The following is a 144,179-nucleotide window of genomic DNA, read 5'->3' on the forward strand; positions in this document are numbered from 1 at the left end:
AATGTTTGGGTTTCGCGAATTTTTCAATGCTGAAACATATGTACAAGCGGTGTTCGGAAGCAGTGATTTTTTTATTAATATTAATTCATTATCGGAAGTATCGGTAATTTCGGCACAGTTCTATTCTCTCTAATGATCCCACGTTACAGTATGAATAAAAAATACATACGTTCAAATTTTATGTATGTTATATGTAGGGTTGTCAACTGTTATGGTCAAATTTTTTTTTTAAATACAAACCTCCTTTTAGTTTTGTATATAATATTAAGATATATAATTACAAAATAAAGAAAACGGGAAAGTAGCTTTAATTTCGCGTCATGCGTTGCATGCCACAATAAAGGGGGCTACAGACGCTCCGGAATTCCGGAGGGGTCTACCGTGAGGCAACCCATGTTGACGCAGACCGCAATGTGTGTAGGAAGATTCGCCTTGAGGTCGACGCGCGTACAGTTCACCTCACGTCGAAGCAAATTCTGTTCGTTCGCCTCAAGGCGGATACCCTTCTCCCAGCCCAGCCGGTGCGTGTTTTGTTTTTTATCTTTTGTATTATATTTCCAAACTTGTCTAATACGATATTTTTTCACCATCGTAATAGAGGATGATACCTTTACTTATATTGATGACCAAAATGAGCAATATGGCAAAGTATGAAAACGATCGGATAAGAGATAAGGGATATAAAAATGACCACTTACGCGAAAACCATGTGAAACGTATAAGAGGTTAGTAAAAAAGAGAACATTAAACAAACAAATATTTATTTTTAACAATTTTAATTATAAATGTGCCGGTTATTTTTAAAGTGAAATAAGACATTTAAGATACCAAAATACCATTATTTTTCAAGGTAATCATAGATTTCCACCAGTACAGAAAAGATTATATCTATAAGACCTATGTAATCATAATGTGCACAGTGCCGTAACTAGGATTTTCAAACCACCCCTCTGGCGCCCCCCTCCTAAACTTAATATGATATACAAAAAAAGCGTCGCAGGCGAATTTTTTTTACATAAAACACTAAAATGAAAGTTCTTATGTAAAAATATATGTATTAGGGTTTCTGACCCGGGTCGACTTTTCGATTTTTTACATTTTTTTCGAACCGTTAAACATGTGCATTTTTCACAAAAAATTCAAGTATAATTCTTGTATCAATGTGATGAAAATAAAAAAAAAATAATTAAATTTTATAAACAGGAAGTGGGATTTTTTCCACTTAAAAAGGTCAAAAATGTTGTGCCCACTACTCAGTCCAGACCCCTGAACGTATCAGGTTGAAAATTTATATTTGTATTATTTATTTACTAATTTAGAGCTGATAAGGTTTTGTTTAGAATTCGAAAACCGGAATTAGTATTTTTTTTTTAAACAATATTTCATTATTATATTTTGACCTTTCAAATTATTTTTATTTTATTGATATTTAATGTGTATAATACTGATAGTGATTTTAAGTACTAAAAAAAATTTGAACAAAATCCAATCTCAATTTGTATCGCTGTCATTCGTAGTTATTAGTATTTCATAATCTGCTGTACGGTTTATTATCGAATTTTGTTTTGTAACCTTCTTATATTCATCAAATACATAGATAAAGTCATGGGTTGGTCGCACTCGAATTTTTTTTTATTGGAACTTAAGCATTTTAATGTCAACGACTTCTACGAATTTCAAAAAAAGAATACATTTCCATTTCTTTGCATATATAATGAACATATAAAAGTTAGTAGCTCAGTATAGATGTCAGTAGTGTTACGGATAGCAGTGAAGCTGATCACTTCAGGTTTAAGAATACTTTTGTACTTTTATTTTCCTTCATAAAAAATATGACTTCGACTCGGATTTTGTAATGTATGTTAAATATGTTACTCATATTTTCACAAATAAGCGAAATATTTTTATCGTACCCTCATTTCGCCGTACTCCCAATTTTGACAAAAATATTAAATAATTGGGGAAGTCATTTGGCACCAATCTATACTTTTACTTTCCCTTTAATTTTACTCAATGATTCAGATTTTTACTTAATCCATGTACAATGCATGTAGAAATAATATATTATGAAGTTTTGTGATCGTGCGAAAATTTGAGCTCGAGATTTTGACTGATTTGAACTCGGTATCAATTACTAATTACGGTTTTAGGATCTAGAAAAAAATTAAAAAAACCTTTTTCATTTAAAATTAACCCCTTTTCAATGTCAATTTGAAATAAAAAAGGTTTACATAATTTGAAATTAAAAATGGTCAATTTGGAATAAAAATCTGTATATACATACGTACATATTATGTTTCAATAGTGTATTTTTCACACATTCAGGGTCCTTTCCATCCACACATTTCACTCCGATCAATCGGGGTGAAATGTTTGAAGGACCCTGATATTCAGTCGATAGATCGAGGATTGTATCTGGGTTGCGTCTCCTTCTGACTGAATCAACTAACGTTAAATCACTTTAATAGCATTACATACATACTTACGCGGCCCAAGCCTCTTAGTAATATATTTAACTAGTGAATAGCCCGATGAAACATCATCGCATGGGTATAAAATTATTATATACTCGTATAAAACTAAAAAAAAAAAATCCGAAACCGGAACCGTTATTTTCGTAGACTCTCATAGATAGATTTCAATTCTTTATTTGTAATAATTTTCAATTCTTAAAAATACGCAGACTCCCATAGAGAGTTTTCAATTATTTATTTAAAGACTTCCTATTTTTTCTATTATTATTAGCTATCGCCCCGAGCGATACTGCAAATCGAAATCGATTCACTCGATCCATGACACCCGACCACTCCCGACCTCTCCCGACTACTTCCGACTTCTCCCGACAACTACCGAAGATATGACTCCGTTTTGATTGGTTGTCCATACGTTCTGTACGATTATTGAATATTAACGTTATTTAGAGCAGTCTTTATACCCGTATCATGGTGTAGTGGTCAGCGTATATTGATCTGGGCGCGAGGGGGGTAGGTTCGAGTCGGCGTCCTGGAATTGATTTTATTTTTCAAATATCGCTAAAATATAAATTAATTTCAATAATTTCAATTAAAAATATATAGTTAATTGTTTTATATGAAAAGAAAAAAAATGGTTCAAAACCTCGCTAAATGAAATTATTAAAATTACATATTACATATTTTCATATGGCGAGAAGGAATATTTCAATTAATGTTTAAAAAAAAAAGGCGAAATGAAAAATTGGATTTGGCGTGATGTCCGAGACCATTAGCTAATTAGAACCATATTCAGGCTATTTGGGGTGATCGGTTCGAGTCGCGACAAAGTCGTCTCGTCGAAAAATGAATTAATCGATTTTTATCGATTCGTTCATTATGTTCGGCGAGAGTTAGGACACACACACACACCCACACACACACAGATTACCGTCTTTATATATATGATTACATTAGTTTAAGCCGGGATCATAATTTTGATTGAAATCTGAATCATTGAAATCCTTTTGATTGAAATCCCAATCATAAAATTCCACACAATTTATATATTTATAGTTTATATTGTCGTACATTTGTTATTGTATATTTTAAATTATATATAATTTGCATCTCGTTTTATTGTATGTACTATATGTACATACATTATTTTATTTTGAATTCATCCTCATTGTGTAATTGATCTATGCCAATAGGGCTAGAAGAGTGTCGTCTTTTTTCATTTTTTGAACATCAGTGCCATTTTTCAACATATTTGCTGAGAATTCTCACTTATTCTTGTATATTTACTTTATCTATATACGTAGTAACAATAGATGAAGTTTGTGATCATCAGAAAATTCGAACTCGTTTTCAATGTGTCAATGAAAAAAAAATGAAAAAAAATCAAAACAATTAAAAAAAATTGTATGAGGTGTGAAAACCAATAAAATTTACAAATTTATAAATTTTCACTGTCAACATTAAAAGGTGGGAAGATTTTAAGGAAAATTCACCATCAGTTACTTTAAACCAGTGGTTACCAACCTACAGCCCGCAGGCCGGAACCGTAAAGAAGATCTTGAATGTTTTTTTTTGTCATGAAACTATATGCGCTTGCATTTCGAAAAATATACTACATAGCTTGTGCATCTTATTGCTTCAATGGTTGGCAAATATCGAGGATTTACCACATATCTGAAAAAATATTTGCCAAATATTTTTTAAATACGGTTAGGAAGACGTTTACATGGGTGTCTTAATATTATAATAAAAACAATAAATTTCACTAAATCAAATCCACTTCGCGATCGCCTATTTTGACAAACATGTGAGGAAAACAAACATGTGATTTTGAGCGCCTTCTTTACACACAGAAACTCGTTGATTATCAAAGAGTAATTGTCTTAAAAGTGTTGTTATACTTTGGTACAGTATTGTTTCCTTATGAGTGACAACCAATTTGGGAACGAGCAAGAGCAGGTGTAAAATGCGATAAATTTTATTTATCAGATACATTGGAGATATTTAATTTGTTAAACAAACAAGGAAAATTATAAATCACAAAAGATCTTTACAAGAACGGGCTCCACGAGAAATTTCTGCTCAAGCCGAGCCCATTGACACCGATTCAAGTGGGGCCGGTGAAACACCAAATATGTCAAATGGCCAGATGGTGATGACTTCTACACAGCCTGCAGCATCGCCGTCTCTTACTACATTAGACACTTCTCCAGTGCAACCGGACACAGAAAATCGATCATCAACTACTGATTCAGTTAGGATGAAGAATGGTGAAAGTAAGCATCGCAAACTAGTGAGAGGGGATGTTTCCAATAATGAAGAGGACGGTGTGGACATGGGTGCTTATTTACAAAGCTAGACATCAAAAAAAAAAAAGTTCAGCGAACCTTTAACAATGCATTTACAACAATTGAAAAATAAGCAGCACCCTCTGGGTCCGGGCTTTAGTGATTACTTTATCTGGGTATACCTCACGGCACCGAAATTGAAAAGGTCGAAAAAGCAAATATCGGAAGGCAAAGATTGAAAATCGAAAAATCTTAAGTCGAAAGATAAAAAAGGGTGCATGGTATACGGTTCTATGTATGTATATATAATGTATAAATCAGTGGGATGCGGTGAAATTATCTCTCTTTTTGTCATACATCCTTGTTTAATGTGCGCGCGCAGGATACGGGAGGAAAAGCATGTTCCACTTGTTCCTTTTGTATCATGCTCGCGCAAATATATAAATATATATATATATATATATATATATATATATATATATATATATATATATATATATATATATATATATATATATATATATATATATATATATATATATATATATATATATATATATATATATATATATATATATATATATATATATATATATATATATATATATATTGGGATTTACCTGTAAGGCCTTCCTGGTATATATGTAAAATAAAAATAATAAAAATAATAAAATAATATATATATATATATATATATATATATATATATATATATATATATATATATATATATATATATATATATTGTGATGGAATGGATGCTTTACATACCTATCAAAGATATTATTACAATACCCGAAAGATACACCTGCTTTATCGAACTTGTACAATGTCAGACTCGGAATTAAAAGCGATAAACAACGAATAGTTGATTAACACTTTTGGCCGCGTGGAAGTGTCAATTTCGATTTTTTTTAAATATATGAACATATGTACATATGTAGTCCATATAATATGTATGTGTTTGACGAGGTATTTACAAATCCTTATGATTTTGACATCTATAATCTTTCTAGCTCTCTTAGAACATTCTTAACTATGCCAAATTATTTAATTTGTAGAATGGCACCAAAACCGAAATACTTTGAACCAACACCCGAATCGATAGCCGCCGGCCATCGTCTTTCCCATCCTTTACCAGGAGATGAAATTTGCATCAGTGGAATTGCTGGACTGTTTCCTGACTCCGACAACGTCGTAGACCTCAGGGAAAACCTTTTCAACAAGGTACTTGCATTTTTATTATCTACAAACGTGAACTATTACGAGAATTTTCACCAAAGATAACATTGATTTTCTCTTCTTCTTTTCCACCGTCGTATCCAGGTGGATCTAGTCTCTGGCGATGATCGTCGTTGGAAATTATCTCACCCTGAAATACCCCAACGCACTGGAAAAATCAATCATCTTAATCGTTTCGATGCTTCTTTTTTCGGTATAAAATACCAAGAGGCCCACACCATGGACCCCATGAGCAGATTGTTATTGGAGAAATCTTACGAGGCTATCGTAGACGCCGGTAATGATAATCAATCACAAAACCACTACAAATATAAAATATAGTACATGTTAGCAAGAAAAAGTACATCCATATTATCATATTTATTGTATTTAACTTCAGGTGTCAATCCCAAGACATTGAAAGACAGTAAGACAGCCGTAATTATAGGAGCTTGCTTCTCCGAGTCTGAAATGACTTGGATGTATGAAAAGATGCAGATTAAGGGTTATGGCATCACCGGGTGAGTTTTTGGATATTGAATACATAGGAAACTACTTTATTTTTTTTATTGCATTATGTGTTTTTTTCTACAGGGTTTCGCGTTCTATGTTGGCTAATAAAATTTCTCGTTGGCTCGGATGCACTGGTCCATCTTACAGTGTTGATAGTGCCTGTTCCAGTTCTCTGTATGCTGTCGAACACGCTTACCGAGCTATCAGAGATGGACATTGCGATTCGGCTATCGTCGGCGGTAGCAATTTATGTCTGAATCCATTCGTATCTTTACAGTTTTCCAGGTTTGTAATTAAAAGCCTTTTGGTTTATCATGGGAATAAGGATATGGTATACCGACTATTTATTATATGAAAATTCATTTATGGATTGTTCACATTTGAGGAAATTTCGCTCTACACTACACTTTTATTACCAACTTTATGTTGATATGGGATACTACGAGATGTCGAATTATAGGAACCAGAGCCGTAGCGATGTTTTTGGCGCCCTTGGCAAATATCAAATTTTTCGTCCCCCTAATATTTTTACTTTATCTATGTACGTAGTAACAATAGATGAAGTTTTGTGATCATGCGAAAATTCGAACTCGAGATTTTGACTGATTCGAACTCAGAATCGATTACTGATCACGTTTTAATGATCTAGAAAAAATGTGTGTGTGTGTGTCTGTGTGTGGCTGTGTGTGTGTCTGTGTGTGTGTGTCTGTGTGTGTGTCTGTGTACTTTGGGGATTTTTTCAACACCGTTAGTCCTATCGAACCGAAACTTAGTATCGGTTAATGAAATTCTTATAGACACTACGTTAATTTTTTTCAAATTTTTAAGTTGACCGGAAATGGTACCTCCCCTTATAGGTGTCCTCTTTTTTTTAAGTTTTTGAATTCGGTTTTCTCCCAAACTACTAACTGAATCGGACTGATTTTTTTTTACATGTACTAGAAATAATAATTTTTATAATTTTATATTTTTTAAATATTTTTATCTGAACCGGAAGTAGTACTTTTACTCTAGAGAATCGAGGTTTTTTATGTTTTTCTCAAAAGGCTTTTGATTTATCGAACTGAAATTTTATATCGATCAGTTTAAGCTCAATACCAAGTTATGTATAAAATTTGGTAAGCGTCCGTCGACCGGAAGTGGCAGTTTACTCTTGTTCGATTTGTCTTCCACTATTTTTTTCGACCCCTTCAACATGTGTGGTCTTCACGAAAAAATTCAAGTATAATTCTTGTATCAATGTGATTAAAATAAAAAAAAATCACTAAATTTAATAAACCGGAAGTGGGATTTTTTCCCTTCCGGAAGCATCCGGAAGGAAGGTCAAAAATGTTGTCGCCTGGATCCTGACCACACCCCTGAACGTATTAAGCTGAAAATTTATATTTATATTCTTTATGAACTAACTTAGATTTGGTAACGTTTTGGTCAGAATTCGTAAACCGGAAGTAGTATTTTTTTTAAAAACAATATTTCATTATTTTATTTTGACCTTTTAAATTATTTTAAGCGTCTTGATATTTATTGTGTATAATAAAGATAGTGATTTTAAGTAAAAAAAATTCGGGTGTGACCAACCCATAACTTTATCTATGTATTTGAGGAATATAAGAAGGTTACAAAACAAAATTCAATATTGAACTAATAACTATGATAGCGATACAAATTGAGCGCGAATATATGCAAATACTTGCACAAGACAAAAGTTCTACTTCCGGTTGTCCGATTTTGTTCAAATTTTTTTTATTATTTAAAATCAGTATAATTATCATACACATTAAATATCAAGAGGATAAAAATAATATAAAAGGTCAAAATAAAATAATGAAATATTGTTTTAAAAAAAATTACTACTTCCGGTTTACAAATTCTGACCAAAACGTTATCAAATCTAAGTTAGTACATAAAGAATACAAATATAAATATTCAGCTTAATACGTTCAGGGGTGTGGACAGGATCCAGGCGACAACATTTTTGACCTTCCTTCCGGATGCTTCCGGAAGGGAAAAAATCCCACTTCCGGTTTATTAAATTTAGTGATTTTTTTTTTATTTTAATCACATTGATACAAGAGTTATACTTGAATTTTTTCGTGAAGACCACACATGTTTAAGGGGTCGAAAAAAATAGTGGAAGAAAAATCGAACAAGAGTAAACTGCCACTTCCGGTCGACGGACGCTTACCAAATTTTATACATAACTTGGTATTAAGCTTAAACTGATCGGTATGAAATTTCAGTTCGATAAATCAAAAGCCTTTTGAGAAAAACATAAAAAACCTCGATTCTCTAGAGTAAAAGTACTACTTCCGGTTCAGATAAAAATATTTAAAAAATATAAAATTATAAAAATTATTATTTCTTGTACATGTAAAAAAAATTCAGTCCGATTCAGTTAGTAGTTTGGGAGAAAATTGAATTCAAAAACTTAAAAAAAAGAGGACACCTATAAGGGGAGGTACCATTTCCGGTCAACTTAAAAAATTGAAAAAAATGTACGTAGTGTCGATAAGAATTTCAGTAACCGATACAAAGTTTCAGTTCGATAGGACTAACGGTGTTGAAAAAAATCCCCAAAGTACACAGACACACACACACACACACACATTTTTTCTAGATCATGAAAACGTCATCAGTGATCGATTCTGAGTTCGAATCAATCAAAATCTCGAGTTCGAATTTTCGCATGATCACAAAACTTCATCTATTGTTACTACGTACATACATAGATAAAGTAAAAATAACAAAATCAGACAATCGGAAGTAGAACTTTTGTCTTGTGCAATTTTTTTTTAAATTTATATAAATGTGTCGATAAAAAGATTATGCAAATTTGTTTAAATTGGAATCCAATAATATTTTTTTTCATCCGGCCCGCTATACATTTCAAAATTCTAAACCGACCCATTTCGCAAAAAGGTTTGGGACCTCTGCTTTAATGAATAATAGGAGAAGTCCTTGTTGGGAGAAATGAGTAGAGGTAGGATATTCACAGTGCTATCCATTGTTCCATTGTCGTAAATCCTTTGTAAAAAAGGTTCGGCAAACCTCAAACAATGCATTTACAACCTTTGAACAATACGCGGCACCTTCTGGGTCCGGTGACTAGAAATGAGGTTTAGTAGTTAGAGTCGACGTTACCTAGATGGCGCTAGGTGTGTTGAGTCGATGCTAGCGGTAGTGAAATTGGTTTGCATATAGGGAGGCAAAAATGAATTTTGAGCATACTTACCTGGCATAGGGGACACCGTGATCACAATGGCGGTTCCCCCAGGGCGAGGCTCTTCCATTGCACTTCGGTTGAGCTGACCCTTGCGATTGCCCCTAATGTGGGCAACTCGGACGCGTAATTTTTGATAGCCGGGACTGCGTACGCGCTGTCCCGACCCTTAAACTCTTAAACCTTTCCACACTCTTCAAACTCTGTGGAATAACTCATCTTTATTAGTAGAAAGAAGTAGGACCGGAAGCGTGCCGTTCAATTGTTGTAAATGCTTTGTCAAAAAGGTTCGGTAAACCTTTAGCGATGCATTTACAACATTTGAACAATAAACGGCCCCCTAAGGGTCCGGTGCTTTATTTATTAGTCTTCTCGTATGGGTTTATGAAGTAGTAATTAATGGTTATTACTAGACTGCGGATAGAGACAGTGCTTTTTATGATGAACCTGTTTTATTTTATGCTCTCTAGCTTTATAGTTTGCCCTGTTTCATTGAGCTTAAACTGATCGGTATGAAATTTCAGTTCGATAAATCAAAAGGCTTTTGAGAAAAACATAAAAAACCTCGATTCTCTAGAGTAAAAGTACTACTTCCGGTTCAGATAAAAATATTTAAAAAATATAAAATTATAAAAATTATTATTTCTAGTACATGTAAAAACATAGATAAAGTAAAAATCAGTCCGATTCAGTTAGTAGTTTGGGAGAAAATCGAATTCAAAAACTTAAAAAAAAGAGGACACCTATTAGGGGAGGTACCATTTCCGGTCAACTTAAAAATTTGAAAAAAATTTACGTAGTGTCTATAAGAATTTCATTAACCGATACTAAGTTTCGGTTCGATAGGACTAACGGTGTTGAAAAAATCCCCAAAGTACACAGACACACACACACACACACATTTTTTCTAGATCATTAAAACGTGATCAGTAATCGATTCTGAGTTCGAATCAGTCAAAATCTCGAGTTCGAATTTTCGCATGATCACAAAACTTCATCTATTGTTACTACGTACATAGATAAAGTAAAAATAATAGTAACAACACTCGAAGGTTTACTCGATTTGTATACTCGAAATTATATACATACATTTATTAAAAATCTGCACTCTGTAAGATGAATCCGCACTCTCTAAGACGGTCCAGGTTGTAAATGTGTAGCGGAAAATCAAGTAGATACGTAAGTCAAGTCGTGAAGTCTCAAACGACAGTTGAGCTAAGACTGAATGTAGTTTTCATATGATATCCCGTAAAAAAGGAACTTGTGGTTTTTTACTTATTTAGTTCCCTTAAAAGGTAGCGTAAATGTCCACAATTGCTAAAAGGTATTACATGATGTTTTCCAGGAATCGACGTCTGTCGTTTCTGTTGGAAAGGGACAAAGCGCGCCCGGTGGGTCGCGCGCGACTACGTAAATTTTGTGATCACGACGGGTTAAAAATGGTCAATTTCATAGTAAACAATTTATTTGAATAGTTTTGTTTTATTCAAATTTATTTGAATATTCCTTAGGTTTTTGTTTTATTAAATTTAACGACACGGATTCTACGAACCAACGATAGTTACATACAAAGTCTCTTTCGAAATTATTTATTAGATAATAAAAAAAAATACTTACATATAATGAAAACAGCTATGCATGTACATATGACGATGAAACTTAGTGTGCACACACTGAAGTTCTAAAACGTAATGCTAAGAATATTAACACGTTATATTGACGAAATTTTAAATAAAATGGTCTTGCAATCCATTCCAGGATACATAAAACATAAAACTTAGTAATCCGTTTTCAGTCTGTATGTATTTTTGGAAGCAGTTTCGTCATGCCATTGTTCATTTGCTTTCGATCGGTCAATTTCTCAGAATTCAAAAGTAAAACATCATAACGGTGCCTCGAAATAATTACACAAATGAAAGATAATGTATGTACATATATTCAAATGAATATTTCAAAAACACATAGAATTCATCTTAAATTTTACAAGTTTTACTAAAAAAAAAATTTTAAATTAGGCGAGGGACGCCTTCGGCGCCCCTCGCATCGAGTGCCCTTGGTATACGCCCGTTTGCCATAGCCTCGCTACGGCACTGATAGGAATTGTCGAAATTTTAAGGCAATTAAAGTAAATTGGCAAACTACAACAGGAGATCTCGCAAATGGCAAACTCCAACAACTGATCTCGATTTAATAGACATCCACATTTTTCCAAAAGCGATCATCGAGAAAGTCTAATCAATTTTTCGATTCCAGCTGGAACTTGAACCCATTAGCCAGCAGCATAGCTCGGACGTTAAGCTTCTGCTTACCGTCAAGAAGGTGCCGGGTTCAATCCCTGAATGAAAATGAATTTTTCAGAGTATGCTGTTGGTCAGACCTGGACTTGTGACTCCAGGTTGATCGTTTCCTATCAGAGTTTGCCAATTTTCTCTGATTTCATTGTTGAAACGGTTCCCGGAAAAAAAATTGGCTAAAAATCCTTCCTACCTACTATGTCACCATTATTTGAAATTTGATTGATGTACAATAAAAATTTATGTACAATTCATAGATGTCTCGTTAATTTGCGAGTTTTTTCAGTGTCTCGCAATTCAACGACTTATAATAAAAATGCTGCATTTGTATTTGTAATTGGCCAGGAAGGCGCATTGGGATTTACCTGTAAGGCCTTCCTGGTATATATGTAAAATAAAAATAATAATAATAATTACTTATCTGCTGGTAAGTAATTGCTAATGCACATAGGAGGTGGGGAGTTTTTTCAGAAACTATTATAAGACAAACCCAAACATTCATATACAAAATATTGTGAAGTAGTTACGGCAGATTCAGGGATTAGAGATTATAATGTTTTGTAGAAATTTGTGATTTTTTTGTTTGTAAAAAAGGTTAAAATCATAACTACCTACATATTTACACCTGCAACTTAATCAGAAATAAATAAGGAAATACTGCATAAAGCTATTTCACGTTGAAATCCCACGCCCATAACAACATATTTAACGCCCCACGATGTTTTTTTAAAAGCTTTTATTTAGTTTGCTTTATTCTCTGATTATGTATGTACTTGCTTCGAAAAATATAAACATCTGTCGTTTTCGTAGTTTTTAGTTATGAAGATAAGGTTTTCATCAAATAAAATGTATGAATTTGAAAAAATCGATATTTGGACTGATTTGTGTAGTACCGGTACTATCGGTATTGCAATTCCTATTGGTACTAAGCCAGTTTTCATGGATGCTATGATACCTGCGACATCTTTATGACACCTATGGTGTTACAAAACACCCGTCTAGCAGTTTATCAAAAAAAATCTAAATATGTTGTAGGTTGGGTGTTCTTTCGCCCGAAGGACGTTGCAAGTCCTTTGATAATGACGCCAGCGGATATGTCAGATCAGAATCAGTCAACGTCATTTTCCTGCAAAAAGCCAAGGATGCCAAACGAGTTTATGCTCAAATTCTTCACGCCAAAACCAACTGCGACGGCTACAAGGAGCAGGGCATCACCTATCCTGCAGGACATGTTCAAAAAATACTACTCTCTGAATTCTACAAGGAGTGCAACGTGAGTCCACTTGAATTGGAGTTCGTTGAAGCCCATGGAACAGGTATAAATTATTTATATTTGAGTCGAATTTTTAGTGTTGTCGAATCTGGGTACAAAGCCAATTAAACGAACGAACTAATTGCAAATACATTAATTTGATCAGACGACACGATTGCATTCATATATGTACATATGTATGTATTTACGCTTAGGTACTAAAGTGGGAGATCCCGAGGAGCTCAAAGCTATCGATGAGATATTTTGTACCGGTCGGACTACTCCGTTAAAAATTGGATCCATCAAGTCAAACCTCGGACATAGTGAGCCTGCTTCTGGTGTTTGCTCTGTAATCAAGGTATTTTATAAATAATTAATAAATACACAAATATTTTTTTCGTCTGTCTGTCTGTTTGATTGAACTACTCTTAGTCCTTAAAAAATATGTATACTCTTTCGTATGTTTCAGATGTGTTTAGCCTACGATTCTGGCTATATTCCGCCCAATTTGCACTTCGAAAATCCCAGGGAGGGTGTTCCAGCTTTCTCGGATGGCAGAATAACTGTGGTCTGCGAAAAGACACCATGGAATCGTGGAATGGCCGGAATTAACAGTTTCGGCTTCGGAGGAGCTAATGCTCACGTTTTGCTCAAGCGCTTCGCCAAGCCAAAGGTCAGTGATATTTTGAAGTGTTAATTTTTTTGCGGACGGTATGACTTTTGAGAGTATTCAACTAACATAATCCAAAATAAAATATAAAGGTAAACGGAGGCGCACCCAAAGACGATTTACCCAGACTGGTCTGCATATCTGGCAGGACAGAATCAGCTGTGAATCGTATTTTAGACGATCTTGAATCGAGACCAGTAGACGCTGAATACGTTCGTCTTCTTCAGGGAATCCACGAGGAAAACATATCAGGTCACACTTTCAGGGGATACACGTTACTTAGTGAGTAAAAATAAACCTGTTTATGTTCTTTTATATTTCTACACAAATTTACAAATTATCCTTATAATTAAAAAATTCAATTAAAAAATGAATACAATAAATTACTTGATAAATCAGATAAATTAATTAATAATTAAGAAATTAAATTAATTATTCCATAAATTAATTAATTCATAATTTAATAAATGAATTTATTATTTGATAAATTAATAATTAAAATTAATTGATTAATAAATTAAATAATTATGAATTTACTTACTAAGACTATTTTCGAGGACCCTATTTGTTATACCATTTAAGTAACCTTTTTGATTCACTCACTTCAAAGAAGTTAAGAGTAAAGACGAGTCTAAGAAAACGGTTTGTTTTATTTTCTCAGGAACCAAGAGTGACATTATGAGGGTGTCCCGAGAAGTCCAATACTTGTTAAAGGTAAAGCGTCCCATTTGGTTCGTGTTCAGCGGTATGGGTTCTCAGTGGGCTGGCATGGGGTCTATGCTATTAAGGATTCCAGTATTTGCTGCTGCCATCGAACGGTATGTGTTTTAGCATTCATTACAGAACTTTGTAGAACTTCATGTCGAATGAAATATATCTCTTTTTTTAGATGTCACCAGGTTTTGCACCCGAAAGGTATCGATATCACTCGTATCATAACAGACCCAAATCCGAAGATTTACAACAACATCCTGCACTCTTTTGTGGCTATCGCTGCCATTCAAATCGGACTGTGTGATGTTTTAAAAGAAATTGGTATCGAAGCTGACCATTTAATCGGTACACACCAAAACTTCTACGACTACTTAATAGACTCATCTCTCAAATAAATCATGCTGTATTTGAATATTCAGGTCACGGAATCGGTGAGCTTGGATGTGCTTATGTAGACGGTTGCCTCTCAGCTGAACAAATGATCCTTGTAGCATATTCTAAAGGTCTGGCCAGTATCGAAACACCTATAATTAAAGGATCGATGGCTACTGTTGGCTTGGGATACCGCGATGTATGTTGTGAAACTAATTAAAGAATTTTTTTTAAATACTAAACGTCGTTTTTTCCGTTTAGAAATGAGCGTTATATTTATCCATAATTTAAAAAATCGATTTTCCAGGTGAATAACCTATGTCCACCTGACATCGAAGTTGTGTGTCACAACGGTCCAGACTCCAGCACAATTTCAGGGCCTGCAGAATCCATGAAAGTATTTGCACACTATCTCCAGAGCCAAGGAGTTCTCGTCAAGGAAGTGCCTTATTCAAAAATCGCCTACCACTCGAGATATATTGCAGAAGCAGGTATAATAATCTATATTTGTAGAAATATTCTGTTCATAAATGTTTTAAAATTTTGGATTTTCGATTTCCATGTAAAATATTAAACTTTAATTCCTATTTGAATTTAAATATTAGTATCAAAGACTACTGGATTACACCATGTCAAAATGACTACTGGCTTAGTGTGAGTGTACTTAAGTGTGAGATTACCTCCAGTAATCTCACACTTTACAAATTTGGTAGTTTTATTAATTATCAAATGTTTTCCAAAATAAATAATTTTTTTTATTATTTTATCGTGGCAACTTCAAACAATTTTTATGCTGGCAACACTGCCATTGACGTTTGTTATCATTTGAGGTAATGTTCGTTGTTATTTGTTGTTGTTATTTATTGATACTGCATTGGGAATAGTATCAAAGAATAATTGATCGGTTTAAAATCATTAGCAACAACAACAAAAAGAATATATATTTGCAATGGAGTTGTAAAAGCACTCAATGAAAGAGAAATAGATATTTCCAAAATTGTATCAGTAACGAAAGATGTTGCTCGCAGTATGACTGGAGAGGAAAATGGATTTGTCAATTTATTTACTGAACATATTGGACATTGACATTCCATTCTGGGCTTGCATTACATTATACACCAGCAAGTTTTATGCGCAAAGCACGGACTTAAGTCACTGGAAGATGTTATGATTTTTGTAACAAAATTGGTTAATCTGATATCTGCACGCGGATTAAACAAACGAAAATTTTTAGGATTATTAAATGAGGTAAAATAGTAAAATATTAAACTCAGTGTATAATATTTTATTTTTACATCGTACAACAATGTACGATGGTTAAATCGTGGAAAAGTTCTTCAACGATTCGTTGAGTGATTATTTTATTTTATTTTTTTATTTTATTTAAATAGGCACACATACAGAATAAAATATAAAAAGAAAGTTGTATAATGAGACAAAAAATAATAATAAACATAAATAAAAATATAATATTCCATTTACAGTGAGCACCACATGGTGATATAAAAAAGTAAAATTACAAAAACATCAAAATTTAAAAAAAAAGAAAAGAAACAGATAAAGAAAAAGATACAGATAAAGTAAAAAAGAAAAAGAAAGACTATAAGGGTGAAGAAGCAAATCAACCACATATTATTTTCTTCACCTTTGTCCTAAAAATACTAAAAGAGTCTCTAAAGAGGTCAGGACAATCATCTAAGCTATCGTAAATACGGCATATACGAACGATTGCACTATTGAAAGAGGTGTTGCTTTGACAAATAGGTGGATAAAAAAGATTTGTGCATCTGGTGAATCGGGCATTAACGTTAAAATTAATCTCGCTTAAAACAGACGTGTCAAGAATACCATTAGCAATCTTATATAAAATTAACAAATCAGAAACCCTTCTACGCTGAGACAAACTTGCAATATGGAAAAAAGAAAGTCTGTCATTATAAGATGGTAACAGTTTTTTAAGACCAGTCTTATAGGATAAATGGCGCAAAAAACGCTTCTGGATTGTTTCTAAGTGCTCAATGTGAGTTTGGTAATAGGGAGACCATATGATTGAGGCATACTCCATATTACTACGAACTAAACTGTAATAGAGTAGAATCAGAGTATGGGGATTCTTAAAGGGCTTCGCAACTCGGCAAATAAATCCCAATAGTTTATAAGATTTAGTAACAATATGATTAATATGTTCATTAAATGATAGTTTGGAATCTATAAGTATACCTTATAATCTATAAGATTGGATGAAATTAAGTTTTTTTTAATTAATAAGAATGTCATTGAAAATCCAGTTGGTCGTGTGTATTACTAAAAGTGACGAAATATGAACCAGAATTAAGAATTTGTCATCAAATGTACAACAACAAAAATCTCATTGATAAATAGCTGATGTGTATTTTTATATTGATTATGACTTTATTTTTAAGAAACTATTATAACTTTAGCTTGTAAGTAAAATTCAGTAATTTTTCATTTTTTTTATTTTGTTAATTTTTTTTACTGACTGGGCATGCCACACAATTGAGAAATAGTATTTGAGGATTTTTGGTACGCAAACCCTAACAGGTTCGCCATCCCTGCCCTAGATTATTATCTAAATGCATCGTGTATCTTGTTTACTGACGACGTCAAACTATTCTTTTCGGTCAAAGGTAAGAGGCTATTCTGTCTTCTTCAAACTGATATTGAAGCTGTTCAGTTGTATTTCGGGCTTAGAACATAATATTAAAAAATGTGCAATTATGATATATGGACGTGCACGTTCGCTCTATTGTCACGGATATTCCATTGGTTCCGCTCTGTTGAAGCGTATGGAATCTGTGTTGATTAAGTTATCACTTTTGATCCTCAACGCACCTTTCATAACCACATCAAGATAGTCGCTGACTTTTCCTTTCGTCGACTCAGATTTGTCTTGAAATATGCATTGCTATTCTCCAACCCCTTGTCTTCACGCTTGCTTTTCAGCTGGCTTGTGAGAGCACATAATGATTTATCTATGTATTTCCAGGCCATATTCTGTTGAAGTATCTACGTGGCGTGATTCCGGAATGTCGGAAACGAAGTTCTAAATGGGTCTCCACGTCAGTACCAGAGCATTTGTGGATGGAAGAAATAGCTCAATATTCCTCTGCCGATTACTACACAAACAATATGCTGGTAATGAGACTTTTTTGCCACAAAGTAAAAAAAAATGGTAAATTTTTCATTTGCGAATACATTATAGAGTCCGGTGCTCTTCGAAGAAGCGTCGAAATTGATCCATAATAATGCAATCACCATTGAAATTGCTCCGCAAGGTCTGCTCCAAGCCATCTTGAAGACATCTCTTAAACAGGATTGCACGAACGTGGCTCTGATTAAATGTGGACATCATGACAATGTTGAATACTTTTTGCAAACTATTGGACAGTATGTGGTTTATTTTATGACTATATAATATTTACTTTAGGTATGTGTCCATGTTCCTTGATAACTAGTTGCGACTTTGATCATTCAGTATCAAACTATGTAAGGTTATGCTCGGTGGTCCAGAGTGTAATCCAGATTATTTGGTTCCAACCCTTTTTAGGAATCATGGAACGAAAAATAAATGATTTTACACAAACATTGCATTTAAGATTTTGAATCACAATAACGCTATTTTTTCAAACAAATATCAATTTCTAGATTGTATGAAGTGGGACTGAATCCCCGCATGTCGAACCTCTATCCTAAGGTAGAATTTCCAGTATCGATTGGCACTCCGATAATATCTCATCTGGTTGAATGGTATCACAAAGACGATTGGTGAGATTTTATTATTTATATTTTTATCATATGTCAAAAAAGGAGCGAATGAATGGAATTGAATTTCAGTCATCTGATTTCGTACAAAGGCCAGAAAAAACTGAAGTCGGGTGAAAGAAAGGTGAAGGTAACTCTATCTAACGAGTATACGGAGTATTTGGCGGGACACGTAATCGACGGTTAGTTCTAATTGGTTTTTTTCTTTATCTATGTTCTTAGTAACAATATATGAAGTTTTGTGATCATGCGAAAATTCTAACACGAGATTTTTACTGATTCGAACTCAAAATCGATCACTGATCACGTTTTCATGATCTAGAAAAAATTTGTGTGTGTGTCTGTGTATTTTGGAGATTTTTTGAATACCGTTAGTTTTATCGAACTGAAACTTAGTATCGGTTACTTAAATTTTTATCGACACGACGTAAGTTTTTTTCAAATTTTTAAGTTGACCGGAAATGGTACCTCCCCTTACAGTAGGTGTCCTCTTTTTTTTGAATTCAAATATCTCCCAAATCGCTAACTGAATTGGGCTGAATTTTTTTTACGTGAGATAACTTAATATTTTTTTAATATTTTTATCTAAACCGGAAGTAGTACTTTTACTCTAGAGAATCAAGGTTTTTTATGTTTTTCTCAGAAAACTTTTGGTTTATTGAACTCAAATTGCATATCTAGAAGTTTAAGCTTAATAATAAGTTATTTATAAAATTTTATAAGCATTCGTTAACCGGAAGTGGCTGTTTACTCTTGTTCGATTTTTTTTCCACTACTTTTTTCGACCCCTTAAACATGTGTGCTCGCCACAAAAAAATTCACGTATAATTCTTGTATCAATGTGATGAAACAAAAAAAAATCATTAAATTTTATAAACCAGTGGGATTTTTTCGTTTTAAAAAGGTCAAAATGTTGTGCCCACTACTCTTACCACACCCCTGAACGTATCAAACTGAAAATTTATATTTGTATTCTTTATGTACTAACTTAGAGTTGCTAATGTTTTGGTCAGAATTGGTAAACCGGAAGTAGAATTTTTTTTTTTAAAACAATATTTCATTATTTTTTCATAATTTTATTTTGACCGTTCAAATTATTTAAATCTTCTTGATATTCATCATGTATAATAAAGATAGTGATTTTAAGTAAAAATAAAAATTTGAACGAAACCTGACAACTGGAAGTAGAACTTTTGTCTTGTGCAAGTTTTCATACATTTGCGCTCAATTTGTATTGAAAACGCTGTCATAGTTATTAGTATTTCATAATCTGTCTATACGGTTCAATATCGAATTTTGTTACCTTCATATGTATATTCCTCAAATACAAAGATAAAGTCATCGGTTGGTCACACCCGAATTTTTTTTATAATTTTTTAATACATCAATTTTACTTATTGCGTATTTTTTTCAGGACGTAATTTGTATCCTGCCACCGGCTACTTGGTGCTAGTTTGGGAAACGCTTGGTATGATGATGGGTGAGTTATTTACGGAAGTGTCGGTGGTGTTTGAGGATGTTAGATTCCAACGTGCTACCAATATACCAAAAGAAGGAGACCTGGAGTTAATGATTACCATTCAGAAAAAAAGTGGCAACTTTGAGGTTTTTTCTTCTTTTTTTGTTTTTATTTTATTTTATAACACATGTATATCATCATCATCATCATTTACAGCCATTCGCCATCCACTGCTGGATGAAGGCCTCTCCAACACGCTTCCACTCGTCTCTGTTTTGCGCAACACTCATCCATCTCATTCCGCACATTTTTCTAATTTCGTTCACCCATCTTCCTTGCGGTCTTCCTTTTACTCTTTTGCCTTCTCTCGGGTACCATTCAAGCACTTCTTTTGACCACCTTTCGTCCATCTTCCTAGCTACGTGACCCGCCCATTGCTGTTTCAATCTCTTCACTCTATCCACTATGTCCACTACCCTTGTCATACTTCTCACCCACGTGTTCCGCTTTCTGTCTTTCCTTGTTATGCCAAGCATACAGCGTTCCATACTTCTTTGAGTGCATTGGATTTTATTTAGCATCTTGGCGTTCAGTGTCCAAGTTTCACATACATACGTCATCACTGGCAAAACGCATTGATCAAAGATCCTTTTCTTCAGGCAGAGTGGAATTTTTTATTTAAAAACAGCATTCATCCGTCCAAATGCACTCCATCCTAATTTCATACGTCTCTTTATCTCTTCATCTGTACTACCAGACATGTCAATTATTTGACCTAAATATAAATAACTATTTACTACTTCTACTGGTTTATCATCTAAGGGGATGCTATCAGGCATGCAATAACTATTGAACATTAGTTTAGTCTTATCTACGTTAATTTTTAATCCTACTTTTCTACTTTCCCTGTCCAGCTGTGTTAGTCTGATAAGTAGGTCAGCTGAATCACGAGCTACTAAAACTATATCGTCTGCGAACCGAAGGTGACTCAAAAAGCGACCATTGATGCTTACTCCGGCTGTATCCCAATCCAAGTTCCTGAAAACTCCCTCAAGCACCGCATTGAATAACTTGAGCGAGATTGTATCTCTTTGTCTTACTCCTTTTCCTATGCTAAATCTATCTGTACCTGAAAAAAATTTAACCGAAGCTGTGGCATTCTTATATATTGCAGCTAACAGTCCCACATAGGGTTCCGGCACTCCCTGTGTTTGTAGAGCGTTAAGTACTGCATTATGACTAACTGTATCGAAGGCTTTCTCATAATCGACGAAACCTAGGCACAATGGCCGTTGATATTCGTTGGCGCGCTCGATTAGTTCGCCAACTACTTGGAGGTGGTCCATTGTGCTGAAATTTGCCCTAAACCCTGCCTGCTCTATAGGTTGGTTCTCGTCGAGGATATTCTTCAGCCTTTCTGTAATAACCTTCGTGAAGAGCTTGTAGATCGCTGAAAGTAAACTAATGGGTCGGTAGTTCTTGATATCGCTTTTGTCGCCTTTTTTGTGTATTAAAATGATAGTTGCGTTATTCCATCCTTCCGGTATAGCTTGGTTCTGGATGCATTTGCTGAAAAGCCTAGCTAAGATATTAATTAGGGGGGGGGCCGCCACATTTTAGTAAGTCAATGGGAATATTATCTTCCCCTGGGGTTTTACCGTTCTTTGCAGTTTTTAGCGCGGCCTCTATTTCGCTAGGCAATACTGCAGGAACCCTTTGGCCGTGTGTCAATTCCGGAGCGGGAAATTGACCGTTGTTGTTCTCGTAAAGTTTTGCATAGAACGTATAAACTCTGTCTATGATCTCTTCTCTATTCCTAATTATTACTCTGCTCTCTGATCTGATTGCGATCATTTGGTTTTTGCCTAAGAAAAGATCTTGTTTGCACTTTTTCAGGCTACGGTTATTCTTAATGGTATTTTCTATTAGCTTGCTGTTAAAATTCCTGACATCCCTGACTATTCTCTTCTTAATTTCCTTAACATGTATATACATAAAGATAAATATCATATGTTCCTGACAGGAATAACCCAAAGGCGACAAATATGGTTAATTTATATTTGTACGTACATACATAAGTATTAAATTTTTACTTTATCTATATACGTAGTAACAATAGATGAAGTTTTGTGATCAAGCGAAAATTAGAACTTGAGATTTTGACTGATTCGAACTCAGAATCGATTACTGATCACGTTGTCATGATCTAGAAGAATGTGTGTGTGTGTGTCTATGTATTTTAGGGATTTTTTTGAACATCGTTAGTCCTATCGTACTGAAACTTAATAGAGGTTACTTAAATTCTTATCGACACAATGTAAATTTTTTTCAAATTTTTAAAATGACCGGAAATGGTACCTCCCCTTATAGGTGTCTTCTTTTTTTTAAGTTTTTAAATTCAATTATCTTCCAAACCGTTAACTGAATAAAACTAAAAAAATTTACATGTAATATAAATTATAAACTCTATAACTAAATTTTTTTTTTAAATTTTTAACTGAACCGGAAGTAGTACTTTTACTCTAGAGAATCGAGGTTTTTTATGTTGTTATTAGAAACCTTTGGTTTGTTGAGCTGAAATTTCATATCTAGAAGTTTAAACGTAATAAAAAGTTATTTATAAAATTTTATACGCATTTGTTAACCGGAAATGGCTGTTTACTCTTGTTCAATTTTTTTTCCACTATTTTTTTCGACCCCTTAAACATGTGTGTTCTTCACGAAAAAATTCAAGTATAATTCTTATATCAATGTAATGAAAATAAAAAAAACAGTTAATTTAATAAACCGGAAGTGGGATTTTTTCGTTTTAAAAAGGTCAAAAATGTTGTGCCCAATACTCTTACCACACCCCTAAATGTATCAAACTGAAAATTTATATTGGTATTCTTTATGTACTAACTTAGAGCTGCTAAGCTTTTGGTCATAATTTGTAAACCGGAAGTAGTCTTTTTTTTAAACAATATTTCATTATTTTATTTTGACCTTTTAAATTATTCTAATCTATTTGATATTTTTGTATGTAGTGAAAATAGTGAATTTAAGTAAAAATAAAAAAAAAATCACTTAATTTAATAAACCGGATATGGGTTTTTTCCTCTTCAAGAAAGGTCAAAAATGTTGTGCCCACTACTCTGTCCACACCCCTGAACGTATTAAGCTGAAATATTTGTATTCTTTATGTACTAACTTAGAGCTGATAAGGTTTTGGTCAGAATTCGTAAACCGGAAGTAGTATTTTTTTTTTAAAACAACATTTCATTATTTTATTTTGACCTTTTAAATTATTTTTATTTTCTTGATATTCAATTTGTATAATACTGATAGTGATTTCAAGTAATAAAAAAATTTGAACAAAATCCGACAGCCGGAAGTAGAACTTTTGTCTTGTGCAAGTTTCCATACATTTGCGCTCAATTTGTATCGAAAATGCTGTCATAGTTAATTAGTATTTCATAATCTGTCTGTACGGTTCAATATCAAATTATATTTTGTAACCTTCTTGTATTCCTCAAATACATAGATAAAGTCATGGGTCGGTCACACCCGAATTTTTTTAAACGTAACAGGACAGACATAGAGACATCTATAGAAATCACCAATATTTTTGATACATAGTGGATGATGGATGGATGGTAAATACATAATGTAGATGTGATATATTTATTCAACAAATTCGATGTGCGAATTACGCAAATTTGCGATTAACTACGGGGTTGGATAAATACTTTATTGCATACGTTATAATAAAACTAGAAAATTCGGATAAATTATTAAACTAGAAAAATCGATAAATAAAATATCTTGCCAGATGCGTATTTGACCAGGACTTAAAACTCACGACCTCTCTATTGGTGTGCAATAGCTCTACTAGTGTATTCGTACTTCGCTGTGCTATTTTATATAGCATACTTAGTTTTTACGTATAAAATATATATCCATCTAAAAATTATAAGATCTTTAATTTCCATAAAACGTTAGCGAGATTTTATATCATTCAGCTTTTGATGTGTATTTATATAAATTACATACATACATATGTATAATGATATTACTAATATATGTAATTATTTTTTCTTCCATTGATTCTACATACATACAAAAACGTTAAAACTACGTACCCTCTCTAAAACGGACTTCATTTACAGTATCATTTATTTCACAGATAATCGAAAGTAATGCGGTAGTCGTCACGGGAAAAATTTACGCTAAAAAAGACGTCTCTCAAGATTACAGAAAATTGGAAGAACCAGATGAATGTACTGGACCATTCGTCAGAAATTTATCCACAAAAGATTTCTACAAAGAAATGAGACTCAGAGGCTATCACTACTCGTATGCAACTTAACACGCTCGATGCCAAAACTTTAGCTTTTCGCAGATTTTTCTATTATGTCAAATGTAAAACTATTGTATTCCATTTCAGTGGTTATTTCCGAGGACTTCATTCTTGTAATGTGGATGGAACTCGAGGCCTTTTGCGCTGGGAGCAAAACTGGGTCACGTTCACGGACACTATGCTACAAATTAAAATCATCGGAACCGATTCTAGAGGACTTTGCGTGCCTACCAGAATTGAAAAATTGAGCATCGATTCTATTAAACACTATGCCATGCTATCCACCATTCCTGATAAAGACATCAAATGTTTGCCAGTTACTGTTTACAATGAAAACAATATCATTAGGTAACATCTTCTTCATAGTTGTAAAGATACATCGATTTATACTCATAAGATAATATTATTTATTTCGTGTTAGATCCGGTGGAATAGAAGTTCGAGGTCTTTTTGCCTCACCTATCACAAGGAGGAACCCATTAGGAATCCCAGTACTTGAAAAATATGAATTCATTCCGAATTTCCCTAAAAATAACATGACGGTAATTAAAAACACACCACAACATATAAATATCATATATGTTTACTGTAATTATACCTATGTATGTACATATATACGTTAATTTAGATAAGCGATATCGTTCGAGTTGACGTTCAATTAGCTTTGGAGAACGTGCAAGGCATCAAAGTGAAATCGATCGAGCTAATTGATTCTGCCACCGAGCCTAGCGCTGAACCTCTAATTACATTCATCAGAGATGCTTTTGAAGATACACCTTTGCTCCAAGCTGAATTGTTGGTGATTGCTGAGGAAAATCTTGATCTAGGTGTCAACGTAACTGTGGAAAACAAGAAGCTAACTGGCGAAACAAACGTTCTTCTCTTCATTGGCTCAAAATTACTGGAACGAGATGAGGTATTGGAGAATTTTGAAGGCTTGTTTACTATTAAGTGATAGTTTTGGATACAGTTACTGTTGTTTCAGATTCTGGAACAAGCATTCAAATGTTTGAAAAATAAAGCGTTCGTCATTTCTAGAGAAAACGCTTCGTTCGTTGTTAAAGATCGGTATGAAAACATTGACGTCATCACTGCTATGAAAACTGGTACTGAAACATTGGTGTTTTTGAGGAAAAAAATCAATCCTAAGCCTGTTAAGTTCATTCAGATCAAGGAATCTGATGAACGATTCATTTGGATAGATGAGGTATGTATGTCTTGTGCATTGTACAATACGAAGGACATATACCATGTGCATTGTTTTATGTTTCTGATATATCAGGTAAAGAAAAATATGAAGGAAAGTATAAAGGTCATGTTGTTTGCTGAAAATGAAAAGTTGAACGGAATTCTGGGTCTCGTTAATTGCCTTCGTCGAGAGCCTGGCGGCGAAGTTGTGAATTGCGTCGACATTATGGATCCTAAAGCACCCCGTTTTGATCCCGACAATCCACTATACGAGGTCCAAATCGACAAAGAGTTATCCATGAATGTCTTCAAAGATGTACGACGACATAAACCACCGGGTGATTATAAAAAATACTCGTTCGTTAACTTCTTCGTCATTTTATAGGGTCAATGGGGTACTTATCGCCATTTAGTGCTCGAGGAACTCCAAAATTTCCCAGTAGACCACGCATACGTTAACATAACTACCAGGGGTGACCTTTCCAGTCTCCGGTGGATAGAAGGAGATTTGAACATACACAAAGAAAATAATGTGTTTCATGTAAGAGGCTTTTAAATTAGGACTTAGCGTGTGCCTTGAGTCATGATTTGATATGGAAATTGTATTGTAGACACTATTGATATACGTAATTTTGATTTTACATCGAAGGTTTACTATTCAGCTATGAACTTCCGTGACATCATGACAGCCACTGGTAAGATACCTGTGGAAGCTGTGGTCAGGGGTAGACTTAATCAAGAATGTGTGCAAGGATTAGAGTTTGCGGGAAAAACCAAGGAGTTCGTATGCTTCATTACATAAATATTTGTATAATGTTGGATACCAATATTCATGACAATGCGTAATTATATGGAATATTTGTAGTGGATTGCGTATCATGGGTCTGATTGCGAGTAAAGGCTTAGCTAACGTGGTAAAAACTGACGACTTCATGTATTGGCCCATACCTGATGCTTGGACTATGGAAGATGCTGCAACTATCCCCATCTGCTACTCCACAGTCTTAAACGCACTGGTAAAAAAGCTTACTTTGTATTTGTCATTTGATTATTGCCAAATTTATTGCTAAGCTCGTCTAATTGTGATATTTAGATGATGGTTGCTCGCATGCAACCTGGAGAGAGTGTTTTGATCCACGCAGGTACTGGAGGAGTTGGTCAGGCCGCAATCAACGTGTGTCTTTATTATGGTTGCAAGGTTTTCACTACAGTCGGTACTCCAGAGAAGAGAGCTGCCATCAAAAGGCTCTATCCTCAACTGACAGGTATGTAGAGATCCCTGATAGATTTTAATAGTGGAATTTGTGTTTTGTTAAATCTGCACCTTTTTTTTAGATGACTGTATTGGGAATTCTCGTGACACTTCTTTTGAAGAAATGATCATGTTCCAAACGGAAGGTAAAGGAGTTGACATCATTCTAAACTCGTTAGCTGATGATAAGCTTCTGGTAAGAACAACTGCGATACTCAAAAGTCTGCCCTTAAGGTGGAAACTCGAAATGAAACACCTGAAAATGCAATAAATCCTCTTCATGTAAAATATTTGCAAATTTATAATAACTTATACAATATTCATACATGCTTACATTGCACTCGAAACACAATATTCATACATGCTTACATTGCAAGTTTTACAATTCGATGTAATGAGTAAATGTTATGGGAAGTGAATACCTTAATATTATACAAACAAATTTGATGTTCATAGGCGTCAGTTCGTTGTCTTGGAAAAAGAGGACGTTTTTTGGAAATTGGAAAAGTGGACATCGTCAACAATACTAATGTGGGCATGGAGTTTTTGTTGAAAGACGCATCCATGCATGGTATCATGTTGGACTTCCTTTTCGACAAATATTGTGATAGAAGAGTGGTATAAAAATGTTTCTACTTTTAATCGCCTTTTATAGCTTCAATCTGTTATTATCACTAATATTCTCGATATGTTTATAATTGTTTGGTGCATTTCAAACAGGAATTGGGCAATTTGATATTCGAAGGTCTTAAAAACGGTTCGGTTAAACCTTTATGCAGAGTTGTCTTCAACACAGATGAAATTGAAAAATGTTTTAGATACATGGCAGGTGGTAAGCACATGGGCAAAGTTTTAATCAAAATCAGAGATGAAGAACCTGACAAGGGCGCAAAACCCACATGCTTTAAAATCAATACAATCCCCAGGTACAATTAAGTGCAATATTTTATGGTATTGCGCAAATAAATAAAAAGTCATAATCAAAATATTTTTTGATAACAAATAATTCATAGTCAGTGATTCAATATAATTTAATTACAGATATAAATGCTTTTATGAAGACGTGTACATCGTAGTTGGCGGACTCGGAGGCTTCGGTTTGGAGCTAATTGATTGGCTTGTCATGCGAGGAGCTAGAAAAATTGTCCTCAACTCCAGAAGAGGTGTTTCCAATGGATACCAAGCCTTGAGACTACGGTTATTTAATTTTTAAATATTATTATATTTTTATATAATAGCGTATAATATGATGATGATAATCATGTGTTGGATTTCAGAGCTTGGACAAACTATGGAACCGATATCAAAATATCCACCGACGATATATCAACACGGGAGGGTTGTATCAATTTATTGAAGACGGCCAACACATTAGGGCAGGTTAAGGGTATCTTTAATTTGGCCGTTATTTTGAAAGATGCTTTATTTGAAAATCAAACGCCTGAGATGTTCAAGGAATCGTTTGCACCCAAAGCTCGGGCCACTAAATTCCTCGATGTGGAATCCAGGAAGTTGTGTCCTCATTTAACGTGAGCCATATTTTCCACACGATGATGTTTTATATAGACAATTTTAAATTGTAACATTGGAATCGTTTGTAGAGACTTTGTGATATTCTCAAGTGTCGTTTGCGGTAGAGGTAACGCTGGTCAGACCAACTATGGTATGGCCAATTCAGTGATGGAAAGAATCTGTGAGGAACGATTGAAAGCAGATCTTCCGGCACTTGCCGTGGAATGGGGTGCAGTAGGAGAGGTTATAAATATATTTAATTCTAAAATTAAGTCTAAATAAAAATATATTTTATTTGATATCAGATTTTATACTTATGTATTTAGGTTGGACTGGTAGCTGACATGCAGGAAGACCACCGTGAATTGGAAATCGGTGGCACACTTCAACAGAAAATTTCCAATTGCCTTCGAGTACTAGATCAGTTCCTCATACATCGCAAATATCCAGTACTGTGTTCAATGGTTGTCGCTGAAAAGAAAGCCGGTGGATCAGGCAGTGGTACCATGGTTGATACTGTATTAACTATTATGGGTAATAAAACGTGTTGTAGAATTAAAACAAATGTATTTAAAAATATTAACCTGATTGACTTGTTAAGGCATTAAGGATCTGAGGACGATTTCAATGCAAGCGACGTTGGCTGAATTGGGTATGGATTCAATGATGGCCGTTGAAATCAAGCAGAGTCTAGAAAGAGAGTTTGAAATCTTTCTGACGGCACAAGATATCAGGACGCTCTCGTTCTCCAGGTATGACGTAGTTGTGCTCAATTGAAAAAACATATGTATTTATCTTTCTTAATATAACTGGTTTTGTTTTCAGACTGCTGGAATTGACGGCAGAACGGGAAGCAGATGCTAGCAGTTTAGCTGACAATAAGTCTTCGGAGGGTTTGACAGGATTTAAGATATTGATGAGGAATTTGGGAGACGAGATCCAAGCATCTGAACCCTTCATCAATATGTTGACTATGTTCAACGATGGAAAACAAGTAAGCGTACATACAAAAAAGCTCACAATTTATAAAGGAACGCCATAAATATTAATATATCAATTTCAGAGCGATCTTGAGAACAAATTAGATATGACCTTGTTTATGATACCCGGCATTGAGGGAATGGCGACAACACTGGAACCAATCAGCAAAAGACTCAAATGTCAAGCCACTGTTTTACAATTAGGATATGAAAATCCTGATGAGACCATTAAAGAGACCGCTAACAGACTTACAGCGGTTGGTTTTACTTGTTACATTATTTTACACACTATTCTAGAAATTTCACAATTTATAAATACAACTTGAAGTCCTTCATCTTATATAACAAATTTCTAAATGTCCATCATCTGATTATCGATACAATGAAAGTCAACGGACTTCTCATGGAATAATGTTTTTATTCTTAATGATTTTAGATTATCAGATCTTGTTTGAGGCCTGGAGGTTATTTCACACTATTGGGATATTCTTTCGGCGTCTTCATAGCATTAGAAGTTGCCAATATTTTAGAAAAAGAGGGTACGCTTAACCTAGTGTCTTATGTTATATTTTTTCAAAATAATTTGACAAGTTTTTACATTCTTAGGTTACATTGGATGTCTATTTTGCGTTGACGGTTCACCGGACGTTTTGACAAAAATGAGCAAGGCCAATTTGGACACGTCAAAGATGAACATCATGCAAGACACTTACCTATGCCACATCATGGATCTCGTAGCACCAAAATTGGACAAGAAACCATTATACGCTGCCTTGTCGGTAATCGACACATGGGACAATAAAGTAGAATGCTTTTTAGAGTATGTGCCAGAAAACGTCAAGTACTCGAAACAATATCAGGAAGGTGTGGCAAAAGCAGTATTTGGTCGAGTTCTCTCTACATTGGCATACGATGATACCGTTAGTTACAAATTGAAGTCTCAAATCATCCTGCTGAGGACGAAGAACTTTCCCATTGGAGTAGTAACTGACGAGCAGTACTGTCTGCAGAAATACGCACAGCAGCCAATTAAAATGCATTTGCTGGAAGGTAACCACGGGACTATACTAGAAAATAAGGACTGTGCCAACATAATTAACAGATTTTTGGCAGATTTATAAAAAGACCGTTCTATAAGTATGCAGCAAAATCGACGAATGTAATTTGTACAAATGTTTATTGTTATTATCTTGAAATGTTATACTTAAGTTGTTATACTATGCTTTTAAATGATTTGTGGTTAAGGAATAATATATTTTGAATATTGTACATATGTGAATTAAGAAAAAAATGTTGCAAATTTCAATTTTATTATTATAAAATAAACAACAAAAACGGATTGATTTTATTTATTTATTTTTGGAAAATTTACGGTTAAATTTATAACAAATAATAATAAAATATCATTATTAAAAGATAAACCATCTAAAATTTTTCGTATACATATTTTTTTAAGAATTATTATTTCTTTATTATTCTTTAAAAATTTATTTTATAATTATTTCGTATACATAAATTTTATAAGAAAATAAAATTTAAATATTAATAAACAACAACAATGGCGAGTTGAGCATGTGTATTGTTCCCGATATGTATGTAGAATTTTGTGTTAAATTAGAGCTAAAGAGGTGATGCCTGGATGAGAATGTATATCTTCTGGCTACTCTAGGACTGCCATAAGTGTCTGAGCACCGACGGGGACAACCCCCTAAAAAAAAAAACAAAATAAAACAAAAAAAAAAAACATTTTTATCGATATTCATAGCTGTATTATAAAAAAAATATACAACATTTCAACACAAGTAATTGGAATTAAACAAAAATTGAATTGAAAGAAAAATTTTAACATTTTATTTCATGTACAGTAGCCTATTCTTCTATCGCCTTCACTCTTCTCTGATTTCCGTGACTTCATTATCATCGCTCTTCTTTGCCCAATCATATTTTTCCGATGTTTTCGTTTTTTGAAGTAACTCTTTTTCCCCTTTTATATAATTATAGAATTCAATGCATGACATTTTATAATTTAAAGTACATTGAATTATGCTTTTTACTGTGTCAATAGAAAGCGAATTGCGCTCATCTGTCCATTGAGTTTTTAATTAATGAGAACACACGTTCAACATGTGCATTGTGCGGTGGGATGGCGAACAAGTATTGGCACATTTTCAGTAGATTAGCTTTTCTTTCTGTCTCTTCAGTTTTTTTGAAATAGTATAACCATTTATCATGCACATCTTTCGTATTCCATTCTTCGGCTTTTTTTATTTTCGATAAATGACTTCATATACATTACTTCCTCATAGATTGAATCCGTGAACAATATTCCCATTTCACTTAAATAAGCAATAGTTTTTTCAACATGTTCCCATTCGGGTACTTCATGGAGAAGCATCCATGAAAAAACATCATATTTCGCCAGTGGAACTGACCACTTTGCCAAATAATTAATTCCAACGTTGTAAAAATTCTCTACATCTTTTTCAAATGCTTCTACTTGTGTCGTCGTAATGTCCATTTGTTTTTTCAGTTTATTGTATGCCTGGGTTGCTTGAATACCTAGATATTTACTATGTATTGAAAAACTTCATCAAAATATCAGTCCTCTTCGATCAGAAACAAACAGAACAAACTGATATTATCAGCAGACAGTAAACGAACTGCGCACGCTTCGTACTTGTCAGTGTCATTGTCGGTGTTGCCAGCTGGCAAAATTGGGCAGTGGGCATCCGCCGCTCTCGTTGTCGGTGTTGCCAATATGCGCGCGCGTATCCATATTAGATATTATGTGAATTTTTGACGTGTAAACGTCTTTCCTTTTTGGACCACAGTATAGAGAGTGCATCCTGAGATTTCTTGGTTCAAAAGGTCTTGTTCGATAGACATTAAAAAATAATTGAATAATTTTTTTAAATGTCTAAATTTTGAAATTGACGAGGACAAATGAATCTCGGACTGGGACACCGGGACACAGACCTCGAAACTGGGACATGTCCCTGTCAACGGGGACGTATGGCAGTGTTTTTGTGTATTTTGGGGATTTTTTGAACACATTTAGTCCTATTTGATTTCTAAATGCTTTTTATTATTACGAAATTATGTTTACATTACATCTTATTTATCTATTTTAATAGCTACTTATCTACTGATCATTTTCTATTTTACAATTTTAATTTAATTTTGTTAGTAATCATAGTATTATATTATTCTAATGTTAATGTTCAGCATAATAGGAATGATAGTGCTAAAAAAAGTTTTTTAAAAACATACCTCTTGTATAATTTGTATATAAAATTATTATTTTGTATAAAGACACCAATATTTTTTTATTACTACCGCCATCTATGTATAAAATTAATGACTACCAATTGTCAAATAGAATGTCGGCGAGCAAATTACAAACGCATCTTACACGATATATTTGCACCATCGTAATGGCGGAGGCTCTATTTACTTATATTGATGACCAAAATGAGCAATATGGCAAAGTATGAAAACGATCGGATAAGAAGCAAACTTTTTCCTGAATTGTAATCGTAAGTGAAACGTAAAGGAGGTATGTAATAAGAGGCAAACTTTTTCCTGAATTGTAATCAGGGCTGTGGAGTCGTTAAAAAAAATCACGACTCCGACTCCGATTCCGATATTTACCAACAACACGACTCTGACTCCGACTCCGACTCCGACTCCGACTCCGACTCAAAAATGTTAAATTTTATATTCGATATTTTGTACGCTACTGGTTTTAAAAGTTGGTCCAAAATCGTCGTTGGTTTGGTGCGTACGGACCATAAGACATTCCCTTCTTTGTTGTTTTTTATAATTTGTAATTATTATTATTATCCGCTATTGTATAGCTTATTATTTTTATGATTGTTTTAAATATGTTGTTTGTGGATAAATATATACATATACATATGTTTTGTATTTGTCATGTCTAATTTCTTTAGTTATTATTGTAACGTAGAGATTAGGTGAGTGGCGCTCGTGGACTGATGGTTCACGACCGCGGATCACCTGATCTCTCGTTCCCGCCAAAAAGGCCTCCACGAATGAATCAGCCCTATGCAACGGCCAAAGGCATCGTCTGACTCATCGACCAATGATTGTTGAGATATGTATGTATATGTACTGTGTCCAGCGAGTATAAATATGGGGCGTTCTCGGCATGGAATTCATTCCAGCCCGGACCGCCGCCAAGAGAACACGAATAAACCGCTACTACCCATCTTCCTGCGTCTTTCTCCGATTCTGGAAACCCCCCCCTTTACGTCCACGCAACATTATTTTGTTTCTTTTCTGTTATATTTTTGACCATTATGGCGCATTCCTGTAATGACACAATGGTCCAAATTTTAAATAAATAAATAAACAGAAACTAAGTTTAATATGTATTTAGTATGTTCTTAATATTAATATTTTAAATATTGTATATAAGTGGATCAGCAAAAACTATATCAAAAATTTTAAAACACACATATTATATATTGTTTCAATTACTTGAACGATATTCCAAAAAAAATATGCACTCTTTCTATAAAACACATATAAATATATTTTGGAACCTAAATATACATACATATATGTATAATTTTCACTTTGTATTTTTGTTTAGTTTAATTATCAATCATCATTTTTTAAATAATAGTTTATGAAGTAGAGATTTATATAAAAGTTTTGAGATTCAAATTATACCTACATATGTATGTCTCATAAGCACACAGTAAGGTACCCATGCAAAAGCGAGCAACCAAAACCATAAAATAATGAAAAAAAGGCTTTTCTCGTTTTAGAAAAGTAGCAGTTGGGATTCATTGATTATAATATTGAATCACTCAAAATTCAATATTTTACAAATCGAAATCTACATTTTTCAAATCAAACTCAACATTTTAGAAATTAAATTCAACATTTTAAAAATCGAAACCAACATTTATTCGAAGTAAAGCGATATCTGCTTTTTTAATATTTATTCAAAACTATATAATATATAAGTATAAGCAATACTCAATAGATGTCTCATAAAAATATAAATTCTTTTGTATAAATATTTATTATTTTGTGGTTTAAATATTTATTAAAATTGAATGAGGCAAAAGTGGAAATTAATTCATTGGGTTTCAAATTCGCTCATTCAATATTTACGTATTTGATTTTTGACATTTTTGTATCAGATGCTAGATGTCTATATTTATACAAAATCCAGTTTGATAATTTTGGTTCTTAATTAAATATGTACATACTTAAATGAAATTTGTGACTTTATTTTTTGTGACAGCTTGATTTCGATTATTTCGTATGACAATATTTGAGTTCTTATCCACACTCTTCCGATCGTTTTCAAACTTTTCCATTTTGCTCGATTTGGTCATCAATATATGTATGTATGTACATATGTGGAAATCATATCCGCCAGTACGATGGTGAAAAATAATCGTAATAGACATGTTTGACAAATACTACTTTAACGTTCTCGTTGACGTCTATTAGTAAGGTCGATCGTTTCCTTTCAGAGTCAGTCAATTTTTCTGATTTTAATTGAAACGATTTCTGTACATTGGCATTTCCTTTCAAATCTCTCGTGCAAATCTCAAATTTTTTTGCATCTTTAGTTTTGCCAATTTTTATAATAAAATGCTGCAAAATTTTCTCAATAGATGTCACCGCGGATGTGTGGATGTTTGTGTGAATTCGCATTGTATAAAAATGCATGTATTAATTGTATTATATCTGTATTAGTACACTGTTCGCTTTGGAGCAATCCAAAAAGGGCGAATGTATGAACATGTTCAATTGAAATAAAAATAATTAAAGACATATATGTACTTATTATATATATAAATACTATTTGAGAAGATACTACTGACTAGGAAGGAATAATTCCAGAACACCAATTTGGGTTCAGAGCAAACCACTCCACAATCGAGCAGGTCCATAGAGTGGTCAAAAAGCTCTGCAGTCTTCTTAGACATACAACAGGCATTTGACAGAGTCTGGCACAAGGGGTTGCTATGATATATAAGGTCAAAAAGGAGCTCCCACACACTCTATACACAATTATTACACCGTATATCGAGGACAGAATATTCCAAGTGAGACAAGGCGATTCGTTTTCAAAGCTTTACAAAATGAGAGCGGGAGTACCACAGGGATCCATTTTGGGACCAATATCTACACAGCAGACATCCTAACACCAAACAAAATGTCAAAGTAGCAACGTACGCCGATGACACAGCATTCCTAACAAGTAGTAGCGACCCCACGCTCGCATCGGAAGTGCTACAGGATCAATTAAATGGCTTTAAAGAGTGGATGAAAAAATGGCGAGTCTGTTCGAGGCACTGGTAAATCTGTTCATGTTACATTCACACTTCAACGAGGGAACTGCCCAGTAGTCAGACTGAAAAACGATGAACTGACTGAAAGTACCGCAGCAAGATACCTGGGTTTCACCCTTGACAGGAGACTGACATGGAAAGATCACATCAAAAATAAAAGACAGGAACTCACCCAGCGGCTACAAAAAATGACAATCTTAAGTCAATCTTAAGCCCAGTCTGGACATATGGTATCCAACTATGGGAAACGAGTAGTAATTCTAACGTAGAAATCTTATAACGATTTCAAAATAAAGCTGTTAGAATAATTGCCCCATGGTTTGCGAGAAACATTGAAATTCATCAACATGTATCTATACCATCAATTAAAACGGAAATTCAAAGAACTACAAGCGTAGACTCGAAACCCACTCAAATGAGCTGGCAAAAGCTCTTATAAAGTCTAGTGCAAAAGACACTAGACTAAAGCGCCGCAGAGTGCTCGAATAATGGATAAAAAGCTGGCAATTAATGAATTCTTCCTAATCTCCTAAAATAAAAATGTAATAAAATTTGCTTATGAATTTTATTTAAAAAAAATATATAAATACGCTATTATGTGTGTGTCCGTGTGTGTGTGTGTGTGTGTGTGTGTATGTCCTAGCGCTAGACGAACATAATAATTAATTGATAAAAAGTCTAAACTTTGTGTAAATTCATTCGGAATCGAACCCGTGTACCCTCGCGCGAACACAGATATCCTCTTATAGACATATCTTAGTTCAGAGAGTTAGCGACGAAGCCAACGTCGAATTTTCAATTGGCCTTTTTTAAAACATTAATTCAATTTTTTTCATTCTAACCATATAAAAATATATAATAATAATAATTTTATTTACCGAGGTTTTGAACCGTTTTTTTTGTTTTCATATTAAACAATTAAATATATATTCTTTAATTAAAATTAATTATATATTAGCGATATTTGAAAAATAAAATTAATTCAAAGTTGCGGACCGCGGATCGAACCTGGCCCAATATGTTGCTCGACTGCGCTTCTGAACAGTAGACCATTGCGGCTGATAAAGGAAAACACGTTCTAAATAGCACATAATTTAATTGCGATCTACATATATGTATATGTAATTCATAATATTTAAGGTTGCGAGGTCAATGACTGGGGTTTGTTTATACATAATTGCGGGTATTAGGTTTTGTAAACTAAACATACATAGCTCATAAATCTTTTTGCTTACGTCACGCGATGTAAAAATACATACTTTTCGTATTATCCGATTCCCGATTCCGAGTTCGACTTCGATGTTGACTTTTGTTGGTTTTATAATTTTATTATTAATTTTAATGGCATAATTTAATTGACATGACCGATTCCCGATTTCTGTTTCATTTCCCATTCCAATTAATTATTACTATTCATATTGTAACTTTATTTTAAATCATGTATCAACGTGTTTCCAAAATTACCCGTTGAAATTTCAACGGGCATAACACTAGTCAAATATAAAGCTAAGATCATAAGTCAAATTAAAATAACACACACAATTGTACGTTAATAAAAGGGCTGTTTTATTTTTAAACATATTTATTTTATATATTTAATAACAACACTGAAACTCGAAGTATCATTTTTCAATTAACAAACATACTATACTCAAAATACATATGTATATTAGTCTTCAACCATAATTTTAACATTTATATACATTATGTAAGACTTATCTAAGTTTCATATGTATTTCGTATCACGATGTTTAAATTTAATCTAAATACGATTTTTCACAAATGGCGTTTTTACCAAATCTGCTAACGACCTGTTGATGATATTGGCGCAGTCTCTATTTTCAAGTATCGTCACGTGGTTTCCTTCTAGCATGTGGGTCTGAATCGGTTGCTGTACATGTTTCTGCAGACCATATTGATCATCGGTGACTACGCCGATGGGATTGTCCTTCGTCCTCAGCAGCATGACTTGTGACTTCAATTCGAGACATACGGAATCATCATATGCTAATATGGATTGAACTCGGCCCAATACGACCTTCGATAAAGCTCTTTGGTACTGTTTCGAGTGCTTTACGCTTTCTGGAACATGTTGTAACAAACACTCCACTTTATTGTCCCACGTGTCGATTGCCAACAGGGCATTGTATAATGGTTGCTTGTCCATTTTCGGTGCCAAGAGATCCATGATGTGGCATAGGAAAGAGTCTTGCATGACGTCCAGCTTAGAAGTGTCTAAATTGGCTTTAGTCATTTTTTGCAAAACGTCTGGTGAACCATCGACGCAGAATATGCGTCCAATATGACCTGCCGACATTAAGAAGCATAATTAAAAATAAAATTTAATTAATTTTGCATGACATTGAGTTAAACGAACCTTCATTTTCTAGAATCCTTGCAACTTCTAATGCTATGATGACCCCGAAGGAATATCCCAATAGTGTGAATACGCCTCCAGGAGTCAAGCGGGATCTGATGGACTGAAAATAGGTACAAAAACACATTTATTATAAAGTAGTGTTATGCTGTCGATGATAAATGTTATGTGTGATATTAAAATTGTCAGAAATTTCAAAATGATTGAATGTTTCCCTTTGAGAAACATGATTATTGTAATATGTAATGATTAAGGATTGCAATACCGGTAAGCCGATCTACAGTTTTACTGGTAAATGATAAATATCTCTAAATATGTACCTATATACATATGTAAATATACATATCTGTAATTACTGTTTAACATATGTATAATTGCATAATATTACATTAAATTCGATGCAAATAGCGTGGAATTTGTATTAAATGTAGCGATTTCGAATTGATAAATTCACTAGCAACACAGACCAACCAAATCATGATAAATGCGATCAGATAATTGTTTCAATGATTATCGAAGCTTTGAAAGAGTCCAAACTTTAAATAAATAAATATGATTGTTTAATAAAGAACGTAAAATAAAAAAATTAAATTTATTTATTATTACGAATTTACTTTAATACATCTATATGACATTATTCATCTGAGATTTCTTTTTAAATAAATATTTGCGATTCAATCATGGTTGTTGTTTTTAGGAAAAGTAACCACATACAGTTATTAAAATAATTTACCGTTTACCAGTTTATGAAATTTGACGTTAAAATGTAGAATAATGTAATTATAGTGAGCAAAACTTACAATTAGAAGTCTGTCAGCAATATTTTTAATGGTTTCATCAGGATGATCGTATCCCAATTGTAAGACAGTGACTTGACATTTGAGTCTTTTGCTGATTGATTCTAGTGATGTCGCCATTCCCTCAATGCCGGGGATCATAAACAGGGTCATGTCCGATTTGCTTTCAAGATCACTCTGAAATTATTTATAACATTTAAGTTTTTCCATTAATGTCCATAGAATGCACGTTTGGAATGTATGCTCACTTCTTTTCCGTCACTGAACATAGTCGACATGGATACGAAGGGCTCGGATGCAGTGAGCTCGTCGCCCACATTCCTGATTAATATTTTGTATCCCGTTAAACCCTCTGAAGACTTGGCGTCAGCTGAAGTACTAGCTTCTGCTTCACGTTGAGCAGATAATTCCAGCAGTCTGAAAACAAAATCGTCTAATGTAGGAAGGATATTTAATATAGTATGTCCTTTCAAGTAAGAATAGACAGTTAATACCTGGAGAACGAGAGCGTCCTGATATCTTGTGCCGTCAGGAAGATTTCAAACTCTCTTTCTAGACTCTGCTTAATTTCTACGGACATCATTGAATCCATACCCAATTCAGCCAACGTCGCTTGCATTGAAATCGTCCTCAGATCCTTAATGCCTAAACAAGTCAATCGGGTTAATATATTCAAATCCTTTATACAATTTTTTTCTTTTAAATATATGTACCACATGTTTTATTACCCATAATAGTAGATACAGTATCGACCATTGTACCACAACCTGATCCACCGACATTCTTTTCGGCGACAACCATTGAACACAGTACTGGATGTTTGCGATGTTTGAGGAACTGATCTAGTACTCGAAGACAATTGGAAATTTTCTGTTGAAGTGTGCCACCGATTTCCAATTCGCAGTGCTCTTCCTGCATATCAGCCACCAGCCCAACCTAAATATGTATAAAATCTGACATCAAAACCTATTCTAATATGGATTTCATTATCGAAATTAATATTTTGACTACCTCTCCTACAGCACCCCATTCGACAGCAAGTGCTGGAAGACCTGCTTTCAATCGTTCCTCGCAGATTCTTTCCATCACTGAATTGGCCATACCATAGTTGGTCTGGCCAGCGTGACCTCTACCGCAAACGACACTTGAGAATACCACAAAGTCTCTACAAACAAATCCAATGTTAAAATTCAAGATTTCTACATAAAGCTTCAAAGGTGTGCAAAATTCCTTACGTTAAATGAGGACACAGCTTCCTGGATTCTACGTCGAGGAATTTAGTGGCCCGAGCTTTGGGTGCAAACGATTCCTTGAACATCTCAGGCGTTTGATTTTCGAACAATGCATCTTTCAAAATAACGGCCAAATTAAAGATACCCTTAACCTGCCCTAATGTGTTGGCCGTCTTCAATAAATTGACACAACCTTCCCGTGTTGATATATCGTCTGTGGATATTTTGATATCGGTTCCATAGTTCGTCCAAGCTCTGAAATCCAACACTTGATTATCATTATAATACCTATATTATACGCACACATGTGTATTATATAAAAAAATTACAAACCGTATTCTCATGGCTTGGTATCCATTGGAAAGACCTCTTCTGGAGTTGATGACAACTTTTCTAGCGCCTTGCATTACAAGCCAATCGATAAGCTCCAAACCGAAGCCTCCGAGTCCTCCAATAACGACGTATACATCTTCAAAATAGCATTTATACCTGCGATTAAGTCAAAGTATTGAATGGTTTCCTTTGATTTATATTTATTTAACATAATATTTCAGTAAAGTTATTTTATAACCTTGGGATTGCATTAATTTTTAAGACCTTTGGCTTAGCATTTTTGTCAGGTTCCTCATCTCTGATTTTGATTAAAACTTTGCCCATATGTTTGCCGCCTGCCATGTATCTAAAGCATTTTTCAATTTCATCTGTGTTGAAAACAACTCTGCAGAGTGGTTTCACCGAACCATTTTTGATACCTTCATATACCAAATTGTTCAATTCCTGTTTGAAATAATTAAACCAATTCTATACACCTATGTTCTTAAATTTGTAAATGTGATGACATTTAAACATTTTGTATACTTCTCTATTTTTTGAATCTTTATCGAATAAGAAGTCTAACATGATACCGTGCACGGACGCTTCTCTCAACAAAAATTGCATTCCGAGATTGGAATTGTTAACGATATCGAATTTTCCTATTTCTAAAAAGCGTCCTCCTTTGCCGATACAGCGAACAGATGCCTACAACCATGAAAGTATATGTATTTATTCATTCCAATTAGTATTACCACTGAAAAGGCGGCACAATATGATCTCACCTGAAGTTTTTCATCAGCCAATGAATTAAGGAGAAGGTCTACTCCATTTCCGTTCGTCTGCTTCATAACCATTTCTTCGAAAGATGTGTCACGAGAGTTTCCAATACATTCATCTGCAAAAACAAGGTGTTGATTTAAGAAAAATAGCCCACTTCAATTAAAACAATCAATGATAGCTAAATACCTTTCAGTTGAGGGAAGATCTTTTTGATCACAGCCCTCTTTTCAGGGGTGCCTACTGTAGTGAAAATCTTACAACCATAATACAGACACACGTTGATTGCAGCCTGACCGACTCCTCCAGTACCTGCGTGAATTAAAATACTCTCCCCTGGTTGCATGCGACCGACCATAAACTAAAATATAAAATCAAAAGAGTTCAGCCAAAATCTTTTGCAATATATCTTAGGTAAATAAGCAAGATTTCTCTACCAATGCGTATAAGACCGTGCCGTAGCAAATGGGTATAGTTGCAGCATCTTCCAAAGACCAATCGTTGGGTACAGGCCAATACATGTAATCGTCAGGTTTCACTACATTTGCTAAGCCTTTACTCGCAACCAGACCCATGATACGCATTCCACTACAAATATTCCACATATCGTCATGAAAATCGGCATACAATATTTTAAAAATTGATCTATAATTGAATGCAAACGAACCTATTGGTTTTTCCGGCGAATTCTAATCCTTGCACGCACTCTTGATTAAGTCTACCCCTGGCAACTGTCTCCACTGATATCCTCCCGGAAGCTGTCATGATGTCACGGAAGTTCATAGCCGAATAGTATACCTTCAATTTAAAATCAATATTGTATAATTTCAAATCATTTTCACTTTTTATTACTTCGTACGTATGTATGTAAGTATATATAGGTATAATATCTTACATGAACTATATCTTTTTCCTTGTCGACGTTCATGTCTCCTTCTATCCACCGAAGACTGGAAAGATCACCTCTAGTGGTAACGTTAACGTATGCGTGATCTGCTGGGAAATCTTGGAGTTCCTCGAGTACTAAATGGCGATAAGTACCCCATTGACCCTATAAAAAGAATAATAAGTTAAAAAAAAAACAAAAGATCTTAGATAAATTAACGTTTTTTGTCAACGTACATCTTTAAAGACATTCATGGAGAGTTCCTTATCGATTTGGAACTCGTACAGTGGAATGTTAGGATCGAAACGAGGTGCTTTAGGATCCATAATGGCGACGCAATTCGCAACGTCACCGCCAGGTTCTCGACGAAGGCAATTAACAAGACCCAGAATACCGTTCAAATTTTCATTTTGAGCAAACAACATGAGCTTTACATTGTCCTTCATTTTTTTCTTCACCTAAAATTTAGTCACATTATACAATGATCTTGACACGCCTCACATAGATAATACACTATATATACATACATCATCTATCCAAAGGAATCGTTCATCAGATTCCTTGATTTGAATGAACTTAGCAGGCTTGGGATTGATTCTTTTTCTCAAAAGCACCAAGGTTTCAGTACCAGTTTTCATCGCAGTGATGACGACAATGTTTTCATATCGCTCTTTGATAACGAACGAAGCATTTTCTCTAGAAATGACGAAAGCTTTTTCTTTCAAACAGTTGAATGCTTCTTGCAGAACCTGTAATAATAGCAACTGTGTTAAAATCTATCAATAAATAGTATATAAGCCTTAAACGTTCTAGAATACCTCATCTCGTTCCATTAATTTGGAGCCAACGAAGAGGAGTGCGTTTGTTTCACCAGTTAGCTTCTTGTTTTCCACAGTTACATTGACACCTAAATCAAGCTTTTCCTCAGCGATTACCAACAATTCAGCTTGCAGCAGAGGCATTTCTTCCAAAGCGTCTCTGATGAATGTAATCAGAGGTTCAGTGCCAGGTTCAGTAGCAGAATCAATCAGTTCGATAGATTTCACTTTGATGCCTTGCACGTTCTCCAAAGCTATTTGAACGTCAGCTCGAATGATATCGTTTACCTAAATATTTTTGCAGTATACATGAAAATTCCTCAGACAAATGTTTGACAGTATGGGGTATATTAACTCATCAACTTACACTCATATTATATTTAGGGAAGTTTGGAATGAATTGATACTTTTCAAGTACTGGGATTCCTAATGGGTTTCTCTTTGTGATAGGTGATGCAGTGAGACCTCGCACTTCTACTCCTCCAGATCTAGTTCAAAACAAATAATATTATATTAAATGTAACAATCCATGTACTTTTATATTAGAATTAAAAAGTGTTACCTAATAATGCCGACTTCATTGTAAACTGTAACTGGCATGTAAATTTCTTCATCAGGAATGGCCGACAGTATTGCATAGTGCTTAGTAGAGTCGATGCTCAATTTTTCAATTCTCGTGGGCACGTAAAGTCCTCTAGAATCGATTCCCATGATTTTAATTTGAAGCATGGTGTCTATGAACGTGACCCAGTTATTTTCCCAGCGCAAAAGACCACGGGTGCCGTCGATATTGCAAGATTGAAGGCCTCGGAACATGCCACTGAAAAATCAACCGCAAGTTACAAATTTGAAAACTATGAATTGTTTAGAATGTGCGGATATGTTCGATTTTGGAAAGACTTGTTTACTTACGAGTAGTTGTAACCTCTGAGTCTCATTTCTTTGTAGAAATCTTTAGTGGACACGTTTCTGACAAATGGTCCCGTAATTTCAACTGGTTCTGGTAGTATATGGTAATCTTGAGATACATCCTTTTTGGCGTAGATTTTTCCCGTAACAACTGCTGCATTACTTTCGACGATCTGTAACATATAGAAGAATCGTAGAATTTACACTTGAATTAAGCTAGAAATCTTATAACTAGTATTTTTTTGTTCTGAAGGATGAACAAAATATATAGGTCTCATTTTGTTATGTTCATTTTATATGTGAAGAAGCATCTCACCTACCACTTCAAATAGCAACAGGATATGAACCACAATATTTCTTTAATGGGAATAGTAAAGTTAGTAAGCATCTATCTGATAGAGCAGGGTTTACCAAACTATGTTCCGCGGAACACCAGTGTTCCGCTAAACCTGAATAGGTGTTCTGCTACAATTTGGAAAGGTTTTAAACATTACAACATATTTAAAGATCTTCTACTTGATATTGAAAGGCGAGTGATGATCAACATCAACTGATAGTATCTAAGTACAATCGGAGGACCAACTTTTCTAACATCGTGCGCATGAAAGAGATGGGGTATATTGTTTTTCCCTGACCGGCTGACACTGAATTTTGCATAGACAAGCATTGGTGACTAAAAAAATTCCACAAAATAAAAAAATGTTATGGATGAAGCCGTGAGTGATAAAACGTAAAATAAAGACCACTTCAATCCAGATTATTTAAAATGAGTAGTGGACACAAAGCACTACTAAGAAGTGAGATGGGTATCCAGAGGGAAAGCACTATTAAGACTTTATGAACTTAGAAGTAAGTTATTGGTCTTCTTGAAGGCACGAAATAAATCAGGGCAAAATTTTGTTGAGGTTTTAACAAATCCTTCATGGTTGCTAAAACTTGCATATCTGGCAGATATTTTTTACTAAATGCTATGAACTTATCATTATTTATTAGTTTTATGTATATTTAAAAATAATTACTAGATAAATATTTTGTTTAAATAACATTTTTTTTTAATTTTTACTTCCAGGAATTAGCCAACCTAAAAAATAAGCCAAGTGTTCAGTTAAAATTTCTGGGTTTGCGAAGTTTTCCATTGCAGAAGAAGTTTGTGAAACCGTGTGATCGAGATACGAGTTAAAGCAGATATTATATAAAAGTCGACAAATCTGACCTCAAAATTGCCACTTCCTTTCTGGATCATGATGACAAACTCCAGATTGCCTTCTTTTGGTATATTAGTAGCGCGTTGGAAGCGAACATTCTCAAATACCACCGACACTTCAGTAAACAACTCTCCCATCATCATACCAAGCGTCTCCCAAACCAGCACCAAGTAACCAGTAGCAGGATATAAATTACGTCCTGAAAAATAAACATACATAAAATAAACGCCATGTTAAAAAAAAACAACAATAAGATAGGTTGATCACAACAAACCGTCTACTACGTGTCCAGCCATATACTCCATATCCTCATCAGCGATAGTCATCCTCACCATTCTCTCACCTGACTTCATCTTCTCCTGAGCTATATACGACGTCACATACCTGAAATTGAATTGCGTTCAGTTGCTACTGTATGTATGTACATACATATATCCATATATCTAAACCTGTATTTGGGAACGCTCTCATTTCGAAAGTGCTCTAATTGGAGCACTAAGTGAATTATGCCAAGTCAGTACATTCACATTACATTTCTCATTATTGCGAGTATCGCAGCGAAAGCTCAAATGCTACATACATAATATAAATACGAATAATAAAATCTCACCAATCTTCACTGTGTTCCCATTCGACCAGATGAGAAATCATCGGAGTGCCACTCGATACCGGAAATTCAATTTTAGGATACAGGTTCGACAGCTGGGGATTCAGACCTGCTTCGTACAATCTAAAAAAATAAAGTTTGTAAGTATAAAACTACTACTAGTGGTTTTGAAGCGTGTAACTGCCAACCAATGAAAAGTATAATAGTGGGATTACATCATATATAATAATAAGACTTTATATAATACGTAAAATTAATGACGTACTTTCCGATAGATTGAAACATGAATTCGACATTGTCACTGTGTCCACGTTTAGTCAGAGCCACATTAGTGCATTCATCTTTCAGGGATCTTCTCAGGATGGCTTGGAGCAGACCGTGTGGTGCAATTTCAATGGTAATTGCATTGCTGTGGATCGATTTCGAGGCTTCTTCGAATAGTACGGGACTCTGAAATGAATTCCCATATGAGAAAAATATCGAAACTTTTAAAAATTCGACGTCAAAATGTCTCATTACCAGCAAATTGTTTGTGTGGTATTCGGCAGAAGAGTATTGAGCTGCTTTTTCGTCCCACAAGTGTTTTGGTACTGACGTGGAGACCCATTTAGGACTTCGTTGGCGAGGTTCCGGAATCACTTGACGCAGATACTTCAACAGGGTATTTCCTGAAAATTAATTAATTAGTAGATCCTTTAGCGAAATTACATCTTCGGTGTATCATATGAAGGCGAAATGTAAAAATATTTTTTTCCTTATATGAATTCATTTTAATGGAATTAAATCAGAAATAAATGCTAAATTACACAGCTTAAGCACTCAAGTACGTACAAAAGTGCCTGGATATATGTACATATATGTAATGCTTGGAAAGTAGCTTATCGATCGAACAAACGTTCCGTACATTCGGTTCAATAAATTCATATGTTTGTTGCTGAATATTATTCGTCACAAGACTATTGAGAATACACACATTCGAGTTTATGGAGCGAAAATTTTCAGCTGATAATGCACAAGTAACGGAGACAGGCCGAGAGAAGGCTTTCAGGGAAGCTTGCTAATTGTATTACGATTTTGGCCGTGTATTAACATTCAGGAACCCTTCTGTGGGGGGGGAGGAGAATTGGGGGTAGTGAAGTTACACCACCCGGCAAACGCCTCTCTACGTCTCAATTCATATTAAGCAAGATGAAGTAAATACAATGAAGTTATATACGTATAAATGTTGGGGAAGAGTATTATACCTGCTTCTGCGATGTATCTGGAGTGATAGGCGATGTTGGAACAAGGCACCTCCTTGGCGAAGACTTCTTGACTCTGGAGATGCTCAACGAATGCCTTCATGGAGTCTGCAGGACCTGAAATAGTGCTGGAGTCAGGTCCGTTGTGGCATGCTACTTCAATGTCAGGTGGACATAAGCTCTTCACCTGAAAAATATTTGCATTTTAAACTCCTCCTTTTTGATAAAATCTCAGTAATCGTAGTTAAGAATCTGACTGTCTGCTGTATTTTAGATTTTGGCTTGGCATTTAGATTATGAGCATTAAATTTGAACAACAAAGAAAAATACATTCATCACAATACATTAATAGATTTCTTTTGTTTATTTTATATTGTTGCAACATATATTAGAGAGTCTAAACACACCTTTACAAAACTCGATATCCTCGGCGGTAGTTATCTAGAGTTTGTTTGGATTAGCTTCAATTTTTATGCCTGCTTTCTATTGGATTTCTAAATAATTCTAGTTGGAAATGTTGGCGAAATTTTCAGCGTGGCGGATTTTCAACAGAAAAGACGTCAGCACTCAAAGGGTTAATTAAATACATTTTCAATAGATGGCGCTAAATACTCAGAGACTTATTGCCCTAGAGGAAACATTGGTAGCAAACAATACATATAGAAGTTTTTGTTGATATGTTATTATGTTCGTACGTTTTGCTGGCAGTATTTTAACTGTGACGTACATATGTCCGATGCGGTGCAAACGATCGAAAAGCGCCAGACAGACTGAACCACAGATTAACGACACGTGTACCTTATGCGTGCGCATTGCTCGCACTTACACTAAGGGCTAAGGGCACTCAAAGGGCTAAGTAGGTGCTTGTTTCAACTCAATGTTTTCATTTTACGGGAGGGTAAAATAACAAAAAGAGCTATTACTATGAAAGTAGGCTTTATAAGAAATAGAGTAGACTACTAGTTAAAAGTCCAGGACTTACGTCGTTGTATCCCAAGCCGACTGCAGCCATCGATCCTTTGATGAAAGGTGTTTCGATACTGGCCAGACCTCTAGAGTAGGCTGCAAGGATCATCTGTTCAGCTGTGAAGCAACCGTCTGCGTAGGCACATCCAAGCTCACCGACACTGTGACCTGATTGTCAAATATCCAACATGACATAACTGAGTAAGCGAACTGTTTAAGATTTTACTTCAAGAAGTGATAATAAGTACCAATAAAATGATCTGCTTCAATTCCGATGTCTTTTAAGACATCGCAAAGTCCAATTTGAATGGCAGCGATACCAACGAAAGAGTGCAAGATGTTGTCGTAAATTTTCGGATCTGGGTCTGTAATGATGTGAGTGATGTCGATGCCTTTCGGATGCAGAGCTCGGTGACATCTGAAAAATTAGATTTAATATTTATTTATGCCTTATTAATAGTCCTAAAAATATACATATATATTCCAGAAAAACTAACCGGAATCTGTACATGTCAAAACGTACCTTTCAATGGCAGCAGCAAATACTGGAATCCTTATTAACTTAGACCCCATACCAGCCCATTGAGAACCCATGCCACTGAACACGAACCAAATGGGACGCTTCACACCTGGAAAGTATTGAATTTCACGAGACACCTTCATGTTGTCATCTTTTGCTCCTGAAAAATTAATACAGTTTAAAATTTACAACCGACTGTCTTATAACCCTCACACATTTTGTCTCCAAACTACTCGACCTACTTCTCGAACTCTTTTTATTCTAATATTTTACATTAATTTAATTCAGATATAAAAATATACTTTCACTCACTTAGAAGTGTGTATCCTCTGACGACGTGACCTGATATGTTATCCTCGTGGATACCATGTAGGAGACGAGTATGTTCGACGTCTACTGGTCTTGATTCAAGATCGTCTAAGATGCGATTAACAGCTGATTCTGTCCTGCCAGATATGCAGATTAGTCTGGGTAAGTCGTCGTTGGGTATACCACCGTTGATCTGAAATAAAAGGGTTTGTTTAATATTTGATAACTTAGCTTGATTATTCAAAGCTTCCGTTAAAAAATCATACTCTCTGTAAAGAAGTTTACGACTCAAAACTCACTGACCTTTGGTTTGGAGAAGTTCTTGAGCAGGACGTGAGCATTGGCTCCTCCGAAGCCGAAACTGTTGACTCCAACCATTCCACGATTCCATGGTTCCTTTTCGCAGACTACAGTCATCCTTCCTTCTGAAAGAGCCGACACACCCTCCCTGGGACTTTCGTAGTTCAAATTGGGTGGAATAAAACCAGTGTCGTAGGCGAAGCAAACCTGAAACCCAAAAAGTAAATACGTTTTGATTGCCAGTGCATTTGTATATTGGGTCGTTTTTTTTTTGTTTTTAGAAAATGTGGTTTTGTGATGTTGACTGAGTTTGTTTGTTGTTTGTGTTGTTGTTTGATTGGACATCCTTCCTCATTTTCATGCGGACGACGACAAAGGATAACGCAAACAAGGGAAATGCTTCGGCGCTTCGTTTGTTCAAATGATGTACATTTGAATGCAACGAATGGGTCAATGGAATGTATGCTAATATGAGAACGAAACGAGGTAAACTCGGATGAATCTTCACTAGGAAAATTTTCTACCATTATTTACGGACATATCTGGCGAGTTAGCAGTTTACATCAATGCAAAAAGTTGCCTTTATTGCATTTGTGCAATTGTACATTAGCACTTTTCGAATAAATCGTCCTTTGTGCTATGTAATGTAACTTTTCATTTCATTTACTTTCTTAAGATGATGTCTTCAGCTTACAATGAGGGAAAAAATAGGTGTTTAAATTAATTATATGTACTTTATTATAGGATAATTAAATAGCTTCAGTGTATTCTAATTTGGAAAAAACAAGGATTTAAATTAATTATACATATGTACTTTATTATAGGATAATTAAATAGCTTCAGTGTATTCTAATTTGAACGCATCTTTAGAAAACCATTCGTATCATACTTTTGAAGACTGATTATATAAATATATATATTGTATTCGACAACCAGCTGATTATATATAATGTATTCGACAACCAGCTGATTATATATAATGTATTCGACAACCAGCAGCGTGGACTTTCTATGATTTCGAACATATTGGTCATGGGTTCGAGTCCCACTTTAGCCAGCAGCATAGCTCGGTCGTAAAGCTTCTGCCTAACACCGAGAGGCACTGGGTTCGATCCCATGAGGTGGCCTCGATTGAAAAGATGTAGTGCTGTTGGTTAAACCTGGATATTTGTGACCCAGGTCGATCGTTTCCTATCAGAGTTTACCAATTTCTCTGATTTCATTGTTAAAACGGTCCCCGATTAAAATTGATTAAAAACCTTCCTACCTACTATGTCACCACTATTTGAGATTGATTAATGTATGTATAATTGACTTGTATAATAAAAATGCTGCATTGTTTGTAATTGGCCAGTAAGGCGCATTGGGGTTTAACTATAAGGCCTTCCTGGTATAAAAAATGAATAAATAAATAAATAATGAAGTGTGTGTTTCTGCGTGTCTCCTTGAGCACCTCGTGTCTCCGCGTGTTCTAATTTGGACACAGCTCAGCATACATACTACTCGATATGGAGCATTGTTTGGTTGACATAAAGAAAGAAAGAAACATATGACGTTTGAAGGTATTGAAATAGAAATGAATAAAAGAATAAACGAAAGGTGGAAAAAAATAAGTACTTGAATAGTACCTAAAAGAGTGTAAAAGGTCACAAGTGGATGGGTAGATGGAAAAAGAAAAACGTATCAGATTAGATGGGTGAAAGTTGCTCAGACAGAGACGAATGGTGCAGTGAATGATGAATGTTGGTATGTAAATGATGATGATAATACCTTGATAACAGAGCAAAGACCAGAAGCCGGCTCACTATGTCCGAGGTTAGACTTGATGGCTCCAATTTTCAATGGAGTGCTACGACCGGTACAGAAGATCTCATCGAGAGCCAATAGTTCTTCAGGATCACCCACTCTAGTACCTAAAGGAAGATAGTTTGAATTACGCATGCATTATATGTAAAGGCAATGGTGTAGTGTTAAATAAAAATGAACCAGGGCAGTGTTTAATATTTATAACCGCCTCCTTTTTCTTTACTTATAAAAAATGCATCATAATATTGGTAGTTCAGATATTTATAAAAAATATCAAATGCTAATTAATAAATATTCTTAATAAAATTATGATGTTTTTTTATATTTTCTAAAAACTTCCCTCCATACATCCTCTTCGACATCTTTGATTTTTCAAACCCGTGGTTGTGTGCCAAAACCATATGTATGTATGTCAAAAAATTATGAAATTTTAAAATGTGAATTTGGAGATGACTATTTATTATATTATATTATATCCTCAATTGTGTATGGTTAATAGTTCAAATAGTGATTTCTTTCGAAGTTTTGGGTGTTTTTAGATGAAAAATGTCCATAAATTTCATCAAACGTCGTTAAGTTGTCTTTTAAGTTTTGAATATACTCGGATTACTTTTCGGTTGTTGTCACCAAATGTTAGAACGAGAGTCTGCTCACAATATTTGGTATACAAAAATGAAATTTATTTAATAATATGTACATGCGCAAGGCGGCGAAGACCCAAAGACCGATAGACACATGGAGTTTGACTTAATATGTACATATATCTAATATATAATTTCGAATGAGACTATGTACATATGTACATAAGTATCATTGGTTGAGAACTTCGTAAACAATTCAAAGTTTCTACGAAGACAATTAAATTGGTTGAATATTATATTTTTTTCGATTTAAATAAATTTAATAAAAAAACAAATGTATATTTACTATTAGATTCGCCATGTTTGCGCTGTAACAAATACTGAGCGAAGCCACGTAAAACAACTAGTAAATAATAAAATGAAAACCAAAATATTCGTAACAATAATAAGATAAAAGAAAAAAAAGTTAACACGAAAAAAAATACGAAATAAGAGAAAAATACCAAAAGATAAAAGAGAATAAAAATATCTGGGACAGTAACACAATAACTAAAAAAGAAAACAAAAATATAGAAAAGATATTGGAAAAGAAGAATTACAAACATCTTATAGTTTAAGAGAGTTTTCTAGCTTGTTTATAAAAATATTAAACACAGATTACACAGATTACATAAACACAGATTACCTAAACACAATCTGCTTTAGGTCATCGACTTTAGAGAGTCTTAATTAATATTATGTATTAGATGTATTATGAGCATTTATAAGAATTTTAAATAGGTTTTTGAGCTCTTTTTCCTAATATGCTTTACATCAACAAAATTAAATTAAATTGTAAAATAGGAAATTATCAGTAGATCGGTAGCTATTAAAATATATATAAGATGTATTGTGAACATAATTTCATAATAATAAAAATATATCAATCAATATCTGATCAATTTATTCTTTTTGTGGTCTGAGTGTGTGTTCTCTAAGATGAGTGTTTTCATTGAACGTATTGAGTTTAAACATAGGACAATTATGATTATTTATTATTTTAAAGAATTCGATTAAGTCGCCTCTTATTCTTCTCGACTTAGTGTTATTAATATTATCCAAAATAGTTTTTGAATTTTACTCATAAAACAATTTTCATATAAATCAAGTGCCGGGAACACGGCTCAAAAAAAAGTACCAGAGGGGCGACCTGGCCCCACTACACCACTGTGTATAGGTCTATGTAACTTTGTCAAAATTCACGGGACGTTGAATGAACATCTAATTAACACGAACGCAATTAGCATGAGAAGTGCCAGCACAAACGTGACATCGGATCGCGAGAATGTATTTGCAAAGGCTCGTTTAAACGGAATAATCGAATTTGCACACGGATTCAGCCACACTGGATATTCAAAACCAAAATTTGAATTTTGTATGTATATGTTTCTACCTGTTCCGTGACTCTCGATGAATTCCAACTCGATCGGATTCACTTGGCACTCCTTGTAGAACTCGGTGAGTAGCATTTTTTGAACTTGTCCTGCGGGATAGGTTATGCCCTGCTCCTTGTACCCGTCACAGTTGGTTTTGGCGTGCAAAACTTGAGCATATGCTCGTTTGGCATCTTTGGCCTTTTGGAGAAAGATGACGGTGACGGCTTCCGCTCTGGCATATCCGTCGGCGTCCTTGTCAAAGGATTTGCAACGTCCCTCGGGCGAAAGGACACCCAATCTATAGTGCCAAAGGAAGAAAGTTTAGAAATCATTTTATTTTAATTAATTAAAATTTCCTTTCATGCCGTTTAATGTTATTTTGTTATTTTTCCCCCGTGATAATGAAAATTTAATCTTGTAAATGTATCTTTCATATTTTATAATATATTTTTTTTTATTAACATTTGAAGGACGGAGCGTCGAGATCGAACGAGTGCCCCGAACAGGGGTCGCGTAAGACCCCAGTATTTTGTAATCAAAATACAGCCTTTCTCAATACAAATGGGTTCAATATATATCTTATTAATCATTTTATACATCAATATAAAAAAATTATAGTTGTATAGCATGTTTTTGACTATTTTTGTATTAAAAAGTATCGACATGTGAGGTCCACGGGCGACTGAAGTCACGCGCCCAAAGCGACGAAAGCAATAGCTTACGAAAATATTGCTGTCTCTTTCTCTCGCATTGATTCATCGATCAACAAGAATCTGCAAGCGGACAGTCAAAAACATGACTTATCGCTACCGCCTTTAAATCATACATACTTTGGAACATAGAAATTTTACCCCTTTTCTAAATCATACAAAATCTATTAAAATAAATTTCTTATAGTTCATTCTAGGAATACAATAAATATAGGGTGTATAACTTTGAAAACCACATAGTTATTACGAAAAACGTAAAAATTGGGGCACTTGCATACCCCACTTCGGTGAGGCAGGCTTAAGAACGCTTACATATAAGCAAAGTTTTGATGTTCGAAAAAATACAGAGTGAAACTAGTAAAAAGTTATAGCCGCTTAAACAATTAAAATCTGACATAGCGAGAGGGTGGCGAGAAGGAAAAAAACGATCGGAATAGTGTGGATAAATCCGACGATGTGGACAATAGACGTCACCGAGAAAGATAATGGAGTATTTCCAAACGTGTCTATTACGATTATTTTTCACCATGGTAATGGCGGGCTTGATTTCCACATATATTGATGACCAAACCGAGCAAAATGGCAAAGTTTGAAAACGATCAACTTAAGACTCAACTCAAGTCTTGTACCTTCGTTCGCACATTGGGCCTCCATGTACGTCCTACAGAGAAATGTTATAATAATAGAAGTGGCTTTAAAATTCATATTGTTGTCAAGCGAGGAATGTCCACAGACATTTTCAAATAATTTTGGCGGCAGTCGTATTTGATGCTTGCTGCTCGACGTATATCCGATAAAAACATCTCTGTTTGTTTATATTACTCGCAAGATGCATTAAAAAACACGCAATAAACAACATGGGATACATTTTTATAAGTAAATTGATCATTTAAGTAACATATTCAATTAACATCGTAGTTTGACAGTTTTTAAAAGTGGCATGGCGATCGCCCGCATTCTACATAAAATTTCAGGGGTGGCACCAGAGAAATGTAAAAATTATTTATAAATAAATGTAAAAACATTTCTCTTGGTGGCGCCGAATACTCAATTAAATTAATAATCAATTATTTAAGTTGAATTAATATAAACATCGTTCATTTTATATTATACATATTTTCGTTGAAACTATACATTACACGTTAATATAAGTTCTCAAGGATAGACAAATACAAAAAAAGTAGATAAAAATAATCCGCCAACTGAGAAAAGAAACGGATTGGCCACCAACGCCTAACACCACCATATACTCAAATTGTAAATAAATCTATATCAAAATAAAACTTTAATTTCTGTAGTGAATATGTGATGACCTTGATTATATTCCGTGGTTATGGAGACGTACCGCGTATTACACTGTTCGACACAAAAATTCGTTTATTTTATCGAGGTAAGACAGTTATCAATAGAATTTTTGTTATTAATCCACAAGAATAGTCGAAATATGATTTTTCTAAGTGGAATTTTTTTAATTCTCATATAAAGATAATTTAATATATTATCCCTATTAGTTCAATTCAGATTCGTGTAAATACGAGTAAACACTAGTACGAGCTTTATGCTCGCAATTTTACCGATTTAAAGATCAGCACACTTCCAATTAACCCTTTTAAACGAAAACAAAAAATAGTGTGGTCAGAATACTATCTCAATAAACATGTTTCAATAGAAATAACTCAATATATAATAGTATTAACAGTGGGAAAAAATCCCAAGTGAAAATACGTACTTTTGACTTTTGATTTGAACTGGATGACTACTTAGAGAGATTTGAAAGCTGAAAAGTACTATAAATGGAAGATAAAATATCCGACTATAGATTTCAATATTCATTTTGAACAGGAAATTGACAGGTTTTGAGACATCAACCGAACAACGCAAAGATATAGAAAAATCGCGCGATTTATAAAACACATATATCTCCGAATCTCGAGCCAATCAACATTTTTTATTACCACATTCGTGTTCACTGGGCATAATTCTATAATAAAAGTCATATCTCGTCTCTGAACCAAAAAAAAAGTCGTCATTTGTCGAACAGTGTTATCAACACAATTTATTTATTCGTAAAGGCACTTATATTATTATAACATTTCTCTGACGTATGTCCAATTTCAGTATAAAATAGTTTGAATAGTACAAACCTGGAGAACTGCAAGGATACGTAGGGATGTAGACACAAATTGGAACCACCAACGATGGCAGATTCGCAATGCCCATCTCTAATAGCTCGAAAAGCATGTTCGAGGGCGTACAAAGAACTGGAACAAGCACTGTCAATACTATAAGACGGACCAGTGCATCCGAGCCAATAAGAGATTCGATTGGCCAACATTGCACGCGAACATCTGCAGAGGCAATACTCGATTTAGTGTGACAATAAAATATTAATGGTATGCATTCAATATTGAAATAGCTCACCCGGTGATACCGAAACCGTTGACCTGCATCTTTTCGTAGAACCAAGTCTTTTCAGACTCGGAGAAGCAAGCTCCGATGAACACTCCCGTCTTGCTGCCTTTCAGCATTTTAGGATTCACGCCTGAAATAAAAAAAAAACTACAATAAAGCGAAGTGCAAGTGGAGGAAATGTACTGAAACGTTTCTCGCTAGTACTATATTATATAGGTACATGTGGTATAGCTTATTTTATTTTATTTTTATTTTATTTTATTAATTGAAAAATCAACAGACAGGATGTACAGAGATAGGTATAAAAAACACAAAAAGTAAATAAATAATATATGTAACACCCGAGTCCAATAATAGATTTTTACAAAAATGAAAAAGATAAATATAAGGAAAACAAATTAAAAAGTAAAGAATAAAGGCATGACAAAATATGTAGTACATTGCATAATTAAACTATAGTATTAAAATATTTGGAAAAGGTTATAAGATAGAATATAAGAAGAAATTGAAATTTACAAATATAAAAAACAAATGAAAAAGGTAAATACAAAATAAACAAATGAAATGGAAAGGAATGAAAGCTATAATATGATTAAATAGCACATTACATAACTAAACTAAAGTATAAAAATAATGGAAATATTGGAAAAATAGAATAGAAGAAAAAATGAATCAATCGGTCAAGATTCTCTTGATGTTAGACCTGAATTGATGTAGGGAAATACCAAACAGATCAACCTCATTCAGCTCTCCGTTAAACATACGATAAACGCGCTGCAGATAAAAATATTTTTGGGAATTAGTATTGAAAGGATCAAGTGAAAAGAGTGTAACGCGTCTAGGGTATCGAACTGGGATTCTGAAATTAACCTTATTCAGTAAATCAGAACAATCAAGGAAACCATTTATGAGCTTAAAGAAGAATATAGCATCAGAATGTCGTCGCCTGACAGAAAGATTGTTAAAAGAAAGGATTTTTAAAATGTCGGAAACAGTAGAATGGGTATAGGTAGGAAAAAGGTAGCGTAAGGATTTAATAAATTTAAGTTGAACTTTCTCAATACAATTAATATGGGATAAATAAAAAGGTGACCAGATAATTGAGGCAAATTCAAGGTGAGACCTTACAAAGGAAAAATAAAGTAATTTTAGTACATAAGGATCATTAAAGGGTTTTGTTGAGCGGAGTAGGAATCCAAGAGATTTAAATGCTTTGTTGGTAATAAAAGAAATATGTTCAGAGAAATCTAGTTTATTATTGAGTATTACACCAAGATCCTTAATAGAAGATGACGTGTTAAGGATTGAATGATTTAATTGATATTGATTAGTAATAATTGACTTATTTCTAGTGAAATTTAAAATAGAGCATTTTTCTAGATTAATAAAAAGATCATTATTTAAACAATATATAGAGAATCTATCTAGATCTTCTTGTATCTTATGACAATCGTCTATGGTGTATATAGGTTTGTAAATTTTTAAATCATCAGCGTAAAGAAGTATAAAGGAATGTTTGAAGATGTATGAGATATCATTAATATAGAGTAAAAAGAATAAGGGACCTAAATGCGACCCTTGTGGGACACCGGAAGGAATATGTCTAAGTGATGATCTAAAACCATTGAGAATTATGATTTGGTGACGATTTAGTATATACGAAGAGATCCAACGAAATAAATTTCCTCGGATTCCAAGGGACCAAAGTTTATTGAGTAAAAGGTTGTGATTGATTTTATCAAAAGCTTTAGAGAAATCCGTATAAACGACGTCTATTTGGATTCGTTTGTCCATATAAGATGTGAGAGTACTAGTGAAATTAAGCAGGTTAGTCTCTACCGATCTCCCCTTAAAAAAACCATGTTGTTCAGGTATAATGTAGTTTTTGAAATTGGAGAAAAGGAAATTATAGATAATTTTTTCAAAGATTTTACTAATGACAGATAGTTTAGATATAGGACGGTAATTCTCAATAAGATTCTTATCACCTTTTTTAAAAATAGGGGTGATGTAAGATAATTTCCAATAGTCAGGAAATTTACCGTTCGACATAGAAAGATTGAAAAGGATTGTTATGGGAAGAGATAATGGGACAGCACATTTAACAAGGAAAAAAGAAGGCAAACCATCACAACCCGCACCAAGATTAACATTGAGAGAGTTGATGTGACTGAGTACAGTAGATAAGTCAAAATGAAAAGTAGATAAGTTACAAGAAGAAGTATCTGTATTAGAGATAGAAAGGTTAATGGTAGAATCACGATTGAAAGTGGAGTCAAAATAGTCAGCAAAAATGGTACAGATTTCAGAACCATGTGAAGCCGACTTATTTCCATAATACATTACGGAAGGATATGAAGAGGAGGTATTTTTTTTTGAATTTATATATGACCAAAATGATTTGGGATTAGTTTTAATATTATTTTGAATAAGAGAAATATAATTTCTAAAGCAGATTAAAGAATATTTTTTAATTCTTAGTGGAGTATTAACATTACCGGCGTCTACGACAGCTTCGTAGGCTTTCTCCAGGAGCAATCTGCACATGGGGTCCATGGTGTGAGCCTGTTTGAAATGTACACCGAAGAAAGAAGCGTCGAAACGGTTGACATGATTGATTTTTCCGGTACGTTGGGGTATTTCTGGATGGGACAATTTCCAGCGGCGATCGTCGTCTGAGACCAAATCCACCTGGTGACGATTGGGGATGAAAAATTAATTTTATTGTCATGAAAAATTCTTGAAATAAATCACGTTTTGTTAGTACCTTGTTGAATAGATTTTCCCTAAGCTCTAAGACGTTATCCGAATCGGGAAAGAGTCCAGCGATTCCAGTGATGCAAATTTCGTCTCCTGGAAGTGGATGGGAGAGACGATGACCGGAATTGGTCGATTCGGCTGACGATTCATCGTATTGAGGTTTCGGCGTCATTCTTTGAATACAATTTGATTTTCTGTGAGTGATTCTATTATTTATTTTTACTTACCTCTTATACAGTTCACATGGTTTTCGTGTAAGGGGTCATTTTTTATATCTCTTGTCTCTTATCCGATCGTTTTCATACTTTGCAATATTGCTCATTTTGGTCATCAATATACGTTAATGTATCGTTTGCCATTACGTTGGAGATAAAATATCGTGTACAATGCGTATCAAATATCCACAATTTCGGGTACGGTGACGTCTTGCAAGCTACCATAATCTATCTTCAACCTTTTCGCCGTGATATGGTCATATCAGATTTTATTTGTTTAAACGACTATAATTCACTCTATATTTTATAAAATTTGCTCTATACGTTCTCGTTATCTCTAATATATAAATATTTATAGTTTTAACTCTCATATGTATATATAAATTTCAAATTTGGCGTGTAGCTTCTTGTTAGGTAATACACGATATATATATATATATATATATATATATATATATATATATATATATATATATATATATATATATATATATATATATATATATATATATATATATATATTGATTTTTGGCCAAATATGTCAGATCTGACATTTCACAGCTAAAAGTATATCTCTTCACTGAGTTTTATCTGTGAGATAAGTAATCAATAAGAAGTTATGTTGTATCTAATTGTAAATATGATTTACAATAAGCTTACATACATTTAGTTTTTTACAATAAGCTTATTATTATTTATTTATATACATATTATCTTAGCTATCAAGCTAATTTAAAAAAAGTTTTTAAAAACCAACATCTTTTTTAGTTTTGTATATAATATTAAGATATATAAATTATTATTTTGAATAAAAATACCAATAATTTTATTTTACTACAGCCATCTATGTATAAAACTAAAGACTACATAGACGTCACCCAGATTCAAACGCGTCTTAAACGATATTTTATCTCTATCGTAATGGCGGAGGATCCATTTACTTATATCGATGACCAAAATGAGCAATATGGCAAAGTATGAAAATGATCGAATAAGAGACAAAATTTTTCCTGAATTGTAAATCGTAAGTGAAACGTAAAGGAGGTTTGTAAAAATACATCTTAATTACTTAACTCTAAAATGTATAATTAACTTTAGAGTACTATCTATGTACTGTCCCTTTCAGAGGTGTCTCTTCGCACCTCGCAAGAATGCATCCATGGTCTCAGCAGACATGATGCACTCAGGGAGGGCATTATACATGAGCACACCCCTGTGAAAAACACCCCCAGCTGTCTTATTTCTTCTTACTCTACTTACAACTAGTTTGTCCTTATTTCTAGTATAAAAACTAGTATATAAACTTCATGTTTATCTCTATTCCTTGTTATATAATCATCAAACAACTTAGGCAATAACTTATGATCTAACTTATAAACAAAAGACAATGTACTAATATTTAGACTAATGCTAATACTCATCCATCCCAATTCATCTAACATACTTGTACGAAACATTACATAATGACGTAGTGTGTCAATTTATCAGTCGTGTGAGGAAATGATTGATCAAAAACGGTGAAAATGTGATTTGAAATAATTGTAACATTTTAAATCATTGGAAAGTGTTTTCAGTTAGAGGTTAAACTCTACATGTTTAAATTTATATAAAACCAGCTATAGTCGAATCAATCTAGCATAAGAATAAAATCGACCCGCGATGCCCAATTACATTTCGTTTCAGTTTCGTATTGTATTTTGTTAAGAAATACAAAACTGTTCGTGAGGTCGGTAGAATTTGACTTTTATTTTTTGTTAGTTATGAGTTCGTGTTTCGTATTTTGAAATATTTAGATTAATAAAATTTTAATCTAATATATAATTTCCAAAGAGACTTTGTAAGTATGTATGTAAGAAAATATGTAATGTTGGTTCGTAACATCGAAAACAAATCAGTTTCCATGACTTTCGATATATATTTTTTTCGATTCAAATAAGGCGCCGGGGGCGAAGGCTTCGGGGGCGAAGGCGCCGTGGGCGAAGGCGAAGGCGGAAAAAAGATTTTTTTTTCAATTCAAATTAATAAAAAAATAAATGAATATTTACTATTAGATTCGCCATGCTTAAGCTGTTTATATTACAAATACTGAGCGAAGCCGGGTAAAATAACTAGTATAAAATACATACGTCAGTTGATGATATCATTAATGGAAATAATAATATATATGAATGGAAATTTATATTTTTTAGAAGATCAAAGTAATTGTCAACGTCATAATATTATATAGTTTAATTATAAATAATTTAAAAACATAAAGAAATCATTTTACGTCCTTACAATGTTATAACACATTGCACGAATGCGACAGCATGCTCGGTTCTTGTAAGTCTCACGTTACATCAGATTGTTTAATATATTTCATTTTGAATCTTAATATTTATTTAATTATTTTTAAATTTCATTTTTATTATATTACCATTACTAGTTGGGCTAAATTAATACTATGACCAAACTGTATAGAAATTCAAAAATAAACTGAAACATCAAATAAGTGGGAGGTATGAGACAATTTTTTTGCAACGAATTGATGTTTGTTTTGGTATCTTGCCTTCCACAAACCTTATTTTTTTTTTATTTAAAAACCAATAAATTTAAATCATTATATACGCATATGCAGGGCCGAGAGGGGGGGGGAGGGGGAGACGGTAAAAATTTCGAGGATCCTTCTAATTTCAAGGGCTCTGTCCAAAATAGTAAGCGATATAAACGAAGCCTGCAATTTCCCACCTGCCCAGCGGTGACGAATTCGTCGACAAAATACACCATGAGCATTCAAGTACATATATTTTTTTCTTGACATTTGTATGTACATGTGTATAATTTCATGACATACACAATTACCCTACTCTTAGATTTTTTTAAATAAAATATTATATTTGAATGAAGCAAGATATACATACGTATATTATATTTAATGTACATATACATATATACTAGTCTTTACAGTGTGTATAGATTCATTAATTCATAACTCATAGCTGTTCTGTTTAATTTCTGTACAAAATTAATAACTATTCATTTGCAAATGTTATTAAACTATGCGTATGTAATATGAGAAACGGAACTACGTAGAGTTCTAATAGTTTGGTATCGAATCAAACGAATTCTACTAGTTGAATAGATTTCGATATTAACTCGCAATAGATAAACTTACATATGTATGTACTCAATTAATATATCCATTGAAATTAAAATTTAATACATAATATAATATTTTGGGAAATCACAAAATGTAAAATGAATGCAGAATTTACATAACGTATACAAGTCTTGCTTTTAGATTTCAGACAAAACTCAGGGGATGTCAATCACAGTGCAGATTCGATTATATTTCGAGTCACCTTTGAACATATCCGACATTTTCTTGTATGCATTCATTCATATATATTTATTTATTTAAGTTAAAGTCTATTTTTGGACCACTGTGACATTGCAGGAGTCCCTAATGCGACAAAATGGTCGAAAAAATATAGAGAGAAGAGAAAAATACAAATATATTCATATATACACAGAAAAAAATACATTTATACACAATCATAAAAAAAACAATAGCACATTGTGTGTAATATGATAATAGAAAAAAAAAGTAAAAATATCAAATAATAAAATTAAAAGTAGGAAAGTGCCGGGGGTGATAGCCCGGGGGGGGGATCGAATCGTCAGTTTCTATGACGATTCGATTGGTTGAATATTTTTTTTTCGATTAAAATAAATTTAATAAAAAAACAAATGAATATTTATTATTAGATTGGCCATATTTAAGCTGTTTATATTACAAATACTTAGCGAAGCCGGGTTAAGCAACTAGTAATATATAATAGTGATCTTATGAAAGTTCATGTTTATAACTCAATTTCATTTATATGCAATTATTTTTTTGTATAATATAGTATGTATATTTACAATTTTTTTTCAATATAAAAATTTAAAACATGAAAAAAAAAGTTTTTTAAAAACATACCACTTGTACAATTTGTATATAAAATAATTGTTTTTATTAAAAATACTAATAATTTTATTTTACTACCGCCATCTATGTTTAAAACTAAAAACTGGTTAAACGTCAGGCACTTTTCAGAAATTCAAATTTAAAAGGAGCCTAAAACGATATTTTTTCTCCATCGTAATTGCGGAGGATACATTTACTTATATTGATGACCAAAATGAGCAATATGAAAACGATCGGATAAGAGCAAAATTTTTTCCTAAATTGTAATCGTAAGTGAAGTATATGTAAAAGAGGTATGTAAAAAATCATAATTTTCAAAGAAATCATAATATTCACCGGTGAAAGCCGGTCAACAGGCTTTTTATTTGAAAAAAACCGAAAACCGCCTTTTTCTTTCGGGCGGTTTTTTGGAACCCCTAGTATGTATACAATTGGCCATAGATTCGTTTTATGTTTATACTTATGGACATTTTGCATGTTCGGGAACTTTTTGAATGACTCTTGGTAAGTACGTAGGCAACCAACTGTTTGCCTCTTAATGTCTCCAAGTGCAAGGTTATGTGTTACTCCAGATCCAGATCCACCCCCGATCGTACCTTTCCATATCTTGTTGGTAACTTTTTATTGAACTGGATCGATTCAACTGTTGATCTTGGGGTTGCATTCCAGAGTGACCTAAATTTCTCTGTTCATATCGACTCTGTGTGTTGCTCTGCCTCACGAATGCTTGGGTTTGTCTTTCGTAATTCTCGACACTACCATAATCCCGCTGTTTTGAGATTGCTGTACAATGCTCTAGTTAGGAGTATCTTGGAATACGCTTCTATGATCTGGAATCCTTACACTAAGTCTCTATCTGTGAAGCTTGAACTTGTCCAAAGACGATTTCTCAGACTGCTTTATAAGGAGCAATATGGGATTTACCCATACTTCCTTCAACATTCGTCATGGGTATGGTCGGCTACACTTCTCTTGACCACAGGAGGAGTGTTGCCCTCATCAAGTTCTTGTTTTCCATATTTAGAGGCTGTATCTCCTGTCCGTCTATCCTGGCTGAGTTGGGCCTTCATGCTCCAGAGAGTGTTATATGGACCCGCCATCGTCCCCTTTTTCACACTCCTTTGGCTAGAACTGTGGCTTTTAGTTATTCTCCCATTCCTCGCGGCCTCCGTTTCTTAAATTCACTGGATGGTGCCATTGACATTTGTCACGTCTCTCTTCATTCTTTGCACCACTTCTTAAGTTATGGAGGTCGCGACCATTTAGAAAGGTTGAGTTAGTGTTTTTAATTATGATTTCATGTTTTATTTAGCTATCTTTTCCTTATGTAATTTGTATATTTGTATTTATAATTTGTTTATTTAACTTGTATTTTTTCCATTTCCACTCGTCGCTTTGGAGCAATCTGTTAGACGAGTGTGCTTGATTAATTGATTTTGTAAAATAAAATAAAATAAAAAATAAAATAAAACTATCGTCACTTAGGGATATGATTTAAGATGGCGAATAAAGAAATCCGAGGCAATCTATTCAGCCGGTGCAACACAAAGACCACTTCCGCATCCGGACCAACCATTAAATTACGAGATGCCACTTACACCATTTCCGTTTTCAATTCGCGCTCCACTTTAAATTTAGGAATGTAAAATTAATAATAACGGAGGGAAAAGCGCGTTGACCTGCCCTGACCTCAACGCAAGCACAGGAAGTATGTAAAAAATTATGGAATTTCATTTCAATTGTATACGGAACGTTTCAATCGCCATTTGCAATTTTAATCACATGACCCGACCCCTCGAAAGGGGATTGACTTGTTTTATTGTTTTATTTTTACATACAATTCGTTCGCTTTGCGCATAATTAGCGTTTCATAATAATATTTATGATTTGATATACAATGTATGCAATTTCATTACCATGCACGAGTTCGTTCAACGCATTCAACGCATTCGTTCGTACTTTATCTATATTTAAATTTATAATTACACGTTCATTTGAATACTGCATGATTTAATTGTTACATATTATTACAAGGCGATGCGGGGTATACCCTCAATATACCCAATATTTAATCGCCACAATTCTTTATCATCTTAAAATAAAATAAAATTATATCACGCGCTCATATAGCCTATGCTTCACCTGTATGGAATAAAGCCTCGAATACTAATCTTAACAAGTTCCAAGTAATACAAAATAAATCCCTAAAAATAATTTATAATACACCCATAATTTCGTAATAATAAAAAGCATTTAAAAATCAAAATATTATTATTATCTACATAGAGTGTCACTACATTAATTATTCGACGTTCACTTTTTTACTTTATCTATTTAGTACGTAGTAACAAGAGATGAAGTTTTGTGATCATGCGAAAATTTGAACTTGAGATTTTGACTGTTTTGAAGTCGAAATCGATCACTGATCACGTTTTCATGATCTAGAAAAAATGTGTGTGTGTGTGTCTGTGTGTTTTGGGGATTTTTTGAACACCGTTAGTCCTATCGAACCAAAACTTGGTATCGGGTACTAAAATTCTTATAGACATGACGAAAATTTTTTTCAAATTTTTAAGTTGACCGGAAATGGTACCTCCCCTTATAGGTGTCCTCTTTTTTTAAAGTTTTTGAATTCAATTTCTCCCAAACCGCTGAATCGGATAAAATTTTTTTTACATGTTATAGAAATAATAATATATATAACCTTATATTTTTTAAATATTTTTATCTGAACCAGAAGTAGTAGTTTTACTCTAGAGAATCGAGGTTTTTTATGTTTTTCTCAGAAACCTTTTGGTTTATTGAACTGAAATTTTATATCTAGAAGTTTAAGCGTAATAGAAAGTTATGGATAAAATTTGGTAAGCATACCTCAACCGGAAGTGGCAGTTTACTCTTGTTCGATTTATCATCCACTATTTTTTTCGACCCCTTAAACATGTGTGATCTTCACGAAAAAATTCAAGTATAATTTTTGTATTAATGTAACCGGAAGTGGGTTTTTCTTCTCTTAGAAAGGTCAAAAATGTTGTCGCCTGGATCCTGTCCACACCCCTGAACGTATTATTTTTTTAAATATTGACGTTGACTGAAATGGCACCTTCCCTTATAAATAGGTGTATTCTTTTTTTAAGTTTTTGAATTCAATTATGTTCCAAACCGCTAACCAAATCAGACTGAATTGTTTTTACATGTAAAAAAAATTATAAATTTTATACAATAACATTTTTACCCCAACCAGAAGTAGTACTTTTACTCTAGAGAATCGAGGTTTTTAATGCTTTTCTCGAAAACTAAACGATTTCATATTTAAAATTTTTAGCTAAATACTAAGTATAATATAAAAAAAAATTAAAATGCAATATAAAATTTGGTGAATATCTGTCAACCAGAAGTGGCAGTTTAGTCTTGTTTGATATTTCTTCCATTATTTTTAAATACATACAAATGAATATTCAATTATAATCCTTGTATCAATGTAATGAAAATAAAAAAATAATAGAATCATTTAATTTAATCAATCGCAAGTGGATTTTTTCCTCTAAGAGAAGTCAAATATGTTGTAATAACAGGATTTTTTCCACACTACTGAACGTATCAAACTGAAAATTAATATTTGTATTATTTATGTACTAACTTAGAGTTCACAAGGTTTTGGCTAGAATTCGTAAACCGAAAGTAATAATTTTTTTTAAAACAATATTTCAATATTTTATTTTGATCTTTTAAATTATTTTCATATTCTTGATATTTCATGTTTATAATATATATATAGTGATTCTAAGCAATAAAAAAAAAATCGAAAAAAATCCGACAAGCAGAAGTAGAACTCTTGTCTTGTGTGAGTTTCCTAACATTTGCGCTCAATTTTTATCGAAAATGCTCTCATGTACATAACCAAATATTTTAAAGCATAAAAAATTTCATACATTTCTCCGTTATGCAAACCTACAGTTTTTAATTTAAAACTACCACATATACTATCATATGGTACACTAACTTGGATTATAAAATTTTCTATGATTCAAACTATTTTTCACACTCGCCTGAGAAACGCCGAGAAATACGATTAGTATTATTTTAAAATGAATTGTCCATCGATAAAAAATAATTGACAAAATCATTAGAGAAAATAAAACGAGCAGATAAATTTATAAGGTATGTATGTATGTACATTCGATGAATGAATTCGTTAAGTTTTCTTTGATTTTATATATCATATATCAATCATATTATAGGTAGATTATAGTAGAGCAACTGTACTTTTACATCCAAATATTGAAAATAATACAACATTTATATTTCAATATAGCATCAAATAAGAGTATTTCGTAGAAATGCCAAGATTTCATAAAATTTTTCATGGAACACTTTAAAATATATTATTAAATAAAATACGCAAGACTACATTTTCCGCATTCTGAATAAATATTTTCAAAACATCAAAAATTTAATATCGAGAAGAATACAAATAAACTTATATAAACATATATATAATAATGTATATTAAAATTATGCTCATCTACGAGCATAATTTTAATATACATAGTATATGGTCATGAAAAATATATATTAACAAACTTAACCTATGCTTCATCTGTATGGAATAACGCCTCGAATACTAACCTTTCCAAGCTCGAAATAATACAAAATAAATCCCGAAAAATAATTTATAATACACCCATATATACTAAATTGAAAAAACTGCATGCCATAAATAATATTTCGTTAGTTATAGACATTACTAACAAACTAACCAGTAGATTCTATGACAGAATCACTAATAACCATGTAATACTATGATTACTAACAAAATTAAATTAAATAATGTAATACTATGATTACTTACAAAATTAAATTAAATAATGTAATACTATGATTACTTACAAAATTAAATTAAAATTTTAAAATAGAAAATGATCAGTAGATCAGTAGGTAATAAAATAGTTATAGGATGTATTGTGAACATAATTTCGTGGTAATAAAAAGCATTTAAAAATAGTAATCAAAACTATTAAAGTTGCGGTTTGCTAAGGTACATTTATGTATGTTACATCATTCAATAGTTTCATTTGGTACGACAGTTTATGAGACTTCATACAAAATATCATACATTTTTCGCATATATTCGACGCAATATTCCAGACTAACTTATAATAATTGGATGAAGGTTGCAGAGTGAAATTGTAATAAAACAAACTGAGAATTATACTTCCAACAAAGAGTGACTGTAAACATTAGGAGACTGGTTAAAAAAAATGAATAAAATTGAAGCGTGAAATACCTATGTAGTATTTCGTCCTGAAAACGTCGACGTGGATAATTGAAATTTCACTTTCAAGGAATTTTATGCCTTTAATAAAATTTCCAGTTCGCGCAAATAAAAATTCCTAGTTTGTTACAATTTCTCCATAGGAAATTTCACCGTCGTACATAAAATATTAATTAAGTACTTGGCGAAAATAAAATGGTGTCGAGAGATCACTTTAACTTAAAGTGTGCCAATTTTTTTCAATTACCTAGATGATGATAGCACGATGTAAATTTGGTTGTTTCACAATATGAACACTTTTTCACCGGAAGTGATTGGGTTCACTTGCTATCAACCACACAACTGATATCTGATCAAAGCTACTAAGCTTTTATACGTGCGTTTAGTGTGCAAAGAATGCCCGGTAGACAGTGGCAAAAAAATTGTTCTAATTTTTTTGGAAATAATCTAAACTATAAATATGAATAGATATAAAATAGAATAGTCCAAATATATGAATGTATGTACCAACATATCTAATATATGTCATGCATCTGAAATTTAATATTAACTTTTTTCATGCGCAGCTACATATGTTTATTTTTTTATATTATACAGAAGGGGACAGTTAATTAAATAAAAAAAAAAAATAATATATAAAGAAAATGTAGGTATTTTATATAACCTATTTGTATTTTATTTTAACCTATTTGTCTAGTAACCTGCGCTCATCATTATTTTCATAATTGAATGTGAGTGTATATTTTATACATGTAGTAGGTATATTTTATTGACTTCATATATGTATTTACCTACATACAAACATATACATACAAAGGCAAAAATGAGAAATGGTGATAATGAAAAATGAAAAAAAAAGCATTAATGTCACCTGTAGTCGTTTATATGTACATATGTATGTTCGTACATACATTTTATTTAATTTTAAAAATCAATATCACAGAGACTTGACAAGTAGCCCCAAAGCGTCAATGTGGTTATAATACAAATATAAGTTAAAAAAAATCAAGAATAATAAAAATCAAGTAAGAAATATGTGCATATGATAAAAAAAACAAATAATAAAATTGAACGTTTTGATAATATATGTAGTTTAAAGCTACGGGCATAAGAGAATGGTTATTTTTAGAAATAACCATTCTCTTATACCAGTACCCATAGTCCAAAATTTAGGATTGCTAATAACATTAACATACTCCTATTTTTTTCTTTTCTTTTCTTTTATTATTATTATTTTTGCTGTCTTTTGTTATTCCTTGATTGTTCTGATTTACTGAATAAGGTTAATTTCAGAATCCCAGTTCGATACCCTAGACGCGTTACACTCTTTTCACTTGATCCTTTCAATACTAATTCCCAAAAATATTTTTATCTGCAGCGCGTTTATCGTATGTTTAACGGAGAGCTGAATGAGGTTGATCTGTTTGGTATTTCCCTACATCAATTCAGGTCTAACATCAAGAGAATCTTGACCGATTGATTCATTTTTTCTTCTATTCTATTTTTCCAATATTTCCATTATTTTTATACTTTAGTTTAGTTATGTAATGTGCTATTTAATCATATTATAGCTTTCATTCCTTTCCATTTCATTTGTTTATTTTGTATTTACCTTTTTCATTTGTTTTTTATATTTGTAAATTTCAATTTCTTCTTATATTCTATCTTATAACCTTTTCCAAATATTTTAATACTATAGTTTAATTATGCAATGTACTACATATTTTGTCATGCCTTTATTCTTTACTTTTTAATTTGTTTTCCTTATATTTATCTTTTTCATTTTTGTAAAAATCTATTATTGGACTCGGGTGTTACATATATTATTTATTTACTTTTTGTGTTTTTTATACCTATCTCTGTACATCCTGTCTGTTGATTTTTCAATTAATAAAATAAAATAAATAAAATAAATAAATAAATAAATAAATTAATATTAATATTGTATCATGGTTCAATGGTCCTTGCAGCCGTATATGTAAAATAAAAAAATAAAAAAATAAAAAAAAAATAAAATAAAAGTTTCAGTATCGCCACTAATTTTAAATGACGTGCAGATGTCAGTTTTAGCAACCTGAGAAACATTGATTCTATTGTTTTTAATTTTACTTAATATTAACTGTTTCACAGTATCAAAAGTGCAGTTAGTTGCCAGATTAAAAACATGTAAATTCTTCATTTTCGGAATAGTGACCACCTGTAAAATTTTATCAGGTGCACCAGATCCACGAATATATGGCAGTCTCCCGGAAGAAGATTGAACGAATAAGAGGGGTCGACAGTAGAAACAGAAGCAGGAGTAGATGCTGAAGTGTAGCCAAAGCTGAAAACGGCAGAGGTGAAACAGAAGAAGATAGCGCTGCGACCTGACTGTATGATTTAGCGGGTTTTAGATGAGAAGCAGAAGAAGCAGAAACAGAAACAGTAGCACAACCAGGAGTAGATGCTGAAGCTGAAGAATACGCAAGTAAGGTTGAAGCTGAAGAATCCAGAATTGAAGCGGTAGAGGATGCCGCTGTAACGTCATACGGGCATCTGACAGGTATTTGTTTATATACATACATATGTTCGGCATTAATCTTTAACGTTGCAGAAGTAAAAACCTATTGCCAACTGAAAAAAAAGATAACCATTTTATTACATACTTCTTCTTACTTTCACTTACGATTACTATTAAGGAAAAATTTTCCACCGCATGGGTTATGGCATATTAAACTATTTATTTAAAAAAATAAAATGAATGTGTTAGTTCTATCTTCGATCCGCACGCCATCGTATTTTTTTCAAATACCTTTTAAATATATTTAATTTAATATTTATATTTAATTGTTTAGTATGAAAAAAAATCTTTATTATTTAATTGTTTAGAATGAAAAAAAACTTTTATTTTATTTATTTATTTATAGTTTTGGACCATTGTGGCACTACAGGAAGAACCTAATGCGCCACAATGGCCTACATTTGATAAATAAAAAACAAAGATAAAAGATAAAATATAAAATAAAAAGAAAAAAGCAAAAGCAGAAAAACATGATAAAATAAAAAAAGTAACAAAAGAAAAATAATATGTACATAAGAAGAAAAAAAATTAGCAAAGGTTAATAAAATCCATAAATCCCATTCTTAGTTTCACATTGAACAAAAGAAAAATTGTACATAAAGAGAGTAAAATAAAATAAAACAAAATATAAATAAAAATAAAATCACAGCGAGGCCCAAATGGAAGAGACTAGATTAAGATTCCACTCATGCATCACATTCAAATTGAAAATAATGACGAGCGCAGCTTACCAGATAAATATGTTAAAATAATATCCGATAATCTGCGCTCACCTAGGTGGAAAATATCGCATTCAGGCACAGCAGCAACGATTTCACTGAGAAGTCGAATAGCCCTTGGTATAGGAGCCATTCGAAAAATAACTGTGCGAGCAGGAGGTACAACCATCAAATGATGATGTCTACCACGCACATAGTTATTAGGGCCGGGTGGCACCGTGCAACTTTGTCGGCCGACTAGTTGCGCGACACGAAAACATGTATAGAAATGTGTGCGACAAATAAGTTGACGGGTGTGGCATGTCTCATCTACCTGCATGCATTGGTCTGGTCGCTGTCAACCAAGTCACTCGCAAGTCGCACGGTGCGGTCCGGCCCATAGGGACATAAAGTCTCAACTGTTCCAGCAACAACGGGCATGACGTATTACCACGCATTAGCTGGAAAACGAAACGAATTAACGAGAAGTTTCTCCGAAGTTCAAGGGAATTATACCCAAGCATGCTTAAAAGGAAAGGAGTAGGATAGAGATATGGGTAGTACCCATACTCTTTCTTATATATAAAACGAAGAAATGATTTTTGCACTTTTTCGATCATAAGAGAGTAGTTTGCTTCATGCGGATTCCACACAATCGCATTATACTCTAGCTTACTTCTAACAAGCGAGTTGAAAAGCAATCGAGAAGACAAGGGGTTGGATAATAACCGAGCATATCTTAAGACAAATCCAAGTCGACGAAAAGAAACGTCACCGACTGTTTTGATGTGGTTGTGAAAGATGAATTGAGGATCAAAAGTAATACCCAAGTTGACCATAAATTCCACACGCTTCAACAAAACGGATCTAATGGCATATATTATATTCGTTATTATATTCGTACATTTTGTTGGCAATTTTTTAGCTGTGACGCACATACATACATATGTATATCGAATCGAAACGACTATTATAGTACAACAAGCGTTATCCCAGATACACAGACACACAGAATAAGGGATATTATATATGTATATGTATATGATATGATGTGTTTTTCTAATTGAAAAACGTGGGAACCCATTTGAAAACGTAGATATTAAATTCCTTGCAAAATACTCGCCGGCGAAATTCAAACGGAGTAACTTCAGTTGTTTTGTATAATATTATACGAAACACATTAGGAATGTGATGTAAATTATACTACGTGGAAAACGACATTGCACCTGTCTCGTTTTGCAAGTAAAACAGAATGCAATTTATGGTCGGCAGATGCAATAACGCGTGACATTCGCCTCTGCACAAAATGTCAGATGGGAATATTGTTTTGATATTACTCGGAGAAAATTCTATGATGAATTTACCATGGTATATATACAGATGCTCTCAACCTTTTGTTGGTGGCGACCCATTTTTATAATAAAATATAGAGAGAAAAAAGAAAAAGTTATAGGCGTTTAAAGAATTGAAATCTGACATGGCGAAAAGTGAGAAGAGGCTAAAAAAACGCTGGATAAACGTCAGGGAGAAGTTCGAGGGAGTATTTTCAAAAGTGTCTAATACGATTTTTTTTCACCGTCGTAATGGCGGATAACACTTCCACTTATATTGATGACCAAACCGAGCAAAATGGCAAAGTATGAAAACGATCGGATAAGAGCCAAAATTTTTACTGAATTGTAATCGCAAGGCAAGGTAAGAAGAGGTAAGTAATAAAAAAAAAGCGAGTGACTCCTGACCCCAATACATAGGTTGGGAACCCATGGTTTAGACTTAACCTACATACATATACACATTACAAATGCGAATGCAAGTTATTTATTCATGGACGTATTATACCAATTAATCGGACAAAGCTCGTTCTTTCGAATATTTGAATTTTTTACGAAAAATACGCATAAATAGTATCTTATCACCATGTTTTATTTTATTTTATAGAACATAACCGACTGCCTTTACATTTTATACAATGCTAATTCATGCAAATATCCACAATGACATCTATGGAATTTTTTTTTAATAAAATTGGCGAACCTCAAGACCCTGAATAATCTGATATTAGCAAGAGAGACAGGAAAAGAAATGCCATTTTTACAGGAACCATTTCAATGAAAATCAGAAAAATTGGCAAACTCTGATAAGAAACAATGGACCTGGAGTCACAAACCAAGGTCTGACCAGTGGCAGGATTATCGTGGGACTCGAACCCGTGACCACTGTTCTCAAAGCATTATATGCTAACTAATAGTCCACGCTGCTATATGACACTGTAAATAGATATTTGTACATATTCGGCAAAAACACGTTTCTAAAAAGTTCTACTTCCAGTTGAGTAATTTATTTATTTTGAAATACCATTGCCTAAATTTTATTACATTTATTATATGTGAAAAAGATTCATCCCAATAAATTAAGTAATTGATATAAAAATCAAAAGAAAAATTAATTATAATCACAAAACTTCATCTATTAATTCGATCTACTAATAACCAGCAGAATAGACTAGTGGTTAGCATATAAAGTTTTGAACAAAGTGGTCACAGGTTCAAATCTCACTGGTTTCTGTTGGTCAGTCCTTGGATTTGGGACTCCCAGGTCGATTTTTTCTTATCAGAGTTTGCCAATTTATCTGATTTTCAATGAAATGGTTCCAACAAATTGGCAACCTTACTTATTTTCTCGCAAATATCGAGTTTTCAGCAATTTAGAATTTCGCTGAATTCTATAAAATGCTGCAAATTTACAAATTCAGCCATAGATGTCTCTGTGGATTGGAATTGTTTTAATTGTAGATATTAATTGTATGTTAATTGTACATATTTACTTTATATAATACTGTTGCGTAGGGGTGGGTGAAGGATCCAAGTAAAAGACCAAAGCCGTTTCACAGCATTTATTGGTGATTAAGGAGATACACGCACTGGCAGTGCTCCGTCCAGAATGTATTGATATCGCATAAGTACCTCCTTATAAAGGAAAGGTCTCTCAGGGCATCTTCGACGTCCGGTTACTTCCCTATTGTTTAAGCATGTGCCCGGATATGTATTCCCACGACACTCAGTCCCACGCTATCGGTCACTTCTGACAACTCCACGGGAATACAACCGAGTGCCGCTACTACGCCAATTCGGTGGCCATGGTTTAGCCTACTTCCACTTAGTCTGCAGATAATCCTCGAAACCAATTATAACGGTCGCACAGTGTCAGGGATGCGCCTCGGCCTAATCTGATTGCACTTAACCGGCGGCTCTTTTTAGTATACACTACAATACTGTTACGTAGGGGTGGCTTCAGGGTCCAAATGAAAGGCCAAAGTCGCTTCACATCGTTTATTATGAGGTCCATACTGAACCACCGCTCAATCCAGAATCATCTGATCTACCGTGTGTACTTTTTTATAAAAGACAAGTTGCACAACATAAGTTCCCCGATCCATTATGAGGCACGAGTTGAGACTGCACCGTCACCCTAACATAGAAGCGTTGCAGCTACTGGACACAACTCACCAGCAGAGGTGTTTAAAGCGAAAAAAGCCTCACGAATTTGTGTTCTGAATGTGAGAGATTCAGAAGCCCAATTCACAATATTGGGGACGGACTGATGATTCCGTAGTGCCCGTACATGACCTGAAGAGCAACGATATCACTGGTGATGATTTATCGGGAATCGATAAGATGGCACCGAAAAAAAAAAATTATGTGTCTATTGCGTGTCGTGCCTAGCACGTAGTCTACCCTGGCGAGTGGCATGCACTCGCCCGAGTCTATGAGAACTCCAGCGTATCCTTTGTTCGGGCACTTACTAAGTCTAATCCGGGGTATCTATGGTTCACCCACGGATGCACTTAAACAGTAGATACTCTGTATTATATATATATATATATATATATATATATATATATATATATATATATATATATATATATATATATATATATATATATATATATATATATATATATATATATATATATATATATATATATATATATATATATATTAACACTTTAGTTTAGTTATGCAATGTGCTATTTAGTCATGTTAGAGCTTTTATTCTTTTCCTGTTACCTAGTAGTCCTTTCAGGTATATATGTACATATATGTATATAAATGTGTGAAATATAATAAATAAAATAAACATAGTAAAAAACATACTCATGTATATGTTAGTAAAATCCAGAGACGTAAACTTTAAACCAGAATAGAAAACAACGTTTGTAAATAAAATAAACGACAAAGAAATGTTGCGAATTTACGTGATGGAATTTTTCACTTTGTTTCGTTTGATAACAGTAGGCATCTGAAAAATGGTTCTGGTTTGGATGAGTGAATTTCCAGAAAATCGCATGAAAGCACCCAGTTGAATGTTGTGTATCGAAACGCATCCTTTTTATTGTAATCGTACTGTGTTATATTATTGTTATATGAATGTAATGTACTAAGACTATATTGCGATTATGTATGTACTTTCATTAGCAAATGATACGATATTGGTTAGTTTCATGAGCAATTTCCGTAAGAAATTATATCAAAAGTATCATTTATTATCCGGCAAGTTCGAAACAATAGTAATGACTTTTACTTTCGTTTCGAGGTTAAATTTTAGGGGGTGTTATTGATGGGGGTGGCGGTAATGAAAGGTCGAGACGGTTGTAACGATATTCCGGCGATTTTACTTTTTTTTTTTCGCGCACTTTGATTATTATCATTATTATTCGCTATCAACCTTTTTACGGTTTTTTATAAAACTTTCCATTCTTTTTCAGTGAAATGCCGTCGTTTGTTTACCGCGGATTTTTTCCATTCGAAGGCAAACAATGGTGACCTCATTTCCGTAATAACTGTCATTAATATTCCTTGTGAATTATTCAAACAAGACGTTCGTCACGGTTTGGCCCTTTATGAACTATAATGTGATCGATCGATCAATCAAATTATCGGTAACATTTAACGGAAGTACTGTTTCGTCTATTTTTCCATTTCAAATCCGCAAATAAATATGATTATTTTACGTCAGGGATAAATCAATTGATTGGATGAACCGATAAACATATTTGAAAGTGCATTGGAGAGCTTTTCATTTTGTAACGGTTTTAAAAAATATGTATGTCTTTTCTCATTTACTACTATTGAATTGAATTGTTTGAAAATTGAAAAAAAAGTTATAATCTCGGGCTTTGACCTCTTTCAAATATCGTCTATTGTCTATGCCAGATAAATTTTATTTTTATTTTATTTAAAATACATGGGAAAGGTGGCAAAGTCGATATACCACGGGGTTTGACTTAATACAAATAATAAAATAAAAACAAAAATATTTATACAAATAATAAGATAAAAGTAATCATGAAAAAAATAGGAAATAAGAGTAAATACCAAAAGATAAAAAATATAGAAAAGAAATTGGAAAAGAAGAATTACAAACAACTTTTAAGTTTAAGAAAGACATCTAAGCATGTTTATGAAAATATTAAGGATTTCAAAGTTTACTACATTTTTGGGAAGAATATTCTTAACTTTAAACCACTCTTTTTGAAAAGAAGGAATCTCTAATCAATAAATTAAGTTCGGTTTTTATATTAGAGTCTGAAAGTGTGACCTTTGAGATGAGTGTTTTCATTGCACGTAATGAGATTGGCTATTAATTTGAAAACAAATGGTCCACTGATTAAAATTATATGTTGATTTGAAAAGAGGATAAAGAAACACATGGTTCCTCGTAAATTGCTTAAATGTTACATTGTTTAAAAAATATGAGTGCTTCCAATATTCAATATTTCTAAATAAAATAAATTTATCAGGTTGTCTGGGGCAATTTCAGTATCCAATACAAATATAATGGAAAATGTGGAAAATTAAATAAAGATATCATGGCCATAGCAACGCATTACCAGCAGCGTGGACTATTGGTTAGAATATATTATGCTTTCGAGCGTAGTGGTCACGGTTCGATTCCCATTAGTAGCTGTTGGCCCGAACTTGGTTTGTGACTCCAGGTCGATCGTATCCTTTAAGAGTCAGCCAATTTTTCTGATTTTCATCGAAACGGTTTCTGTAAGTTGGCATTTCCTTTAAATCTCTTTTGGAAATCTCAAGTTATTCAACATCTTGCGGTTCACCAATTTCTAAAATAAAATGCTGTAAAATTTCTCCATATATGTATGTATGTCACTGTGATGTTTGTATTAATTGGCATTGTATATAAATGCTAGTATTAATTGAATTATTGTATTGTATCTGTATATGTATATGTAAGTAAGCGATATGTAAAGCTGTAAATTTTTTATTCAAATAAAATACAATTAATAGATTCTTAAACTTACTCTAAGCTCCTTTTTAACCCTCCCTCACCCAATTGGGGTATGCAAGTGCCCCAATTTTTACGTTTTTCGTAATAACTATGTGGTTTTCAAAGCTATACACCCTATATTTCTTGTATTTCTAGAATGAACTAAAATAAATTTATTTTAATAGATTTTGTATGATTTAGAAAAGGGGTACATTGTAAAAAATACCTTTATACATTTCTACGTTCCAGAGTATGATTTAAAGGCGGCAGCGATAAGTCATGCTTTTGACAGTTCGCTTGCGTATTCTTCTTGATCAATGAATCAATGCGAGAGAAAGAGACAGCTATGTATATTTTCATCGCTTTTGGCGCGTGGCTATTGAGTCGTGCAGTCACCTGTTGGCCTTACCTATGTGCGTTTGAATGTTGATGCTTGTCGTTATTTAATAATTATAATACAAATATAGTCAAAAACATGCTATAGTACAAAAATTTTTTTATGTTGATGTATAGAATGATTAATAAGATATATATTGAACCCATTTGTATTGAGAAAAGCTGTATTTTGATTGAAAAATACGGCCCCGGCTCGGGACTCCGTTCTTCAAAGGTTAAAAAATCCAAGCACTTTTGTTACTGATAATCCCTTCAATTTCTATTTTTCAATTCCAAAATGTGGATTTTTAGGGTAGACTCAAACATAATATATACAATTGCTTAGATATTTCTATACTATGTAAGTAGATTGTATAAAATTTTCTTAGCAAATATACAACATTGATGCGATTTAATCAACATATTTATTGTTTAAAAAAAAAAGTTGTATTTCATTTCAATTGCATTTATTTCATAATAATAACACATAATATTCAAAATTTACTATCGTTAAACCATAAATAATTTAAATACGTAATATAACAACTTAAAAATTTTCATCATTTCAAGATTATAACACTATTTCAAGCTCCAGAGTATTACTTCAGATTTCGGTTGATTTCACCATCGGCTTTTTCATAAATTCTATTAACCCTCTGTTGATGATATTGGCACAGTCCTTATTTTCGAGAATCGTCACGTGGTTTCCTTCTAGCAGATGTGTCTGGATCGGTTTTTCCACGTGTTTCTGCAGACCATACTGCTCGTCGATTTCCACGCCGATGGGATTGTCCTTCGTTCTCACCAGGACGACTTGTGACTTCAACACGTAATTTGGTGTATCATCGTAAGACAACGTGGATAGAATTCGACCCAATACAGCCTTCGCTAAATCTCTCTGGAACTGTTTCGAATGCTTCACACTGTCCGGCACGTGTTTGACAAAGCATTCTACTTTATTGTCCCACGTTTCGATGGCTGACAGAGCAATGTAAAGTGGTTTCTTGTCCATTTTAGGTGCTAATAGGTCCATGATGTGGCATAGGTAAGTGTCTTGCATGACGTTGATCTTTGACGTGTCTAAATTTGCCTTGACCATCTTTCCCAAAACTTCTGGCGAACCGTCGACGCAGAATATGCGTCCAATGTGACCTAAAAACGTCAAAATATATCATTTTTATTTTTCAATCAATCATGCACACTCGCCTAACAGATTGCTCCAAAGCAGTGAGTGTGTCAAACGAATTATGACTCGAGAAATTATAAATACATAATTTTTACATAAATCGAAACAATACCTGACATTTATGGTGAGATATTATAAAAATTGTATAAAATACGATCAATAACATTTTTCACGTAACAATACGAATTTTTACATTCGATAAACATCCACAGAGACATCTATGGAGAGTGAAATCTGGTGAAACCTGAGATATAACAATAACTCAGGGTTTGCAATAGAAAAATGGAGAGGAAAAGCCTATTTTACAGGAACCGTTTCAATGAAAAATCGGCAAATTCTGATAAGAAACGATCAACCTCGACAAATCAAGGTCTGGCCAACAACGAGACTAGTGGAAATCGAACCCGTGACACCCTGCTCGAAATAATACAACACTCACCACTAGACCACGCTGCTGGTTAATAATAAATAGTAAATAATAAAGTTGATTAGAACGTACCTTCTTTTTCTAGAATCTTCGCTATTTCTATTGCTACCATTGCACCGAAGGAATAACCCATCAGAGCGAACTCGCCTCCATGGTTCAGACGGGATCTCATGGTCTATAAATGAGACAATTGCATTGATCATTACACATTATATAATCTTATGTATATGAGACTTATGTTAGTAAAATTAAACGTCGTGATGAAAATTTACCACAACAAGTCTTTCAGCGATATCTATAACGGTCTCATCATGATTAGTGTATCCTATTTGAATGACGGTTACTGGAGATTTCAGCCTTTTGCTGATTGATTTTAATGATGTCGCCATTCCTTCAATGCCGGGTATCATAAAGAGGGTCTTGCCTATTTTGTTCTCAAGATGACTCTGAAATCGATGGAAATATTCGAGTCTGTTTCTTATTTTAATTGTTTTCACGTTTATAATGCATTCTTACATCCTTTCCATCGATGTACATAGTTGGCATGATGACGAATGGCTCTGAAGCCGATATTTCATCGCCAACATTTCTCATCAATATTTTTAATCCTGTCATACCGTCCGAAGATTTGGCGACAGCTGTAGTATGACCCGCTACTTCACGTTCAGCTGTCAATTCTAACAATCTGAAAACAAATCCAGTTATAATTTGAAGGATGATTAAAACACATACATGCTTTCAATTTTATCACAGCTTGTTTTACCTGGAGAACGAGAGTGTTCTGATGTCTTTGGCCGTAAGGAAGATTTCGAATTCTCTTTCAAGACTTTGCTTGATTTCTACGGCCATCATTGAATCCATACCCAATTCGGCCAACGTTGCTTGCATAGAAATCGTCCTCAGATCCTTAATGCCTAAACAAACCAATTGGGTTAATATATTCAAATGCATTTAACACTTTTTTAAAATTAAAAACGCATGTTTTATTACCCATAATAGTAGATACAGTATCGACGACGGTACCGGTGGTTCCTCCACTAGCCTTCTTTTCAGCTACAACCATTGAACACAACACGGGATATTTACGATGCTTAAGGAGTTGATCAAGTACTCGAAGACAATTGGAAATTTTCTGTTGAAGTGTGCCACCGATTTCCAATTCGAGGTGCTCTTCATGCATATCAGCTACCAGTCCAACCTAAATAAGTATAAAACTTGACATCAAAACCTGTTCTAATATGGATTTCATTACCGAAATGAATATTTTGATTACCTCTCCTACAGCACCCCATTCGACGGCGAGTCCTGGAAGACCAGCTTTCAATCGTTCTTCACAGATTCTTTCCATCACTGAATTGGCCATACCATAGTTGGTCTGACCAGCGTTACCTCTACCGGCTACCACACTCGAGAATATCACAAAATCACTGCAAAAAAATCCAATCTTACAATTGAATACATACATATTAATTGTGTGCAAAATCTGGCTTACACTAAATGAGGACACAACTTTCTGGATTCCACGTCGAGGAATTTAGTGGCCCGAGCTTTGGGTGCAAACGATTCCTTGAACATCTCGGGCGTTTGATTTTCGAAAAGTGCATCTTTCAAAATAACGGCCAAATTGAAGATACTCTTAACCTGTCCTAATGTGTTGGCCGTCTTCAATAAATTGACACAACCCTCCCGTGTTGATATATTGTCGGTGGATATTTTGATATCGGCTCCATAGTTTGTCCAAGCTCTAAAACCCAACACATGATTATCATCATCATAATATACGATATTACATATATAAAAATATTGAAAAATTTACAAACCGTAGTCTCATGGCTTGGTATCCATTTGAAAGACCTCTTCTGGAGTTGATGACCACTTTTCTAGCGCCTTGCATAACAAGCCAATCAATGAGCTCCAAGCCGAAACCTCCTAAGCCACCAATAACGACGTATACATCTTCAAAGTAGCATTTATATCTGTAATTAAAGCATTTTATAGAATCACTTGCTGTAAATTATTTTTTATTGAAAAGTATTGCATAAAATTGTAACCTGGGGATTGCGTTGATTTTAAGAAATGATGGTTTTCCAACTTTGTCATCTGCCTCATCCCTGATTTTGATTAAAACTTTGCCTATATGCTTACCGCCTGCCATGTATCTGAAGCATTTTTCAATCTCCTCAGTTTCGAATACTATTCTGCAGATAGGTTTTACCGAACCGTTTTTGATACCATTGAATAACAAATTACTCAATATCTGTTTGAAATAAATAAACCAATTATATTCGAGCACTCATATGTAGGACAGTGATAAAATTTTAAATATTTGCATACTTTTCTACTCTCAGAAATTTCGTCGAAAAGGAAGTCCAACATGATACCGTGCAAGGATGCTTCTCTCAACAAAAATTGCATGCCGATGCTGGTATTATTTACGATATCGAATTTTCCAATTTCCAAAAAGCGTCCTCCTTTTGCGAGACAACGAATAGAAGCCTGTAAAAATTATAGTATAAGTAATTCACATTCTATTAAAGTTATTTCCTTGTTATACCAATTAATACCTCAATAGAATAAAACAGATAGAACAAATCTAAACTAAAGCCTTACAAATTTTAATTTCCTCGAGGGAAAAATGAGTATAACCTATTGAGGTTTTCAATTAACTCACGTGAAGTTTTTCATCAGCCAACGAATTCAGTACAATGTCTACTCCTCTACCGTTTGTTTGCTTCATAACCATTTCTTCGAAAGATGTGTCGCGAGAGTTTCCAATACAGTCATCTACAAACAAAGGTGTTTGTTTAAGCAAAACAATCAACACCAATCAAACTAATCGATGATTACTCAATACCTTTAAGTTGAGGGAAGATCCTTTTGATCAAAGCCCTCTTTTCAGGAGTGCCGACTGTAGTGAAAATTTTGCAACCATAGTAAAGACACATGTTGATTGCGGCCTGACCAACTCCTCCAGTACCCGCGTGAATTAAAACACTATCCCCAGATTTCATGTTGCCGACCATAAACTAATAATCACAATCAGAAAAGGTTAGTTACAATTTTTCGAAGTAAATAAACGATAAATAAGCGAAATTTCTATACGAATGCGTATAAAACTGTGCCGTAGCAGACAGGTATAGTCGCAGCATCTTCCAAAGACCAATTGTCAGGTATGGGCCAAAACATGTAATCTTCAGGTTTCACCACGTTAGCTAAGCTCTTATTTGGAAGAATACCCATGATGCGCATTCCACTAAGAAATTTCCGTATTATAATGTTTAATTATACAGAATAAATCGAGTAAAATTGAAAAGAATGTATTCAAACCTGCTGGTTTTGCCAGAGAACTCTAGTCCTTGCACGCACTCTTGATTAAGTCTACCCCTGGCTACTGTTTCCACTGAAATTCTACCGGTTGATGTCATGATATCACGGAAGTTCATAGCCGAATAGTATACCTATGATCCAAATCCAATTATTTTTAAATTCTACCACATATTTATCATTTGTATGTAATGATTCTCTTACGTGAGCTAAATTTGTTTCCTTTTCAACGCTCAGATCTCCTTCTATCCAACGCAAGCTAGAAAGATCACCTCTGGTAGTAACGTTAACGTATGCGTGCTCTGCTGGGTAATCTTGGAGTTCCTCGAGTACTAAATGGCGATAGCTACCCCATTGACCCTATAAAATGAGAAAAAAAGTTTGAAACCGATTTTTTTTAAACCAACTAGTGGACTACGCCAACGTACATCTTTGAAAACATTCATGAAGAGCTCTTTCTCAATTTGGTCTTCATAAAGTGGAATATCGGGATCGAAACGAGGTGCTTTAGGATCTAAGATGGCGACACAATTCGCATCTTCGCCTCCAGGTTCTCGTCGAAGACATTGCACCAGACCCAAAATTCCGTTCAATTTTTCATTTTGAGCAAATAGCATGAGTTTTACGTTGTCCTTCAACTTTTCTTTCACCTAAAATTTCAACAAAACCGTTAGAGAATGAACTTGACAATACTAAGATTAGGCAATTCAGTTGATATATGTACGTACTTCGTCGATCCAAAGGAATTCTTCATCAGATTCCTTAATTTGAATGAACTCGGCGGGCTTTGGATTGACCTTTTTCCTCAACAAAACCAACGTTTCAATATCAGTTCTCATAGCAGTGACGATGTCAATGTTTTCATATCGATCTTTGACAACGATCGAACGGTTTTCCCTGGAAATAATGAAGGCTTTTTCTTTCAAGCAGGTGAATGCTTGTTCCATAACCTAAAACAACAATTCAGTTGTATTCACATGTATCGCTACATCATATGTAAATCTATGTTTTGGGATTATAAAGACCTCATCTCTTTCCAGCAATTTGGAGCCGACGAAAAGAAGTGCGTTGCTTTCACCAGTTAGCTGTTTATTTTCCACTGTTACGTTAACGCCTAGATCAAGCTTCTCCTCAGCGATCACCAGTAATTCTGCTTGTAGCAAAGGAGTGTCTTCAAAAGCGTCTCTGATTAACGTAATCAAAGGTTCAGTTCCAGGTTCAGTAGCAGAATCGATCATTTCAATAGATCTCACTTTGAGGCCTTGCACGTTCTCCAGAGCTATCTGAACGTCAGCTCGAACGATATCGCTTATCTAAATATAATCACAATATATGTATGTATGTAAAATAAATATTCATGGGAATAACAAACGATATTGTGTGTATTATCAACTTACCTTCATGTTATTTTTAGGGAAATTTGGAATGAATTGATACTTCTCAAGTACTGGAATTCCTAATGGGTTCCTTTTTGTGATAGGCGAGGCGTTGAGACCTCGAATTTCTACTCCTCCAGATCTAATTCAAAATAAATAACATTATGTATATCACACGTTGAAATCTCTATGTATCGTTAAAATCAAAAGTCTTACCTAATAACATTGACTTCATTGTAAACGGTAACAGGCAAGGACTTGTCATCAATATCATTTAATTCGGATAGTATATCAAAGTGTTTTTTAGGATCGATGCTTATCTTTTCGATTCTCGTCGGCACGTAAAGTCCCCTGGAATCGATTCCGATGATTTTAATTTGCAGCATCGCGTCCATGAACGTGACCCAGTTATTATCCCAGGTCAAAATGCCACGAGTACCTTCGATATTGCAAGACTGCAGTCCTCGGAACGGGCCACTGTAAAGTAAAACAAAATTTAAAATTTGTATAACATAATTGTTATACAAAATCATCAATCTGTGAAAGGCCCGGTATACGATTGTAGCGAGTTTCAACTTAAACAGGAGACTTATCGAATAATTGGAACAAGTCCTCAGAATTAACCACCGAAATTTCATACGAAAGTTAAGTGGATTACTGCTCAAAATAAAGGTTAATTTAGGATAAGGCTATAAAATAATAAAACGTGTAAAATATTACGTACGAATAGTTGTAGCCTCTGAGCCTCATTTCTTTGTAGAAATCTTTGGAGGATATATTCCTGACATACGGTCCAGTACATTCACCAGGCTCTGATAGTTCCCTGTATTCTTGAGATACATTACTTTTGGCGTATATTTTGCCTGTGACAACTGCTGCATTACTTTCGACGATCTGTAAAATAAACACACATACATGAGAGCTGAAAGAGAGACATTTGTCATAAGACGGAATCATTATCATGAACAATATTTTGATTGTTGTTATTTCACAAAATATTCTTCAAGAAATTTTCTGTTAATAAGTCACAATTAAAAGGAAGTTTTATCATATGGAAGCACCTCAATAGTTAAATCACATATGACACATTATAAATAGTATACACATATAGGAATACATTTTGAGCCAGATCAAGTAGATATGAAAATCAACATATGTGACTGACCTCAAATCTGCCACTTCCTTTATGAATCATGATGGTAAATTCTAGATTGCCCTCTTTCGGTATATTGGTAGCACGTTGGAAGCGAATATTCTCAAATACCACGGAAACTTCAGTAAACAACTCGCCCATCATCATACCGAGAGTTTCCCAAACCAGCACTATGTAGCCAGTGGCAGGATACAAATTACGCCCTGAAACAGAAACATACCATAAACGCCATATTCAAAAAAAAAATGTAAAAATATCAATTATAATATACCATCGACCACGTGTCCCAACATATACTCCGTATCCTCGTCGGTGATAGCCGTCCTTACAATTCGCTCACCTGACATCATCTTTTCATTAACTTTATATGAGGTCACAAACCTAAAATTGATTTGAGTTCAGTCTTAAAATGCCCTTATTTCGTAAAAACTAAGTCCTAAGTTCTCAAAATATTTTTATTTTATTTCTCATTCATAATAAGTAAACAAATCTCACCAATCTTCACTATGCTCCCATTCGACGAGAGGAGAAATCATAGGAGTACCACTCGATACTGGAAGGTCAACTTTAGGATAGAGGTTTGCTAGTTGGGGATTCAGTCCTGCTTCGTACAAGCTAAAAATAATAGCACGAATGATACCCATAGTCATTAAACTATTTTTTAATGATAGTTGACACAAACAAAAAGTCCTGTCGAACGGTCACATACCTTCCGATAGATTGTAGCAGGAAATGAAGATTGTCATCATGTCCACGTTTAGTTAGGGCCACGTTGGTGCAATCCTCTTTGAGGGATCTCCTCAGGATGGCTTGGAGCAGACCATGTGGTGCAATTTCAATGGTGATTGCATTGCTGTGAATGGATTTAGAGGCTTCTTCGAATAGTACGGGACTCTAAAATGAATTCGCATATGAGAAAAATATCGAAACTTATTAAAATTCGAGGTCAAAAAGTCTAATTACCAGCAAATTGTTTGTGTGGTATTCGGCAGAGGAGTATTGAGCTAGTTCGCTCTCCCACAGATGCTGCGGTACTGACGAGGAAACCCATTTAGAGCTTCGTTTCAGAGGTTTTGGAACCAATTCACGCAGATATTTCAATAAATAAGGCCCTGAAAATAAATCAATTAATATTTGACAAGAAGATAATATCGAGAAATATGAAATTGTAGAAACAGTGATGATTTGTATCAACATGTGGAGATAGATTGATTATACCTGCTTCTGCGATGTATCTCGAGTGATAGGCAATGTTGGAACAAGGCACTTCCTTGGCGAAGACTCCTTGACTTTGGAGATGCTCTACGAATGCTTTCATAGAGTCTATGGGCCCTGAAATGGTGCTGGAGTCGGGTCCATTGTGACATGCTACCTCAATGTCAGGTGGACATAAGTTCTTCACCTGAAAATAAAAATCAAAATATTTTATAACTTTTCTAGTCGTATACGAACGCTTTTGAATCAGAGTGGAGTAGACGACAAGAAGGATAACGATAAAAGGTTTACACAGTAGGATAACCTAATAGGAAAATAAGCTATAGAAGTCCAGGACTTACATCGTTATATCCTAAGCCGACAGCAGCCATCGAACCTTTGATAAAAGGTATTTCGATACTAGCTAGACCTCTAGAGTAGGCTGCAAGGATCATCTGCTCAGCTGTAAAGCAACCGTCTGCGTAGGCACATCCCAGCTCACCAACACTGTGCCCTATGAGTCAATATTCCAACATGAGATATTTTAGAGAGTTACCATCCTAAGTGTGTAGTAGAAAATAAGTACCGATTATATGGTCAGCTTCAATTCCAATTTCTTTCAAGACATCGCACAATCCGATTTGAATTGCAGCAATACCCACAAAGGAGTGTAGGATGTTATCGTATATCTTCGGATTTGGGTCTGTGATGATATGAGTGATGTCGATGCCTTTCGGCTGTAGAGCACGGTTACATCTGAAAAATTAAGTTTAGTATTAATTTATGCCATTTTTTAAGTACTGACACAAAAAACTTGTAATTGCAAAGGTATATTGGATACTTTAAAATAAAGCATATACTTTTCGATAGCAGCAGCAAATACTGGAAGCCTCATAAGCTTAGATCCCATACCAGCCCACTGAGAACCCATTCCACTGAACACGAACCAAATGGGACGCTTCGTTCCTGAAAAGTATTGAACATCACGAGACACGCACATATCACCTTTGGTTCCTGAAAAGTAATAATACGCGTTAAAATTTGCCGCTGACTGCTTCATTACTCTCACGTATTTTGTTTCGACACTTCTTATGCCACCACTAATTCAAAATTAACTCACTCAGAAGCGTATATCCTCTGAAGACGTGTCCAGATATGTTATAATCGTGGATGTCATGCAGGAGACGAATATGCTCAACATCTATTGGATTTGATTCGAGCTCGTCTAATATGCGATTGACAGCTGGTTCTGTTCTGCCAGACACGCATAGGAGTCTGGGTAAGTTTTCTTTGGGTGCAGCTTCGTCAATCTGAAAAAATGATTTGGTTAAATTTGGGTCATGTGGCTTGATCAAATTGGCTCGAAAGTTTTTAGTACAGTACTCCAAGATAAACTTCAAATATTTTTGAGTGGTTCTGCCTTGGGTGTTTTTATCTGATTTTTCATTTTGGGGGGAGTGTCAAAACATATCACTGAGTGGTTTACTAGCATTTGAAACGTGAAAGGTGAACGCAAAACTCAAATTGACGGTCTCTCAAAAATGATATGCATAATGCAATTAGGATTTCTGTGTGTCGTTCAAAGTAGCATCGTCACAAATTTGAAGTAGACTATTCCAAGTTGCACAAAAAAATTCTGCTTAAGTTCTTCTTTGGATTGTCGCCTAGATTTTGCATTAACGAGCTATTAACATTGTCATGGAACTTTTCGCCTTGATCCATCCTTGATACTCCCATTGCCAAGCAGGAAGCGGATCACGTTCTGTTCTAAGATGACCCTAAAGTACCCTTTGGCGTCATTAAAAGATCCCTTATTGAACCTCAGCATCATGGATATAATGTAACAGGGTGGGTTTTAAGGCATTCGACAAAATCTCGGAGAGCTTCGAGAGTAAATATTGATGTATGCTTTAGTTATACGAGTATCATTTAGTCTTTCATTTCTCCCAGGTCTTTGAGATTATACGCGTTGAGGGAGAGGGGTTAGTTGAGGGTTGTAAGGGTCAAGATAAAATGGTTTGGTATAAATAATGATTGAATGATCAACCTTAAGTTTGGAGAAGTTCTTGAGCAGGACGTGAGCGTTGGCTCCACCAAAGCCAAAGCTGTTGATTCCAACCATTCCACGATTCCACGCTGTCTTATCACACACTACAGTCATCCTTCCTTCTGAAAGTCCTGAAACGCCCTCCCTAGGACTATTGTAGTGCAAATTTGGTGGAAGGTATCCCGTGTCGTAGGCGAAACACATCTGAAACGTACATACATTCGAAAGAGTAAATATCCATTCTCAAACTTTTTGTAAATGTATCATATATGTATATTTTTAAATTAAATATATTTTAATAATACCTTGATAACAGAGCAAAGACCGGAAGCAGGCTCAGTATGTCCGAGATTCGACTTGACAGCTCCGATTTTCAATGGAGTAGGACGGTTGGTACAGAAGATGTCATCGAGAGCCACCAGCTCTTCTGGATCACCCACTCTAGTACCTGAAGATAAAAGTTTTTTCAAAACGAGCACTTTAATTAAAAAATTAGTCATAAATTAATCAAAATATGACGTATGTACCTGTTCCATGAGATTCGATAAATTCTAAATCGAGCGGATTCACTTTGCATTCTTTGTAGAATTCAGAGAGTAGCATTTTTTGAATATTTCCTGCAGGGTAGGTGATGCCTTGCTCTTTGTATCCGTCACAGTTAGTTTTGGCATGCAAAATTTGAGCATAAATTCGTTTGGCATCCTTGGCTTTTTGAAGAAAAATGACGGGAACGGCTTCTGCTCTAGCGTATCCATTGGCATCCTTGTCAAAGGACTTGCATTTTCCTTCGGGTGAAAGGACTCCCAATCTAAAATGCAAACATACCGTATTTATAAATTATTTCACCGCGGAAAATTTCCAGTTTAAGAAAGGTTTCAATCACAAACCTAGAAAACTGCAAGGAAACATAGGGATGTAGACACAAATTAGCACCACCGACGATAGCAGAATCGCAATGTCCATCTCTGATGGCTCGAAAAGCGTGTTCTACAGCGTACAAAGAACTGGAACAAGCACTATCGACACAATAAGAAGGACCTGTGCATCCGAGCCAATAAGATATTCGATTGGCCAACATAGATCGTGAACAACTGCAGAAGAAACGCACGATTTAGTATAACAATAAAATATGGATAAATGCATTCAATATTTAAAAAGCTAACCCAGTGATACCGAATCCGTTGACCTGCATCTTTTCGTAGAACCAAGTCTTTTCAGACTCAGAGAAGCATGCTCCGACAAAAACGCCCGTCTTGCTGCCCCTTAGTGTCATGGGATTGACTCCTGAAATAAAACAATGCAATGAAATAAAGTTTAAGTTTAGGGAATGGTAGCTTTTATCACTAATGTTGTATTTGGCGTAGTAGTTTAGTGGTGTATTATCATTACCGGCGTCTACAACGGCTTCGTAGGCTTTCTCCAGTAACAATCTGCACATGGGGTCCATGGTGTGAGCCTGTTTGTAATGTACACCGAAAAAGGAAGCGTCAAAACGGTTGACATGATTGATCTTTCCAGTACGTTGAGGTACTTCAGGATGGTTCAAATTCCAACGGCGATGGTCGTCAGAGACCAAATCCACCTGGAGATGACGAGAAAGAATGAATAGGGAAAAACAATTTAAAATTCTCGTAATAATTCACGTTTGTAATGAAAATGCAAGTACCTTGTTGAATAGATTTTTCCTGAGCTCAAAGACGTTATCAGAGTCGGGAAAGAGTCCAGAAATTCCAGTGATGCAAACTTCGTCTCCCGGAAGAGGATGGGAGAGACGATGGCCGGAATGGGTCGATTCGACTGATGGTTCATCGTATTGTGGTTTTGGTGCCATTCTTCAAATAAAAAAAATGGAATAAGTCTACCAGGTTACACTAGATAAAGGTTAGTCTCGATAACCAATAAGGTTACACGAGAAGTCATTAAGAGGGCTGGACCCCAGCGCCTTGTCCATACAAACGCATTAGACTTCTTCCTTCCTCAATTATGGCACTAGAGCGATTATTTTTAATATGCTATGGATATCCACCATAGGCATGTTTTTATTTTTTTTTTTGATTAATTGATTTTTTGATTTTTGATTAATTCAAAAAATAGAAACATGCATATGGTGGATATAAATATCATATTAAAAAATAATTTCTCTAGTGCCATAATTGAGGAAGGGAGAAGTCTAATACGTTTGTACAGACAAGGCACTGGGGTCCAGCCCTCTTAAGGGGCACATGAAAACTACCGAAATTACATTTTCAACATTTCAATTGTAGGTTTTAAAATATAACAGAAACTTTTAAAAGAAACAGTTAATTTAATTTATTTAAAAATACTTTAGAATGAGACTGATCCAAGACGTTTGATAACCATACAGAAGTACAGAAATAAAAATATTAAATAACACAATGAAAACATATAAACACAAAGAAAACCGAAAAGAAAAGACTAACTACTCAAAATAGATGAAAATAAAACAAACGAGTGAAAATACAAAAGATAAACATAACTTTAAAAAAAAATAAGGAAGTACTACAAAAACCCATTAATTTTAAGAAAACCGTCAAGTTTGTTTTTAAAAAGGTTTTTATAAATGTTTCTAGAATTTATTAATTCAGTGGATAGACAATTCCAAACTTTATCCGTTAAATTTTAATTTATCAAATATTTAGCTATATACATATATACATAGGTAGAACATTCCTAGAAAAATATTATCGAGTAGAAAGTGTACAAAGGCTGCAAAAGTTTAAACGCAGCCAATTTAATCTATGCCATATTTTGATTACCTTGATGATGGTTGTGAGATAATGTGAAATGAAAATTGGTAGTTTCACAAAATGAATAGTATTCACTTGCTATCTACCACACTACTGATATTTGATCAGAGCTACTGGGCTTTTATATGCTCTTCAATGTGTAAACAAATGCCCTCTAGACAATGACAAAAAAGTCATTCGCATTTTAAGTAAAAATATGACGAAAAATTACATAATCTAACACATAATTGCCAGTATGTTGAACAATTAAAACACAATCAATCTGACTATAGCACTTGTCGTTGAAAAATACCCTACGACAGATAAATTGAGGGACAAACCTCTTGACGAAATTATGTTGTGATATGCAATGCAATAAAAGAGGGTTTATTTAATACGTACTACATATGTATATATTTTTAGTTACATTATTTTATATATATATATATAGATAATTTTTCATATATATTACATCAAATCTAATATTTTAATGTATCTGAAATTCAATGAGAAATTATTTTGATAATTTGATTTCAAAATTATTAAATAGCATTAATGTCGCCTCATTTGTATTTTCATTCATTTATTCATGTCGGGTCAAAAATTCAGTTCAATTCAATTAATGTGTGTTCTAATTAATAATATGAGAATTCGTATGGTGATTGTTGAACGAAAATGGATTAAATGTATTCCATGCAAATTTTTTTCAGATAAATTAAACTTGAATGGAGACCTTTCAGGTTTCAAGATTTTTTTCATTAATTTTAAGAGATAAGTCAGCATTGCCGGGCAAAATTGGGCATTAAAATGCCCAATTTGGCTTCACCTGGCGAAAATTTTGCTTCACAAAATTTCATCTGGCATCTCTCGAGCGAATGAAATATGAGGAAAAAACCTTAAAAAGGCTATGTATTTCTAAACATGATTGGAAATTTTATGGTGAAAATAGCGATGTCACAAAACGGCGCGGGACAAAATCGCGAGGACAAAATCACGCAAACCAAAATAGCATGGCGACAAAATAGCGCAACGCAAGTATAAACAAATATAAACGACAACCTAAATATAAAAACAAGTAATATAAATATTAAATAAAAACAGGTCTAATTTATAAGAAAAACCAATAGAACACAGTAATGATAAAATATGAATAGATTATTAATTTTGAAAATGTATTTTGGAATTTATTCACACTTTATTGAAACTTGAATAACAAGAATAGAAAAATTAAATGATTAATTATCATATTAAATTAAACGTCCTAAATTAAAAATAATATCGAAGGATCAGTGCAAATCCAAAAGCACACTTTTAAAATAAATAAACTATTCTTATTTTATCATTACTGTATTCTATCGTATTTTTCTTATACATTGGACCAGGTTTTAAAATTTAATTTTATATACGTATTGTGAGATTTTCCCCGCGAGGAAATCCACGCATGATAGCGAATTCAATTTTTTGTTGTAACTGTTACTACTTAGAAGTATGAAAAAGATGAAAAAATAAACCCAAAATAATCCCCAGTTCCTTAAAGATTTAAACCAGAAGTAAAGTCTTTTTTTAACCAGCAGCATGGACTATCATATATGCTTTCGAACATAGTGGTCACGGGTTCAAGTCCTACTAGTAGTTGTTGGCCAGACCTTGGCTTGTGACTCTAGGTCGACCGTTTCCTATCAAAGTTTGCCAATTTATCTGATTTATATTGAAACTGTTCCAACACATTGGCAACCTTTACCCATTTCTCACAATTATCAAGTTTTCAGCATCTCAATTTATAAGAAAAATGCTCCGAAAATGTAAGTTTATCAGAAAATTTATCAATATGTCATATATTTGTTAAAATTATTCTATAAATTGTATATCGATGTTTCTAATTCACCACTGGTTCTAGCCTATTCCCATCTTATAAGAAACAGCCTTCATTCTTCTGCCGAAATGCACTCCACTGTGTGATTTCGTTCATATCTTTATGGGATAATTTTTTGGCACGGCTGTAAAATAAATTACACGACAAATGTCAAAATAACATTTATAAAATAGCTCGCATGGCAGAATCGGCGTTCGCCCGGCAAATCAAACGTCAAACGGGTTGCCAGTAACAAAAATAAAATTTGACGTTTCAGTAAAATCACTACCAGTTACACTTTCACTGGGTAATCGTAATATATATTTTTTTTACAATTTCACTGTAGTGACATTACAGATTAGCTCCAGGTCGTCACTATGGCTATTTTATTACAAGACATTGAAAACTCATAATTAACGAGACATCTAAATACATAATTATTACATACATACACATGTAAACCGAAACACTACCCGACATCTATGGTCAGATATTACAAACAGATATTACAAGCTTTTTTCATGTAAAAATACGAATTTTTACATTCGATAAACAACCACAGAGATATCTACGGTGAGAAATCTGGCGAAACCTGAGATATAACAATAACTCAAGGTTTTCAACAGAAAATTAAAAAGGAAAAGCCAATTTTACAGGAACCGTTTCAATTAAAATCAGAAAAATTGGCAAATTCTGATAAGAAACGATCGACCTCGACAAACTGAGGTCGGGCCAACAACGAGACTCTTAGTGGGAATCGAACCCGTGACATCAAGCACGAAAGAATTCAATACTCACTACTAGACCACGCTGCTGGTTGTATCTAAGCAGCCAACATTTATTTATTTAAAGGTTAGGTTAGGTTAGGTTAAGTTAAGGTTGGCCCAATTCATTTAGGATTAGGTCGGTATTTATTTTTGTTACTGGCAACCCATTCGTCGATTGTTTTTCCGGACGAAAACCAAATCTGTCGTGTAAGCTATTTTAGAGATCTATTAAGTATTTTTATTTGCCGGGCCGATAAATGGTACCCTATCTTTATCTTCGCTTCCTTACTTACATACACAACTACGTAGTAGTTGCTACGTAGTAGTTGCTACGTTACACAACTGCTAACTAGTTGCAGTGTCGGTCTTCCGTTAATCGGGTTAAATTAACGATAATTTAACCGTTTCTAAAGTGTCTGTGTTTTGCAAGATTGTAAATATTAAATATTAATAGTGTGATAAAAAACCCGCTTGTTTATAATAGTGAAGTGTTTTAATTTCTTATCTGAAAATTGTGACGAATTTTCAACATGAAGAATTAATAAAATTTTGTCATTTGTTTCGACGTGTAATAAAAATAATTTGAATTTATATTTTTGTTTAATCATAGTGAAAAAGTGCTTGTGTTGTGTTTTTTGTTTGATTTCAATAATTTCGGTTATCAATAGTTTCACAATGTCTCGTTTTGAGTGCATTTACAGACTGTGTGACTCAATCAAAGACGTTCTATCTGGGGGAAATCTCCTTTCCAATTCCAGGATTTCTGATATATTGGTTGCCACCTCTCAAATTGTCACGGTCGCACGAGAGGAAGAGGAGGCGCATGACTCTCAGCGACTGATTGACCTCAAGCTAGCAATTGATGGTCTGGTGGAGGATTCGCGTGAGTTCAAGATATTCTTCGCAGATTCCTTACGTGCCCTGACTGCTCAAATGGAGGCTGCAAGGATGGTTTCTACTTTGTCTCCAACCCATGCTCCACCTGCAGCGGCGCGGCCGGCCGATCAGGGCATAAGCAAACGTAAGCGCCGTAACAAAGTGTCAAAGAGCGCTTTGTTGTCCCGTCCGGACTTAGCTGCTTCTCTTGCTGACGCTTCTCCGAAGACTGCTGTTCCTGCCGCCGTTCACAATGGAGCGTCGCATGCCAGCTTTCCATTACCTTCTCCATCACCTGCGCCAACTCCTGCAATTCGGAAGGCTTCTCTGATAGATGCAGTTTCTAAGTCTCCAATTCAATCTCAACGGTCTCAGAGGCAATCTTTCATCCGTTGCTCGGCTACTCACAATGGAGCGTCGCATGCCAGCCTTCCAATACCTTATCCATCACCTGCGTCAACTCCTGCACCACGGAAGGCTTCTCTGATAGATGCAGTTTCTAAATCTCCAATTCATTCTCAACGGTCTCAGAGGCAGTCTTTCATCCGTTGCTCGGGTATTGAAGATGAGCATCTAAAAGCTGTCTCCGATAAACGTTTTATTCATTTATTCTATCTGAAACGTGAGTCTACAGAAACTCAAATAAAGGATTATTTATGTAGGAAGTTGGGACGAATTGATCAGAACTTCACAGTTCAATCACTATCAGCTAGGGGCAGTTATGCTTCATTCAAAATAGGAGTCTGCACAGCTGATTTTTCTGTGGTTTTTGATCCTGCTTTTTGGCCGCGGGGAGTCGGGTTGCGTCGGTGGCTTTTTCGGAAGACAAAGGCCGCAATTTAATAAGACCCGAAAGGAACGGGCGCGCCTTTGTGAGTCCTTAAATGTTTACTACCAAAATGTAAGGGGACTTAATTCAAAGACAGACATTTGTTTATCTGCTGTTCTTGCTCAAGATCATGACTTAATTGCTTTTTCTGAAACTTGGATTTGCGATTCTGTCTTAAATGGCGAACTTTTCGATGACCGCTATTTAGTTTTTCGGAGGGATCGTTGCAGCAGAGGCGGGGGAGTTCTTCTCGCTGTACGAGCTGCTAGTTTTCAATCTGTTCGCCTTTTTGATCAGCTCAATACCATCGGTGAACATATTTGGGTTGAACTTCGCTTAAAGAATTTTTCTATTTTAATATGTGTACTGTATTTTCCTCCGAATGAATCTCCTCTTATTATAAATTCATTTTTTTCAAATTTGCAAAATAATTTTAATGTTTTGGCTGGCAGGAAAGTCATGATCTTGGGTGATTTTAATCCTAGAAGTTTGAATTATGTTCCTAATGAATTAATTTTTATGTCAGAACTATTTAATATGAGTCAATTGAACTCAATAACTAATTGTAATAATAATTTATTAGATTTAATTTTCACTAATTTAAATTTTATTTCTTGCAATGTATCTAGAAGCCTATTTCCTTTGCTGCCTGAGGATCCATACCATCCGGCGCTTGAGTTAGAAGTAAATACACTTGTTTCGGCTTCCTCTCATTTTCATTCTGCTAATATACCGGCTCCGGGTGGATGGTTGTTTGATGGTGTTGATTTCGTGATCCTCAATAGTTTGTTTTTTGCTTGTAATTGGGATAAACTATATGAGTGCGTTGATGTTAATTCTGCCGTTGATTCCTTTTATAGTATCGTTAACTCTGTATTTGATAAATGTTTTATGAGAAAGCGTCAAATTAATGAAGCAAGGGTTTACCCAAAGTGGTATAATTCCCGAATAATTTCATTAATGCACAAGAAAAATAATGCACATAAAATATGGAAAAAATATAAAGATCCTACATTTTTTATTGATTTCTGTAACTTGCGTACTCTTTTTAAGCGGATCTCGACTTCCGCTTGCGAGGAATACATTACTAATTGTGAAAATTCAATTGCTCAGAATCCGAAAAATTTTTGGAGCTTCATCAACAGCAAACGAATTATAGATTCAAAACTTACGAAAATGCACGATATGGATGAGGACTTTATTGGTCATGACAACATCGCAAATGCCTTTGCTAACTATTTTCATTCGGTTTTTGATTCGACTACTGTTATGACTTCCCCTAGTTTAGATTCCTCCATGTTTCCATTATTGTCTGTTGACAAGTTCCATTTATCTGATTTACGCTACGGTTTTGGTAAAATTAAAAATATTAAATCTTTTGGACCAGATTTCATTCCAGATTTCATTTTAAAGGGTAGTGAGCCTGGACTCTCGCCTCCATTGATTTTTATTTTTAATCTAATGCTGAAGACTTCAGTTTTTCCTGTATCATGGAAGTGTTCGAAAGTAACTCCGATCCATAAAAAAGGTGATAAGTATTCCATTAGAAACTATCGCCCGGTTGCTATAATATCCTCTTCTGCAAAACTTTTTGAAATTATACTTCATAGGTATATTTTCAATCATTGCCAGAGTATGATTATTGATCAGCAACATGGATTTCGTCCACAACGTTCAACGACCACAAATTTGTTGTCATTTTCTGGTTTTGTAACAGGTTCCTTGGATGCTAATATTCAAACAGATACTGTTTACACGGATTTCGAAAAGGCTTTCGACAAAGTAAATCACTCCATCCTTATCAATAAACTAATTGGTTATGGTTTCTCATATGGTCTCTCTCAGTTATTCACAAATTATCTCAAGGATCGACGTCAGTTTGTAAAATATGGAATTTATTCTTCTGTTGAATACCCAACCTGCTCTGGTGTTCCACAGGGTTCTAATCTTGGCCCCTTACTATTCATTTTATTTGTTAATGATATTAGGGAAATATTCCACAACTGCAACTTCTTATTATATGCAGATGATCTAAAACTTTTTAGGTGCGTTGAATCTTCTTCCGATGCTCTACTGCTACAGAGCGATTTAGATTCACTCGTTATTTGGTCACACTCAAATTGTCTTCCGATAAGCGTTGAAAAGTGTCACATTGTCTCTTTTTCCAGATCTCGATCATCAATTGAATTTGGTTACAATATTGATGGCTCTATTCTTGCCCGTCACACACATATCAAGGATTTGGGAATTACTTTTTCAAATATCTGGAATTTTAATTCTCATATCCAAGATGTGTGCAATAGGGCTACAAAAACTTTAGGCTTCGTCATCAGAAACTCACGCGCCTTTAATAGCACCAGAGTGACGCGTTTACTGTATACTACATTGGTGCGCAGTTTGCTTGAATCTGGTTCGGCCATATGGAGTCCTAATCATTTAAGGTACACGCTAATGTTAGAGAGGGTGCAAAGAAAATTTCTTCGCTATCTCTACATGAGAGAGTTTGGGCGCTATCCCTACTTATTTCCTAGTAAGTTTGTCATGGGCTCCTTGGGCTTTGACTCCTTAGCTTCACGTAGAAACAATCATCTTGGTAAGCTTTTTCTAAAAATTCTAAGGGGTGAATATCATCTTCCTGAAGTTCTGTGTAATCTTAAACTTAGAGTACCTGAGAAACTGAGAGAATCTCGCTCCAGAACTCTATTCCTACCTATTCGGGCCAGGACTAATGTGCTTGATGACTCACCCCTTTCAAGAGCCATTCGACTATTTAACCTGCTTTCTGGGAGCCTTGATGTTTTTACTTCATCATACAGTTCTGTCAGGCAGCATATTTTAAATGACTTCTAGCTACATACATATTTACACATGTTGTTTTCATTTTGTAATGTTATTATTTAGCATAATGTGTATGTATGTTGGTTTTATCTATATTTATATATGTATGCTATTTTTTATTTATATATATATATATATATATGTATATATATATATATATATGAGTAATTTATCTTTATTTATGTGTATTGATGTGTTTATGTGTATATGCATGTATAATGTTTGTATGTTTATGGATGTATGTAATGTATGTGTATATGTATATGTATATGTGTATGTATGTATATGTATGTATATATGTGTGGGTATATATATATATATATATATATATATATATATATATAGGATCCGGATGTGAAGGATTCCAAGTGAAACGCGCAGATTAAGTCAGAACTATTTATTGTACACGCTCTTCGGGCTTGTCCTCCAACAAGTGACCATAACAACACGCATCCGGTCTTTCCCAGGCATACCACACACACTCTATCTCGGCTCGTTTAAAAATCAATTCTACATTCGGTCATTCCTGACTGTCATTCGCCCTCGGATGACATTCTTCGTCTTTTATACTTTTACAGCATTTCATCTCACATTCTTTTACATTTCATCTTCTACTCTATACAATGTATCATCTTACATTCTTTTAAAACATTTCCTCTATCATCCTCAACAATGTTTCATCTCACATTCTTTTACATTTCATCTTCCACTCTATACAATGTATCATCTTACATTCTTTTAAAACATTTCCTTCATCATCCTCAACAATGTTTAATCTTCCATTCCATAAAATCATCTTATATTCTTCTAAACATGCTTTCAATTGTCACAATTACAATTTAAATCACAATTACAATCATAATCACAACTACATTTCAATACACTTATACATCAATCATTTTACAATTTACATAACAATTACAATTATAACAAATTAATCGTTACACATTTCACTACAAATCAATTTTTTCATTTCAACACAATTCAATCTTCAATAAAGTTACACATAACAATTAAAGTTACACATAAATCATCACAATTACAATTTAAAATTATGTCAAGCAATACAAAACATTAAAATCAATACCTTTACAATGACAAGTTAAATCTTTACATCGGAAACAATCACATTTTAAAACATTACTAGAATTAGCAATAAAACATTAAAATCAATACCTTTACAATGACAGGTTAAATCTTTACACCAGAAACAATCACATTTTAAAACATTACTAGAATTAGCAATAAAACATTAAAATCAATACCTTTACAATGACAGGTTAAATCTTTACATCGGAAACAATCACATTTTATAACATTACTAGAATTACATTTCAATACAGTTATCTTATATTCTTCTAAGCATGTAACCAAATTAAAACATGATTCAATATACAAAGCACTTCCCAAAAATACTAGAATAAGCAATAAAACATTACACTTTTCAATCATCAAATTACAAGTAAGGCTTAACTAAAAACCCTCCAGGCATTTCACTTATTCTCTAATTCACAAACGCACACTTCACTTCCATCGGTGCAACTTAAATTCTATCCAATGCCCTCGGCGATTCTCTGTGACTGTCCGAGGAATCTGCCGTCACCCCACAGATATTCTGCTAGTAATTTACCATAAATGAAGTCAACACATATTGGTTCTAGCTCACTGATACATCCAGTAAGTCTTTTCCCAATCCATGGTTCTATTTTCTTTTCCATTGAATTAACATCAATCCGACTACGACCGAGCTTGAAAGTGAATACAGTGTCCTTCGGTGTTGAAATTTTGACTGGGTCTCTTAATCCTTCTTGTGATTTAGCCATATCTTTCTCTTTGTCTTTATGTTTCTCCTCTTCTTTATTCTCATCTTCAGAATTCTTCAAATGACTATAATCCTTAGATCCTTTTCTAAATTGATCATCGGGTGGTTGATCTGTATTTGAAGACGGTATGTCTCCGTAGTCCCAAAGTCTTCCTCTTTGCAAACCATCACCGTCCATACTTCCATCAGCCAGGTTCACACCTCCATCAGCCATGTTCGCATCGTCCTCTTCATCATTGGAAACAATGAGTTTTCTTTGAGCAGACATCTCTCGTGAAGCCCGTTGCTGCAAAGGTCTTTTTCTGTGCAAACCATCACTGTTCACACTTACATCGGCCATGTTTACATCTCCATCGGCCATGTTCGCCTCGTCCTCTTGTGTTGGAATACTGACTGGTTCTCTTATTTCTTCTTGTATTGGAATACTGACTGGTTCTCTTATTTCTTCTTGTATTGGAATACTGACTGGTTCTCTTATTTCTTCTTGTATTGTCAAGACAGTCTTTGTTTTGGTGCTGTTACATTGAGCTGATATGTGCCCAAACTCGTTACAATTGAAACAACGAGTTCCTCTCGTCTTAAACCTACAGTCGGCTGCTAAGTGACCACGTCCACTACAATTGTAGCATCGTGAACTCAGTCTTTCTCGGTTTTCACGGTTTCTCACGGGCCCCGTCACCCTGGGTTCGTCGTCCTCTCTAATTTTCTCGCACTGCGTAATTCGCGTCTTCAGCTCCTTAATAGATCCAGCCCAGCTCAGAATCAATTTTTCGTACTTATCAAACCCAAGTCCACCAATTATGTACGCGATAATCGCCTCTTCCTCAATAAAACTACACTTGGCTGCAATCCCCTTCATCCGGTAGATATAGCTTAAACTGTCTTCTGCTTTTCCCTTTTTCTCTAACCTCAGTTCTCTGTGCACGTCCGCACTATTCAACTGATGGCCAAACTCTCTGGTCAATCGTTCTTTTAATATCGCCCACGTGATTATGCCCGTTTCCGAGTCCAAGAAGTTCTTGGCAGTTCCTTCACACAGCATCCGCCCATACACCAACTGTTGTGTCTCCGTCCAGCCGAGGATTTGCGCGTTTTCTTCGAGGCGCTCAATCCACACTGCAATAGGGCTATTTCTGCCGTTATATTTCGGCAGACCGAAATCAACCTCCAGATCTCGGAAATTGAACTGTGGTATCTCCCTCGTCGTCGTTGCCACTGGCGTCGTCTTTCTCGTCGTGGATATCATCATCGTCGTGTGGCGTGTTCGCTGACGTGACGTCACCGACGTCACGGGCTTCGCCTTCATGCTCGTACCGCGCGTCCTAACCTCAACTGTCAAAACTCCGCGTCGTCGTCTGACCGCTTCCGGCTGTCACTCGAAATGTCTTCAGGCATCCCGGACAAAGCCCCCAAATATAGGATCCGGATGTGAAGGATTCCAAGTGAAACGCAGATTAAGTCAGAACTATGTATTTATTATACATCTCTTCGGGCTCGTTCTCCAACAAGTGACCATAACAACACGCATCCGGTCTTTCCCAGGCATACCACACACACTCTATCTCGGCTCGTTTAAAAATCAATTCTACATATATGTATATGTATATATATATGTATATATATATATATATATATATATGTATATGTATATGTATATATGTATGTATATGTATATATGTATATATATGTGTGTATGTATATGTATATATGTATATGTATGTGTGTATGTATATATATATATGTAGGTGTGTATGTATGTATATGTATATATGTGTATTTTTATATTTATGAATGTATGTATCTGTATTTGTGTATACGTGTAAGAATTTGTGTATATATGGATGGTATACATATATGTTTATATAATTGTCTTTGGCCAGGAAGGTGCATTGGGTTTACCTGTTAGGCCTTCTTGGTGTAAATTAAATGAAAAAATAAAAAATAAAAAAATAAATACAGTAGTTTTCAGTTTGGTTTAGGAAAAATTATTAAATATTTATTTCAATATTTTAAAACTCTTTTCAATACGTTGGATATATATACATATATTGAATATTCAAGAACTGAAACTTTAGCTTGTAGGTGATTTTTCATTTTATTTATGTTATTGGGAAAAATCTGAAATTCCGTTCGCTAGACGTGGAAAAACTCGAACATTTCGATCACGCACACTTTTTACAAAGTTTACTCACTCAGTGGCGAGCGAATTTTCAACATTTCCACTGAATGTGTGTAATTTTTTTACATTTCCGTTTTGTGCAAAGTACATATTGCTTTCGAAAAAATGCGCTGCGAAATATAAACGCCGGCTGTAGGAAAACGTGTATGCAAAAAAACCGAGCTTCTACGCTGTGGAATTAACATTTTTCAGCGGTTTTATTTTTTTGCAGACTTTATTTTTCATGTCGTCGTCACGAATAATACAAATAATAAAAATTTCACTCGAAAAAAAACGCCACACACACATTTAAAAGTGGTAACCCGGAAAAAATCCACTTTTCCCACCCATTAGAGAATGTTTTTTGTATGGACAGTCGTCGTAAAGTATTCAAATGTGCAATTTTTATCCCACAAAAATTTTCCGGCGGTTGTTAAATATCATATTGGCAATTTTCCGAAGGTTGGAACATCGTTTGGGATAAAGTTTGGGAATCTCCATCGTCACTCTCGACATTGGTATTCAAATCGTGAGATCAACATGGTCGACATTGTGGGAATTCATTACAAATTTTCCGACAGGAATTTTCTTTCACGTGATAAACAAACTTTGCGAATACATTTTTTGGATTAAAAAATGCACCACATTTATTATCCTCAAATATTAAATCAATAATTAAAACAGATATTTTTTTACGGTAAATATAAGCTTTTAGAGTCAAATCAAATAGAAACTTCAGCTTATGCTACTAGTTTTATTTATTTGGATGCATTAATTAAATGTTTTACTAATGGTATATCTTTAATATTATTTTATACATACATACGCCTACATTCAGTGGCATAAATTACTTTTCCGACTTTTAATCCTTTTTAAAATGATTTTAAATATTTACGAAATCTATGTAAAATTATAATTAAACCGGAAAACATTCACACACGAGAGTTTTATACATATTTTATTAATTGAAAAAGTTTCCTAATTATAACCTAAAGGTATTAAAATCGGATCTTTCATCTAACGATCCCGTGGAGTGTATACGTTAAGCCGTTTTACAAACATTTTAATTAAAAAAAATTAAAAATTAGAATTATATCTAGACCTTAGCTGAAAAAGAATAATAAAAAATAATTGCTTGTTAAAAATGATATTTAATAATGTCTTAATTTTTTTTCAAGGTCATTCTAATTTTGTTAAGACGAAGTATTGTTGATAATGTAACATTTTTTAATTTCCCATCTACATAATAATTATTCGTGAATGATTTATTTATAAATTATTGTTTTTCAATAATAATAATTTATTTTAAAATTTGATAATGATGTTAGATACGATTTTGGCAATAATGACATTAACATATGTACATACATATGTATTAACTTAAATATATGTATGTATGAGCCGTTATAGATGATTGTCCCGACCTTTTTGCTGACTCTTTCAATATTTTTTAAAGCTAAGGTGAAGAAGCTAATCTATGGTTGATTTGCTTCTTCACCTTCATTGTCATTTATTGTTTTTTTTTAATTTTGATATATTTTTGTAATTTTTTTTTTCGTTTTCTTATATTACCATGTGGTGCTCACTGTACATCGAATACTATATTTTTATTTGTATTTATTATTTTTTTGTCTCACTTTTTTTTTTAACATACCTCTTCTTATTTCGCCTTATTTATATTTTATTCTGTATATGTGCCAATTTAAATAAATAAATAAATATATTTGAATGTGGCAAAAGTTTAAAAATATTTCGCAAAACATTAAATATAATATCTTGCGTTTAACAATATTCAAAAATTCTGGATGCCTGTAAAACGTTTATTCTGCTTTTCCGAGATACTGGAATATCGAATTGAAAGAAGTGATAAGTGATGGACATATGTATAATGATGTGGACATATAATGAATAATAAAGTGATGGCCATATCGAATTGAAAGAAGTGATAACAATTTGTGAATTAAGTCAAACAGAAATAATGTTTTTGGAACTGAAAATTAGACCTCCTCCACTTTCAGATAAAACGGCTCATATATATTATAAATGTTCATTCATAGAACAAATGTTCATTTTGTGCATTGCATTCGCCCATATGCATATTACCTATTGTTATCTTTCTGACTAGGTTTATATTTGACATTTTATATATCAACATAAAAAGCTTTAGTCCTATAGCATATTTTTGACTATTTTTGTATTAAAAAATACAAGTATCGACATTCAAACGCACATAGGTAAGGCCAACAGGCGACTGCACGACTCAATAACCACGCGCCCAAAGCGACGAAAGCAACAGCTTACGAAAATATAGCTGTCTTTTTCTCTCGCATTGATTCATCGATCAACAAGAATATACAAGCGAACAGTCAAAATCATGACTTATCGCTACCGAATTTGGAACGTAGAAATGTATAAATGTATTTTTTTACGATGTACCCCTTTTCAAAATCATACGAAATCTATAAAAATAAATTTCTTGTAGTTCATTCTAGGAATACAAGAAATATAGGGTGTATAGCTTTGAAAACCACATAGTTATTACGAAAAACGTAAAAATTGGGGCACTTGCATACCCCACTTCGGTGAGGGAGGGTTAAATCTACATTTAGTTTCTATTCAATGATCAAAATAAGCTTCGATTCGAGTTTGTAGAACACACCAGTTGACATGATAGTATTATACATATAGATACCTATAGATGCTTTCGCATCGATTGCTAGCACGTGCAGTTTTAATCGAATTTCAAGTTGCAGTCAGTCGACAGATCAGTTTCGTACCAACGATCCATTATTGAATTTCATTTTCAATCAGTCCTTGCATCGTCACAATCTCTTGTTTTATTTTTATTTTTTGGTTTTGTCATTTTTATTGTGTGAAGTGCATCGCATTCCATTAAAGTATCGAGGTGCAATTTTCTTTCCATTAAATTTCTCATCGATTGTGCAAAGACTTTGAATACGTAAAAGCACTTCAACACAATTTTAGCATAAACAATATTACTATATGTACTTTTAATTTAATATTGCATATCTGTTAGTGAAATATTTATAATTTTACTACGGCAATGATGTGCATTTTATATAATGCAATTTATCGCTGCAATGTCATATATTTCAACCCAATTTACCTTCTTTGAAAAAAGGCGAATAGAAATTTAAGGCTCTTCAAAATGTATTAGTGAGAATTTGTTAAGCATTTTAAAATTTTATATTGATATATTTTTATTTTATTTTTATCAATTAATCATAACTTATTAATCATAATCACTAACAGATTTCTTCAAAGTGGCGAGTGTGTTAAACAGATTCATACTCAAGAAATTATATATACATATATTAAATACATAATTATTACATAAACATCGTATACAATACGATCAATAACATTTTTCATGATACAATACGTTTTTTTTTTAACATCTATGGAGAGAAATCTGGCGAAACCTGCGATATAACAATAGCTCAAGGCATAAAAATTGGAGAGGGGACGCCAATTTTACAGGAACCGTTTCAATGAAAATCAGAAAAATTGGCAAATTCTGATAAGAAACAATCGACCTCGACAAACCAAGGTCTGTCCAACAACGAGATTCTAGTGGGAATCGAACCCGTGACAGCCTGCACGAAAGAATACAAAACTCACCACTAGACCATGCTGGTGTTGTTGTTAAATGTATTTCTCTAACTTTTGTTTTAGGTTCAAACAATCCATGTTATAATTCTTAAATGTAAAATATAAAGCCAGACGTCAACACATATTCATTATTCAGAACATTTATTTTAACTAACTTTAAAACATAGACCAAGTTTATAATTTTATTTTATTTGAATAAAAATATGCCACAGTGTCTTTACAGGTTACCCCAATAAGACTCTGTGGTCAGAATTATATATATAAAAATAATAGATATTTTTTATAATCATAAATACATATATTATAAAATATATAAAAAAAAATTATTTTATTTAACACTTCACGTGCTACCCAAAATACATATTTAAAGAAGAAAATTAAAAAAACAGTACACATTAAAAATTAAAAATTAAACAAAATTTAATATTTATCATTTTTAATATTAATCAAGGTGAAAAATCATTTAAAAAAATGGATAGACGACATAGTGAATAGATAAAAATGGTGAAATATTGAAAATATCAATAATTTTTTTTTTATGTTATTTTTTTTTATTGGTGCCATCTTATCGATTCCCGATAAATCATCACCAGTGATATCGCTGCTCTTCAGATCATGTACGGGCACTACGGAATCATCAGTCCGTCCCCAATATTGTGAATTGGGCTTCTGAATCTCTCACATTCAGAACACCAATTCGTGAGGCTTTTTTCGATATAAACGCCTCTGCTAGTGAGTTGTGTCCAGTAGCTGCAACGCTTCTATGTTAGGGTGACGGTGCAGTCTCAACTCGTGCCTCCCGGCGCATTCTCGGATGACTTTTTTTACTTTTTGGATTTTAAGGTCCTTGTGGATCTCTTCATTTGTGACGAAGCGATATGCATCGGTGATAATCCTCAGAAACTGGTTTTGACATCTTTGCATTTTTTCGATGTTGGATGGCTTATTGCATCCCCACAGTTGTATGCCATATGTCCATATTGGCTTCACGATTACCTGGTATATCAGTTTTTTGCATTGTAGGTCTAATTTGGAGTGTCTTCCTATTAGCCAATGCATTTTTCTTTGTTTCATTCGAATCTATTCTATTTTTTTAATATGATGCCTCCACGTAAGCCTTGAGTCAAGATGCAGTCCTAAATATTTGGCTGACAAACCTTGTGGAACTTGGATTCCGTTTATGAAAGTCTGAATGCTGATACTGTTTCGTCGCAGTGCAAATGTGACCTGCATTGATTTTAGCTCGTTGAGTTTCATTTTCCAATCCTTGGTCCATTTGCTGATCTTATCCAATGCACGCTGCAGGCGTTCAAATGCTTCCGCTTGCGACTCACTCGATGACATAATGACTGTGTCATCTGCAAATGTTCCAATGAATGTCTCTTCGCTTGTCGGGATGTCAGCAGTGTATATCAGGTACAGTATAGGCCCTATAACGCTTCCCTGTGGTACTCCTGCAGAGGCTGTGAAAAAGTTAGAGAATGCCTCCTCATGAGCAACTCTGAATTTGCGTCCGAATAAGTATGATTCCAGTAATTTGACATAATTTCCAGGTAGTGACTTGCTGATTTTGTGGATAATATCAATAAATAATAAATATAAATTAAGACGCCATATATGAATAATATAGGTATAAGATAGTAAAGTAAAGATATATTAATATGTCTTATATTTGCATGTATTATTAACCTTAAAATAGATCAAATAATATTTCAGCTTATATTAATAATATCTATGAAATTCATTTAAACTAATTACGTCATCCAATGTACATATGTATATTACACATAATTCGGTAAAATTTACCCATCACATAATTATCCAAAGTTCCCACCCAAATTAGAATCTCAGAATATTTTATTAATAATAAAGTTACAAATTCTGCAATGCAATTAACTAAATTAACACTTACGACGTATTCTTGTGCGAAATAATTAAAATGGCCGCGAAGCGTTTCGACGTAAAACCGCAAGACGCCAACTTCAAAAGCACACACGCCAAGATACGAAATTTCGCAAACAATATATCGCATTTGAAGCTCACACGTATATAGTATATAATAAATGTATTAAATCAACACCGGAAAAGTATCACTTCCGGTACAAATCGAACAGCCATTGTTGCGAGAGGAAATATCTGCCTATACGCGCGCACTCTTGGGACCCAGTTGTTTATGAGATGGAATCCGGAAAAAAATAGTTTAGAAAAAAGGGATATGTTCAGGAAACGCTGGGGAATATAAAGAACTTGATAAATGTCCGCAATGTTGTAAACAGGGATCGTCAATTCAATTGCCTGTCCGGCGTCCGACAGTAATACCATCTAGGTCAGAGGTTCGTAACCAGCGTTTCACGGGGGTTCTCGTGGAAAGATTTCTAGGGGTCGCAAAAATCAATTAATCTTGAAATCTATTTAGTAAGCGTAGAGGCCAAACTTTTTGCAAACTTCCCTTGTTAGTGTTTTACTCAAATGTATCTGAAATTTGATTTTTATGTAATATACTAGCTGAATCCGGCATGCGTTGAAATTCCAGAATAAAGCATGCAATTCCCGTTCCCCTTATCCGTTGCTTTCTTCTTTCAGTTGCTTTCCCTTTCTGGTTCCCATTCCCATTTGTCGGAAAAATGTAGGAGCGAAAACATTTAAAATTATTGCGTTGCAATGCCACTCATTCCCGTTTTCCCGTTTCCGTTCCTGTTTTTGGGCGATTTTACAGTAAGCTTTCCGGACATGCATTCAACAAATCCTAAAAGTTCCATTGTAATCGGTTGAGTGGTTTAGGAGCCTATAAGAGACAGACAGACATTCAACAAATTTAAAAAAGTCTTGGAAAATTCTAGTTTCCTCTGGAAGAATCGAATGTTTTTCTTGTAAAGTGAGCTATAGAAGGCTTCATTCTATTAGCAACAACATGCAAATTGACATTCCCAACAATTAAATGTAAAATAAAATCTAGCGAGATATGTTTTTTTGTCAAATATTATCCCAAACCATGAAATTAATTTTTGATTCAAATTTGGAATATAAAAAACAATATTTCAACTTGTTTTATAAATTGTTAAAGATGCTGGACAAAATTGCTTGGACGAATTCGCAGAGAGACAAAATCGCCCAAACGAAAATAGCGCATATATAAACAAATATAAGTAAGAAAATAAATACAAAAACAATTAATATAAATATTAATAACACGAAAACCATGTGAACTGTATAAGAGGTAAGTAAAAACACGACGATGTATAAGAAAATCCGATAGAATACAGTAATGATAAAATAAGAATCGTTTATTTATTTCGAGAATGTACTTTTGAATTTGTGCTGATACTTCGATATTATTTTAAACTTATGTACATATATGTAATTATATTTAATATATCTATTTTTGTTATTCAAGTTAAATATATTGTGAAGCAATTCAAAAGTACAATTTAAAAATCCATAAACGATTCTTATTTTATCAATACTGTGTTCTATCAGATTTTTCTTATATATTTTACACCAAATCCGTGAAATTGTCTATTACATGCATTCGGCAACAGAATTGCCGAATACGTGAAACATGCAAGCACGTTGCCCAGTTCACGGATTCGGCAAATTCTTTGTCGAATGCGTGAAAGAATTTCGACAAAGAATTTGCCGAATCCGTGAACTGGACAGCGTGTAATATTATAACCAAGTGTCAAAGTGACAGCTGAATAAGGATGTTTAATTTAGTTTAATTTACATATTATTATGTATAATTTGACTACATACATACATATGTTTCGATCATCTCATATGACTTGTACATAAATTAATACATATTAGACCTGTTTTTAATAATTATATTACTTTTTTTATTTTATTTAACATACTCGGGAGAGGCAGCAAAGCCTATAGACCCAGTTTATATATTTAATTTCTTGTTTATATTTGATTAAATATGCGTTTCGCGGTTTTATCGTCGCGCGGTTTCGTCGAAGCGATTTTGTCCCGCGCGGCTTTGTGACGGTGCCATTATTAAATACGTTTTTGAAGTGATGTGGCTTAATGAAATGTTATACCCCAACATTTTTACCATGGAGTTGAAGGGGATGACTCTCCTTTTCCTTTTCCATAAGAATTACTTAACAAACCTTGTTTCTTATTTGAAGTTTCTTAAAAACTTGTTTCTTATTTGAAGTGTATGTATGTATGTATATAAATTTTGCTTATGTGAGTTTAATTTTTGTAGTGTGTAGAATAAAATATAGTTAATATGTAATAAAATATAGAGTCTATGGCTTTCATTTTACTGACAAAGAGATTCATAGTACAAAAGTAAAAGGTTAAGAAACTCTGGTCGGGGTATATTAGGTTTGTTTTCAAACGCGTACCGCTTTTATTTCGTCTCTCTTTTCTCGCGCATTTATTTTAACGAGTCTGCGTCTCTTCTCTTATTCGAAATGTTATTTTAAATTCATTTTAATTTTATTTTAAGCGTCGGCGAGTGTGTAGTTGTAAAGAGAGGTTTGAAACTCGCGGAAAAGCTTTTACAGTGTTTCGGTGTGAAAATCTCGTGCTCGCAGCAATTTCCTGCACCTCTTCCGTTTTTTCCGGCTGCTGAAATTGAAACTCGGAAAAATACACGTACCGGATGCGACCTCCGGATACTGTTTTGACAACATGGCGGCCCTCACGTACAAAATGGCGTCACATTTTCTTCACCCCCCACCCTCCCACTTGTCGTATCCACTTTTAGTGCAACTAACACAACAATATAGTTATTTTATGGGTTAAAAACTTTCCTGTCTATCAAATTATTAGGTAATTCAAAGAAATCATGTGCTCAGTTTGAATATATGGACAACCATTCATACAAGCCTACATATTAGGGTTTCTGGACTCGACTCGACCCGGCCGGGTAATGACTAAAGCCCGGACCCAGGGGGTGCCGCGTATTGTTCAAATGTTGTAAATGCATTGTTAAAAGTTTGCCGAAGGATTTACAAAGGATTTACAACAATGGAACAATGAGCGGCACCTTGGCTATCCTACCTCTAGTAATGACTTAAAACCCGGATTCGGGATCCGGAATTCAAAACCCGCCGGATCCGGGTATTTAAAATTTCGAGTATTAAGAGGGCTAGACCCCAGCGCCTTGTCCATACAAACGTATTAGACTTCCTCGATTATGGCCCTAGAGAAATTTTTTTTAATATGCTTTTATTACCACCATGTTTCAATTTTTTTATTTTTTTGATTAATCAAAAAATAAAATAATCAAAAAAATTAAAAAATTAAAACATGCCTATGATGGATATAAATATCATATTAAAAAAAATTTCTCTAGTGCCATAATTGAGGAAGGGAGAAGTTTAATACGTTTGTATGGACAAGGCGCTGGTCCTGCCCTCTTAACGTACAAATTCAAAATGATACATTGAAAATATCCAAATATGTATGTGTTATTTATAGATTCTGTGTGTACATGATTCATATATGACCTTATTTGTTCGAGAACTTGATTTTACGGCTTGTGAGTTCTGAGAAAACTGCGAACAATGGAACGGATTTTGCAAATACTGAAGATAAATACCAAAAACAATACGGCGTACTAAAATTTGGCTAAATTTAGAATTTCAACCATATACAGTGTACATATTTTTTAAATTTTGCCTTAGACTACTGTAATACTTTAGAGTATAAACATCGTTTCAACATTATCATCATCATCATCATACCTGATTTCGTTAGCGGTATGTACTTTATTTTAATTATCTCTTGTAATTCTCTTAAAAAATCAGTTTTCTTTTTTAACGGATATAAGTATAGTTTTCATTATATTTTTCGGAAAACTACAAAATTCTATAAAAATAATGATAGTCAGCAGTTTGGCTTAATGGTAGCGTATATGTTTAGCACCATGCGATCACTGGTTTGATCCGCCAAAACTGCTGGTTAGATTTGGGGGTTTTGTGACTCCAAATCGATTGTTTCTTATCAGAGTTTGCCAATTTTATTAAAAAGATTATAATAAAGGGACACAAAATCACATACATATTTGCCAAATGTGCCGATTATATTGGTATACCTCTGCTGAGATATAATTGTGTTAAGAATATTAATATTGACTGTATTTATTTGTTAAATAATTTTAACTTCAGTAAACAAATAGCCTGATCAAAAGATGTTATTAATTTCCATAACATACATTATTTCATTCTTTTTTACTGTCGATATTTCACATCACTTAAAATACATAAAATGCATATATTATATCTAGTTATTGAAAAATAATTTGAATTTATCGAACAACCTATTTTTACATACCTCTGTAACGTTACATAGAGAGACGCCCCGTAGACCGGTGACGTCATGGTGACGCCGACCAATGGTGGAGTCGGGCGTTGCGGCCAATGGCTACACCCGACTCCTTGACCAATGACTATACGGGTCATAACGTGTATGCGCTGAGCGCTCTATGATATAAGAACGGTACGCTCTCGATCGGTGGCATTCGGATCCTGACCTCCACCGGACGAGCAGCAATAAAGAACTGGAACCTGCCTGCGTGTTTTCTTGTACCTCGACCTGACTCCACTTACCTTTGAATACTCTTCACTGGTGTCAGAAGTGGGATCTACATGGTTGAGACAAGGAGCCACAAAGGTGCGGATTCGGGGTCTTCATCGCTGCCGGAAGAAATGGAGCCGGATCGAGAACAAAGCCCTGGGGAGCCGAGCAACGGAGGACGGAGACGGGAGGAGCAGAGGAGCCGGGTGTCGAGGAGCCGGGTGCCAAGGACACCGGAGCCGAGCTACAAGGAGCTAAGCCAGGGAATGGCGAGCTGCCAAGAGCAGGTCCAGTCCCTGCAAAACACCTTCGCCACGTTTTTGCAGTCCTGGGAGAAGTCTGCGACACCAACGCAGCCGAAAGCCGACGTACATCCAGAACCACCGAGGAGATCAGAGGTATGTTACGAGGACAGGCGGACCACACAGCGAGACACGTACGGGGTGCGGCAACATTCCCACCGGTACGACTACACCACGTTCGACGGTACTGAACGGTGGAAGGACTTCCTCAACCACTTCGAGTTTGCTGCACGGCTGAACAAGGAGACGACGAACCTGGAGGACCGACTGTGCTGCCAACTCCGAGGTGCGGCCGCCATTTTCGCCAGTCAGCTGCCATCGACGCTGAGCTACGACGACTTGACGGAAGAGCTGGCCCAACGCTTCAGACGACAGGGCACACCGATTGCATGCCATGCGGCAGCGGAACAGAGAAGATGGAGTGCGGAAGAACCAGCCGCGGACCACGTAGACGCGATACGAGCCCTCTGCGAAGACATGCTGGACGGCGTCCACACGAACGCCGAAGCAGTCGAACGCATGACCGTGTGCATAGCGGCGAACTCCTTCACGTACCCCAGTCTACGGGCCAAACTTGGCGCGCTCCGGATCACCCCGACTACAGCGGACGTGATAACCAGAGCCGACGCAACACGACAAGCCGTCATCTTCGAAGCGAAGGAACAACGGTCGGCACAACCAACGTCGAGAACAGTACGTCCCGACGCGGGAGCGTTCAGACCATCTCGACCGGCCGTGCGACCCCCACGATGGGTGTCATCGGACCAGACAGCGCGACCAGCCACTACCACTCCAACGTGTTGGAACTGCGGACAAACGGGACACATTAGCCGGTTGTGCCGCAAGAAGAGGGTCCGGAAGCTGGAGCCAACGAACGACGAGGATGAAGACGACGAGGAGGAGGCGGCTTCGGGAAACGAGCAGTGATCGGCCTGTTACGGGTCAGACCGATCACCGGTGCACGCAAAACACCCGGAGTGAACAAACTGGACGGCAGCGGCACGGCCGGCTCGTTTGTCGTGAAAGGAGAGATCGGAGGCGTGCCGTGTCGAATGGTGGGGGACACCGGGGCGTGCATCACGGTGATCAACCCGGAACTGTTCGCGAAGATCTCTCCTAAAGATTACACCGTCGTGAAGGGCCATTACAGCAGAGCGCGGCAAGCGGCGGGCCAAACCATCAAGATCCACCGATGGATACGGGTGACCCTTAATCTGCAGGGCGAAAAGTTTCCGTGGAACGTAGCGGTGGCGGATATCCAGGATCCCATATTGTTGGGACTGGACGCACTGAGACATGTCCGAGCTACGTTCGAGTTGGGCGGAGAGGAGAAGTGTATCATCAGGGGCGTGCAACGCGAGAAAGGCAAGAAAAATGCACCTGCTGTCAAGAGCATCCGCGGGGAAGTACCCCACCCGAAGATCACGGCGTTACTCGAGAGGGCCGATATTATGCCAGAAGAGAAACGGCGCCTCGAGACCATGATTCGGGAAAATCGGAAAGCGTTCGCCCGGGACGAGAAGGACCAAGGAAGGACCACCAAGGCGGTCCACACCATCGACGTGGGAGACGCGAAGCCGATGAAACAGCCGCCGAGAAGGATACCGCTAGCACGGAAAGAGGAAGTACGCGCTATGATCGACGACTTACTGAAGCAGGGCGCGATAGAACCGGGGCACGGGCCGTGGGCGTCACCGGTAGTTCCGGTCGCCAAAAAGGACGGGTCGCTAAGGATGTGCGTGGACTACCGGAAACTGAACACCGTCACCAAAATAGACTCACACCCCATCCCGAGGATCGACGACACTTTCGACCAGTTGAACGGAGCGAGCTACTTCAGCACACTGGATCTGCAGAGCGGATTCTGGCAGGTACCGGTCGCCCCGGAAGACCGCGAGAAGACAGCGTTCGTAACAGAGTTCGGTCTGTTTCAGTTCAAAGTGATGCCATTCGGGTTGTGTAACGCGCCAGCGACGTTCGTACGGTTAATGACAAAAGTGGTCGGTGACATAAGCAATGTCCTCGTGTATCTAGACGACATTATCGTGCACAGCAAAACTTACGACGAACACTTGGTGCATTTAAACAATGTGTTCGAACGGATACAGGCAGCCGGCCTTAAATTGAATGCAGACAAGTGTCGATTGTGCTGCCGCGAGGTCGAATTTCTGGGACACCGAGTGTCAGCCGAAGGAATTGCGATAGATCCGAAGAAAGTCCAAACCGTGCGGGACTGGACGACTCCGAAAACACAAACCCAAATGCGCAGCTTCCTGGGACTGGCCACGTACTACCGAAAATTTGTGCGCAATTTCGCCGAGATCGCGAAACCACTCCATCAGCTAACGGAAAAAGGGCGCGAGTTCAAGTGGACACCGACGTGCGAACAAGCGTTCGAAAAGTTGAAAGAAGCGCTGACTACCACGCCAATTATGTCGTATCCCCAGCCGGGAGAGCGATATGTGTTGGACACCGACGCCAGTCAACATAGCATCGGTGCAGTTTTGTCTCAAGTTCAAGGGGGGGTGGAGAAAGTGATCGGGTATTTCAGCCGGACAATGAACAAACCCGAACAAAACTATTGCGTGACCCGAAAAGAACTATTGGCGGCAATTAAAGCCATTCAACACTTCCACCACTACCTATCGGGCTCGAAGTTCACGTTACGAACCGACCACTCAGCGTTAACGTGGCTGAAGAACTTCAAAAGACCGGAGGGCCAGTTGGCGAGGTGGCTGGAAATTCTGGGCCAGTACAACGTGACCATCATTCATCGACCGGGGATAAAGCACGGGAACGCGGACGCACTATCGCGAAGGCCGTGTACGGAAGAGTGTCCCAAATGCTCACGCGCAGAGACAACCGATCAAGAAAACGACTCGACCCGAACGGAACCAGTAGAACCCGCAGAACCGGAAGCACGAGTAGCCCTCGTAGGGATCTTGCCCAACGAGATGACAAACTCGACGATCGACAAAATCGTCGAGTGGAAGAACGCCGGAACGAGACCACCGTGGGAAACAGTATCTGCTGAGGAGCAGGAACTGAAAATACTGTGGACCCAATGGGACGCATTGGAGGTGGAAGGCGGTAAGCTGTACCGGAGATGGGAGAACACCGCGGGAACACGTCACACAAAGCAGCTGGTGGTGCCGACTGAGAAGATACCCGAAATCATGTGGGAGATGCACAACGCGCCCACGGGGGGCCACTTCGGTATCAATAAAACGTACCGAAACGTGCGCCAAAAATATTACTGGCCGACGTGTCGAATCGACGTCACCCAGTGGTGCGAACGATGCGCACAGTGCGGGGCCCACAACGGACCACACCGAAGGAATCGCGGGGCACTTCAACCGTACCTTTCGGGGACGCCACTACAACGAATGGCAGTCGACATTCTGGGTCCACTCCCGGCCACCGAACGAGGAAACCGATACATACTGGTGGCCATGGACTACTTCACGAAGTGGCCGGAAGCGATTCCACTACCGAACCAGGAGGCAGAGACCGTAGCAGACGCCCTGGTAGAACAAGTGTTCACGCGGCTAGGCGTCCCGAACGAGCTGCACTCTGACCAGGGACGAAACTTCGAGTCGAAGTTGTTCCGTCAGGCACTGGACCGGCTGGGCGTACACAAAACGAGAACAACACCATACCGACCTCAGTCCGATGGAATGGTCGAGCGACTCAATCGAACCATGCGGGCGCACTTGACGAAGTTCGTCAACGACGAGCAGGACGACTGGGACACGCTGGTTCCGCACTTCCTCATGGCATATAGAGCGGCCCAACACGATGCGACAGGAGCATCACCAGCAGCCATGATGTACGGACGAGAACTGCGCATGCCGGCGGACCTACTATATGGGGGCCCTCCACCAGACAGCGAACCTCAGGATCCACACCGATATACCACGAAGTTGACCGAAGACATGGCCAAGGTACATCGGTTCGCCAGAGCCCACCTCCGGATGCAGAATAGCCGTATGAAGACGCGATACGACGTCCGCAGAACCGAACCGGCGTACGAAACAGGTGACCGAGTATGGCTGTACAACCCTGCCAAGACTCTAGGGCTTTCACCAAAGCTGCAATCGCTGTGGGAAGGACCGTACACCATAGTGACCAAACTTAGTGACGTAGTGTATAGGATACGCAGGGAATTCGACGGCTCAAACCGATTAATGGTGGTGCACCTGGATAGACTCGCAAGGTATAAGGCCGTCGAATATTGACTGTAATTGTATGTAACTATTGTGTAATTGTTTAAGTGTAAATTAATGGGTCGATCGGGACGATCTCTCTTAAGAAGGGGGTTATGTAACGTTACATAGAGAGACGCCCCGTAGACCGGTGACGTCATGGTGACGCCGACCAATGGTGGAGTCGGGCGTTGCGGCCAATGGCTACACCCGACTCCTTGACCAATGACTATACGGGTCATAACGTGTATGCGCTGAGCGCTCTATGATATAAGAACGGTACGCTCTCGATCGGTGGCATTCGGATCCTGACCTCCACCGGACGAGCAGCAATAAAGAACTGGAACCTGCCTGCGTGTTTTCTTGTACCTCGACCTGACTCCACTTACCTTTGAATACTCTTCACCTCCTTTACGTTTCACATGGCTTTCGTGTTAGTGGTCATTTTTATCTCTTATTCGATCGTTTTCATACTTTGCCATATTGCTCATTTTGGTCATCAATACACGTTAATGTATCGTCTGCCATTACGTTGGAGATAAAATATCGTATACAACGCGTTTTAAAAACGGAGCCCGTTAACCTTCCTGACGTTTAATAAGCGTTCGTCCCGTGTTCGCCTTGATATGGCCATATAAGATTTTAATTGTTTAAACGCCTATAATTCACTCTTTATTTTATAAAACTTGCTCTATAGGTTCTCGTTATCTCTAATATTTAAATATTTATAGTTTTAACTCTCACATGTATATATAAATTTCAAATTTGGCATTCTAGCTTCATGTAATGTAATACACGATATATATTGATTTTTGGCCAAATATGTCAAATCTGACATTTCACTGTTTATCTCCTCAGTCGGTTTTATCTGCGAAATAAGTATTCAATAAGAAGTTATGTTGTATCTAATTGTTAATATGATTTACAATAAGCTTACATACATTTAGTTTTTTACAATAAGCTTATTACTAATTTAGATTTATCCAGAATTGTATAATGAAACAAAATAAAAAATAAATATAGTTTGAATTTAAAATCTGGACGTTTTTGATTTTGATTTTGGACCCGGAACCGTCGGGTTTTGAAAAACCGGGTTTTCAAAAACCCTACTACACACATGTATGTACGTATGTACATTGATTTTATCCTCATTTTAAAAGTCTCACATTTTTTTTTAAAGTCTAAAAGCGTACACATTCCAAGTAGATATACTTCCATATATGAATATTTTAAGAAGTCAACTCCGTCTGCACATCCAGAGAGCGAGAAAAGTGCAGAGAGCACACCAACTCTTACGAATGTGTGCATTATGGCAGTAATAGGTCTCAGTGAGTGCCGGAATGCGAGGGGGGCAGGTCTTAATATACAAGAGAGCTGAAACTTTATTGAAAAGCTCAGGTCGTATTCTGGTCTTTGTGACTTCGGGGATACGAGAGGGGGACGTGTGATTTAAAACCGTCAAATATTTAACAATCAAGCCAACTCTGGCCTCGTGAAATTTCTTTAAAGAGTATTTTATTCCCCTTCAAATACGGGCTTATATTAAAAATGCACATATACGTACTTGTGTGCACACAAAGCGCATACGAAATGTGATTTGGACCAAGTGAAACACTTACATAAGTCATTTGAGCATAAATATGATAGCTGGACAACGGATAGCGATTGTAAGCACATTAATAAATGGTCAAATTAATTCATTAAAAAAAAGCTCTTTTTCAAGTTTTATATTATTACTAACTGAATTATTGCAATGCCAGAATAAGGCATGCAATTTCCATTCCCGTTCCCGTTTCAATTAGTAATGGTTGGAGCTGTACTAACGTCTCTTCAACGCCGTGTCGTCATAAACCAACTGGTTGCGTAGTTATCAACGAACACATTTCCTTGACTACACAATAGCGCTTCAAGCTTTCGCATCGGTAAAATCGTAATTACGAATATTATTATTAAGAGTTTGGTTTTTTTTCACAGTAAGCTTCCCGGACATGCATACAAATATCCTGAAAGTGGATTAGGAGCTTATAAGAGACAGCCATACAGACATTCAATTTTATATATTATATTTAATCGCCATAGTTCTTTATCAATGTTAAATAAAATAAAATTATATCGCGCGCTCATATTACCATTATTAACCTATGCTTCACCTGTATAGAATAACGCCTCGAATACTAACCTTTCCAAGCTCCAAGTAATACAAAATAAATCCCTAAAAATAATTTATAATACACCCATATATACTAACCTGAAAAAACTGCATGCCATATATAATATTCCGTTTGTTACAGACATTACTAACAAACTAACCAGTAGATTCTATGACAGAATCACTAATAACCATAGTAACACACTTGTGAAGAGTCTCGGTGATTACAACAAAATGTCTATACCCTTCAGGTATAAACACAGATTACCTAAACACAATCTGCTTTAGGTCATCGACTCTAGAGAGTATTTAATTAATATTATGTATTAGATGTATTATGAACATTTATAAGGATTGTAAATAGGTTTTTGAGCTCTTTTTCCTATTATGCTTTAGATTAACATTAGACTAATATAATACTGTGATTAATAACCAAATTAAATTAAATTGTAAAATAGAAAATGATCAGTTGATCAGTAGCTATTAAAATAGATATAAGATGTATTGTGAAAATAATTTCGTAATAATAAAAAGCATTTAAAAATCAAAAAATATATTATATATATATATATATATATATATATATATATATATATATATATATATATATATATATATATATATATATATATATATATATATATATATATATATATAGACTAGTGTTGTACCCGTTGATTTGAAGGGGTGGTTTCGGAACGGAATTGATACAGGAATTAAAATAAAGTTATATGTTATATAGAAATATAGTGTTTGGACAAACGAACGACAGATTAACAGAACGGCAGCTTTAAACGTAATTCTCGTTTTCTCGAATGATAGATTGCACATCAGATGACGAGTAACCTTTCGATTTGCACAGATGCAATTATTAAAATTGAGTTGGATGTTTCTGGCGAGTTTAATAAGGCAAGATTCGGAACTTATCGAATCTTGCCTTATTAAACTCGCCTGAAAGATCCAACTCAATTTTAATAATTACCATTTTAATAATTGCATCTGTGCACATCGAAAGGTTGCCCGTCTTCTGATGTGCAATCTATCATTCGAGAAGACGAGAATTGCATTTAAAGCAGCCGTCCGTTAATCTGTCGTTCAATTTTGTCTGGCGATTTTAGAGCGGATGCACCGCATCCATAAATATAATGTAAGGTAATTTATAGACGCGCGCGCGCACATATTAATCCTAAAAAGTTGAGTGCGCGCATTACATGCTCACCGATCCAACCCGTTCATCCTTTTGACATGATTAATTATGTGTATATACTTCCGTTCCTCAGCCTGACGTCGCACAAGTCAGACGCTTCACACCCCCCCCACTTCCCCGCAACCCCGCTTCCCTGCCACCACTCGACCTCTGATTGGCTGTGTCTCTACGCGTCCGTCACAAACATACCCACATCGCGTCCGTTTTTATATACTTGCTGGAATAGTTGGGACTTTATGTCCCTAATAATTATGTGCGTGGTCAGCATCATAATTTGATGGTTGTACCTCCTGCTCGTATAGTTCTTTTTCGAATGGCTCCTATTCCGAGAGCTATTCAACTTCTCAATGAAATCGTTGCTGCTGTGCCTGAATGCGATATTTTCCACCTTGGTGAGCGTAGATTATCGGATATTATTTTAACATATTTTGTCCGGTAAGCTGCGCTCATCATAACTTTCTTAATTTTAATGTGATGTATGAGTGGAATCTTAATCTACTCTCTTCCATTTGGGCCTCGCTGTGATTTTTTTTTCCTTTTGTTTTTTTTCTTGTATTTTTCTGCTTTTACCTTTTATTTCTTTTTAATCTATGAATTATTACTATTATTATTATGGTTTTTATTTTTCTCTCTTATTTTCTTAGGCAGGCCATTGTGGCGCATTTGGTTCTTCCTGTGGTGCCACAAGAGTTCAAACTAATGTTGAATTAAATATTTTACATACTTTATATTCAATGTGAAACTAAGAATAGAATTTGAGGATTTTATTTATTCTTTTATTTGATTTTTTCACCTTATGTTAATTTTTCTGTATTATTTTTCTTCCGATCGCTTTGAAACTTTGTTATTTGGCGAGGTTTGTCCTCCGATACAGATTTCAATTCGATAGTGAAATATAATCGTAATAAACACGTTTAAGAATGCAAAAATTTTGGAGACGTTGACAGCTAACCCACTGCCAATAACAAGTAGCCTTGTTTATTTGATTTTCCACCCCCCACTCCTTTTCTCACATTTTAATTTTAAAAGATTATACAATTAAAAACCGTATCCACATATACATAGGTAAACGTATGTATGTAGTCATCGATGAACAATGCTAATATAACGTCAGAATTACAAGATATAAATTATTATATAAATTATTTATAGTATTTCCCCCCCCCCCCTCCCCACCTTAAAGAATGAGAGTTGGTGCGTATGACGTTTACATTTAGAAACTTCTGAAATGTCAAACAATCAACTGAAGTTTTTTGATTCGCGTAAGAGGTTTACAAAAAATTCGTTGATAAATAAGAATCCAGATTCACATTTTGCCCACTGTCTAATGATTTGAATATAGTCATGAACTTGATAAACTTTTTGACAGTCTTTTGATGTGAAGGATTGAGAAATACATAAATAAACAAAAAATACGAAATATGAAAAATTTTCAGTTTCTATCGAGTGAATTTTCCTATTAAATACAAGATACCACATTAAACCAAATTGTCACATTAAACAATCAATTGAAAATTAAGTAATCATACATTTCCCGACTTGAAAGCTCTTAGTCGACTAAAAAATTACAAATTGCTCAGAAGCAGATACGTTTCGTCTCTTTCATCAGATTCACGTTAGTTTACACACTTGTTAGCGTTAAATTATTTTCCTTCCGCAACATTAACGCCGTTACGTCGTTTGTGACGCACCGTTAAACAACGCGCGTAAATCATTACGCGCTTTCAACGAACGTCGACTTCTCATTTGCGATCGGAACAGAGAAAAAATAATTTCGAAAAAATGTTGAAAAATTACGCGTTTGATTTTTCGTCTCGTCAAAGTGAAATTATTCGCCGAATTCGCCCGTATTGAAGTTATTCTCGTATAAAAGCGTAATTTGATTGGTCGAATTGTGCGAAAGGTGATTCGAGCGCGAATAATTTTCGACGTCATTTCAATCGAATTAGTATTATTGGTAACTGTAATTATATTCGTTTTGATTAATTTCACCCATCGGTTGCTAACGACAGTTGAATACAATGCAATTAAGGTTTCATACATCAATTATTTATCGCGAACAAATTAATCGGACGTGCGAGCAACTGATGCATGAACTCGTGTGTGACAAAGATTTTTATATTGCAAAATTTTAAATTGCTTTTTAAACTATTTTTGATATTAAAAAGTACAATTGTATCAATAAAACTATATCAAATACATATATTTTATTTTGTATTTTAATTTATACCAGGAATGCCTGAATGAATGAATTTAATTTATCAAACGAAACAATGTGAAAAATTCCAACACGTAAATTTGCAACATTACTTGGTCGTTTATTTTATTTAAAAACGTAGTTTTTATTCTGGTTTAAAGTTTTTTAGTTACATATAAGTATGTTTTTTACTATGTTCATTTTATTTATTATATTTTACACATTTATATATACCTGAAAGGCCAAACAGGTAACCTCAATGCGGTTTCCTGGCCAGAAACATTGTACATTTGATACAAATATTATTAGTATTATACAAAGTACATAAATACATATCAATTTATATCCACAGAAACATACGCTCAAATTTGTAGTAAATTTGAGCGTATGTTTCACAGCGAATTTCAGTAAATACATATCAATTAACATCCACAGAGACATTTATGGTAAAATTTGTAAATTTGCAGCATTTTAAATAATTCAACGAAATTCGAGATTTCTGAAAACTCGAGATTTTGGTAAGAAAATGGGTAAGGTTTCCAATTTGTTGGAACCGATTCAATGAAAATCAGATAAATTGGCAAACTCTGATAGTAAACGATCGACTTGGAGTCTCAAATCCAAAGTCTAGTCGACTGAAACCAGTGGGATTTGAACCCGTGACCACTCTGTTCAAAGCATTATATGCTAACCACTAGTCTATTCTGCTGGTTATATATGGATAAGCGTTCACCCTTATTGTACCTACATATGTACAATAAAGATACACTTGTATTTATAATATATACACACTCGTATGTACATACATACATATACGATTTAAATATTACCATCAATTTTAAGCTTAAACCAAAATATCTTAATATAAAACTAAAATATTATACATTTATCTTTAATTCAATTTACAATTTATATTTTTCAAAAATATTTTTAATATAAATAATTAATATTGAAAATTTCCCATATAACTGCCGCACTCACTCACATGCAACGGATATTTTTGTAAATTTTACTCAAATTCACACAATTTTCTGTAGTTTTAACTAACAATTCATTAAACACCAATTACTACCACCCCCCATAGAGTACTAAAATGTGCACCGAACACTATATAAATATGCCATACACGTCGATTGCAATCTGCAACGCGGCACTTTCGCAAACACATTATCCCACGATCGGTCAATACTTTCGGGATAATATTATAAGCCGGTCTATTTATCGGGGAAAATTCGATGATCGCGCAGACACTTTTGCAGGCTTATATCCACTACCACACACACCCAATCCCACAGCCCAAAATATAATATTATAAATATGTAGATATAATAATGAGAACGCAGGATCCATGGTGTTATCAACGAACGGTGATTTGTGCGGCGAGCCGGTCCCATAAAAGGGTACCGAAATTTATTCTCCGACAAACGTGAGGCTTATCAGCATATTTCGGTCGCCAATATGCCCCCTGTTCAATTTTCAGTGATCTCAAACCGTCGATGGATATTCGATGGGGTGTCCGTAAATAGAATGGAGATGTACAGGGTCAGTGTGTAAGGATGGAGTGGGTTCGTTCGTTCCTACGTGAAATTTATTTTTGTATCAGTCTTGTAGTTACTTATACATATCTACATATGTAGATTCGAAGTTTTGAAGATGGTTAAAATAAGACATAGGAAGTTAAAAATTTTTCGTGAATTATCGCAGATCGGTCTCTTTGAAGAACAGCCAAAATCACAGAGTTTTAAACAAACTCCGACTGTCAGACATGAATGTCAACAATGAAGTCTCGGCGTTTGGCCATAAGACAAATATCGAATTATAATATAAATATTTTAACAATCAATATATAACTTATTAAGGTCTGTTCATACTTTAACAGCACTGCACGACTCCGTTTCAAATTTGTCATTTTATTACATTTCTATTCATATCTACCTACACGTTGCGGTCACGTCACGTTTACAGCAATTTGGCCGAGTGCAAGGCAAAATCGGCTTACTTATACATTAGAGGCCATGACGATACGGCGCAACATTGCTTACGTCGTATTGTCGAGTACTTGCAATATGAATGCATACACGTGCATTCGTAGCTACGCGTCAGAATACAAGTCAGCAAAAATGTTTCGACGTTTATCGAACGAAAAATTATGTATAATCGCGCTGTTGTTGGAAGAAGAAGCTCAAGAAGGCAATAAAAAAGCACGGAGGCGTTTTGATGTGCATCCCATGTTAAAAAATAGAAAAACCGAAGGAGAGTTTTGGACACTGTATAAGGAGCTTGTGGATGATGGGCAAAATTTTTTTCAATATTTCCGTAAAAAATTATTATTTTTTTAAATATTTGCGTCAAAACCATGTCGAAAGATTGAACAGCTGTCAACTGTCACTATCGATAATTGGTCTAAAACAGCAAAGTGGCAGACTCATGGCACGTAATTCGCGTGTATATTTCCACGATGGCCAAAAAAACGGATACGATACGTTGACGGATGTTGCTGTAAGGTATGAACAGGAAATGTCAGGTACTGCTGTAAGCCTGCCGTGGCGTAAACGTGACGGTTGGTATGAATATACCCATAAAAAATGTACCAAAGAATACTTTTCGTACGGCCGGATACCTGCTGAAGTCGGTACGTGCTGACTAGGTATGATCGGACCTTTAGTGAAGTAAAAATATATATGAGAGATAATGGGAGCCTATAATGCGAATTTTATAAGATATATGTAGTGTGAAAAAGATGAAGTTATAGGCGTTTAAACAATTAAAATCTGACAAAACGAGACGGTAGCGGAAAGTCAAACATATGTATAAGCTAGCAGTATGGCTCAATGGTAGCGTGTATGTTTAGCATCAAGTGATCAGTGGGTTCTATCCGCTATACTGCTGGTTAGATTAGATACTGCGCCACAATGCTCGAAAATATACTAGAGATGAGAAAAAAAACTATACAGACAAAAATACATTAATAATTAAAGATCGTAAAATATCGCAAGGCGGTTTAAAAATAGTTAGAAATCCTTGCGGAACGGTCAGTTTTAGATTTAAAGGCGAAAATCACAAACACAACACACCGCATGGAACTGTCAAACTATTGTGAAAGTACCGTTAGCAAGCAGCGTAGGTAGTCATAAAAATCGAATGTACGGCCAGCATCTTCTGACGATCGCATATATCACTATCAACGTTCAGAACAATATGAGTGACCTAACATATATAAGAGAGATAATGAAAACCTATAGAGCAAATTTCATAAAATATAGAGTGAATTATAGGCGTTTAAACAATTAAAATCTTATATCAAGGCGAACAGGTTGGAAGACACCGGACGAACGCTTATTAAACGTCAGGAAGATTTACTTTCCGCGTGTTTAAAACGCGTTGTATACGACATTTTATCTCCAACGTAATGGCAGACGATACATTAACGTGTATTGATGACCAAAATGAGCAATATGGCAAAGTTTGAAAACGATCGGATAAGAGATAAAAATGACCACTAACACGAAAGCCATGTGAAACGTAAAGGAGGTATTTAAAAACATTCCAAATGCGTTAAAAAACAATAGCATTAATAATAGTAGATATAGTAAAAATATCAAGTAAACAAAATACATATACATACATACATATGTGTGTAGGTAGTTTTGGAAACATCCCTGCGAGGCCCAAATGGAAGAGAGAAGTTTCACAATCAAAATTCATCATCACAAACAATTATAAAAATAAGAATGAGCGCAGGCTACCAGACAGAAAAGTTAAAATAATCTGCGATAATCTACGCACACTATCATATGAAGATCTGCTTTATTAACGAAAATAATCATTTCAATTTCAATAATAAATCTTACGATACGATTCTATAAGTCTAAAACCAAATTTGATATTCATTTATTGAAATATCAAAGTAACGATCATGATTATTTCATGAAATATTCACGAAAAGAAGGAAATGCTCAGTTCATGGAATCGTTCATGAACTGAGCATTTCTTTTTGATATTTTAATGATATGATCTATTTTACGAATAACACATACACAATTCGGTCATATTTCATCATTGTAAATTTCATTACATATTTATCGTAAATTACCTTGAATTCTTTTGAATATTTATATGTAAATCAATTTTGAATGGTAATGTATGCACGTTTTTTAATTGTACTATTTGTGATTTGAATTGAATTGATGCATTTCGAAAGAAATACATGAAATTTGAACTTGATTTTCATTATATGATTTTTTTAAACTTTGTTATATTAACTAAACAGAAATTATATGAATACATATTTTCTTTACATGTATACCAGGAAGCCCTTACAGGTAATCCCCAATGCGCCAATTAAGAACAATGCAGCATTTTTATTAGACAAGTTGTTGAATTACGAGACAATAAAAACTCGCAGATTAATGAGACATCTATTAATTGTACATAAATTTTATTGTACATTAATCATACTCAAATAGTGGTGACATAGTAGGTAAGAAGGTTTATAGCCAATTTTAATCGGGAACCGTTTCAACAATGAAATTAGAAAAATTGGCAAACTCTGATAGGAAACGATCGACCTGGAGTCACAAATATCCAAGTCTGACCAGCAGCAGTACAGATATACTCGGAAAAATTCTTTTTAATCGAGGTCAGCTCATGGGATCGAACCCGGAGTCCTCTCGGTGCTTAGTATCAACGCAATCACTGAGCCACGCTGCTGGCTAAATTTAGTAAGAAAACAGAATTTAAGTTGTGTAGTAGGATGCAAAATCTAAGCCACTCGACATTAAGATACGAAGCCACAATTTTCATTACAACCATATTTTTTATTTTATTGTTACAATCAATATACATTCGTCATTACAGATCGTTCCAATGCGACGAGTGTACGATAACGGTCAGAAATACAATAATACATATACAATCAGAATACATAGCATATAACAATTAATCAGTACAGAAATAATAATCATAGAGACATCTATGGATTATTTATAGATTTTTGTGTACAATTATTATTACAATTTTTATACATATAATAAACACGAAATTATAGAGATGTCTATAGAGATATCTAAAGATTTCAGATTACTGTGCATAATTTTTATAAATTACACACACAGATTTTGTGACAACAGGAAATGATCTAATACCAATTTTCAGGAACCGTTTCAACAATGATCAGATAAAATTGGCAAACTCTGATAGAGAAACGATCGATTTGGAGTCACAAAACCCCAAAACCTAACCAGCAGTTTGACGAGGACACGAACGTTCGACCTCAGTGGTGCTAAATATATACGCTACCATTAAGCCAAACTGATGGCTAATATGACTTAAGTCCCAACATATATATGTACATACGTACGTTTGAAAATAGCCATCGTATTTCTAAGCACCCTTTAACCGAGCAAAGCTCAATAGCTTTATAAGCACAAGCTTAAACGTTCAAATAAAAAATGTATCATTTCCATTTCTAACGAAATTAACTAACCACTACTACCAGACAGTTCCAATAAATAATTCAAAAATCGTCACCACACTTTCCACAACACACAAAATAGATCACTCACTCGGAAACGACTCATTAAAGTTCAACCGTGCTGTAACATCCTTAGCTCGCTTTAAGGGTCGCTGGGTTGTTGCGGTTATATCTTTCTTTCCCAACCGGCGTAAAATATGGACGAGGAATAGCCAACGATTACGAACGGCTTCCGTCATAAATTATTAGGAATTTATCGGTTTTTCGCGAAACCACCGCATGCGATTTTTCCGATTTTCACATCTATAGACATATCTCGTACAAACACCCCGAGGGGAAATTTAATCCGTTCCGATAAGTCGTAGGTGGCATATGTGTTAAATTTTTAAAGAGAAATCTAACCGTGAGGGGGTTCGGGTTCATATCAGTCGGGCAGTTCTCCTGCACTATTAACTTTTATTGCACTCAAGCTCGGATAGTTCCATTGAACCCCCTCTACACCCCCCACCCATCCTCCCACATCATCCCCCCCCCTATAGGTAGTGGTGTGGCTACTTTGTGAAACCGAGAACTAACCCTGAACGACCGGCGGTAACAATAAGGGTGAAATTGGAGTTAAAACAACAAAAATGAGGCGAGTGGTGGTTTTTATTTTTCATTGGAGTGGTTTTTCCAGTAGAGCGGAATTTAATGCAGCCAGCAACTCTTCTCAATTGCACTGAATGGTGATGAGCATCTGCGGTTGCAGTTCGTGAAATTCACTATTAGCCAAATGCATGCTGTAAAATAAATTTTCATTCTGGCAAAGTGAGTGGAGAAATGTTACAAATATTTAAACCAGAGCTAACACATGTACTAGTGATAGGACATCTAATATAGTGTATAATTTTGAAAGAGACTTTGTAAGTATGTATGTATGTATTGTTGGTTGGTAACATCGAAAACGTAAATCAATGTTTGTATGGCGACGATATCAATTCCGCTTTCGATTTCGATTCTGTTTCGGATCTCGACTATCATATCCGGATTTTTTTTATCATTTCCGAATCCGAATGTCTTTTTCAATTCAGGATCCCGATTACTATTTCAGTTCCAGATCTCGATTACTGTTTCAGTTCCGGGTGCCGATAACTGTTTCAGTTCCAGACCCCCATAACTGTTTCAGTTCCAGTTCCCGATTTAGTTCACTTTCGGATCCCGATTACTGTTTCAATTACGGATCCCGATAACTGTTTCAGTTCCGGATCCCAATTACTATTTCAATTCCAGATCCAAATGCCTTTTTCAATTCCGGATTCCGATTAATGTTTCAGTCCCTGATTCCGATTACTTTTTCAGTTCCGGATCTCCGTAACTGTTTCAGTTCCGGAACCCGATTTGTTTCAGTTCCAGATCCCGATTCCTGTTTCAGTTCCAGATCAGGATTATTTTTCGGTTCGGTTCACTTATATATACAATATATATAAAAAAAACCATTCATTTCTGATTGCTTGTCATTTTCCTTATATTTTTTTCTATTCTTTAATTCGATTAATTTAATGAAAAACAAATGAATTTTTACTATAAGATTAACCATGTTTAATCGATAGCTTGAATTTGAAAGAAACTGAGGGATAAGTATTGAATCCGTCACAAAAATTAGGCTAGAAAAATCCGAAAAATCCTGCAGGAGACTTGTCAATCTATGTTTTTAATATTTTATTTTATTTTAATTTTTAACATATTAGCCACGGTGACTCTAACGCGTCACTGTGGTCAGTCACACAATCATAACACAAATAAAGGTATATAAAACATCCGTGCTCGACGATATTTATAATTGATAACCACCGGCGTTTCTCCACAACCACTCAACCAGTTCAGCACAGCATATATTAAACAGGTAAATTTCACCAGCAACCCGGTTGAGCAGATATATCGTTCTACATATTGGAGACGTTGCCAACATATTTGTGCGAGCCACAGAAGGAGAAAACAAAACACGATTCCTCAGATCCCTGAACTTACTAGGTGCATAAAACTTAAATTCATTAAGAACCCGAGGATTGTATACTAACCCATTGCATAGCTTAAAAAAGTGCTTTCCCAGAAACATAACAAAACGAGACTCCAATGAGTTGAAGCCTAACGCCCCTAATAGGAATGCACTAAGATATAGCCAAGGATAATAACCATACAATTTCATATAAAGATATCTGAGAAACCGTTTTTCGATTCTCTCAATCTTCAATGAATGAGTCATATGAGTAGGACTCCATATAATGGAAGAAAATTCTAGAATGCTAAGTACTAGAGAATTATAAAGAATTTTAAGCACCAAAGCACTCTGGAAAGGTTTAGTAACTCGTATATATATTAATATCTACAAGATCTCATCAACAGCGTTTTTGACTGAGTCTTGAAACCACGACTTCTCTACTGGTATACCGTGTATGTCATATATTTAGTATCAAAGAGTTGAAAGATGGACGATATAAGTACTCGATAGTACCCGAGAGAATGCAAAAGGGTGGATAAAATCTATATATACATACATATATATAAAAATGTTAGTCTATTTGTCTGTCTCGTATAGGCTCCTAAACCACTCTACCGATTACGATAGAATTTTCAGGATTTGTTGTATGCATATCCGGGAAGCTTGCTGTGAAAAAAAAATGAGAAAAACCTCTTAATAATAATATTCGTAATTACGATTTTACCGACGCGAAAGTTTGAAGCGCCATCGTGTAGTCAAGGAAATGTGTTCGTTGGTAACCACGTTACCAGTTGGTTTATGACGACATAACGTTAAAGAGACGTTAGTAGAGCTCCAACCATCACTTGAAACGGGAACGGGAACGGGAATTGCTTGCCTTATTATGGCATTTCAACGTATGCCGGGTTCAGCTAGTAATAAATAAAATCAGTTAATTTCGACAGTTATGCAGTACGTATAATACAAAATATAAGGCATAACGATGCTTTTTTGAGGCCGAAATGTATTTTTAATTTAAAAAAATAAACATTTCGATAAACAATCTAATAAAAAACCGACCTAAAAAGTTTTATTTAATTTCGCTGACAAAAAAAATTTTTGTCTCATACAATTGTCACTACAAACTTAACGAAATGTTTAAATTTAGCCCGTAAATAACTATTCAGTATTCCAAATGTCAAATTGAAGTGATGTATGTATGAACGTTGAAGAGGGAAATTAGGGAAAATAATATCCAATGAACATGCACGGAAGTTCGTCGTGCACATGTTCGACCATTTTGAAAGCCGCAGCAAAACAACATGGCGACGCGGTTTAACCGCCATGTTGAATGACAACATGGCGTCGTTAAATGCGGTGGCTAATGATGTGAACTAACGCGGAATCGCACAAACAAAGCTAACTACAAATATAAAACACATAATAAGTATGTATTCTACACGATAGAAACATGGTAATAAAAATTAATATAACACTTGATGTCAATGCGCCGCAGACTGCTTTTTTCTGAATTTTTTTATATAAACATATTTTATCATTCATTATATATGTACCTATTAGTGAAGAACACAATATGTATAAGATATAATGAGAGTCTATAATGCAAATTGTATAATTAAAATCTGACAAAACGAGTGGGTGGCGGAAAGGCAAACATAGCTAGCAGTATAGCTCGATTGTTAAGCACCGAGAGGCGCCGGGTTTGATCCCATGAGCTGACTTCAATTATATCTGTAGTGTTGCTGGTCAGACCTGGATATTTGTGACTCCTGGTCGATCGTTTCCTATCAGAGTTTGCCAATTTTCTCTGGTTTTATTGTAGAAACGGTTCCCGATTAAAAATTGGCTGAAATCCTTCCTACCCACTATGTCACCACTATTTGATTAATGTACAATAAAATCTATATACAATTCATAGAAGTCTCGTTAATTTGTGTCAGTGTCTCGTAATTCAGCGACTTAAATAAATTTGAATAAAAATTCTGTATTGTTTGTAATTGGCCAGAAAGGCGCATTGGGGTTTACCTGTAAGGCCTTCCTGGTATAAAATGTAATAAAAATAAAAATAAAATAAGGCAACTGGCCACTGACATAGCTCTTATCGGCTCCAAAATTTTTGTATTACGATTATTTTTCACCATCCTACTGGCGGAGGCGATTTAAATTTCTATCGCTGACCGAACCGCGCAAAATGGCAAAGTTTCAAAACAATCGGAAGAATGTAGGAATAGTGTCAGACCAATAAGCGAAGCAAAACATAGAAAAGCCTTGTTATAATAACTACAAATTTTACAGAAATATATTCTAGGTTTCTTTCAATTGCAAAAATTATGTCCGACTTAAAATTTTTATTTCTTTTTTTGTATATTTTCTTTAAAAGAAGAAAATGAAATTAGATAAAAATTCAATAAAATATAATATTCTATTTTACATTTATTTAAAAATAATTATGACGAAAATAGCAACGAAGTGTATTTTTGTTTCAGAAACGTGTAAAAAAATATTTAAATGTTGCTTTAAAATTAATACATATATTGTATGTAAATATGTATGTGTATGTATGTACAATATTTATAAATTAATATTTTTTGGGAAACAAATTGATTTGGAAAAACAACGAAAATTATGGAAATATTTTATTTATTTATAACATACCTCTTTTTACTTCCACTTTTGATTACTATTAAGGAAAAATTTTGCTTCTTATCCGATCGTTTTCATACTTTGTCATATTTCTCATTTTGGTCATCAATATAAGTAAAGGTATCTCCGCCATTACGATAGTGAAAAAATATCGTATTAGACACGTTTGAAAATTCTACCACGAAGATTTACCTGACGTTAATCGCCCGAAATGTTCGGTCTCATTGTTCGCCTACTGCAATCGCTTTTGGCGTCTTCTTTCTGTTCGACGTCCTCTAGCTTTTTCAGATTGTATTTGCTTAAACGCCTATAACTTTTTATTTTTCACTCTATATTTTATAAAATTTCAACCGAAGATATAAACTCAACTTTAAAAATCGCTCCAAAGCGACGAGTGTACTAATAGAGATACAATACAATTAATACAAGCATTTTTATACAATGGGAATTCATAAAAACATCATCCACAGTGATATTAGGTCTTACAAGCCGGTTTAAACCGAAACCGAAAAGCCGGCTTCTTGGCCATTTTTCAAATAACCGAAAACCGGATTTTTTAGCTCGACCAATCGGTTTTTTAAGGTTTTAATTAAATATTTTTTTACTGTTCAACAATTATTAATTTGAAATTTCTATAAAAGATCAAAATAAATGTGTATATCCAAACTTTCTTCTTGAATAGGCGTATATTTTTTTGAACAACAAAAAAAGGTACAGCACTTGACGGTGGTTATGAGATTAAGTTATGAACGAAGACCAGGTCATAAACCAATAAAATATTATTAAAAATAGTTTCTATAACCTACACAAGGCCTCTCAAAATTTCGGCAAATTGGGTTTTCCATAATTTGTAGTTTTTGCGTATTCAGGTATAAAAGTATAGAAAATGTTATCGTAAGTAAGAATTCGTTGTTGTTTAAAGCTAAAACAGATAAAAGTAAAATAACTTTGAAAGATGGAAATATTTCATATTTAATTACTAATGAATTTGAGTTTTCGAACACAAATTCATCTAAGCAGTGTTCTTAATCTCGATTCCACGATTACAGTTTTTCTACGAGATGAGACATTATTTTTTTAATATATTCTTGACAGTAGCTTATTTAAATCGTTTAATTATTTGTGCGTATTCAGGATCTGCTATTTTACGGCTAATACAAATACAAATTTTATCATTTGTAATATTTGTAATATATATAATAATGATCTTATGAAAGTTCATAATGTTTATAACTCAATTTAATTTATAAGCAACTATTTTTTCACATACCTCCTTTACGTTTCACTTACGATTACAATTCAAGAAAAAGGTTGCCTCTTATCCGATAGTTTTCATACGTCTCACACGATATTTTAGCACCATCTTAATGGCGGAGGATCCGTTTACTTATATTGATAACCAAAATGAGCAATATGGCAAGTATGAAAACGATCGGATAAAAAGTATATTTTTTTCAGAATTGTAATCGTAAGTGAAACTAAAAAGAGGTTTGTAATAAATTAAATCAGCTGATAACTAAAAATAAAACTATCACTGTTTGATCTGTGTACATATGTGAAGCTTGTATTGGTTAGAAAGTTTGTTTTGGAGAAATAAACAATGAAATTTGAGGTTATGGGTAGCTGTTGAACTAATTGTATGTGATGTATGTATGTAAGCTTATTGTAAAAAACTAAATGTATGTAAGCTTATTGTAAATCATATTAACAATTAGATACATCATAACTTCTTATTGAATACTTATCTCGCAGATAAAACTCAGTGAAGAGATATACTTTTAACAGTGAAATGTCAGATCTGACATATTTGGCCAAAAATCAATATATATCGTGTTTTACCTTACAAGAAGCTACACGCCAAATTTGAAATTTATATATACATATGAGAGTTAAAACTATAAATATTTATATATTAGAGATAACGAGAACCTATAGAGCAAATTTTATAAAATATAGAGTGAATTATAGGCGTTTAAACAATTAAAATCTGATATGGCCATATCACGGCGAAAAGGTTGAAGATAGATTATGGTAGCTTGCAAGACGTCACCGTACCAAAAATTGTGGATATTTGATACGCATTGATACGATATTTTATCTCCAATGTAATGGTAGACTATACATTAACGTATATTGATGACCAAAATGAGCAATATTGCAAAGTATGAAAACGATCGGATAAGAGATAAGAGATATAAAAAATGACCCCTTATACGAAAACCATGTGAAATGTATAAGAGGTAAGTAAAAAGTAGGCGAAGCTCAAGACGCCGAATTACTTAAGATTTGCAAGAGAGATTGGAAACGAAATGCCAATTTACAGGAACCGTTTCAATGAAAATCAGAAAAATTGACAAACTCTGAAAGGAAACGATCGACCTGGAGTCACAGCTACTAATGGGAATCAAACTACTAAACGTATGTAACTACTCCTATTGTATATCGTAAGCAATCCTAATCTATCATTTATACTGATTTTCATTTTAATATATGTATGTGCATGAATGTGTTTGTCCTCCAGGGTTAAAAGTGGCCGAGTGTGTGGAGGATGGCGACTTTTCAGGAGGTCTCACATAAATCCATTTTAAAGCCACGGTCGGGTTATTGGATTTTAAGGGGTTTTAAATAAGTTGCGCCGGTTGCGCACGGTTCCTCGGAACCGAGATTACCGCGGAGCTAAGTTTACGGTGAAATTGAAGTGCTATTCATCCGATGAAACTCTTTACGTATATGCTGTGTGTGTGTGTGTGTGTGTGTGTTTGTGTGTTCGTATATATTTATTTTATAAAAGGGACATGGGAAACTTCGCATGCACTCGTAAAAACCTTATCCTGGCTGGACAGCGAAAGCAAAATGTCGAGAAATTCTCTCGCCCACTATCAGAAAGAGCTGTCGAAATCATACTTTTTCACGTTTGCTGAAATTACAAACATTATGTTTCTCTTGTATTTATTCTATACATACAATTTACGTGCCTAATATATTTTCAAATTATGGTAGAAGCTCATTCATCTGGCATGCAAGCTCCACCATCAATACACTTATTTCTACAATTTTTGTTTTTGACTTGTTTAATATTAATACAAATCAAGCTAGAGTGATTATTGCGAATTTGTTTTTGATGCTTAATATTGTTGTAAATTGATAACACTGTTCGACAAATGACGACTTTTTTTTTTGGTTCAGAGACGAGATATGACATTTATTATAGAATTATGCCCAGTGAACGCGAATCTGGTAATAAAAAATGTTGATTGGCTCGAGATTCGGAGATATACATATGTGTTTTATAAATCGCGCGATTTTTCTATATCTTGGTGTTGTTCGGTCGATGTCTCAAAATTTGTCAATTTCCTGTTCAAAATGAATATTGGAATCTATAATTGGTTATTTTATCTTCCATTTGTAGTACTTTTTAGCTTTCAAATCTCTCTAAGTAGTCATCCAGTTCAAATCAAAAGTCAAAAGTACGTATTTTCACTTAGGATTTTTTCCCACTGTTATTACTATTTTATATTGAGTATTTTCTATTGAAACATGTTTATTGAGATAATGTTCTGACCACACTATTTTTTGTTTTCGTTTAAAAGGGTTAATTGGAAGTGTGCTGAACTATAAATCGGTAAAATTGCGAGCAAAAAGCTCGTACTAGTGTTTACTCGTATTTACACGAATCTGAATTGAATTAATAGGGATAATACATACATATATTAAATTATCTTTATATGAGAATTAAATAAAATTCCATTTAGAAAAATCATATTTCGACTATTCTTGTGGCTAAATAAAAAAAATTCTATTGATAACTGGCTTACCTCGATACGTACTTTTGACTTTTGATTTGAACTGAATGACTACTTAGAGAGATTTGAAAGCTGCAAAGTACTACAAATGGAAGATAAAATACCCGACTGTAGATTCCAATATTCATTTTGAACAGAAAATTTACAGATTTTGAGACATCGACCGAACAACACCAAGATATAGAAAAATCGCGCGATTTAAAAAACACATATATCTCTGAATCTCGAGCCAATCCACATTTTTTATTACCAGATTCGTGTTTACTGGGCATAGATCTATATGAAAAGACATATATTGTCTCTGAACCATTTTTCGTGTCGAACAGTGTAATTGTCATTGTGAATTTTTATTATATTATTGTTTTTATTATTTTATTTTTTATATTATTGTTTTTATTATTTTATTTTTTGTTATATTGTTATTTTTATTATTTTTATCTTTTTGCTTTTTCTAATTATCTTATTTTATTTACTGTTATTATTATTTTTTAATTTTAATGTTTAAACTTTTATTTTTCTTTCACCTACATACATACATATATGCGAAAATGTTTTAGATGTTTTTTTTTTATAATAATAATTTTTTTATTATATAAATAATCTTGTAATTAAAAAAAAAAACTGTAAATTTTCCTAACAAAATAAATAAAACAAAATAAAATCAAATGAGCTAGCCATTTTTTATATATGTATATACTAGCTGAACCGGGCATGCGTTGCAATGCCATTATAAGGCATGCAATTTCCGTTCCCGTTCCCGTTTCAAGTGATGGTTGGAGATTAACTAACGTCTCTTCAACGCCGTGTTGTCATAAACCAACCGGTAACATGGTTACCAACGAACACATTTCCTTGACTACACAATGGCGCTTCAAACTTTCGCGTCGATAAAATCATAATAGCGAATATTATTATTAAGAGGTTTTTTCCCGTTTTTTTTCACAGTAAGCTTCCTGGACATGCATACAACAAATCCTGAAAGTTCCATCGTAATCGGTTGAGTGATTTAGAAGCCTATACGAGATAGACAGACAAACAGATAAACAGACTTACAATTTTTGTACATATATAGATATACATATATCCAGTAGTGTAGACTAGTGGTTAGCATATTATGCTTTTGAGTGGGGTGGTCAGACCTTCATTTGTGACTCCAGGTCGAACATTTCCTTTCAAAGTCAGCCAGTTTTTCTGATTTTCATTGAAACGGTTTCAGTAAATTGGCATTTCGTTTCCAATCTGTTTTAGAAATATCAAGTTATTTAACATTCTGAGGTTCACCAACTTCTAAAATAAAATGCTACAAATTTTATCCATAGATGTCACTGTGAATGATTTATTTATTTATTTTAAACAGACCATTGTGGCATAACAGGAATTCCTAAAGCGCCACAATGGTCAAAAAATATAACACAAAAAAGAAAAAAAACAAAATAACAATTAAACATAAACATAAATACATCTAGATACATAAAAAATAGCATTTATAATAACAGATAAAGTAAAAATATCAAATAAAATATAGCATAAGGAATGCCTTGCACCTACAGCCAGTTTCAATAAATATGTAAGAAACAACTACAAATACAAAACATCCCTGTAAGGCCCAAATGGAAGAGAGTTAATCAAAATTTCACTCATAAATCACAATCAATCATGAAAACAATGATGAGCGCAGACTACCAGATAAATGGGTTAGAGTAATTTCCGACAATTTACGCTCACTAAGGTGGAAAATATCACATTCAGTCTCGGCAGCAACGATTTCATTAAGAAGTCGGATAGCTCTTGGAATAGGAGCCATTCGAAAAAGGACTGTGCGGGCAGGAGGTACAGCCAGCAAATGATGATGTCTACCACGCACATAGTGAATAGGGACATAAAGCCCCAACTGCTCCAGCAACAACGGGCATGACGTATTACCACGTAAGAGCAGGAGAACGAAACGAATTAATGAGAAGTTTCTCCGAAGTTCAAGGGAATTATACCCAAGCATGCCCAAAAGGAAAGGAGTGGGGTAGAGATATGGGTAATACCCATATTCTTTCCTATATAGGAAACGAAGAAATGCTTTTTGCACTTTCTCAATCATCAGAGAGTAATTTGCTTCATGCGGATTCCACACAATCGCATTATACTCTAGCTTACTTCTCACAAGCGAATTGAAAAGCAAGCGAGAAGACAAAGGATTGGAGAATAATCTTGCATATCTCAAAACAAATCCAAGTCGACGAAAGGAAACGTCAGCGACTTTTTTGATATGGTTGTGAAAGGTGAGCTGAGGATCAAAAGTGATACCCAAATCGACAATAGATTCCACACGCTTCAACAAGACGGATCTAATGGAATATCCGTGACAATAGAGTGAATGTGCACGTCCATAGCTCATAATTGCACATTTGTTTAAATTAAGTTCAAGGCCTAAACTAGAACTGAACTCCAAGACAGCGTTAATATCAGCTTGAAGGAGAGAGGCTTGCCTCTCATCCTTGACAGCAAAAAATAATTTAACGTCGTCAGCAAACAAGAGACATGATGCATTACATAAAACTCTAGGGAGGTTATTAATAAGAATTGTAAATAGTAATGGGCCTAAAGTGGACCCCTGAGTAACACCAGATCGAGTAAAAAATGAAGGAGATTCATAAAGACCATATCTAACAAATTGCTTCCTATCACTAAGATAAGAAGCAAATAGTTTAAGAAGACGCGTTGAAAAACCCACTTCAGCTAACCTGATCAAAAGAGCGTCATTATTGACTTGATCAAAGGCTTTACGAAAGTCAAAGTAGGCTACATCAACTTGCTGACCAACGTCAACTTTAGACATGATCAAATGTGTGAAGCAGGCGAGATTAGTGGTAGTGGAACGACAGGGTGTAAAACCATGTTGCTCATCACACAATAATCTTTTAAACTGCGCAAGAATCAAACGGTGAAGGATGATGTCAAAAATTTTGGGAATAGCCGAGATAATAGCAATAGGTCTATAATTTTCAACCTCATTTTTAGAGCCACTCTTATGAATAGGAATGACTCTAGATAATTTCCATTTTTCAGGATAATTACCAGAAGCAAGAATAAGGTTAAAAATAAACTGAAGAGGCTCTAAAAGCGAATTACAGCATACCTTTAATACGTCAGGGGGCACACCGTCAGGCCCAACAGACCCCTTCAGCTTCATAATAGCCATCCTAACATCTCCCAGTGATACCCGCGGAATGTCTATACCGACACCCTCAGTACCAATTTGTGAAGCCAAACTAGCATTAAGGGATGGTTTTCTCTGGTCAAAGACAGAGCTAAAAAATGAAGCAAAAGCATTGGCGATCTCAGGACCGTCAAAACTTTTATTACCAAATGAGAATGAATGCTCAAGACCATGTGAAATATGCTTACTCTTAATGATGTTTGTATGAATTCTCATTCTATACAAATGCTTATATTAATTGAATTACTGTATCTGTATTAGTACACTTGTCGGTTTGGAGTGATCTTTAAAGGCGAGTGGACATGTTGGATTGAAATAAAATAAATTTAGTAGATTCCTTTACTTGCTTCTAGATCTTTTTTAGAAAATCCAAGCACTTTTATTGCTAATAATTCCTTAAATTTCTATAATACAATTCCAAAATGTGGATTTTTAGGGTAGACTCAAACATAATATGTACCATTGTATACAAATTTGTATATTAAGTGAGTTTGCCATTTTTCTGATTTTCATTGAAACGGTTCCTGTAAATTGGCATTTCCTTTCCAATCTCAAGTTATTCAGCGTCTTGAGGTTCGCCAATACCTGTAGTAAAATTCTGCACTAATTGTCACCATACATGTCACTGTGGATGATGTTTGTATGAATTCGCATTGTAGACAAATGCTTGTATTAATTGTAATATTGTATTTTATTTGTATTAGTACACTTGTCGGGTTGGAGTGATCTGTAAAGGCGAGTAGATATGTACATATGTATATATTTGTCAATTTTTTTTCTTGGAAATTAAACAAAGGATTTTGATGAAATTTATCTATCCCGAATATCTCAATTACATATTTACAAAGAAAAACATGACAATTTCATCAATAACAATACCTTAACAATTCATATATGAATATATTTTTTTTTTTTATTATAACTGCCAAAAGTATTTTCCATATTTAGTCGACTTCTTCATCGTTTTAAGGAATGCTATTGTATTTTAATATCTGCAATCGCGTGTTGTTCACAACAGATATTTTTATTAAAAAAAAATACGGAAAGGAATTTTGGCAAGCGTTTATTCTAATAGATTTTTTTCTTGTCGTTTTGTTACCGATATTAATTTCTTCCTTGTGCCCCCAAGGAGACCGAAGAGGAAAAAATGTATAATAAGGCTTTCGCGGGTCTCATTAATTTTTATTTATGAATTCTGTTCGCCTTCGTCCAGACCTGTAGGCATTATATATGTATATATTTTTTTTTTGTTCAAATTTGATTACCGAAAATTTAAAAGGCTAATTGAATCATTTATTTCCAAAATCGAAATGAGGGCGAGAGATTAAATTAAAATGGCAAGAAAAGAAGAAAGTCACGACATAATGCAATATACAATGTGCCGAGAATGAAATAGCCAAAACGCGTATCACGGGTGACCCTAAAATGTAATTCCACATCAGGTATAGGTATTATGAATATAAATTTGATATTATCTTCACATCACCTTTTTCGCTCGCTTCCCTCGGTATCTCTCTTATTCTCCTCCATTTTTTTTCTTTTTTTTTTTCATTTTAGGCCGTGCATAAAAACGTATTGAGAGAGAAAGTAAGTCGAAAACGTGGCCGAAGTATTCTCCTCCCTTATCGAATCGAAGAAAGTAACTCAAAAGCAATTAAATAATAAATTGAATTCATAGATCTAATGCGTCCATCAATCTATTCCTAATTTATATCCATTGAATTACGCATCTCTTTTGAATGTACATATTTAACTTTGAGGGCTCTCAATATATAATACATACATAAGTATATATTTATTGAATACTTACTAATGTTTCTGATCCGGGAATCTATTCTCGGAAACAAAGTATATCGATGTATGTACATTGATGGTTTGGTGCACAGGTATTGTATTTGATTTTGATTTTTAAATGCTTTTTATTATTACTAAATTATGTTCACAATACATCTTATATATATTTTAATAGCTACTGATCTACTGATCATTTTCTATTTTACAATTTTAATTTAATTTTGTTAGTAATCATAGTATTATATTATTCTAATGTTAATGTACAGCATAATAGGAAAAAGAGCTCAATAACCTATTTACAATTATTATAAATGCTCATAATACATCTAATACATTATATAAATTAAAAAATCTCTAAGGTCGATGACCTAAAACAGATTGTGTTTAGGTAATCTGTGTGTTATACGTGAAATCAAAAAATTCAGATGTTGATTTTATCAGACCCATGATTTTATCTTTGTATTTGAGGAATATAAGAACGTCACAAAAGAAAATTCGATATTGAACCGTACAGACACATTAACAAACAACAAGCAGCATTTAGAAATACTAATAGCTATGACAGCATTTTCGATACAAATTGAGCGCAAATGTATGGGAACTTGCACAAGACAAAAGTTTTACTTTCGGCTGTCGGATTTTAAGAAGATTAAAATAATTTAAAAGCTCAAAATAAAATAATGACATATTGTTTTAAAAAAAATACTACTTCCGGTTTACAAATTCTGACCAAAACCTTATCAACTCTAAGTTAGTACATAGATAATACAAATATAAATTTTCAGCTTGATACGTTGAGGGATGTTTTTTACCTTTCTAAGAGGAAAAATCCCTACTTCCGATATATTAAATTTAGTGTTTTTTTTTTTTATTTTCATTACATTGATACAAGAATTGTACTTGAAAATTTTCGTGAAGAGCACACATGTTTAAGGGATCGAAAAAAATAGTGGAAGAAAAATTGAAATAACATTATAAATACATAATTTTTTTCAGATCCTCTAGTTTTGGAATAAATATCGAATTAAAATGAGTTTCAAATTTGGAAAAACTCATTTGTCTGTTAAGTTACCTTTATGATTGGTAAGCAAAATGTCAGAAATATACCTATAACTTAATTTTACGTGTGTAAACAGGATGCAATATGAAAACAAAGCGAATGTCAAAACAAGAAACCTGTCTATCTTAAGACCAGAAGTCTCAACTTTAATTCAAACATAATTAATGCAAACAGTACATTTAGCCAGCAGCATGGTCGGTGATTGCGTTAATACTAAGCACCAAGAGGTTGCCAGGTTCGATCCCGTGAGCTGACCGCGATTGAGAAGGATTAATTCCGAGTATAATATTTAATTCTGCTGATCAGACTTGGATATTTTTGACACCAAATTGATTGTTTCCTATCAGAATTTGCCAATTTATCTGATTTCACTATTGAAGTGGTTCCTCCATCAAATTGGAAAAAATCACCCTACCCACTATGTCACCACTATTTGAATATGATTTCAAAAAATTATTATCTATAACATAGATGACTCGCTAATTTTCTTATATATAATATTCGTATTATGCTTATATGTATATTTATTCGTATTATGCCTATAACCAGCAGTATGGCTTAATGGTAGTGTGTATGTTGAGCACTAAGTAATCAGTGGGTTCGATCCACCATACTGCTGGTTAGATTTGGGGGTATTTGTGACTCCAAATCGATCGTTTCCTATCAGTTTGCCAGTTTTATTTTAATTTATTTTTATTTTATTTTATTTATTTAACAGACAACAGGATGTACATAGATATGTATAAAAAAACAAATAGTAAATATATAATATATGTAACATCCGAGTCCAATAATAGATTTTTACAAAGATTATAAAAAAAATGAAAAAGATGAATATAAGGAAAACAAATGAAAAAGAAAAGAATAAAGGCTATAACATGACAAAATATGTAGAACATTGCATAATTAAACTATAGTATTAAAATATTGGAAAAAGGTTATAAAATAGAATATAAGAAGAAATTGAAATTTACAAATCTGATCATTATTGAAACGGTTCCTCAAAATTGGCAAAAAATCATCTTTCCTGTTGTCACAAATCTTCTGTATTTATTGTGTGTATAATTTGTAAAAATTATGCACAAAATCTAAATCCATAGATGTCTCAATGGATTAATTATGAAATTAATTAATTCATTCATTGTTATTTCGTGTTAGCTTTTGGAAATACAGTGATTTATGTAATAATAAAATACTGCATTTTTTGTAGGTAATTGTTCAGGAAGGC

General features: G+C 34.5%; 3 protein-coding genes and 1 non-coding gene across 4 annotated transcripts; 2 read left to right on the plus strand and 2 right to left on the minus strand.

The window, feature by feature from the left end:
- The first annotated feature begins 1,757 nt into the window (after positions 1 to 1,757).
- On the plus strand, positions 1,758 to 30,875 carry LOC143918412 (fatty acid synthase-like). Its single transcript, XM_077440331.1, has 40 exons — positions 1,758 to 1,789; positions 5,821 to 5,986; positions 6,086 to 6,278; positions 6,381 to 6,501; positions 6,575 to 6,778; positions 13,043 to 13,323; positions 13,475 to 13,617; positions 13,729 to 13,932; positions 14,022 to 14,211; positions 14,591 to 14,747; positions 14,819 to 14,988; positions 15,063 to 15,214; positions 15,323 to 15,506; positions 18,023 to 18,171; positions 18,239 to 18,423; positions 18,682 to 18,801; positions 18,871 to 18,980; positions 20,213 to 20,403; positions 24,423 to 24,592; positions 24,684 to 24,944; positions 25,018 to 25,138; positions 25,225 to 25,512; positions 25,582 to 25,803; positions 25,879 to 26,100; positions 26,170 to 26,325; positions 26,434 to 26,564; positions 26,650 to 26,800; positions 26,878 to 27,049; positions 27,120 to 27,232; positions 27,493 to 27,654; positions 27,757 to 27,962; positions 28,078 to 28,233; positions 28,314 to 28,565; positions 28,638 to 28,791; positions 28,875 to 29,082; positions 29,150 to 29,300; positions 29,374 to 29,542; positions 29,612 to 29,785; positions 29,965 to 30,067; positions 30,135 to 30,875. The coding sequence occupies exons 2-40, from the start codon at positions 5,822 to 5,824 to the stop codon at positions 30,647 to 30,649; spliced, it is 7,176 nt and encodes a 2,391-aa protein (XP_077296457.1). The 5' UTR covers positions 1,758 to 1,789; position 5,821; the 3' UTR covers positions 30,650 to 30,875.
- On the plus strand, positions 9,718 to 9,879 carry LOC143918481 (U1 spliceosomal RNA). Its single transcript, XR_013261125.1, has one exon. It is a non-coding gene; the product is annotated as a U1 spliceosomal RNA (small nuclear RNA).
- Positions 30,876 to 37,393: 6,518 nt separating the features above from the next.
- On the minus strand, positions 37,394 to 68,590 carry LOC143918411 (fatty acid synthase-like). Its single transcript, XM_077440330.1, has 40 exons — positions 68,493 to 68,590; positions 58,817 to 58,982; positions 58,548 to 58,740; positions 56,059 to 56,179; positions 55,782 to 55,985; positions 52,945 to 53,225; positions 50,896 to 51,038; positions 49,129 to 49,332; positions 48,829 to 49,018; positions 48,520 to 48,676; positions 48,245 to 48,414; positions 48,013 to 48,164; positions 47,034 to 47,217; positions 46,309 to 46,457; positions 46,055 to 46,239; positions 45,793 to 45,912; positions 45,457 to 45,566; positions 45,191 to 45,381; positions 43,981 to 44,150; positions 43,631 to 43,888; positions 43,436 to 43,556; positions 43,069 to 43,356; positions 42,778 to 42,999; positions 42,487 to 42,708; positions 42,260 to 42,415; positions 42,032 to 42,162; positions 41,802 to 41,952; positions 41,554 to 41,725; positions 41,370 to 41,482; positions 41,131 to 41,292; positions 40,844 to 41,049; positions 40,606 to 40,761; positions 40,276 to 40,527; positions 40,052 to 40,205; positions 39,769 to 39,976; positions 39,535 to 39,685; positions 39,289 to 39,457; positions 39,044 to 39,217; positions 38,244 to 38,346; positions 37,394 to 38,173 (listed from the first exon to the last, which is right to left on the minus strand). The coding sequence occupies exons 2-40, from the start codon at positions 58,979 to 58,981 to the stop codon at positions 37,629 to 37,631; spliced, it is 7,203 nt and encodes a 2,400-aa protein (XP_077296456.1). The 5' UTR covers position 58,982; positions 68,493 to 68,590; the 3' UTR covers positions 37,394 to 37,628.
- A 10,029-nt stretch (positions 68,591 to 78,619) lies between these two features.
- On the minus strand, positions 78,620 to 90,704 carry LOC143918413 (fatty acid synthase-like). Its single transcript, XM_077440332.1, has 39 exons — positions 90,540 to 90,704; positions 90,263 to 90,455; positions 90,037 to 90,157; positions 89,761 to 89,964; positions 89,401 to 89,681; positions 89,179 to 89,321; positions 88,874 to 89,077; positions 87,931 to 88,136; positions 87,687 to 87,818; positions 87,413 to 87,582; positions 87,189 to 87,340; positions 86,851 to 87,034; positions 86,596 to 86,744; positions 86,342 to 86,526; positions 86,128 to 86,247; positions 85,904 to 86,013; positions 85,645 to 85,835; positions 85,204 to 85,373; positions 84,696 to 84,956; positions 84,501 to 84,621; positions 84,129 to 84,416; positions 83,832 to 84,053; positions 83,532 to 83,753; positions 83,308 to 83,463; positions 83,107 to 83,237; positions 82,882 to 83,032; positions 82,634 to 82,805; positions 82,451 to 82,563; positions 82,114 to 82,275; positions 81,831 to 82,036; positions 81,600 to 81,755; positions 81,272 to 81,523; positions 81,053 to 81,206; positions 80,770 to 80,977; positions 80,543 to 80,693; positions 80,296 to 80,464; positions 80,052 to 80,225; positions 79,852 to 79,954; positions 78,620 to 79,318 (listed from the first exon to the last, which is right to left on the minus strand). The coding sequence occupies exons 1-39, from the start codon at positions 90,702 to 90,704 to the stop codon at positions 78,771 to 78,773; spliced, it is 7,200 nt and encodes a 2,399-aa protein (XP_077296458.1). The 3' UTR covers positions 78,620 to 78,770.
- Positions 90,705 to 144,179: the final 53,475 nt, after the last annotated feature.

The sequence above is a fragment of the Arctopsyche grandis genome, chromosome 10 (genome assembly GCF_051622035.1).
Source record: "Arctopsyche grandis isolate Sample6627 chromosome 10, ASM5162203v2, whole genome shotgun sequence".
Classification (NCBI taxonomy): domain Eukaryota; kingdom Metazoa; phylum Arthropoda; class Insecta; order Trichoptera; family Hydropsychidae; genus Arctopsyche; species Arctopsyche grandis.

Bases quoted from the DNA above. Each gene is read 5' to 3' on its own strand.
- LOC143918412 (XM_077440331.1), top strand. From the start codon at position 5,822: ATGGCACCAAAACCGAAATACTTTGAACCAACACCCGAATCGATAGCC. The intron at 25,513-25,581 runs GTATTGGAGAAT...CTGTTGTTTCAG, and splicing joins AATTACTGGAACGAGATGAG to ATTCTGGAACAAGCATTCAA. The intron at 26,565-26,649 runs GTTCGTATGCTT...GAATATTTGTAG, and splicing joins TTTGCGGGAAAAACCAAGGA to TGGATTGCGTATCATGGGTC.
- LOC143918411 (XM_077440330.1), bottom strand. From the start codon at position 58,981: ATGACGCCGAAACCTCAATACGATGAATCGTCAGCCGAATCGACCAAT. The intron at 56,180-58,547 runs GTAATGTTAATA...TTTTTATTTCAG, and splicing joins CGAAGCTGTCGTAGACGCCG to GCGTGAATCCTAAAATGCTG. The intron at 42,416-42,486 runs GTACGTTGACAA...TTCTTTTTATAG, and splicing joins CCATGAATGTCTTTAAAGAT to GGTCAATGGGGTACTTATCG.
- LOC143918413 (XM_077440332.1), bottom strand. From the start codon at position 90,704: ATGGCACCAAAACCACAATACGATGAACCATCAGTCGAATCGACCCAT. The intron at 89,682-89,760 runs GTTTGTGATTGA...TTTGCATTTTAG, and splicing joins GTTTCCTTGCAGTTTTCTAG to ATTGGGAGTCCTTTCACCCG. The intron at 87,341-87,412 runs GTACTTATTTTC...ATTGACTCATAG, and splicing joins TGAAGCTGACCATATAATCG to GGCACAGTGTTGGTGAGCTG.